This window comes from Colius striatus, chromosome 6, assembly GCF_028858725.1.
Source record: "Colius striatus isolate bColStr4 chromosome 6, bColStr4.1.hap1, whole genome shotgun sequence".
Lineage (NCBI taxonomy): Eukaryota > Metazoa > Chordata > Aves > Coliiformes > Coliidae > Colius > Colius striatus.
In genome coordinates this window covers 13,161,905-13,306,083 of record NC_084764.1, presented here as the reverse complement: position 1 = coordinate 13,306,083, position 144,179 = coordinate 13,161,905, and the positions used below count along the sequence as shown (strand labels likewise).

Genomic DNA, 144,179 nt, shown 5'->3' with positions numbered 1-144,179 from the left:
GATCATTCTTTTAACTGGATTAATTAAATGAATGAATGAAAGTGGAGTTTATCCCATCTAATTTTAGCAATCTAAATTTAGGCATTGAATCTACACTAGTCATCTGTACTTTTGTAGTAAATTAAGAGAGGTAGAGACTCCAAAAGGGTGATTCATCCCATCCGAAGATGGGAGTCCATGAATTGCCATCTCTCGCTTTCCCTGCCCCTACCATGAGCAGAGGCAGTTGGCTGACTACGTGCATCCCCCTTCACAGCTGAAAGTAGTTGAAATTACTTGCTTTTTTTAGTATACTTTTAAAAAATACTGTCATTAATCTTTCTCAGGTTAATTTGTAGTAGATACAAATCCAAAGAGATTCAACAGCTTAAGGTTTCATACAACACATGGTTAACATTCAAGTGCATTAGTGTTGAACAGAGAAGTGTATACTGCTTTGTTGAAAAAAAAAAGTGGATCTCTAGGTAATTCTGAGTGATCATGATGTATTTCTAGGAATAACTAAATTACATAAGTTTATATTCTAAATCTCTGTGCATTCTTGTGAATTCTGCATTACAAGATATATAGTAAATGTAAGTATTCTTATCCCATGAGGAACAGCACCTTTATAAAGATCCAGCATAAGCCAGATTGCTTGGGATCACAAAGGTTGACCCTACTGGAGGAAGCATTGCATGTATGGTTGGATACTGTAATTACAAACAACATCAGCATCACAAAAGACAATCATAGGTTTGTACATGGCCATTGCTTCAAGACAGGCATGTTTCCTTAAAAATAGGAGGAGAGAAGTTCACAGTTGTTTGGGTAGGATTTGAAGCAGGCAGTCTCCAAAGCAGGTTGACATATCTGTAATCAAGGCATCATACTGTTAAAATTAATGACTTTAACAACATCTTGAAAGCTGTGTTCTTGGATGTGTAGTGGCCTTAAGATATGTTCTCTACTACAACCTCTGTGCAATTGTAGATTTGGCTATTCAGGATATTTCTCATGATGAAGGAATGGAAGTGGAAAAGAAAATTTTTTACTATAGCCACTTTATATCAGCTTTGCCAAAAAATAGTCCTTCTAAAATCCTTTTCAGACTTCACACCTGCCTGCCAAAAAAATGCTAAAGAACAGAACAGATTAATATTTTTTTTCTGTATGAATAAGCACACTGGGAATTATTTTTTTAAAAAATGGTCATGATTTACTGGTTTAGAGGATGACTATTAAAAAAAAACATTTTATTTTCTTAGAAATGTCATAATTCCTTTGGAATATACCAGCTATGAAATGAAACTATTTTAGCTGAAGGACATGAGACATTCAGAACTGTAATAACTTACTTCCAAGGCTCAGTCCTACTGCTTAGAATACTTACTCTTCATCACTCTTCAAAGTATTTGAAAATTCTTGTCATTGTAAACAGTATGACAACTTTCCTTGGTTAAAGGTCACAGCAGCCAAACTCCTACTTAGTTAATTTTTCCCTTAAGTTATTAAGCTGTATCCTTAAACACACGCTGTGGCAAGAACTGTATTACATAATGTCTCTCTCAGTCTTACAACTGCATTTACAAAACAACACCTATTCAAAACATGAACAGCTTTTGTTCCCTCACTGTATAGAAGACAAGAGAGAAAAGTCTTAAAGTTAGTCTCATTAAGGGTGTGATCTGCATCCCTAGTTACTAATTTAGCATCAAGCAAGATGATGGTTTAATTAGAAACAGCACATTGCCTTTGATAAACAGATGTTCCCCTTATTTAACTGCTTCTTGCAATGTTAGCTCAAGTAGATTTTTTTTTCTTTGTCACAGCCTGTTAATTTCCGGCCTCTGGTCATTGCATCCAAATATAGTTCCTATAAGCAAAACACTCCCAATTAATATGTATTGCCATAAATAAGTGTTAGTTCATCTCTGCATGTCTCTATATTTTCCTTAAAGCACCACAGCTAAGAAGTTGAGCTCCTCTGTCAAAGCTGTATGAGTAACAGTTCAATAAAGCCACACCTAGTTGTCAGTGGACCAGGATTTGGGCAAACATAGACCCACCCAGCAGTCATGTGTCAGGTGACTTGGTAAACAGTGAAGCATTCAGAATTTTAGGGTCCTACCTACTGAGTGAATAAGACCCCACCTTGCTATTATTGCTGTAACAGCAAGGTAAACAAAAAATCAACACTCAACTCAAAAGACCTGCCATCGGATCTACTTAAAAATAATTCTGTGCAAGTGCTTGATAGGTTGCTGAGTAAATAAAGGTTTGGCTTTGTTCTACTTTTCTAGCCTCTGGGTAAATAACATGTATAGAAAAGCACCCCTGAGTTAATAAGCAAATAAAGCCTTTAACTTTTCAAAAATTATCTGTTAGATACTAGCAGATGTTATCATGAATATATTACTGATTGCACCAGTTTACAAAAAAATGCTTTGCTTTTTTCTTTCACGTTTCATTTTCTCTTTATGTATCTTGAAGAGCTACAAATGTTTGGCATTGAACTTATTCTTCAGTTGAAAGAACGACTAGATGTACTAGGTTGACCTGCTTCTGCAGGGGGGTTGGACTAGATGATCTCTAAAGGTCCCTTCCAACTCTACCATTCTATGTACTTTTAAAAACAGACACGTACCATTTGTTTGTTATTTCAATTTAGTTTCTGTCCATGTATAGCCACAATATTCTCATATCTTATGACATTACTACTTACCAGGGATGGCTATGAACATATATAAGTTGCAGTTTGTCGATAGCTACTTCAATAGATTTGGTTCAACATAAACTTGTGATTGTTGTTCTCCAGATTTTCAAGGCTTAACATCTCACATACAAATTACCATTGAAAAGCCCTCTTTTTTATTATAGTTTTAAAGCTTCACAGAAACTCCACTGGAAATTCTACTCTCCTGGGTTAAAGTTCTGCATTCACATTTACTGATAATGCCAATGTCTAGTGGGCAGAAAAATTTCCTTTCAAGCACTTCATTCACCTCTAACTAAGAGCATTCACTTTAATGGTATTTTCTGTAGGTATATAATAGTGTGGTTTCAGTTATTTTGTGCTCATGAACAGTTAAATATTTATAACGTGATCTTTTGGGCAGCTGAGCACCTCCTTGAAGGTGATGAATGCCTTTGCTCCAGTCAACATGTTGATGGCTACTTAAAGGCTGCAAAGTAGAACTGCTGCTGTAGTTGTGTTTGGTCTCATGAAATACTTAGGCTCTGCAGGGGAATATAAGAGTTTCTTACTTTGCCTTTATTTCTCTGAACAAATACACAGATGCGGCCTATGAGTGAACTATTACAAAGCAAGAGTTCTATCTATCCTACGTCCTGTATTTATTTACACCAGTGCAACTTCTTGTTTGAATAAGGGCTGGCAACATAAAGCATTTCCAAAATTAAACTGTAAGGTTTTCCACATAACTGTAAGATTTTTTTTCATGAGCACTCTTAAGTGAAAATTTAGAAAAGAGATTAGATATCATACAGGTGGTAGGAAACAGTGTGAGTTGGAAAAATTACTGTGAGCCTTACAACCAGAATACACAAATTAGAATTAAGTAAATCACAACTGTGTGCTGAGCAAACAAATAATCACAATGGCAAATAGTTCTGCTACTGAAAACAAACTGCCCTTTTATTACATAAAATAGGATAGAAAATCAAAATAAGCCACGAGGAGTAACATAGTTCTGTTACACATTTGCTATAGAGTGATACAGCTTTATACTTAGAAGACTATCCCCAAGTCTCACTTTTAAAGAAATGTCAATAAGTTATGTTGCTTTGGGTATGAGCAAGGTCTGTTTGGAAGAAGGCCATTGTGAAAAAGGGCTCTTAATGCTGCTTTTCTAAAATGTATTATGAGAACAGAGGAGAAAGTTCTATATTAATAGGCTGATTCCTACTAAATAGAAGCAGGATGAGACCCACTACCTCTGGTCAGAACACCATACAACATCCCATAGCTTGATGGCAGTTTACCCCAGTTTGGAAGAATACAACCTAAGGTCTTTTTATGAGAGACCTTATCTGTTATCAGATGGGGATTTTAGCTCAGAAAGAGATTGAAGAAGGTGTACAAATCAAGGGCTAAACTGTTTACCTTCGTATTTACTGTAACATCTTAACTTGTTTATCAAACAGATCAGTCCTGGATATATTGCATTTCTACTGTTATTTAGGAGTTAGGTGAATTGCCAGATTTGAAGGCAGTTTACAGCCACTGTATGACTTACCTTTAATTTAACAATAGGCCTTAGTTCTTTTTTGCAAGATAACCAAGCTATAAAGAAGTTCGCATATGCCCATCTACGCTGTACTTTAGCTTAACTTCATGCTTTTGGCTCCTTGGGCTTTTAGAGGCAGGAAAATATTGCTTGATAGGAAGGGTTATTTTTTGGTTGCCAGAATTCCTTTGCAGTTTTAATGGAAAGAAGAAGAACTTTTTTAGAGAGCCAGCATCTGATTTCCATTCCACTCTCATACAGCCACTGTTGTATCTACAGGGCCTGTAGAATGTAACTGCTGCAACAGGACGAACAAAGACTCTATTCAGCATGGAGAGCAGCTTCTTTTCCACACGGCTCTCTGAGTACAGCAAGGTTGGCTGGAGCACATTATCTGACCCACACGGGATTTGCTGCCTGAACAAAACTCCCCAAGGACTGCCATTTGGCATGCTGAATAAGTCCAGTGGGATGAAGACTTCCTTGTCAGTGCTGGTGTGAGAGTCAGCTGGCCTTGCTTTTGTTTCCCCATTCTTTACATACTGATATGCACTCTTTGGGATTGTACATAACAAAACTATTGCTCGTTAAAGCTCAGGTGGCTGGTTCCACTACCCCAACTGCATGCTGGGTGGTATGTTCCACAGTTACACAAGTTGTAAGAGGACACTGTTGCTAATCTGCCACCTCTATAATCCCATCACAGGGTCATTTCCTGATTTTTGTTTAATCATGGTCCAGTCCCTTGAAAGTTACCACTCCCTGTGACTTCATAAACTGTTCAACTGAGATGTTTTTCCACCATCTATTTCCTAGGTTTAAAACAAAAAAATAATTCACTTTACGGTTTTGCTTAAGAAAAGTAATATAGACAATTGCTGATTTAGATAATTCAAATAAGATTAAGTTTCAAACTAAGTGCTTAAACAGAAGACCTTATTCATAGTGTTTTCTTATTTTCAGACTTCAAGTTGATGAAAAATATACAAAAATTCAAGAGCTGGCTGAATGACAGAGCCCAGAGGGTGGTGATCAATTGCACAGAATCGAGTTGGAGGCCTGGGGCCAGTGGAGTTCCACAGGGATCGGTTCTGGGGCCAGTCTTGTTCAACATCTTCATCTATGACCTGGATGAGGGGACAGAGTGTACCCTCAGCAAGTTCGCTGATGACACCAAACTGGGAGGACTGGCTGATTCTCCAGAAGGCTGTGCTGCCATTCAGCGGGATCTCGACCGACTTGAGAGTTGGGCAGAGAGGAACCTCATGAGGTTCAACAAGGACAAGTGCAGAGTCCTGCATCTGGGAAAGAACAAACCTATGCACCAGCACACACTGGGGGTCGAACTGCTGAAGAACAGCTCTGCAGAGAGAAACCTGGGAGTCCTGATTGATAATAAGCTAAAATATGAGCGAGCAATGTGCCCTCATGGTCAAGAAGGCCAATGGCATTCTTGAATGCATCAAGAAGAATGTGGCCAGCAAGACAAGGGAGGTTCTTCTCCCCCTCTACTCTGCCCTAGTGAGGCCTCATCTGGAGTCCTGTGTCCAGTTCTGGGCTCCTCAGCTCAAGAGGGACAGAGAAGTGCTGGAGAGAGTCCAGCACAGGGCCACCAAGATGATCAGGGGAAGGGAACATCTTTCATATGAGGAAAGACTGTGGGAACTGGGGCTGTTTAGTCTGGAGAAGAAGAAACTGAGGGGTGATCTTATTAACATTTACAAATGTCTAAAGGATGGGTGTCAGGAGGTTGGGACATCCCTTTTTCCTATAGTAGCTAGCGACACAACAAGGGGTAATGGGATGAAGATGGAACACAAAAACTTCCACTTAACATAAGAAATAACTATTTCACTGTGAGGGTGACAGAGTGGAACAGGCTGCCCAGAGGGGTTGTGGAGTCTCCTTCCTTGGAGATCTTCAAGACCTACCTGGACATGTTCCTGTGTGACCTGATCTAGGTGACCCTGCTGCTGCAGGGGGGTTGGACTAGATGATCTCTAAAGGTCCCTTCCAAACCCTACCATTCTATGATTCTATGTTTCTATGAATTGTTAAAACTTCATAAAATGCTTAACACTTCCCATCACGAACTCATAGCAACCTTCAACACATATATTTCTTTAATGACCAAAACCAAGTCACAGCTTTCATTTTCATGCCCTTTACATAGTGAAAATGCTATGTTACATTACGTAGCACTCATACTAGATTCGCACTTCAGGCTTTGGTTTGAAGATAAACAACATCAGAAGCCAACAGTTAAGGAGAAAGATGAGTCAGGCTAGGATTACTAAATCTACTTTATTCCTAATGAATTATCATTGAAGTAATGAAAGTTTATATCATAAGGCCCAATATGTCTGCAGTTCAACTACATGTCATGAACAGATATGGCACAAATCTTCTCCCAGTTGAACCAATTTAGTTCTAGTGTCTTCAAAAACATACTCTTTATTTAAATCATTATCATCAGTACAGTTTGATGTATGACACAGCTGCAGTTTGAAAGATAACGCAAGCAATCGTCTAGTTTGTGTAATATGTTTTGTTTCTGCCTTTCTGTTACAAAGTAAAATTATTTAATTTATAATCATCTCCACAAAATGTGGGCATCAGTAAAGTATGGGTCACAAAGATTTAGTGGTTCAATTCAGATATACGTCCAGAAGTTTAGCAGTTTCCAGAGTTCACCTGATCTCATCCAAACTTCTCCAGTCTGGAAGTTAGATGTCAGTCTCCTAATAGCAATCTGTCTTGTGATTTTGCAATACTTTCGTGTTTCCTTCAGGTCAGTTGTAGTGCAAGAACAACCTTTCTCATAGTATTTTGGCATTTCCAATTCTATCTGAATCAGACAAATTATTTCAAGACTTAACATATCGTATTTTCTCTGTGTTGATTTGAATTTCACAATCATTTTATTCTAGGTAGACTAATCTAGCTATTCCCACACAATAATATTTCTATTTTATTTACTGACCAGTAACATTTTCCAAATAATAAAGCAATTTGAATGGAGTGCAAAAACTAACTGGCACATAATCACATAGAAAGATTACTGGTCTGCTGAAAAGTGGTTTTTTCTGCACTTTTAACCTAAGTTGCAGTATACTTATCCTTAGTCTAAGCAGCACAGCTAGGTTTATTAAGAATACTCTAATAACTGAATCATTTATACCACAGCATAGAAGAGACAGAATGCTGTTAATCCTCACCTGGCAACATTCTCCTGCATTAGGAAGACCTCTAGATGTGTCAATAAGGATTTTGGAGTAACCACATCAGCATTGTACATGATTACAAGGAACTTCCCATCCTTTAGTACCAACTAAATCAGTTCAATCTGTGTACTTTGGTCCGAATTTTCCTAAAAATCCCATAAGTTTCCATGAGGATTCCATAACCAGAAGAAGATAGCAGCTTATGTTTCTTGCACTAAGGCATGAGTCTGCTCCTACTGAAACAAGTGGTGGTTTTGTCACAGACTTCAATGAGAAAGGATCATCTTAAATGAAAATTTATGGGTATAAAAGGAAAGCCACAGGGCATGTGTTTATCTTCGAATAACCCACATCCTGTGTTTTTTTGCTTACACACATTGTAAATAGCCACTTCATAATGGAATTGAATTAGCCACAGTTATAACAAAAGAACCTTTTAAAGTGGAAGTACCTTTACTTTTCTTATGAATTTTATTGAGTTGCTTTCTAACATAGCTTGATATAGAGAAGATCAATAAAAACCTCACGTGTTTAAGGTCTAGTCTGTCTTCTGAACTGTTTCTGAGAATGCAGAGAAACAGAAACTGCAAGGCTGTTCTTTAATTGTCTTGGATTATTTATTTAAATGTAAACCAAAATACAGAATGTCCATCAATCACCAGAAGTACCTATATGAACTGATGATGTGTAGATTTTGTTTTTTATTCAGAACAGTTTCTGTGTAAGAAACATAGTTCTCAGGGTCTATTTAAGCATTTTGTCATTTGTGTGAACACTTGCAGGTTTTTTTTTGCCTGACCCAATAACATTTGCCTAAAAAAAACTGTGTGAGATCCCTTTGATTTTTTTTTTCTTTATTTGTGTGTTTGTTTCTTTCTGCTTTATCACTGACTGTGAACTACCAAGTATTTTATAACAGAACCAGAAATTCATCATAATGGGATCAGGACATTTATACAAAGTCCTTAAGCTTCCTAGGGATTAAATTAAACTGGATGGTAAAAAAGATATTCACTAGAGTAAATTAAATTATTTTTGCATTAAGAAAAATGTTCAGACATTTTATCTGTGCAAACCAGTCCTGTCATTTCATGGTCATACTTTGTTTTCAGTCAATCTCTGAATGATTATAGAATAAACATATCCTAGCTTTAGTTGAATGAGGTGATATAGGCTCTCTTCAAAATCATTTTTGTAACTCAAATATTTACTCATGTTCTTTGCTTACATAAATAATATGTCCATTGTTCTTTAAAGATACTACTTGACTCGGTCGTACCTCTTTTTCCATTAGTAACACAGAAAGGAGTAGACAGAATGAGCTTTTTGGATGTTCGGTTCTGTAGCATATAGTTATCCTTAGTTAAGTTACTTGGTGTCTAGGAAAATATTCTTTGCCTGTATGCTGAATGAATTGTATATAGCATTTTAGAAGTTCTGAATTTAGCTTCAAGTGACTTCTGGCAATAAACTATGACACTCATAAAAAACATACGACTGGCACTACCAAGAAGCACAGTGGTTCATTCCAAGTTATGAAGGTTATCATTACTTTAATTAAAAAATCATTAATAAAACAAAAAGAAGTGATATTAGAGAAATAATGCAGATATTTAAACATCTCTCCACTATCTACAAAAAAGAGAAATGCTGAATGCTTTTTAATCACTGATTGATAAAGAACATCCCAGTGCATTATGTATTGTGTATTATTGTATCAGGTATTATCAAATATCATGTTTTGATCAAAACCCCACCTTTTTGTTTCCGTGTTCTATCACACTTTTTTTGGTACATACTTCAGCTATTGAAAACTATCTTCCATAAATCTGTTTTTTCTAGGGGGAGAAGTATCATTTTTCATTTAGAATCATAGAATGGTAGGGGTTGGAAGGGAGCTTTAGAGATCATCTAGTCCAACCCCCCTGCAGAAGGGGTCCACCTAGACCAGGTAGCACAGGAACGCATTGAGGTGGGTCTTGAATCAAGGAACTCCATATCCTCCCTGGGCAGCCTGTTCCACTGCTCCGTCACCCTCACAGTGAAATAATTTAAATGGAACTTTTTGTGTTCCAGCTTCATCCCATTACCCCTTGTCCTGTCACTAGACACAATAGAAAAAAGTGATGTCCCAACCTCCTGACATCCATCACTTATATACTTATAAATATTAATGACATCCCCCCTCAGTCTTCTCTTCTCTAGACTAAACAGCGCCAGTTCCCACAGCCTTTCCTCATATGAAAGATATTCCCTTCACCTGATCATCTTGATGGCCCTGTGCTGGACTCTCTCCAGAAGTTCCCTGTCCCTCTTGAGCTGAGGAGCCCAGAACCGGACATGAGACTCCAGATGAGGCCTCACCAGGGCAAAGTAGAGGGGGAGAAGAACCTCCCCAACTTGATGGCCACTCTCTTCTTGATGTATCCCAGAATGCCATTGGCCTTCTTGGCCACAAGGGCACATTGCTGGCATATGGTTAGTTTATTATCAATCCGGACACCCAGGCCTCTCTCTGCAGAGCTACTCTCCATCAGGTCAACCCCCAGCGTGTGCTGGTGCACGGGGTTGTTCCTTTCCAGATGCAGGACTCTGCACTTGTCCTTGTTGAACCTCGTGAGGTTCCTCTCTGTCCAACTCTCAAGCCGGTCAAGATCCCACTGAATGGCAGCACAGCCTTCTGGGGAATCAGCCAGTCCTCCCAGTTTGGTGTCATCAGCAAACTTACTGAGGGTATACTCTGTCCCTTCATCCTTGATGAAGATGTTGAACAAGACTGGCCCCAGAACCGATCCCTGTGGAACTCCACTGGCCCCAGGCCTCCAACTCAATTCTGTTCTATTGATCAACACTCTCTGGGCTCTGTCATTCAGCCAGCTCTCGATCCACCTCACTGTCCACTCATCTAAGCCACACTGTCTGAGCTTTCTGATGAAGATGTTATGGGAGACAGTGTCAAAAGCCTTGCTGAAGTCAAGGTAGATGACATCTGCTGCTCTCCCCTCATGTAGCCAGCCAGTTATGCACTCATAGAAGGCTACCAGGATCTCCCCTTGGGGAATCCATGTTGACTCTCCCTGATAACCATTTTTTCCTTCCTATGTTTAGTTACTACATTGAGGATAGTTGTCCTATCACCTTTCCAGGGATGGAGGTGAGGAAAGGTGATTTACCTTTTTATTAGATATTAATGATAGTCTCAACTGTCACATATAGACAAATACTAGTCCCAACTGTCATGCATTTTCATCTGAGGCAGTTATTGATAGTCACAAGTATGAAACTTCACTATCAGCCCTTCACTTTTATGTATATCTCAGGCTTGCATATGTTGTTCTTTGGTTTTGACTGTTACAGAGTGTAGTGTAGGAAACATTTGCACGGATAATGTAATTTTGATTTCTATACACCAAAAGCAAAAAATGAAGTGGTAATAAACACTTTAGTTGTTAAAAAAATGGAGAGCATGTGCAAAGGCTACACAAAGAAAAGCAAATGGTAGAGCTGACAGTGGAAGCTGGGAGGTCTTACAGACTATTCTTTGCTCTAATCACCTTTATACTTCTTCATTCCCATATCACCCGCATCATCTACATTGCAGATTTTGAACACCCAGTCTTTCTTAATTCTATCTGACTGACCAAATTCTTGTTTGAACTAAAGCATATTGTTTAGGAAAAAAAATCCAGAAAATATCCAGGATAAAAGCAGAGATATAGGAAATATATTAATGACACAACTCTATAGGCTGTAGAAAGTGGTGTAAACAATTACATGATGTAAGTTATAGGTACGAGCCTGAGGTAGTGAGCTAAGAATACCTATCAATGTATGACTGCACAGAAAACCAAACTCGTGGTACTCGCAGAACAGTCTGTTTCTGTTTGATTTCTTTTTTTCCCCAGTATTTAGTTTAATACCCAGTGAATTTTAAGGCTGTTCTAGAAATCTTATTAAAATTTGTTAACCAAATTCTTCATTACTACCATATTCCTTTTTCTTCCTGAAGTTGGAATCTAATTTTCAGCACTATGAGGAATCAAGTTATTTGAGAAGGACAAATTAGGCCCTGATCTTGAGAGCCCTGAGCACCTCCAGCAAGAAACTGCTGCCCTATTGGTATATATATGGTATATTGAGTCCTATGGTATATTGGGGACAGTCCAGGTGCTCAGCACCCACCAAGAAGTGCTCACTATGTTTGTTCAAAATTATGGAAGATGAATGATGAAAGCTCAAGTAAGATGTCAGTCGTAAGGCATGTATCTGTGTCTTGCTCAATGTCTGCAATCTGCCTTTTTTTTTTTTTTACCATAGACTATTTTAAGATCATGGCAGAATGATGTGACTTAGAAATTAAGTAATTTAAACTTTGATACTCACAAAAAAAGAAATTCAACTTGAGAAAAAACCTTAATAGTCACTTAGTCTGGATTCTTTCAAGCTCTTCCCTGATACACTGGCAAGACTGCTGGAGTATCTCTGCATTCTGGAAAAGCTTCTCATTCCTCATCCAAGCCAAACTGAGTAAAGGACATTAATTGAAACTCCAGAAGCCTAAAAATCAGACTTTTAAAAACTCCACAAGAAAATCGTGAACTTGTATATAAAATGTATATGAGATGTCAGAAACTTTCATTATTTTTAGTTTGCATCTTATGTAACAGATCTATGTTTAAACATTTGGAACTTAGCACATCCCACATATAGTCCTTTCCTTTCCTTCCCTTTCCCTTCCCTTTCCTTCCCCTTTCCTTTCCCTTCCCTTCCCCTTTCCTTTTCCCCTGCTCTGATCAGAAAAGGTCTGCAATTACTCCCAGAAGAAAGTAACTGTCTCGAACTCTGTGAATATTGCATATGTAGTTAGTACCAATACTAAGATGTGAGTATTGAAAACTTCTGTGAGTGAACTTCTTGGTATTGGATTGAAATCCTTTCACCTGTTCCCCTACTTTCATGTATCAAGAAAGATTTATTTCAAAGCATTGCCAACTTCACTGAAAAACACTTCATGTTTTCCATTATTTGTTCTTGTCAAGTAATTTTCAAGTTCTCCTGAAGCAAATCTTATCCAAGAAGTGGGACTTGAGATTCCATTGTGCATATCATTATTACCATTCCACATCAGCAGAATGCCATCTTTTCATTCTTTTGCAGTACCAAAGAACTGGATTTCTGACCAACTGAATTCCCTAGATTAATATTGTGCCTGACAAGTAACACCAAGAACAGCAGCCTTAATTTTTTCGCATTGGGCAGGATGTTTTTTGGCAGTATACATAACATTTCTATTTTCTTAGTGGGACCTTGGAAGCAAAAAATGGAAAATTATAAGGCCACAACCAGGTAAAAGGACCATACTCACCCATATTAAAAATAAGATCAATACAATAGCATCTTATATTCATACTCTTGTATTTCTGTAATTATGTCAGACTAAAATATCTCTTACTGAAGTCAACTTAATAAACACCCACACACAGAGTCCTTTGAATTTTCCTTTCTAAGGAGAAAGATATTTAAGTCTTTTAGCCCAGGTTGAATTTAGGTAGACTTCATTATAAGAGTCGTTTATGTAATTTGGATAACTGGTAAGAAAAAACAAAAAAGCTACCCATCTAATTTTGGCAAGTGGAACTGTTTTACAATCCATTCTCCAGCATCCTGGTTTTCTTACTACCTTGGCTTTTTCTACTAACTACATTACACTGCTTTACTGCATTACCATGTAGTGTCAAATGGATCCTGGATAATACTTTTACCAATAAGGCAATTCCAAATCTGTTAAGTCACTGATTTCATATGGGGGTTTAGAGCCTTCATCATTTTCCACACACATTTCCATGAGTATTTGTAATGGCTGGAGACATTACATTTTCTTGGTTTCAAAGTTACATATTCCAGTTTACAACAAGCCTGCTGAATCCCATTTCAGGATAGAAACCATGGTTTTATAGTGTGTAGACTGAATCATTCCCATTGAAGCTGTACTTGTTTCCAGGAGAAGCCAGTCACTGCACCACTAGAATAAGACTTGAGGACACAAAAGGAAAAACATTCAGGTGGTCATCTCAATTCTTGTCCCTACTTTACAAAACATAAACCAAAACTGTACTTGTCTAGTGACAATTTCAGCTCAGAGATAAGTTATAGCAGTTATCTTGCCTTGTCAGCATCGATGGGAATATACCTTCCCTGATTTGTGTCAGCTGGTTGGTACTCAATCAATACATGCTTATGGGAACTTTATCTGGGAAGATATGTATCAGATTGCATGGTAAGCAAGGAGGCAACACAATGAGAAGAAACTAGCACAAAAGAATTCAACTGCTGCATTAAGAATGCACTACACATTGTTCCTTTAGCTGTAAATTTGCCATGCCACTTAGCTTGTCTACTCTTCTCTGTTATGGGCAATGGGTAGATTATACAGGAATTTGTGAGTATAGGTCTTATTTCTTGTGATATGCAGGAGTTAAGATAAACTATAAATTTCAGTGCTTATACTGTTCTCAGTGTTTTCCCATGATACTGGCTCTGGTGCTTCTGGACCTTTCAGAAACATTGTGCCTCTTCTGGATATACAGAAAGACTGTATCTTAAAATTCAATCTCTGTCCATTAACACTCCAGAAATATGAGTCTCCTTTAAAATGATCCTATACTCATTCTTACACAGAAAACAAAAGTTGGTTTGCTGTCAGTTATGTCTGTAATAATGGTAAGTGACATTATTTAGGACACAGAAGATGGAAGTCTAATGTCTTTCTCAGCCTGAGGGTTTTTAAATCTACCTCTCTCTCCTGTCTGTGGCAATTCTGTTACCATCCACTGACAGACCATGCTGGATTAAAAGTGTTGATATTGAATTACCACAGAACTACCAAACAGAAAAAAGTTACTTTACTCTCACAGTGTAAAACTCAAGTTATTTTACACCACTGAATTATCTGAATTAGCTTGATTTATAAGTACAGAGATGAAACTAACAGTGATTTTGTTGTGACTGTGATGTGATTGTGTGATGTGACTGTTGTGGTAATGCAATAAAATCAGATTAAAATAATCATATGTTCATATAATTCCCAGGGAAAAAAAAAAACAAAAACAAAAAACAAAAACATTTGAAGTATCTAGCAGCCTTGTATGTTAAAGATCTGAAACATTCATCAGCATATTACATGCTTAAACATAGGTAATTGTTTAAGTATTTTATTGCATTAAGAACCATCTAGCATCAGTTTCCCATCAGAAATGGTAGTTATATGGTCAAGATATTTTATCAAAACTTACCTATTATTGTCTCCCTATATATGTGGAATTAAAACAGTTTATCATCCTCAGTTTTAAATTGAAAAGCTGACAAATTACCTTTTCCAAGTTTATGCACCTGTAGTGGTAATTTTATAAGTCATGCATCATTGTATCTCTCTTCATACCACAGAATGGTCCTGCAGTTAGTTTCATCTGTATAAAATTAATGTGTTCAGAATATCACTCAATATTTTTCATTTTACAGTATTTTACAGTCTAGAATACCACTTCTGCCTGAAAGCCTCACCCTTTTTCAGTAACACTCTCTAGTTCTGCCTCTGCCATAGATACAGGAGTCTGAAAGGATGGCAATACTCCAAACTTTAGCTTAATGCCTAGAAGTACATTATAATACATGACATAAATTAAAGAATGGCTAGTCAGTCAACTGATCCTTGCAATTCTAGTAGCCTGAAAAATATGATGTAGTGTTGCAAAGTTGCCTTAACTCTTCTTGTACCCTCATGGAGTCCAGCAAATGCAGCACCCAAAAGATTTTTCTCTTTTAAAGAAGTTACACCATCCTTAATTTTAGGGGAATATCAGTGTTCATCTACACTGGTCTGAATCAGAAATCAGTGCAATTGTGTATGGAATACTATGAATTTTCTTATACAGTGAAATTACAAATTCAATAAAGGGGAAAAAAAATTAATGCATTTAGAGAATACCAGTCCCTTTCAACTCAGGTCTGCAAACAAATCTGTATTTATCACAGACACTATGAATTTACTGGGCTTTGAGCAGCTTCTATGTACAGGAATTTCATCCTTATATGAAATTCCATCTTCATCTTTGCAAGATCATGATGTTACAAGCCTAATGTCTTTAAAATTTACAAGCAGGTAAGTACAAGAATAAAAAAATAAAATCTCATAACTGTTCATATGCTTGGAGGCAGGTGCGTCAAAGAGCTCTGTGACCTTGCTTTTCTACACTTAAAAAAACTTTAAACAAACCAAGTGTGACTGCTGTTTATCAATATTATTTTAATCTCTGCAACACTTTCAGGCATCAGAGATCTATGCTCCACTGTCCTCAGCATTGCATCCACCTAAAATGAAGATTGTCCTTGGCCAAAGTTTGTTTCTGGTTTTCCAGCTGATGTTAATGATTTGAAGGGGATTTCTTTTTCCCTCTTTTTGTTTATATTAAAAATAACACATAGCAACATTTTTTGTGGTGCCTGGGATTCTGTATTCGGATTCATGTAAACAAGTCCTCACTTCTGTGAAATCAGTGAAGTTCTATATAGGAAAAAGAATCAAATTAAAAGTTCAAGGTTTATATGAGCATCATCAACAATCCATGTGCCAACTATGTGGCACACAGCACTATTGCTCTGTGCAGGGTAACATGGAAAAAATAGTCTAGTTGAGATAGAAAAATCCTAAGCACCCTTTTCTTTTTATTCTAGTTCTAGCTTCCCTCTTCTGATTGCACTTATCTGGGTTTTTTCTTGTTGTTGTTTTGCCTATTTTTTTTCCTTTGTGATAATTGTGTTAGCAAAACCCGCCCAAGGCAAGAATCAGTCAAAGTCCTGCCAGTTAAAGCCAGGTAATTACTTCAAGAACAGAACATCATATTCTGGGTTTTTTTTCCAGGTAACTGACAGGTTGGTTTAATTGGTACTTGATTGCATCTCTGTAGTTAAAAGCATTCTTGAAGGAAACTGGTATTTAAAATATGTTTGCTCTATGTAGTATGCTACATCCTGGCCAGGTCATTCTTGGGAAAATGGAAGAAGGTCTAGGAACTCTATTTAATTAAGGAAAAGAAAAATTAATGGAGCAAGAGATCTATAAGAAATCCATTATTATAATCTATTTGCAGGCTTAAAATCCAGAGAATTTTCCTAAGTCTGAGAATTTAGTGAAATCTGTTGTAGTTTTGAATAAGATAAGATACTTCTCAGCTCTTGAAAAAAAATTTTAAAAAATAATATAAAGAGATTTCAAGTACTGGAGTATGACTCATAATCCTGTTCTCCCCTTAAGAACCTGTGTGCTGCCTGAAAGATGCAAAAAGCAACAAGGGGGGACAGACTTTATAGGAGAAGTGAAAATGCTGTCAAAAGCTAATATAAACAAATTTTAAATATAGAGGAAAAGGTATGTGTTTTGCCATTCCCTATGACCCAGTGATATGTTACATTTAGTATTGTCAAGCATATATGTTTAAGGCAGATTAAATTTCAGATGATGCTCGCTCTTTGATTTCACAATACACTTGAATTCCACACAGCTCTGTTTTATTGATGATAGTGAATTAATTGAAACTACATCGTTCAATACATTTACTGTTAAAGACAGTGAGTTCACTAAAATCCCTTCAGCTTTTCCATTTCAGCTCTTTGGCCCTGTTTTATACACCACTTTTTTTTTTTAAACGGTTAACAGGTAGTTAACAGGCAGCACAGTACAGTACCAGTTTTACTATGTCTCTCTGAGTCACCATGTATCCTGAGATATGATGTTATCTGAACTTGTCATCTTGGTCTCCCTCCTTGCATCTGACAGAAACTGGCATATACACTGGCTTAATACAAAGGAAAGCAAGCAGAAGAACTAAAAATTGTATATGCTTCTTAAGAATGTGCACAGTTTAGGAAAATAGTCTTTTTCTCACATGTTCTCTGGTTCATCCATTTCTTAAGAAATCCCAGCTGCTCAGGTTCACAGTGATTCCTTTATAAGTTGAACATTCAGAGATTAGTGAAAAGCTGGCTTAAATTTGACAAAAAGATAGCATTTCATAGAATCATAGAATCATAGAATGGTAGGGTTTGGAAGGGACCTTTAGAGATCATCTAGTCCAACCCCCCTGCCTAAGCAGGGTCACCTAGATCAGGTTGCATAGGAACATGTCCACACAGGTCTTGAAGACCTCCAAGAAAGGAGACTCCACTACCCCTCTGGGCAGCCTGTTCTACTACTCCATGATCCTCACAGTGAAATAGTTTTTTCTTATGTTTAAGTGGAACTTTTTGTGTTCCAGCTTCATCCCATTACCCCTTGTCCTGTTACTAGCTACTATAGAAAAAAGGGATGTCCTAACCTCCTGTCCTAACCTCCACCCTTTAGATATTTATAAATGTTAATAAGATCACCTCTCAATCTCCTCTTCTCCAGACTCAACAGCCCCAGTTCCCGCAGCCTTTCCTCATATGAAATATGTTCCCTTCCCCTGATCATCTTGGTGGCCCTGTGCTGGACTCTCTCCAGCACTTCCTTGTCCCTCTTGAGCTAAGGAGCCTAGAACTGGACACAGGACTGCAGATGAGGCCTCACCAGGGCAAAGTAGAGAGGGAGAAGAACCTCCCTTGACCTGCTGGCCACTCTCTTCTTGATGCATCCCAGGATGCCATTGGCCTTCTTGGCCACAAGGGCACATTGCTGGCTCATGTTTAGCTTATTATCAATCAGAACTCCCAGATCTCTCTCTGCAGAGCTGTTCTTCCACAGGTTGACCCCCAGCCTGTACTGGTGCGTGGGGATGTTCCTTCCTAGATGCAGGACTCTGCACTTGTCCTTGTGGAACCTCATGAGGTTCCTCTCTGCCCAGCTCTCAAGCCTGTCAAGATCCTGCTGAATGGCAGCACAGCCTTCTGGGGAATCAGCCAGTCCTCCCAGTTTGGTGTCATCAGCGAACTTGCTGAGGGTACACTCGTAGATGAAGATGTTGAACAAGACTGGCCCCAGAACCAATCCCTGTGGAACTCCACTGGCCACAGGCCTCCAACTCAATTCCGTGCCATTGATCACCACCCTCTGGGCTCTGTCATTCAGCCAGCTCTTGATCCACCTCAGTGTCCACTCATCCAAGCCACACTGTCTGAGCTTTCTGATGAGGATGTTATGGGAGACAGTGTCAAATCCTTACTGAAGTCAAAGTAGATGACATCCGCTGCTCTCCCCTCATCTAGCCAACTGGTTATGCACTCATAGAAGGCTATCTGGTTGGTTAAACAGGTTTTCCCCTTGGGGAATCTATGTTGACTCCACCTGATAACCATTCAGGATGAGTTGTTCCATCACTTTTCCAGGGATGTAGGTGGGGCTGACCGGCCTATACTTTCCTGGGTCATCCTTCTTGCCCTTTTTGAAGACTGGAGTGACATTGGCCTTTATCACTCCTCAGGCACCTACCTGTCCTCCGTGATTGTTCAAAGATGATGGAGAGAGGCTTAGCAATCACATCAGCCAGCTCTCTCAGCACTCTAGGATGCATCCCATCATGTCCCATTGACTTATGAGCCTAAGATTGGCCAACAAGTTTTAACCACTTCCTATTCCACCCGGGGCTACTCCTCTGCTGTCCTGGCCATCCTGTTATCCTTGTTGGACTGGGCTTCCCAAGGGCCGGCCTTGGCCATAAAGACTGAAGCAAAGAAGGCATTCAGTACTTGGGCCTTCTCTGCATCCTCAGTCACCAGGACACCCTCAGCATTTAACAGCGGGCCCACATTATCCCTCACGATCCTTCTGCTGCTGATGTACTTGAAAAATGTCTTGTTACTGTCCTTAACATCGCTGGTTACATTTAATTCTAGAAGGGCTCTAGCCTTCCTAGTTGCACCCCTGCATGCCCTGGCAATGTTCCTATATATATTCTTTCCAAGAAGTCAGCCCCTGTTTCCACCTCTCATACATAGCTGCTTCCTGCCTGAGTTGTCCCAGCAGATTCTTGTTCATCCAGGAGGCCTCCTATCTCCTTTTTCTCCTTTCTTGCGTAATGGGACACACTGATCCTGGACTTGAAGAAAGTGGTGCTTGAAGATTGACCAACTCTCATGGGCACTTCTGCCTTCTAGAATCGTATCCCATGAGATCTGTCCAAGTAGATCTTTGAAGAGGCCAAAGTCAGCCCACCTGAAATCCAAGGTCATGGTCTTCCTTTGTGTCCTGCCTCATCCACATACAATCTTGAACTCTACCATCTCATGGTCACTGCAGCCAAGGTTGCCTCCAAACTTCACATTCCCAACCACACTCTCCTTATTTGTCAGCACCAGGTCCAGCAGCACACCCTCCTTGATTCCTCCATCGTCTGCGACAGGAAGTTGTCATCAGCAATCTGTAGGAACCTCCTGGACTGTGTGTGCTTGGCTGTGTGGCTATCCCAGCAAATATCAGGGTGGTTGAAGTCCCCCATGAGGACCAGGGATTGTGATCATGAGGCAGCTCTCAGCTGTTCGTAGAAGGCCTCATCCACTTCCTCCTCCTGATCAGGTGGCCTGTAGCAAACTCCAACAACAATATCACCTGCCTTACCCTGGCCATTAATATTTACACATAAGCACTCTACCTCCTCCTTATCCTCACAGTTCAGTACACATTAATTGCTCCCTCACATAGAGAGCAACTGCACCTACAAGCCTTGTCAGTCTGTCTTTCCTGAACAATACACAACCCTCCGTGGCTGTGCTCCAGTCACGGCAGCTGTCCCACCATGTCTCTGTGACTGCAATGAGGTCGTAGCCCCACATCCGCACCCACATCTCCAGTTCCTCCTGCTTATTCCCCAGGCTGCTTGCATTGGTGTAGAGGCAGCGCAGGGGCTTACTCAAACACAGGTTTCCCTGGATGGGTGCAGGAAGTTCCTCTCTGGTTTGGCTCTTCTTCAGGTTAGTCAGCCTTCCGCATCTCAGCCCAGTATGCAGATGAAGGGCACTTATCATTGCATTCCCTATCCTGCCCTGTTTCCCAGCTAGAGGGGACAGCTTGTTCTATTTTGCTTCTCCTCCCACCCCCAAGTCCCTTAGTTTAAAGACTTCTTTATTAAGTTTTCTAGCCTACTCCCAAATATTCCAGTGCCCTTACAGACAAGATGAATCCCATCCTGTCCTATCAAGCCGTAGTCCCCAAGGAAGGATCCATTGTCAAAGCATCCAAAGCCTTCCTGCCAGTACCAGCCTCTCAGTTCACTTGGCTGATTTTTCCATTGCAGACTCCTTTACCTCTAGTGAACAGGACAGAGGAGAAAATAATCTGAGCTCATCTACCTTTTACCAGCTCCCCCAAGGTTTTAAAATCCTTCTGGATCCTGGAGATGTCATGCCTCATTACATCATTCATACCTACATGGAACACAAGTAAGGGGTAGTAGTCTGCACCTCTGACAAGCTGTGGCACTCTCTCGGCCACGTCCCTGACCTTTGCTCCTTGCAGGGAGCACACCTCTCTTAACTCCCTATCTGCTCCACAGATGGGTCTCTCAGTGCCCCTTTGGCAGCAAGTCACCCACAACAAGCACCCGTCGCCTCTTTCTAGGTGTCCATTACCTATTGCGGGTGGAGCAGCTGATGGGTTGTTTGGTGGGTTGTTTAATGGGTTTTCCCCTTTTGGAACTTGCTTGTCAAAGTCCCTTGTTGCCAGTGCCTCATACTTGTTTGTAGTGGGCACTTCAGAAGGAGGGCTTTGAAGACGAACCTTTGTCCTTCTTTTTTTTGTAACCAGGGTCCAAGGCGTGTTAGAATCACTGGAGGCTTGCACTTGATTGCAGAAGCCTCCGTCTTTCTCCATCTCTGCCCCTCTAATACTACTGGGTCTACTCACAGTTTCCTGCAGCTCTTTCACCAGGCGCTGCAGCTCCTGAACTTGAGGGCGTCTATGACACATAGTTGCCTGAGAAGCATAGGTCCCTAAGCAGCCTAAACGCTCCCTTCACTCTACCTGAACTGAAGTGTCTCTACTAACCAGCTCTGTCTGGGTGGACACATTGACCTTTACCTGGGTTTTGTCCACCCAAGCCTTGGCTGTAGTCTTCAGGCGAGTACTCACCATTTTGCTAGGTTGAAGCTGGGGCACTTCTCTGACCTCTGTTTCTCTATGTGGGCCGTGGCATTGTTCCCTGCCCATCCTCCCTGCTCGCCCTGCCTGCATGAATGGCCACGCAAACTGCCACACCACACCTGGGTACCGCGTCACTCCCTGTTTACCGGCTCTACTCACCACGTTCCCTGGGGGACGATTAAATCCCCTGCCGGTTGCTGCGTCTCCACCTCCCATCAAGACTGTTCCCCTCCCAAGAGCTGCCTGGTCCTGGCAGCTCTCCTCGCTTCTCCTCCACTCCCGTGATCCAGGAACCCCTGGATTACCTCAGTCGGCCGCACAGCTGCAAATAAACGAGCCTTGCCTCCACTGTGTGTGCCGCTGATAAAATTTTAGCAAGACAAGGCCAGCTACTTTTACAGCTTTGGGTTTACTGAAAAATAGTGCTAATAGGTGTTTCTCAGTATACAATTATCTAAATAAGCAATACATTACTAATGTAGAAGCAATGAAAGAGGAGTTGTTACTTAATTTAATACTGAACATTTTTACTACCAGAGCAGCTTCTATATTTCACCTCAGAGATGTCTGCACTGAAGTGACAGATATACAAGTTTTGGTTATGAAGTATCTGAGTCCTTCCAAAAGTTGATATAAACATTACTACAACAAATAAAGTATTTTGAAAGAAAATGTTCCAGAACAAATGTCATTTAGAAAACTTGCTTTCAAAAATATTTCTTCAGAAAACAGAAAAATAAGTAGGCAGCAAATAAATAGTATATAGATTTATTGTTCTTCAAACATAGTATACTGTGCCCTAGAATGTTTCTTCCAAATATGCATTCCTGTTTTTTGTAGAACTGTCTTTGATAATTAGATAAGTAGGTATGTCACCAGTGAGCTCAGATGCCATTCCTTCATACTAATTACCAAGAAAAAAAAAAAGTATTTCCTGAGGCAATGTTTTTACAGAAAGCTGCTTATAACGTGCTTTATTTACTCATGTAATTTCTATAAAGAAGCAAATTATTCTCAGTCTTCTGTAAGGCTTAAGGAGGTTTTGTAATCAAGCCTGATAACATAGCCTAAAACCTAAAAGGAATGTACAATCAGAGTGTCAAGGGGTTAAAACTAGACAGGAAGGCTTTTAGCCTGAGCTTTGTAATTCAGTGTTTCTCATGCAAGCAGTTTACTATAACTGGACTGAGAACACTGTGTTCTTACATGACTGATATAAATTTGGGTTGAAAACATGGAATGTCCCTCATAATGAAGTATGGGTTTGGATGTGTCAGATATGTGTGTGGCTTCATTTGAAATTACCTCCACAGCTGCACATTACAGGAAGAGAACATGCTGAAGTTTCTTCTCATACCAGAGAATGTCACAAATGAGTGACTCACTGCCTGAGCTATATTTTCATTTTTTGTTGTGTTTGGTCATCTTTCTCCTGTGTGGGAAGATGTCACATCTGGTCTCCAAAGCCTCACTTTTTATGCTGTAGCTAAAACATGCCTGGCTGCAAAGGTGAAGCAATTGTGAATTGTATCTCATCTTCTTATCTTTCCACTGGACACATTTGGACCTATGTCAGAAAGCTAGAAATTTTGTTGAATGTGTGCTCTTCCACACATAGTCTATGGCATGCATAGAAGGTGCAAACCTGCGCTATACAATGTTTCCCATGCAGCACTCAATTTCTCTGTTGAGAACTGAAAACCTTCAGGATCTAATCACACCTGTGACCATCTTTTTTTACAGATCACATTCCCTCTGGTGTCTGCTTTTGCCAGGGTACAGAAGTCACTGAATTGTATGGAATGAAACCTGAGACAACTTCCGTCCAGTCCTTTCACTAAACTTTTTTTTAGCCAGCTTCAGTTCCTAAACAGAGGCCTCACTGTATGCAAGCTACACATGGATATTGTCTCTGCATGAGTCTGTATTGTCTGATGCTTATTTTTTATTTTAACAGTAGCTCAGTCAGGTCTGTTTCAAGCAATTGTGTCAAGGTAGAAACTGCAAAGGTCCTCAGGTCAAAACACCACCATGGGTCCTCATGTACTGTTCACTGCTCACAGTGCACTATGCCAGGGTGTGGAGAACAAACTCCTGTATGTAGATAGTACTTGCTGGAGATAAAATATCATTAATCCTCAGGTAATATAGCTTAAAAATAGATAAACACAGTGCAACAGAGAAATAAATTTGCAGGTGATTTCCATGTGAAACAGGAAAGAATGCTTCCATTTGCATAACAGCCTGTATATTTGCTGTGAACTAGCTTGCTCTTTATTACCTTTTTCTCTTCATGCCATTACACAAGTTGGCTGACTGATTTACCATGCTGTAATCTGATATTTATGCAAGTGGACTGAGTACTTGCTAAATTCTGTGCACTAAAAACTGAACTTCGACTCCCCTTTTGACTTGATGTGTTGTGTGTGTATATGAAAAAGGGGTAATTTAGGGTCTTCCTCATCATTTATATGGATTTTCTGTTCCTTTTTTCACTTTCATACATCTACTGATTGTTGTCACAACAATATTTATTCTATGTGATAAAAATATAGCATCACCAAGAGATATATTTCATATCTCCTTCAGCACCTCGTTTTACACCTTTACATGTGTTACATCTTTTGTGTTCTTAATGCAAAACACACACTTCACTCTTTGTCGTCAGATCCCGCCCACCCTGCTGAGATTTGGTTGATCTCATAAATGCACACATTTCCAATGGACTTCTTTTTCACTAGCATCATGATAGGTAGTGGGATAATTTGTAGTAGGATGATATTAGAATTATATGTTCTGACTTATTTAATTACTTTCTTTTCCTTGATGATCACTGTGAGAGATACATTTCTTCCCCTCTGCTCACAAAAATCATTATTTCTTCATACCTAGATGTTGCCTTTTGTGCTCAATCACTTCCTCTCTGTGGTAAATTTGTTAGACACAGATAGAGTCATTTATGATATTTCTTAAATTCTGTTGAACATGTATTTCTGACAAATGCTACATGTTCATTCCAAGGCGTGATGCAGTGTTAGTCATCTTTATGTATTCAAACTAAAAATAGTCAACCTCACAGCCAGCTACCTCTCTGTTAGTGGAGGCCAGCTCTGTGACTGTGGAAGAGTGACTAACTCCTACAGCAAACATTCTCCAGAATGCCTCCTCTTAGTCAGCACAGCTAGGACATTTCCTCCACTCTCTGGATGATTAATGTGCTAACCATTGTCTTAAACATTGGTTTTGAATTGACAATGGTAATAAGAAACATTTAATGTGAAACTTTGCTCCAATTTAATAGATGCTCTTTGGCAACTTAAAGGGGATATCTTTATTGTCGTACTGCCTCATGTTCCATTTTTATTTAAGCATGTGAGATCAAAGCATGCCCTAAGGCATCTTACACCCTTGCTACAGTTTAAAAACTGTACATTGACCAGTAACTAGCAACAATTGAATTGGTGAGTGTCCAAAGCCATGTCTGGATCACCTAATCACTATAAAACTAACTGATTTTTTAGCAGCCTCGAAGAATTACTTGGTGATTGTCACCACTTTGCATTTGTCCCACAGAAGATTGAAGAGACAATTTGAATCTAAATACATTGATTAATAAAAATTTTAAACCAGGTAGGGAAAGTCATAGTGTTGCTTCACAAATACTTCTGTGAGAAAACCAAGTAAAACAATATAACTAGAGAGGATTTCTGACTTGTAAAAACTAGTCCAACTTGTAAAACAGAGGAAGATCTGCCAGATTCACCAGGCACCACAGAAAGGCTTAAATTGATACAAAATTTTAATATCTGTCAAGAGAAAGTGAGAATCTTCCTGGCAGCAGAGAAGACAGTTGCTACAGATTTTTGTGGTCTGGACTAAGTCAGTTCTCTGCAATTCCAAGTACTGGATACAGTAGTAAGAAATGTAAATTGTCATGCCTATATATATGTGTATGCATGTTTGTATACATATACACACACACATATGCTTCCATGTTTAAAATATATATGGACAAAAACTCCACCAAATAGCCAAGATTCTTATGTTGGTGAAAAAATTTTTAATCATTTAATTGAGCTGGTATATGTGGTCTCCATCTCTTATCTATGACAAACTACATTCCAAATCCCAGCCCAGAATCTAGAGCTGTCGGTCACTATTTAGCTGAAACATCTTGTCAGGATCTAGGCTAACAGATGTCAAAGTAAACTGATGAAAAGAAAACACCAGTTTGAACTTTCATCCAGAACTTTACTACACCTGAAGCACTAGTTGTAGGATAAGAATGACCAATACATAAAAATCATTTCAGAGGATACAGATCAAAAGTTATCCCATATGCAGGAATGTTTTGATAAAGAGTGGTTAAAAAGATGTCAGCATGAAAAGAGGACTAAAATTAAAATCCTTGCTTATAGAGATAACTAGCTGAATTCATATTATATTACTATTCAAAATGAAGGATTGTCCTCTTCATAAATGTTGAATATTTTCCTTCCAAAGTCTAAAGAGAGACAATGAGAAACTGTTGTTAGGTCATTTTGTTTCAGTCCTAGCTGTTCTAAAGCCAGTTATCTCCACAAGGACCTCAGAAATTAACAATTACTGATCTTACTGCATCTTCAAAGTAATTATTTTTTGTTGTTTCTGAATGTACTCTTGACTAGTTTCCTGACTGTAGTTGACACAACAGAGATTTAGAACAGTGTTAATACGGCAAACAAAAATAACATCACAGGGCCTGATGTACAAAATAAATTACTTGCTTTTACCTCATTGACTGCCTGGAATGGCTTAATAAGAAATACTCTGTTTCTCATTCAACTCCCCACTTATAGCCCTAATAATGATGTCAGAGACTGTGTTTCAATGTATATACTGAAAAAGATAGATACACACTCAAGCAACAAAAAAAAGTTGTAGATCAGTATTTAGCCATCTAAATAAAAATAATTTAATTTCTAATATCACTTAGGAAAAAAAAAGTGCAAAAATATCCTTCATCTGATGTGTACAACATATTTTTGTTTAAGCATTTTTGAAGTCGTATACTCCAGAGGATGAAATTATTCAGGCAGTAGAAAGAGAGGCAAAACAAGCCGCCGAGGATTTTGGATAAATACTACAGATATGGGAAATGAGTTGCAGAAATAAAAGGAGGAGGGATCAGCTATGTGCATATGAAATCTAAAGGAAACAGAGTAAAATTGACTGATTTATACCCTGAATAACTTAATTGAATTCATTAGAGTTCCAGAGGGTACTGAATACATCATCTCAGAAATTGGTTAGTATATTATGGCTAAGAAGAGGGAATTCTGCGGAAATACCACTCCTTTAAGATTTTTATATTATACTTTTTTAGAAAACTTGGAAAGTGACCATCTCAGAGTATCAGCTAGTGCCAAAAGTGTTGCAAGCAGGTGTTGCACAACTCCCCAGCTCCCCCAACTCTATTCCTCTGCCTTCATCCACAATTCCTCTGCCTCTCTCGTTTTGGATTACCCATGAATAGCTGTTAATTCTGTGATGAACTGAGTAGTGCTTTTGTTATGCATACAAATGTGGAGCTCTGACTAGAATCTCAAGATTGTGTCCACTTTCAATATGTTGACCCTCTTTTGTCTAAGCCTTTCAGAATTTCCATGCCTTCCAGTCCTGCATGTTTGTAAGATGAAAAACAAAATGGTCCTAGCTACCTTAAGTAATTCTTACCTGTGAACTGTTTCTGCTTCTGCAATTCTGTTTTATGAACCCTTTCCTTCCAGTTGACTTAACTGCTTTGAATTTCCCAAACTAGTTTTCTTATTGCCAGGGAAACGATTTTGTTGCCCTTCAGAAGTCTTCCCCTCCACCATCCCCTTGTAAGTATGTGTGTGGGATGACTAGGATGTGAATATTGCTTCACACACACTCCTACCTCTTGTCTCACAAAAAGAACGTATTTCTCTCTTGGTAAGTGTGTTTTATTTAAGATATCGTATGTCTGAAAATATACACACAACAGCACTTGTGACTTCCTACAGCAGAAGTAAATGTCTCTGTGCCTAAGCCATCCACGTGAAGTGATCCTTTAAAGTTTTAATTATTTTAATTATTTCCTACAAGCTTCTACAAATTTTCCTAGCTTTAATGGCAAACTGGAGATAGAAATCTGACATAATCCCAAAGAAGGAGGCCTACCATTCAGGAAGATCAAGAAATGCATAGGCTTATTTTCAGGTATTCTCTTACCTGATTGTTAAACCAAAAAGGTGGAAGCTGTGCCAATTTCATCTTTGTTGTTCGAAGGATCTCTTGGTGCAGCATCATCACAATCCTAAATTCTAAGTTACATTATATTTGCTTTTTTTACACAACTCAAGCCAGGTACAACTCTCCAAGATTTAAAAACTAAAAATACTACAGGGTAAGACTACACAGAAATAAAGCTTGGCACATCTTTAGCCTGTTTCCTAAAGCCTAGGAAATGTTATACAGTTTATTTCAAAGACACAGTCTTCTAATATTGTAATCTTCAGCCAGCCTCAGAACAACACCTCTAGAAGGTTGTGTGTTTAGAAATATAAAGCTGTATCAGTCTTATGATATGTCTAGTTTCAGAGTTTCCAGTGAATTTACAGGAATGTCTTACCAAAACTGAGATTTTTTTAAGAAAGAAATCATTATTCATTTTTATTATTCAGGTACAGCTAATCACTGTACCTGACACGTATTCCAATCTTCCTGCAGATGGTAAGGCTCTGTTGGCATTTGTATTAAGAATAGGCTATAAAAATAAAATGTTGAGCTGGTAAGCATTTTTGGGGCAGAAATACAGTGGGAAACATTGTACTGTTGATGAAAGACAGGGGTAAAAAATCACAGTAGGGTAAGAAATTGAAAATTCATACTACTACTCGTCCCACTGCTATTCAGTGGTGAAACACTGATTTGCTAATTCCCTTGAATTTAAAAAAATGTTCAGTATCTGTAAAGCAGACATGGGAAGTACATACGTAGAGTACCTGGTTAATGATAGTTGTCCAGGTATTTTGGTCAAAATGTATCATTGATAAATCTGATAAAGGCTTAAAATCAGACATTTCTTACTGATTCATGCTGCTGTTGTATTTATAACTTGCTGAATACAATGTTCATGTGCAATGCTACTTGTAAAAATACTCTCTTCTGTTAGTCTGCCTTTATAACACATGTAGTAAACAGTCGGGGCAGTAGGAATGGGCTAGTGCATGGAGAGAGACTTCATTGCTAGCATCGGGCAGAACTAATAGATTAAGCTGTAATCACTATGAGTACAACTAGCCTGTGAAGGAGACTGACTCAGATTCAAGTGCTGAATGCACTGCAAATAGAACCTAAGTCATTTAATAATGTGTTGACTTTTGCTAGCAGTTTCCTCAGAATGGGAATTAACTCTATATGTGACAACTTCAGGCCCATGCATAAATACTGGGAGTCTGAAGTGTTCAGGAGTTAGTGGAGGCGTTAAGACTGCAGTGGGTTGACTCTGGCTGGATGTCAGGTGCCCACCAAAGCCCTCTCCTCCCCTCCTCAGCTGAACTGGGGAGAGAAAATACACCAAAGGGCTCGTGGGTTGAGATGAGGGCAGAGAGAGCTCACTCGCCAATTACTCTCATGGGCAAAACATACTTGACTTTGGGAAATTACCAATCAAGCCAGATTAGGGTAATGAGAAATCAAAACTAAATCTTAAAACATCCCTTATTCCCAAATTCCCTTACTCTTACCCTTACTCCCAAATTCTCTACCTCGCTCCCCTAAGCATCACAGATGCACAGTGAATGGAGGTTGTGGTCAGTTCATTACACATTGTCTCTGCTGCTCCTTCATCCTCAGGGGGAGGACCCCTCACACTCTTCTCCTGCTCGATTGTAGGACCTCTCCCAGAGGCAACTGTCCACCATCAATTTCTCCAACATGGGTCTTCCCCACAGGCTGCAGTTCTTCATGAACTGCACCAGCATGGATCCTTCCTATAGTGTGCAGTCCTCACTGACATTGGTGTTTGCAGAGTTGTTTCTCTCACATATTCTCACTCCTCTCTCCAACTGCAATTGCTGTCATGCAGCAACTTTTCTCCCTTCTTATATCTATTATCCCAGAGGTGCTTCCACTGTCACTGATGGGCTCAGCCTTGGCATCAATCTTGGAGCCAACTGGCATTGTCTCTTTTGGACACGGGAAACTTATAGCAGCTTCTTACTGAACCCACCCTTGTGGCTTCACCCTTGAAGCCATCCTGCTATCAAAACTTTGCTAAAAAAAACAAATACAAGCACAAAGAATGAATTAAACTACATGAAAGCAATAAATGTTTTCTGCTTATGACTCACATTTGTAGGTGGTGCTTATTCAATAAAAAGCAGTGAAAACATGATCTGGAAGGGACTTTTTTCCTCACCGGAGCTATTTATTTTCAGCTGTAAGTGCTAAAGTCTAGAATAAATGCTCTAGGATCTCAGAGACTAGGCAAAATAAACACTTTTAAAGTGAACTATTTAGTTGAGAAATTCTTTTGAAGAAGAACCAGCAATACCAGACATTTGTCATAAGGAGTGGAAATCAACATAAGAGAAGGAAAAATTGTATTTAGTTGAGTATCCTTGGAGTGATTTATACTCATGAAATCAGGATCCATAGGCACAATGAATATGCAGGGCTTTTAGGTCCTTTCTTAGATGCTTAAATGCAGAAATACATTTTGAAAACTTTACGATTTTTAACAATGATTCACTAAATATATTTGTGAATATACATGGAAAGCTGATGCACAGCTTCATGCCACTGGATTCTTCGTCATGTCATGTGATGTTTATCCTCTTTAATTACAGATCTCTTTATACAGAATTCCATCACGAATTTAGGAGAATGCCAAGATACCAATTTTACTTTCTCTTCCTTCCAGGGGCTTCTCTCACAAAACTGGATATGGTCAGCATTTTGGTAGAAGATGTCAGTTTCCGCCTGGCAGGAAGGAGCCTGTATCACCTGTATAAAAGGAAATTATGACCTTTATTTTTTTAAGACTAATACATGTAGGGTTTATTTTGATATTCTTTCTTATGTTGCCATTTCACATATTTTCTATAGAATTATTCCTAAAGTATATACACATAAATACATTGAAGAAGTTTACAGTCTACACACAACAGTTTGTTCTGTCCTCAGAAAAATGAGAAAATACTACTCTCACATCTGGCAGACATTTGTTCATCACAGAATTGTGCATCTGAAAGTATTGCATAATAGATACGCAGGGCCAAAATCATCCTCGGTGTAACAGTACTGACGTCAATTCCCTTACACCACAAATGAATTTTTTGTGCAGAATGTAAAGAGTTCTCATGAAAGACAGAGAAACAGTTTAATATGGATGCTGCTTCTCTTTGTTTCCTTTAAACAGCTGGCAGCTGGTAGACACTGGCATACTGGCCAAATGCAAGAAATGAGATGGACCATGAAAAGAACTATGAGGAAAAGTAAAGAAAGTAACTGAGATAGAAATGGAACTGTATTAAGTTTTTCTACTTGGAAGGAAAAGGAGGAAAGGGGGTGACAGTGTAGAAAAATGATAGCATCTCATCTTTTTTTAGGATCAATTATAAAATCATTTTTTTCACCACAGACAGAAGCAGATTGTTATAGTCCATTGCAGCCACTTCCAGACACATCTTCTTCCTAGTGTGGTCATACAAGTTAGTGCTAACGTCCCATATTGTTTAACGTCCTCATTGATGATCTGGATGTTGGGGCAGAAATTTGCAGATGATACAATAGATGGTCATGCTGCCATTAAGGGTAATCTCAGCAGACTGACAGGAATCTCATAAAGTTCAACAAAGTGCAAACTCCTACACCTGTGCAGAAATAACCCCATACACCAGTACAAGTTGGGGGCCAACTGTCTGGAAAGCATTTTAGCAGTAAAACACCTAGGCATACTGGTGGACTAAAAGAAGCCATCGATATGTCCTTGCAGCAAAGGTGAGCAGCAACCAGCATTCTGGGCTACATTAGGAACATAATTGCCAAAAGGTTGAGAGATGTGATCCTTTTCCCCTACTAAGCATTGATGAGGCCATGTTTATAGTACTAGGTCCAGATCTCAGATCCACAGAACAAGAGATATAGGCTTAATAGAGCAGTCCTGCAAAGGGCCATGACAACAATTAAGGAGTAACTTGAGCATCTGCCATACCAGGAGAGGTTGAGAACAGAGATTTTTCAGCTGGGGGAAGAGAAGGCTCAGGGAACATCTTAACAGTATGTATAAATATTTGGGGGCAAGGGATGGTAAAGAAAACAGAGAGAATTTCTGCTCAGTGAAGAACTGAAATACGGAAAATTCCATTTACACATAAGAAAGAAACATTTTTTACCATGGAGTGGGTTGCACACACAAGTCATGGAATATCCATCCTTGAAGATGTTCAAAGCTCACCTTGACAGACTCCTGAGCAACTGTAATTGTTGCTCTAATCGACCCTGTTTGAGCATGGCGTTGGACTGAATGATCTCCAGGGGCCTCTTCCCTCCTCAATCATTCTGTGATTCTAAAAGATTCTGCTAAGGCGTATATAAGCCACTGAATAGCACAAAGGTTCATTACAAGGTTGTATGAGTGTGGCCAACACATAAGATATCTTAGACTAAAACATGATACAGATAGATCTGGTTGACTGCAGTATTAGTCACGATTAATACTGAATTTTCTTCACCAGGTAAGGTGGGTTTTTTAGCTAAAACTATGTTCTTGTCTTACCTACTGTAATTTTTACCTTGAGAAGGCATGCTTTGTAAGAGGGTAGAATGATGCACAGAAGTCAAACATGTTTTTTGATACTGATATGCTTCATATCTTCAACTAATCATTAAATCTTTCTGTGCTTTTGTTTACCCGAGTTGTACTATGAGGATAATTTTAGCAACCTTACAAAGCCATTTAGGATGATTACTGCAGGTTTATCTGAAAATACAGAACACTCTTTTGTCTAGCATGTATAAAGGTCTATGAATATCCCAGAAGGCACGATTTTCTCATCTGTGCATAATATTGGGTCACATTTGACATTTTGACATTTGACAGCTGACAATTCCAGCCACTTTGTCATCCTCAGTCCTCATTCCTAGGGCCTTCTCTCTCCATTTGATGCAGATGAATAAGGAAGTGTAGCCCTATGTATCCCTAAAGTTAGCTTCCCTCCGTGTACTCTTTGCTAAACAGTTGACTGTTTTGATTAGGAGCAGAGATATATCTTCAAAGATCACAGGTTTCATAAGTAGCTGAAAGCAACTAGTGGCATATGGGTGAGGAAGAAAAGGTTATGGCATAAATTTGAAACAAATGCAATGGAGTAGCTGTCTAAATTGCATTTTGAAATACTCTTTTTGAAAGAAAGATGACAAAACAATTCTGCTTTGTTCAGAGCTAAAGTTGCTACCAGTAAGTGGGGAAGCCAAAAAAGAGCAGGCATAGGGAGAACAGAACAATTGGTACTGAAGATTTGAAATACTGTGTATTTCAAGGGATACTGTTTCAGGCTATGTCTAGACTGGTTGCTTGAATTAACACATACTATAAGCTGGAAAAAAAGGGTTGTGCTCTGGAAATGCCTAGATCTTCCCCTAATTAACATGCTTGAATCTCCTGGAAGCACGGATCATGTCATACTACCAAAGGGTAAAATAATCAGGAGTATCTATGTAACTGAAACAGTATACATGTACTCTTTGGAAAAGGGCCCTTAACTCATAGTATTAAAAACAGGCAGACTACTTTAGTTAACACTTGAATTTACCTCCTGATTTTGCCTGATGTAGATTAGGAAGAATCCCTGTGAACAATTCTACTGGTAGAAAAGTGGGAACAGGAATTTCTTGCAGAGAGGTCATGACAAAATTGGGAAAAATTATATATGGAAGCAGTGACTAATGGCTGCAAAATTATTATTTCACTAAGTTTTATGATATTGGATTCTGTTCTTGAAAGCTAGAATTTTTGTGTATGATTCTTTGTGTTCTAAGGAAGATACGTGTTGTATATATTACTGACATTATATAGGTGTAGGCTCCACATATACAGTGAAATTATATAAACACTTATTAATTGCACATCTCAGTAAACCTTGGCCACAAAATTTCAGAGTACCTTTGCGACTTCAGTGCAATAAGTGGAATCACTGATAAACACAGAGCTTTAGCGTTACACAAAAATCAATTTAAATTGTGTCACAACTTGCTTATGCTTTTGGCAAATAATGTCTATAATTTTCTAACTGTATTGTCCTGTGCAGAGGAAACAGCATGATTCAGCTTCCTTCCTTATCCCTCCATGTCTCTGATCTCATGATCCTGTAGAAAATAAATTCCTGAACTTCCCTGAACAGAGTCTGAAATTGCTGCTGGTACTTAGAGTAGCCACAGAACTATGGCAGTCAGAACCACAGTTTATATTTTATATGCCAAGTCAGGTCTTTGAAGCTAGTAAAACTGTTAATTTAATATTTTTTAAAGCTATCTAGGTCTTTTTTAAAGATATATCATTTTAAATGTACCTAGTGAATAATTTTTGTGTATGATTTTCTTAGACTTCTGTTCCTTTACAGTATTCTCTCTGATTCTCTTTAGTGGGAACAAGTTCAGGACACAAGATTGGAAAGTGGTCATTTATGTAAGGAATAAATTAATGACATATCCTTAATAAAGATTATATTGAAGTTGGATGTGAATTTATATTTTATATTGTTCAGTTAATTTGCTTCAAGACAAACTTAACTAAATTAAATTGAACTATGGCAAGGTAAACCAGTTGCCAGAAAGTAAAAGACTCTGCATGTTTGTGTGCATATACACTAGTTTGGATTAAAACTGTGATTATTATTTCTTCCACTGAGCAATTTCAGACTGCAAAAATTAATGTTTGCAACTTCAAACACAAAAAAAATAACATCCTCAGTCTAGTCACAGTTAACCACACAGTGACTAAATATAGCATCAGCTAGTCTTCAGGATATGTCCACAATAACAGATTACTCAAAATGCTCTGCTGCTATTCCCTACCTAATATTATGCCTATGACAAAATGGGGAAGTTTAAAATATCTCTGTAATTATGGTAAACAGACAACAATCAGTAAAATTGCAGAGTACCATCTACTGTTCCTAACTTACAGGCTGTATATAGAAAGCTAAATTAGACTACAAGTAGTCAAATACAGACTTGTCATGGTTTGACATGACAGCCTTTTCTGGTAAGAGGGAAAGGGCTTTAAAGATGGCTCCTGTAATAAGTTGCTCAAAACTCTCCCCAGCTGTGAGCCAGATCCTTTTCTGGGGCTGAGCCAGTTAGACGCCTCCACAATCACTTTTTAAGAAGCTGGAAGGGGAGACTATCTTCCCATTTCTTCCTTCTCTGTCTCTTCTTTTTCAGCTGGTGGTGGTACAAGAAGTTGGAAGAGTGAGAGAAACAACCATACAGACTCCAAGGTGAGTGAGGAAAGAGAGGAGGAGATATGCTGAAGCAGAGACTCCTCTGCATTCTATCTTGTGAAGCTGAGATTTGTTTGCATTTTGTTAAAGATGTCACATCGAGGGCAGAGACTCATTTTGCTAAAGGGGACCCAGTGCTAGGGGCAGTGACTATGGCCAGAGGAGGCTGTGTCCCATGGGAGGGACTCAGTCTGTTTGAGCCAGGGGCAGTGAGTCTCTTCATTAAAGACTCTGAGCCAGGGGCAGAAACTATGGCCAGAAGAGGCCATGTCTTGTGGGAGGGACCCTGTATCTGCAGAAACTGCAACTGTGGAGAAGAATCCAAGCCAGAGATGTTCATTAAGGACTGTGTCCTGGGGGAGGGACCCTGTATTAGACCACGGGAAGAATGCCAGGAGTCGTCTTCATCTGAGAAGAAAGAAGCAGCAGAGCCCATCTGTGAGAGACTGACCACATCTCCCACTCTCTGCCCCCCTGAGCCGTTGAGGGGGGAGGAGGTAGAGATATCGGGAGCAGTGAGCTGGGCCTGGGAAGAAAGGAGGGGTGGGGGGGAAAATCTTAAAGTGCTGGTTGTAATTTGCTCATCATCCTACTCCCTTTTTGCTTTTATTCCATTCTGTTTCTGGTAGGTAGTAGAATAAACTTTCCTACTTTCCTCTCTAAGTCGAGTACTGGAGTCTGTTTAGCCTGTAACCATAAATGAGCCCTCCCTGCCCTTGTCTCAATCCACAACAACCTTGGTTATCTTTTTACTCTAATTTCGCTGGGGCCTCTGCCATCCTAACAAGGGTGGGGGTTAATGGGGGGCACCAAGCAAGAGACTATTGTGGTGCTTCTTTGTTAGCTGGGCCAAACCATGACAAGACTAGATTCCAGGTGTTGTTGAAGCACAGGGAAATCGTACTTTGAGTGACATATAAATTCTAACCTAGATCTACCTAGATCAGATCAGGAATGCATCCAGATGGGTCTTGAAGACCTTCATGGAAGGTTTCCTTACTAACTGTGTCAGGAATTTTAACAATATTTTTAAATGTTGCATTTCTTAGATATAATGTCTCTATTTCCTCTTACTTTCTTACTTTGGAATTGGGATATTACTCAGTGTCCAAAAACCTTTATGCTGCACTCCAGATAAATTCCTCCTTGAACTGAACACAAAAAGAAACAGGTATCTTTAAGTGTCTCTCTGTCTTTTCAGGAAAGCAGTACTTATTTCCAGGCATGGCTTCCACCCCTCTTTGACTGTGACCCTGATGATGCCCATCTGCTTACGTACAACAGCCTTTAAGTGAGAACAGGAAGAGGCAAATCATGGAAGCAGCTGTTCTCTGAATCACAATCCTCTCTGGATTTCTCTATAAAAAAAAATAATAGGAAGATAATGCAGAGCAGAAGCATAATATTCTTTGAAGCTACCTCTGCAACTGCTACCAAGAAGACTCACCAGCATGCTGGCAAAGAGGGATGCAAGTGCACACAAAGTTTTATCTTCATAGATTGAGGGTCTCTTTCACTTTGGCTTGCCCAGTGTACAAGGTTGGATGACTATAAGACTGTCCAGCCTCCTCTCTATGAGTGATCTATTAGAAGCTGCCTTAGTTTGGTCTCAGAGATTTCCCTTCTATCCCTCCCTGAATAACGACTTCCCAATATGGATTCATGGGAAATTTAACTTAAAAATACACAGACCAAAAATTTTTCACAGATTTATGCATTCGGTGATCAAAATTAAAGTCTGGTTTGGTAGCAATTCATGTTTATCTTGTATGGGAATAAATGATCACATTTTACATAACAGAGAAATCTTGATTCTAGCATCTTAAGACTGAGCATGTAAATTATTGTTGGTAAAACTTTCATATTTACTGACATATTCTGTATTGCTCTGTCTAGCCTTTGGTAGACATTATCAAAAAACCTTAGGGTAGGCTTTTATGTGGAGAGACAAATTCCTGAATGTTACATGTGCAGATAGTATCCTGTTTGTATTTTCTTGTAGAATTTCCAGATAACTTCAATGAAGTGGTAACCATATGTGACTAAAAGTTAAGTCACAGAAATATTTGTCCTATGAAGGACATTTAGGAGACATCAAGGACTACAGAAGTCTGGTTCCTGGAAATCCTTGGGTGTGTTATATACACACTGTAATGAAGAATTTTCTCAATACTTCCTTAAAAGGCTCCACTTAATATTTTCAAAGTTTTTATTTAAGAATCACCTCTGTCTTAGCTGTTTAAATACAAATCTATTCATACATCTACTTACTTCCCTGTTTAAGTGAGCATGTAGAGGCTAAAATCTAACAACAGTAAGGAATAGTCTTCAGTCAAAATACCTGTGAAAAATGAATAGTCTTTCTTTTACAAATTTAGGAAAATATGGCCTTCTTCGTTTTAGAAGTGATCAGCTCGCACTATATTCTTCTGGAGGCTGATTACCTGTTTCAGCTGCTCATTTTATGAATGGAGCTGTAAGATATGCTGAATTTGAGAGTAAATTTTCTTTTGTCTTTCATCTTACAAATAAAGTAGACCATTTCTGTACCAGATATTCTCAGGGTGTTTGTAAAATAGCCAAAAATCTGAGCTTGTTCTGAAATGCTTAAAAACAGAACCGAAACAGTTATCTACAAAAATGTCCCAAGTTTTCCAGACTGAAATCTGACTTTCTATGCAAGTTTTACTTGGAATTTTATCAGCAATAAGAGGTAGCTAGCGAAAACCAAGACAGCAAAATAAATGTAAGCACTTCTAATTATCAGAATCATAAATGACAGTATTTTCACATCTTCCTCCAGTAAACTGTACCAAAAAATGATGTGTACCTTCACTTGCAACTGATCAGTTCCCATGCAAATTCCCTAGAGTGTCTTATACTTAATTTCTTCTCTCTGTCACCATTTCCCTTGTGCTATTTTGAGAAGAGAAAAAAAAAAAAAATCCAATGATGGCTTTCCTTCCTGGCTCACAATTCCTTGCTCTCTTCCTGCCCTTATTGAGAAATTATCTTCTGTATGATCACTCTCTTGAAAACTAGAAACATTATCTTTGTGTCATTTATGTATAAAATCAGATGCAGACTCAGATTAGGGGATGTTAATGTTCCCTAGCATTCCCTAGTAGCCTTTCGTTATGTGCTTCCTCAGTATAACCATGTAGTTCCAAAATTTTACCTACACTCTCCTCTTTCCCATTTAACTCAAGAGTTTTTTTCTTGATCTCATACATTTGCATTAAAGGAATCCAGGAACTACTTTCATTGGGTCAATATGAAGAGAATTTCTGGAGAGCATATGCTCAACATACAGGAGCCAGCTAGTGAACAGTGACATTTAGTATAATAAATCCCTGACAATTGAGGAGCCTCTTCAGTAAAACTACATTCCCTGTGCCTTCTTGCAAAAACTTTATATAACTCCAATGAAATAATAAATGCATATGACTAATTCAAACAGTTACATTGCAGAGTACTTGCTCTTTTGAGTGTACTTAACAGACTTTTACATGTTGAGGACAAAGTTTGACACTCAAGTTTTACGTTTACAATGTCTGACAGGAAACCAGAAAAATGTAACAACTTACTTGCAACATGTTCATGAACACCATGTGAAATACATAGACCTTATTGGATCAGGGGAGTGCCACGTTCCACTATGACTCAAAGGAAAAAGAAGGCAGTCATATGTAAAATATGCTGAATTCAGACATTTGCTACCTTGTTGCATAGACCTTTGTTACCATAGACCTTTGCAAACCTTTTCTCCCATTTACTGTGTTTTTAAGGGTGGGTGTTAATAAACATCTTAAAGTAGAAGATGGAAAAAAAAAAATTTTCTCCGTTCTGACATTATTAAAATCTGTTTGAAATTCCCATTCTGGTAATTTCTGTAGACCTTTTCCATGTATTTTGCATGCAGTATTAATACAGGTAGAAAAAAGCCCTTCCTACAAGTTTAGTTGGTGACCTTAGATGACACTTTACATTTCATTGCCAAAACAGTCATAGTTAATTACTTCAAAACTTGTTTCCTTGATTAAACATATAATTAATAGATTACTTTAGTTTTCCTTCAAACTTAGTCTTCTAAATGGAAAAATGGAAAAGTCACCTTTGAAAAAGAGTTTAGATGCCTGGCTTGGACCTTTTATGAAAATCATCTTTTGTTAGCTTTAGCATAAAAAAATAATAAAAAAAAAAAAACAGTACTATTTCATCAAGTTCTGACTAACAGAGAATCAGAAATGTTCTAAAATGTACAATTACAAACAGGCATAAACTTTGAGACATTTTTGTGGTTTCAGAGAAAACTGACTTGAGTACATACGTCTGGAAAGTCCCACCAAGAAGCCACTTCTGTATTTTCAGGAAATTAAGTAAAAGAGCCTGCTGCAATTTTTCTGTTGTCTTTTGTTTATTTATTTTAAGCCACATAATAAGCAGAAATTTGTGATAATAGGTGCAGTATTTAGACCAAAAAACATTGTTTGAAGATAAAAGCATTGTTTATATAAACAACTGTTCTTTTAAAATGTTGAGACCAATTGTAATCATCTTATATTCTGTGAGACTGTGAATAGTGAGGAGGTTTCAAAGCTTTGCAGCTGCGAAACCAAGCCAAGATCATAGTCATTCTCTTAAGTGCTCTGGTTTTTCCTTCCTTCTTCTGGAATTATCCACAGAGATTACTTGACAGATGAAAAGTAGTAGGATAATGCCATAAGATGCCTCGAAGTGGTCTTGATGTAAAAGGGGACTGGAAGAGTAGTATCCTGAATTAGGTTGCTGTTCTTAAGCATGAGCACACATATACCAGATTGTCATGGTTTAGGCTCATCAGGGGACAAAAGACTCAAGTACCAAAGACCTGAGAATTGCCAAAGGGCAGGGAGGGCTTATCTGCCACTTATGGTCCAGGACAAAACAGACCAGGCTATTTGGCTTGGGCAAGAAAACAGAAAATAATTTAATCCAACACCAACTAAAACATAACCATAAAACCCCAAAACATAACCAACACAAAACAGCAGAGTGGTACAACAATGAAGAGTATAATGATACAACCAACTCTTTGAGACCACCTTCTCCTCATCCCTCCTCTCTTCCCAGGCTCAGAACCTTGATCCTCGTGTCTTTATCTCCTCCCCCACTGAACAGCTCAAGGGGGAAGGGAATGAGGGTTTCAGTCAGTCTGTTCCTGATGGCTTCTGCCATTTGTCTCTCCTTGGGGCAGGCGGGCTCCACGCCAATCCTCCCTGCTCCTCGACAGGGTACCTCACACTCCCAGCAGCCCTGCATGGGCAGTTCCAATGTCTGTTCATTTCAAAGACTGCAGCTCCTCTCTGCCTCTCGTGTGGGTCTACTCTGTGGTGTGCAAGCTCTCCAGCATGGCCTGTGCCATGGCAGCCTCCTCACACAATCTCTCACCTGTCTGGGTGCACTCACACGGAGCTGCTGGTGGCTCTCAGTCCTGCCATTGCCCTCCATGGGTTGCAGGGGCACAGCCTGTGTTGTCACCATGGGTTGCAGAGGGGTCTCTGGTCTCCTCCTTCCTTCCTCCTTCTCTGACTGTGGTATCTGTGTAGTTGCCTCCATCTTGTACAGCTCCTCCCAAACACTTCAAATTCCCATCCTTAAATAGCGATGGCAGAGGCATCAGACTGGCCCATCCGGGCCAAAGGTGAGTCTGAACCCAAGAGCCGGAGAAAAGTCAAAGAACTCTTTACCAGATCTTCACTGCAACCTACTCCCCCTGTTACCAAGCAAAAGCTACTCCTTGCTAAACCATGACACAGATCCAAAGGTCCATGTAGCACCTCATCGTGTCTCAGTACTGGTCAAATCATGGACCTACAGAAGAATATAAGAACAGGGTGAATATAGTGTCAACATTCCCTGGTATTTGGAAGATGACGATAATCAGCTGTTTCTAATTCAGAAATTTCTTTACATAAGAATAGAATATCTTAGGCTTTGTCTAACCCCATATTCTGTCTCCAACAATATCCATAACTAGATGCATAAAACCCATTAAAAACAAATCAACCCACCTAGACATGTTCCTGTGCGACCTGATCAAGGTTGACCTGCTTCTGCAGGGAGGTTGGACTAGATGATCTGCAAAGGTCCCTTCCAACCCCTACCATTCTAGGATTCTATGATTCTATTACATGCTCTCTAGCACTCTCACAGCCTCTTGATTCTTTCAGATTGGAACACTTCCAAAGCCTGATAGCATTTGTTCAGTAATCCACAAACAGATATCTCTCCAAGTTAGCCAACATTTCCCTGCATCCACACAGGTAACAAGTTCCACACATGTATTGCCGATTCTGCCTTGACTTTGGCTGTTAATGCCTTCATTTGATGGCCACTACTTCTTGCATTTCATAGAGATTGAAAATGCTCCTTGTTAATAAATTTTGGAAGGCTTACAGTTACAGTCAGTTGGATTCTGATGTGGCTCAGTATCACATTTCCCCTTTTCAAACAGCTAATGGCTTAATCAGGTCTGCTTTCTGCATTGACAGAAAGGACAGTCTCTTTCATTTCTTTAAAAAGGTTTTCCAGATCAAAAGCTCTTCCCATTCCCTCAAAGTTTCTGGATTTCATTGACACTTTCTCCACAATGCCTCTGGCAATCCAGAAGTCACGCTGTCTGTTTGAAAGATTTCAAGCATGAGTAATGAATCTCCCTCCAATCCTGAGAAAACAGATCTGGAAGCTTGGAAACAAGACTTCTTGTAAACGATATTGATATCAGACAGAGACTCACTGCTGCCAAACTGAGGTCCAATTGTTGAGGATACTTTGACTCCGTCCCAACTGACCCCTCGGCAGTATTGCAAAGCTATGAGACTTTGAATGAGGCCTAAGCTGCACAATTAGTGATCACGATGGAGGGATCACAAGTTAAAGCATTAAATAGAAAGTATCCATTTCACATCTTTGCTGTGCAATCTTTGCTAGTTTGTGGTGAGGAAAATGGGAGTTCTGTAGGACTAACTGAAAACAGAAGGAAACAAGAATATTTTTCATACTGGCATAAAGAGTACCACTTTAGTTCTGCCATGTTTCTCCCATTGAAAGAATCATGTGTTTACGTACTTCATACAATGACATTGTAAGCATCCTGTAGAATGTCCCACAGTGGTTAATGACTTTGTTCCTCTGTTCAGCTCTTTCTTTGGTGGCCTGAAGGCAGCTATGTTCTGATAACATAGGGTGCTTTTTCATATTAATACTTTACACTTAGTTCTGGCTTTCTGCTTTTAGGAAAAAGAGCCCAATGTCTTACAAAAGGTTGTGTGGAGTAAGCATTTCTGCAAGGTTTTAATTCCAAAAAATGTAAGCAGTGATGAGGATTTACAGCAGAACCATCCTGTCATACTCTACTCTGCCACTCCCACATACAGTGCAGTGCTGTGTGCGATGTCATGTCCTCACCTCACACAAGCCTCAAATCTGATAATCTAAGAGTTTGCACACACTATTATGCTTTACTGAAATATTAGGGTTTGTTCTGTATAGTGACATGCTGATTGATAAACTCTTAATTAGCTGATGTTTATGAATGTCTGCTTTTACAGTAGATCCTAATTAATTGTCCTCTGCCTATATAATGTCACTATATGCCAAACATGGATTGTTTTGCAACTGCTATCCTCCTGTGTGTGTATATACAAAGGATGAATAGCTGTAAAGCCTTCTGTGCTACATTTTATATGGAAAACTAGTTACAAAATATATCAAGTTACACCAGACAGCTGCCTAAATTCTGGAATTACTATCTGCTAACCATTTATATGCTAAGATTGTCATTCACAGCCAAAACTTTATTTGGCAAGTAGCATTTTTCTAATCCACAGTTTACACTGATACTAAATATTATACCATCCTAAACAAGCATGTTATTATGCTTTTTCCTCATCTTACCAATCACAGAGCCCTCACTCAAAATTTCAGGTGTCCATTTCTAATTGAATGCTTCCTTTTGTGAAAACAAATTTAATTCATATAATGTCTTAAACATTATATATAGGGCTTTTTTCAGAATACACTGGACACTTTTGTTTTAGGGCCACTCGGTGATATTCCATAATTATATATGGTTTTCTCAAAAAAGGGTTGGTAAAGGCTGTACTTTCCTAAGAACTGCAAATAACATGATCTCTAAAGAGTTCTATGTGGAAAATACATAAATATAAATCTGTTCTCTTTGCAGAGGAATCGTTTAAAGCACTTCAGACGTAATTCCTTTTATGACAGTATGTAATATACAACAGTATCTTCCCTCTTTCAAAGAAATCTGACTTTCTTTAAGAATACATTATTCTATAAAGACACTGAATAAAATTAGGCTGTACTTTGGAGCTCTTGGTGGCAGAGATACCTGTTATACTCTGTCTTTGAGCAGCAACAAATACAGCAGAAATCCGTGCTTCTGCTGGATTCTCTTGTCACTTCCACAATGAAAACCACAGTGACAGTTCTGAGTAGATGTGACCTCTACTTTTATTTATCCTGCCTTGTTTCTATTTACACTTTAAAATTAAATTTCTCTCTGTTTTAAACTTCTCTGCTACAGGTCAGAATTTAAGTTTCCCCACTCTGTCTTTGAATTTGCATTGCAATCATAGTAAAGCTTGTAGGAGGGAACCCTGTAGAGAGAAATGACAGAAACAGTGTAGACTCTTTTGCTGGTACAAGGGAATTTTTCCCTCTTCAAATACCAAGAAGCTTAGTCTGTGAAACTAATGAGTGGCTTTATCTCTAAAAAATTCACAAACATGCTGAACTTGAGTTTTAGCAAAGTAGAAGGGGTCATGAAATGATCATTATGGTTTGTGAATTAGTTTATCCATCTAGTTTATCTATCTCAGCACTTGAAAGGACAGGTAATAATAATATTCAGCCCACCTTACCACCCATATAAATTGTCCTTTTTTAGCTCTGTGCAGCTTTTTCATGTCTAATGGACCTGGGAGTGTTTGCAGAACTTCCTTAGTTTGGCTACCAAACCCTTTTGTTGTGAGATTTGGGAGACCTGCTAGTAAAGGTACCTTCTGCATATTCAGATTTGAAGGTCATTATATGTCTTTGTGTTCAAGATATGCAGTAAGCTCAGTACTGGTAATACAGGATCCCTTCTTTGAAGCTTCAGCCCAAAAAAACCCACCATTTCCTTTTGGCAGCAGTATCTGATTCACACGTTCACTGAAGTCAGGCTTCCTCTTTTGGGAACTGGAGGAAACTAGATTTGTCATTTGAAATGTCAGCAGCCTTTTGTGTAGCAGAAAGGAAAAAAAAAAAAAAAGGAAAAAAAAAAAAGATCATGAGAAGTAAAGCCAGTAGTTTCTACTTCTATCATAACAGTGGCAAGACCTCTGAAAACAGGAACAAGAACAGGTCTTGGGATATTTCAAGTGTGGTGCCAACTTAGTTTTAACTTGTACCTATTAAAAGCTACAAGTAATCACCAATGAAAAATCTGTTGATTTAAGTTCCTTAGCCTTGTCCCAGTGTCTTAGTATTCTCATACAGTTGGCTTTGTGAGCTCCAGCAAAGGACAGACATCACAAAGGACTATGGAAAGCTTTGTATGCATACACAGAGACAAAGAATGTCTCCTCACTATTTTGCTCACTGTGAGACTGAAAATTGTAATGTACTCACCATTGCCAAAATATGCTTTAAAAAAAAAAATCAACCCAGAGCTCTTTCATAAACTATTTTACAACAACCTGAGGATATTATTATAATGTGGTCAGAATATAATTTATTACAAAATGTAAAGCAATATTTACATCTTTGCAACTGCTTAATAGCAATGCAAAGAACTTCTGCAGGGGACAATTTGTGATATATTGCCTGTAAAATAGGATGATTTGTCCTGTTCTCAGAAAATCTACCTTTAATCAAGTCAGCAGTGTGGTGACTTCACTAATTATAATCACATTTTAGTGTATCCACCCCAAGAGACTGAACACATGAGATGGATGGATGTGAAACTGAAGAATCAATATAACTGAAATTGTGGTAGTCTGAGAATAGCACTCAAAAAACCAAGGTGAATGAAATGTTTGTAGATCTAGGAATGCCACTTTTTGCCACTGGATGGCAGAAGGGTAAAGGTGTGACTCACAAGCATTTACTGAACAGGGAATTAATCTCACTATCACAAGTATACTTGTGCTGCAGAGAAAAGTCTGAGACACACCATATGGTTTTAAGTCATGAAAATAACAGGTTTTCTGCCTTTAAAAGAAAAAAAAAATCACTTAGTGAGGTATGTGGTTTTGATGGCAGATTTAGAAAGTCTTTGGCACCCTATTATAGATTGTAATTTGAAGAACCATTGAATTATCCTACATTGGTGGTACATGTCTTTTATTGTATGAGCTGAAGCTCTCAGCCTGACTTTAAATGTCTATGTCTACTCTAAATGCTCTTTTATATATTCATTACTTGTTATTTTGCACAAAAGATACTTTTGTCTGAAGAGATGTTTAAAATGTCCTTCAATTAATCCATAGAATTTAGCTTTATTTATTTGGGAGACAGTCTCTAAAAGCAATTTCTTTCCATTTGGAAATGTGAATATTTAACAAGGAATTTCTGTTAGTATGTAATTAATTTCTTTCTATGAATGCATAAGTCAACATTTGAAAAAAAAAAAAGTTGGACAAATTTTGTCTAGTTTTGGAGGTGAGATCACTTTCCTTCACAATATTTGAATAAAGAAGATGAGGAAAATCACTAATGTGTTTATTCTAACACCTATGTGTTCAGCATATACATAGGAAAAAATATCTAAATTGTATCCTGTTAAGGTTTCATGGAAACTGGTGGTGGCCGCTGTCAAACAGGAAACCTATGGCAAAGTGGTTTCCAGGTGTCATATCTCAGCTGTCCAGGTGAATTTACTCTGTGTTTTGACCAGAAAATCCTCAGACAAGAAGTCCACTTAGCCCTTTCCATGGTGAACACCCATGTTACTTCCTTCTCTAGCATTAGTACCCCAAAATTAATGGAGCCTCAGTTGTTAAGGTGGCCCTATATTGGCTGGCTAAGAATCACAGACAGCAGAGTTGTGTGGCAGAGGGGAGGCACAAGGGTAAACCATTCAGTACTCCCCTGCCAGAGGACATTGACAATCCCTGTGCGGCTATTTTCCTGCTCAGCTAGGACCTCGTCTTACCTAACCATCCCTACACTAGCTACAGATCAGAGCAAATTATATATGTGAAGTCCACCTTTAAGCAGAATCCCTGCAGCAACAGAGACTTAACTTGTGGCACATCTTCCCAGTAATTCACCCGAAAGCAGACCAACCAGCTGAGGAAGAGAAATACGCAACAGTAATTCCCCTAGAACATTTGCATCCTCTTCCCAGTACTTCCTCCTGTTCATCTTTGCCATCTTTTCTTTCCAAATATAGAACTTCAAATATATGCATATATAATTCAATTATATTCTTCTGTGATTATGCCTACGACTCTTTTTCTGCTTTAGCAGAAACATGGGACTAATCAGAGTTCTTTCTCTTTTTTTTTCCCAAGAGTAACAAGGAAAAATAAAATCAAGTTCTTCCTGCAAATTTTGGGCTTTCCAGAATGATGTTCAGTTTTCTGTGCAGCTACAAAGAACCTTTATCTGGTTTCTCAAAATCTGTTTTGACCACTGCTATAAATCTACTAAGAGTACCAACTTGAGCACATAACAGCAGTCCTAAATGCCCCTAAGTTACCTTCAGAAAATACCTGAGATGCCTCTCTTCCATTTACATGCCTGATTAAGTGCTTATTTGCTATGTAGAGTAAAGCTCTTGCTTTAAAAGTTGTTTACTTAACAATTATCTTTTTGCACTAGAGCAATGCTAGAGGTTTCTACTCTGGTATTTTCAAATCTCTCTGTGGCACAGTTAATCAATCCAAAAGCCTTGTTCTTCTTTAAGTAGAAGACTGGATTTACAAAGGCCACAAATCGTGTTTCTTTACTTGATGTTATAGTTTGATTAGTCCCTGAATTCCTCATCAGTAATATGAGGACACTGATCCTCAGGCCAGCTTAGCAGCTCTGCACAGTGAGACAAAACAGTTTTAAGTGCTGATACGCTTTATATAAAAAGAATTCTCAGGTGATCAGAGAGTAGCCTCAGTGGCTACATCTCCAGTTTTCCCTTTTCCTAAGACTTGGTACAAACAGATCTCTGGGAGAAAGTGGGTGTTTTCCTGTCAGGCTCATGTCTTCTTAAAATGTGGTGTTTAAGAAGAACTTTCTGAATGAAAAGCTTTTCCTTTGTCCATTCTTTTTTATTTTCCAGAATCACTTCATATGAAGGAGGATGTAACCTGTCATCTTCTGGTGAGACTGGGTTACATTCTGGCCCCAAAATTTAGTAAACACAAAGAATTCTTTTTAGCTATGTTCACCCCTCTCTTAAGCTCCCCTCTCTTCCTTGTGACTTCAAGCATGTTTCAGTATTAGTCAATATATGAGATACAATATGTGTATTTTCATTCTTCCAAAAATAGCCTAGTATTAAATAACAATAAATCACTTAGAGACTAATCTCAGCTGAGACTACAACTCAAAATTCAAAACCCCAGAGCAGAACCCAACATTTGAATCTCTTCTAAAAGAGAACAATCTCTTCTCTATCCAAAATTATATAAATCCCCTATGAATGTGGCTGCTTTCATGCCATCAGTCTTTCACTTCATCTTGCTCAAAATTTCTCCAGCTATAAAGTGGTTTTTAATATTATTATTATTGTTGTTGTTATTATTACTATTATTATTGATATTATTATTATTATTATTATATAAACCAGTGAAATCATAGAATCATAGAATCGTAGGGGTTGGAAGGGACCTTTAGAGATCACCTAGTCCAACCCCCATGCAAAAGTAGGGTCACCTTGATTGGGTCACAAAGGAACATGTCCGTGCAGGATTTCAAGAACTCCAGAGAAAGAGACTCCACAGCCTATCTGGGCAGCCTGTGCCAGGGCTCTCTCACCCTCACAGTAAAATAGTTTTCCCCTATGTTTAAATGGAAGTTTTTGTGTTCCAGTTTCTTTCCATTACCCTGTGTCCTGTCACAAGATGCAAAAGAAAAAAGTGATGCCCCAACCTCCTGACATCCACCATTTAGATATTTGTAAATATTAATGAGATCCCCCCTCAGTCTCCTCTTCTCCAGACTAAACAGCCCCAGTTCCCGCAGCCTTTCCTTGTATGAAAGATGTTCCAGTCCCCTGATCATCTTGGAGGCCCTGCGTGGGCTCTCTCCAGAAGTTCTCTGTCCCTCTTGAGCTGGGGAGCCCAGAACTGGACACAGTACTCCAGATGAGGCCTCACCAGGGCAGAGCAGAGAGGCAGGACAACCTCACTCAACTTGCTGGCCCCACACTTCTGGATGCATCCCAGGATGCCATTGGCCTTCTTGGCCACGAAGGTACATTGCTGGCTTATGATTAGTTTATTGTCAACCAGTATTCCCAGGTCTCTCTCTGCAGAGCTGCTCTCCAGCAGGTCAGTCCCCAGCCTGTACTGGTGCATGGGATTGTTCATTCCCAGCTGCAAGACTCTGCACTTGTCCTTGTTGAACCTCATGAGGTTCCTCTCTGCCCAGCTCTCAAGCTGGTGGAGATCCTGTTGAATGGCAGCCCAGCCTTCTGGTGGATCAGCCAGTCCTCCCAGTTTGGTGTCATCAGTGAACTTGCTGAGGGTACACTCTGTCCCCTCATCCAGGTCATTGATGTAGATGTTGAACAAGACTGGCCCCAGAACTGATCCCTGTGGAACTCCACTGGCCACAGGCCTCCAGCTCGATTCTGTGACACTGATCAACACTCTCTGGCCTCTGTCATTCAGCCACGTCTCGATCCACCTCACTGTCCACTCATCCAAGCCACACTGCTTGAGCTTTCTGATGAGGATGTTATGGGAGACAGTGTCAAAATCCTTGCTGAAGTCAAGGTAAACAACATTCGCTGCTCTCTCCTCATCTAGTCAGACAATTATGCCCTCATAGAAGGTTATCAGGTTTGTCAAAAAGGATCTGCCCTTGGTGAATTCATGTTGACTCCACCTGATAACCATCTTTCCCTTCATATTTGTAGTGACAATATTAAGGGTGAGTTGTTCCATCACCTTTTCAGGGATGGAGGTGAGGCTGACCGGTCTATACCTTCCTGGGTTGTCCTTCTTGCCCATTTTGAAGACTGGAGTGACATTGGCCTTTCTCCACTCCTCAGGCACCTCGCCTGTCCACCATGATTGTTCAAAAATGATGGAGAGAGGCTTAGCAATCACATCAGCCAGCCCCCTGAGCACTCTAGGATGCATCCCATCATGTCCCATTGACTTTTGAGCATGAAGCTTGCCCAACAAGGCTTCCCAAGGGCCAGCCTTGGCTGTAAAGACTAAAGCAAAGAAGGCATTCAGTAGTTCAGCCTTCTCTGCATCCTCTGTCACCAGGGCACCCTCTATGTTCAGCAGCAGGCCCACATTCTCCCTGATCTTCCTTTTGCTGCTGATGTACCTGAAAAACCCCTTCTTGTTTTCCTTTATTTTCCTGTCTAGGAAATGTTTCTATTACACCTGAGTTTTATTATAGTGAATGCGGTCAGTACTTAATTTTGAAAATATATTGCTCTAAAGTTTGTACTGAATATAAGCAAAGAATCTTGTTCAGAAATGTTGGTTTAAAAAAACAACCTCTCTGAACTCAGATAAATGACTATTCCAAAGTATTATTTATGTAGTAAGACAATAGATTTTTAGAGAGATATTTTGTAAGCTTGAGATGAGTACAATATTTACTCATTAAGGTAAGAAATAGGATGTCAACTGTACAAGAAAAGAAGAAACTTTTTTTGACATGCGATTCATCACACGCACAAAAGTAAAGCAATTTTGTGGGTGTCAAAACTGGCTGGACTGCATTTGTTGCCCTCCCAATAATTACCCATTCATGAGTGATAGACATACTTGCTAGCTGGTGTACAGCACGGAGGAGTAGCCTATCTGATGAGTCATAGCAAAATGGATACCCTCTTTCACCTTTAGTCTATGATCTGGCATAGAAATGAATCAAAACTTCTCCATTTGGTATGTATGTTTGTAGGATTAAGACTGGAATTTGTCAAGTAAAACTTTTTTATTTTTTTTAAAGTACCTCCATTTTAAAAGGGAACATGCATTTCTGGCAGATGCCTTTCAACACAAGACAGTGAATGAATCCTTTACCGCTTTGCACATGCAGGTCATTGCAGATTATATAAATAGGGTAGATAAGAGAAGGATCTTAGACCGGGCAGTGCTCTTTACTAGGATAGTAATTCAACAAGTAAAAAAATTATCAACTTTGTAGAATAAGAACATTTTTGTGGTGAACTCAGTTACCCAGTCCTTGCATCATTTTGCCTTACAAATTGGCCACACAGTCACACTGACCTAAATTACTGGTTTGTAATTGGACATAACCTTTGAAAAATTTCTCATTTAGGACTGAACTTTTTATGACCTGCATGGAAACCTTCTATTTGAGAATGAAAGTTACAATTTCAACTGATGAGTTTTGCTCATATGATGGTAACAACTGATCTGGGAATTCAATTGACATGGATATCATTCCAGAAAATATTTTACAAATAGAACAACTATAGAATGTTCTTCTGTAAGTAAAGAGTTAAATTTTTAAGTGTCAGCATTTAAACTTACCCTTAAAAAGCATTTGAAACATGTTTTAAAAGTTTTATTTTGGCTTTCCTGTCCTTTCATGCTGTATGAGATACATAAGAAGACCTTTTCCAGGATCTCTAGGCAAAGACAAAGGTCACCAGCCTAACTGCTCAAATTGGTTGGTAGGAATGGGCTTTGTCCAAGAGATAAATTAGTGATTTGCTAAATAAAACTATTCTGTGCTGCAGATTTGCTTACCAATGCTGGATTTATATATGAGGAAAACAAACCTGAAAACATGGATTTTGTTGTAGCAAGACAAATCTGGATTTGAACATATCCAGTTTATAACCTGCCAACTAGATTCAGGCAAGCTGACTATAAGTAATACATACTCTTTGCCTTGAATGTAGGAGTGCAATGGGTGGGAGTTCCTTTCCTTACAGCTTTTCTTTAGGATTCTTTCTCAAGATGGTGTAAAGAGTCAAAGATCAAAAATCTGCTCAGTAGAGTAAAGGTGACTCATATAAGCAACAGTTTGCCGAATCATCTGTTTTTACAGTTGAAGGGCTTCACTCGTGTTTCTTGCACAGTAGTTGCACAAATGCCAGTCTAAAATGTGTATAAAATGCTCCTAAATGTGGAGATGTTAGTATTTTACATTCTCTGCACTCAGTTGGTTCAAGTGCAAATCATTGCTAAAGGTAAAGAGCAATGGCGAGCAAGAGGATAACTCAGAGCAGGAATTATTCTGCTAATATCATGTGCTCTATGGGATAACATGTATGCAAATTCACAAACAAACAAAGAATTTTTTACTGTTACTTATTTTACAGCTTCAATATTTGCCATGTTGCTTTGGGTCAAAAATTCTATTAATTAGTGGTTTATTAATTTTTTTATTAGTTTTAAAAATAAATTTATGTTTTTGAAAAAAAGAAAAATATATTTGAAATCAGTTACTAGTGCTAACTTTGCATTAGAACAATCATGTTTTGAAAAATTTTGAACGTTTGCTTCATTAATTTTTTGTTAGTAGCATCATTTCTGAGTTGTAAATGCCTCTGGTAGCCAGTACACAAGTCAGAACTTATGTTCTTTTTAATTGACTTACAAAATAGGTAGAAGGAAATCATGTTTTACAGAATCAAAGGACCATCATAAAAGTTTCATTATTGAAAGTAACTTCCATCTCCACTATATATTTTGCATTAAAACTTCAAGGGAATTCTAAGGGACTGTATAAATAAATCTTCCAATCCTAGCATGGAATATGAATAATAGCGTAGGTTCAGAGGTACAAAAAGAGCACTGAGAGATACTAGGTTCACTGCTCATTGTTATCACCAAAACACCTGGGACTGAGAAGAAAATTATTTGAAGGGTACCTTGTTTCTGAAAATCAACAAAGAAAACATCAAGGAAGGTGGTGTCTCCAGCTTGGCTGCATTTAAGCTTCCAGCCTTTTCAGAGTTGTAGCTCCATGCACGTGAGGAACCATTTTCAGTGCTGAAAATCTTTTGGCATAGATCAATGACGCTTTTTTAAATTATCTTTCTAATTACTATCATTGCTAGCATTAGTAGCATGCATTATTTTTTCCTGTATATGCAAAATATCAAACAGTTTCTGACTACGAAGAATACCAAAGTATTTGTGGTCCCAGACCTGGGAAATGTTGACTTATTGGACAAAAGCTAATCCACACTGATTTCCATCAGTGTGGAAGCACACAAATTACTGTCATTACAGAATTACCAAACCCTAGTTTTGTTCTTTGACTTTTGCTGGAGGACAGTACTCTATGAGTTTCTGTTTAGAATTAAGCCTGTTAGCAGCAGTACCTTTTGTAGGATGTATTTCCTAAAATTTAAAAAATTATATTAAGTGCACACACATTATCAGCCAGATGCTGCACTTTTGGAAAGAAGAGTGACTTAGCTGGAAAATCTGACAGGTATCAGGGTGAGAAAAACTTTTCTTCCTGTCTTCCTTTTCTAGTGGAGCAACATGACTGTAAAGCACCATTTCAGAAACATAGAATTGCTCAGGCAATATTTGACAATATATTTCTGTTCAATTATAAAATATAACTGTTTATACTATGAAACTCTGAAATGGCGCTTTTTTTTTTTAATACATTGCTGGCCTGAAATTCTCTTCATTCATGAATAAAATCAGTTAAGCTGGTTTCTATCCTTTAGCCAAAATCAAGCACTTCCTCTAATCCTTGGCAACTGTGCTACTTTCCGTGCTTTTTTACCTGTGCCTAAGTGGAGAGAGTTGCTATTCCAAACTTGATACAATTACATTGATTCTCTCTTCCTCAGCACTAAAAATAGGCTAATTCAGGTCAATGGTGAGTACATACTCTCTACAGCACATGACCTCCTTCAATGAGTAGGTCTAAATCTATCTTAAGTGGTCTTATTTGAACATTCTTATCCTAAACTCTAAAAAATACACTGTCAACACAGCCTCCTCCATCATGGCAAAGCTATAGATAAAGCTTTTTTATTGTTCATAAGGTAACATTCTCTTTGTATGCAGATGTCCTATCAAGTTACTTATTTACAAGTGTTTTACAACATTTTTCTCCATCTCCTATTGTATGTATTATGTGTATATTTGTACAGAAACATACACATGTATTAAGATGAAAACTAGTAAATATATACGGATACTCAATCTGCAAATGATTCCCTAAATTTGGAACACAACAGTCTTAACAGTACAATCAATTTGACTGATCTTTTCTTTGAAATAGAGGTTGCAGGACAATAGTATGACACACAAGTTGAGTTGTTGCATGAAATGTGATTTAAAGTTTTGGAAATCTTTGCTGTATGTTTTAATATACTCAAATGTAGCTAAATTCTTTTAGAGAGCAAAATAATTGTTAATTAAATGATCAGGTTTCAGTTCACTTAACATATATAATAGTTGTATAAGGTGTTACGGATTTCATTGACATTCTTATACTTATCCAGAGAATATGTTGTGCAGAATTAATGGAGTTACATGATTTTCTTTGTAATGTTTATTTGCTGTATTATCACCATATGATATAATTTATTCTGGTCAGCATAAATCCAACTGTCATTACATTCATGCAGAGGAAGGGCAAACATTCTTAACTACAATGGCAGTACTTTAATCACTTTGCATGAAATTATAGACAATATTCAAATTTTGCTACAAACTCAGAATACTTTTGGCCTAGGAACACAGTTGTTACTTCATTCTTTCAAGGCTTGGAATTTGTTTATTTTCATAGCAAGCAGAGTTATTTGAATTTCTTTAGGAATTAGACTTTTGCATGCATATAGATTTCCTCCTGAATGACTAATAAATAGCTTTGATTTGGAAACTAGAAATTGGCAATTGATTAAACTGTTTTAAAGCACATTTTAGCTCTCTGCACTGTACCGAGCTATCATTGTTTTTACTGAACTAAGGAGCTGCAAATGGCAGCTTGTATACAAGCACCTTTCTTAGAGAGATAAATCACAGATACTTGTCCTTTCACAGCCTTGAACTTACATGCAACCAATAAAACAGAAATGATAAAAATCTGGTAGTCAAAGTACATTTGATTAGATTTCCCATAGTTTGTTTGGGAGCTAATCTTGATCTTGTTGAATTTGATGGTAAAATTCATGTAAACATCTGTTTCACCCTTTTGGGGATGAAAACATTCTTGCCTGTAGGTGGAGAGATCAGCTATTGGCCCATCTTAAAAAAAAAAAAAATCTGTATAACAATACATTAAGAACCTGAGTCTGAATTAGATGGCTCCTTCAATGTTCATACTTGTGGCTTAGTAGATAGGGAGGCTACCTGGCAGAACATACAGTAGCCAGTTACTGCTTTATCCTTACTGAATAATTCACTAAAAAATGGATAGTGGGAGAAATGTGCTTAATGCTTTACACAATTCTGAAAGTTTGATTACAATATGAATCAAGCAGAAGCTTAGTATTCAATCTTCTTATTAGTGCTGGCACTAGATATGCATTTTCTGACAGGAATAAGCTCAAAAGAACTGGAGTATTTTGATTTTAAAATTGGCAATGGTCATTGCTTTGGGGGGGTGGACGGGGCAGAAAGTGCTTTATTGAGCAAATGAGAATACTGAACACAGCTGGAAATATAGTCTACAAAGCTTTCAAAAATGCTAGCACTGATATTACACATGTCTGCCTCAATCCATTTGAGTAAGAAGAATACCGTGAGATACAATTTCTCATGTAGGGAAAAACACATCCCACACAGATGTGATAAAACACCAGAAGAACAGTGAGGCAACCTGGAGGACAAATACTGTGCTGTTCACAGCTCAGCTGGCCTGTGCTGTACTACCAGATGGTCGGGGCCCATGGCCCCTCCATTCTCTGTCCTGCACTCCTGTGCCAAATTGAATCCTGAGGAAAAGATTGTTAGCAATGTCTCCATACTGCACAACTCCCAAGCTGAAGTTATAGCTCACAAGAACTAATTGCAATGGTGTCAACTACCAACTCTATTTGAAAGATGAAAACACAAATTGTGTTGGTTTGTACGCCCTACTCACTTTTCCTTCATGCTCCAAGGGCAACTGCACCAAAGGGTCCGTCCTTTTTTTTTCATAATCCTTATTTCATAATGTAAAAGAATTTGTGACACAATAGGAAAATATCGATCCCCCTGTAACTGCAAGGTCCATTTTCTAGAGCTTGCCCAACCCAGTTCCCTGAACACAGGAACTCCTAACCACTTTCCTTGGGCAAACTCAGAATGTGTCCCATTGGCAGGAAGCTCACCATGACCAAAAGGCTCTTGCAAGGACAATGTGGTTTTACTACTGTATCTTTGCCAGGATGAAAAGGAAAATTATGCTGTGTCAAGCACCTCTCTAGGTGTCACAGGCAAGCAGACCATCCTGCACAGTGAGAATAACCCCATGCACTCTTACCCCATAGACTCTATGTTAAAACAGAATCTCTATAGACTCTATATCGAGTTACAATAGGAAGGGACTAGAGGCACTGCCTTTCCTTGAATAAAAAGGGAATCTTGTTATGCTGTAGTCCTTGGTGATTTATCACTCTTTAAACAGGAATACGGACAAAAAACAGCCATCAGAAAGTTCAGCCAGGGCAACATACTTATGGTTGCATCTCCTTGTGCTTGGGAGATGACAAAGACATTGAACATCAATAATTAGACCATATGGACTACATTTTTTACCAACTCAGTTCCCACCTCCATACTTTTTTTGTGTCAAAGTATGGCTTTGGCATTGGATCTGTTCCAGTCAACACTCCCACCCCCTTAATTAAATTGGTTGCATATGTACATTTGGTTTTGGTGTGTTTTCCAATCTCATAGAGCATCTAAAACTACAGTTCAAACAAGAGGAAGAAGAATGGGCCCACATTACTTTTTATTTGTGTGTTTCATTGCCAGCTTCTCATAGAATCTTCTTCTTCTCTGGTTTCCTAAGACTACTCCCTTTCTTTGCCTCTTTTTCATGTATCTTGAATATCATTTTGTGTATTTGTTTCTAGTAGCTCACCCTCTTCTATGGAAAATACAAGGATTGTAAATGGAAAAAAAGCTGAAAAAAAACCCCTCAAATGTCATTAGGAAAATAGCAACAGTCTAATGTGATCCCACACCGTTTCCTAACTTGTGGTGTATGAGGAGGCAGTGATGGACTTCATGCTGTGAGTGTTTATAAATATACTTTAAAAATAGTGTTTTGTTGTAGGATTGTTTCAGACCTCAAAAGCCTGACGATGGTCATGCCAAAACAGTAAAACATGGAAGTGGTAAAATAAACTCCAAGCAGATGCTTCATAGTAATATTCTGCACTGTACGATTGCATGGTTTTAACGAGGAAGGCTTTCTCACGTAAATATTCTGATGGAAATTGAAGGGACCATTAGTGTACTTGCCAGTCTTAGTAGAACATTTCATAGAATCATAGAATGGTAGGGGTTGGAAGGGACCTTTAGAGATCAACTAGTCCAAACCCCCTGCAGAAGCAGGGTCACCTAGATCAGGTCGCATAGCAACATGTCCAGGCGGGTCTTGAAGACCTCCAAGGAAGGAGACTCCACAATCCCTCTGGGCAGCCTATTCCACTGCTCCATCACTCTCACGGTGAAATAGTTTTTTCTTATGTTTAAGTGGAACTTTTCGTGTTCCAGTTTCATCCCATTGCCCCTTGTTGTGTTGCTAGCTACTATGGAAAAAAAGGATGTCCCAACCTCCTGACATTCACCCTTTAGATATTTATAAATGTTAATAAGATCACCCCTCAATCTCTTCTCCAGAATAAACAGCCCCAGTTTCTGCAGCCTTTCCTCATATCAAAGATCTTCTATACCCTTGATCATCTTGGTGGCCCTGCGCTGGACTCTCTCCAGCACTTCCCTGTCCCTCTTGAGCTGAGGAGCCCAGAACTGGACACAGGACTCCAGATGAGGCCTCACCAGAAGAGAGGAGAGGGGGGGAAGAACCTTCCTTGACCTGCTGGCCATACTCTTCTTGACGCATCCCAGAATGCCATTGGCCTTCTTGGCCACGAGGGCACATTGCTGGCTCCTATTTAGTTTATTATCAATCAGGACTCCCAGGTCTCTGCAGAGCTGCTCTTCATCAGTTCAACCCCCAGCGTGTGCTGGTGCATGGGGTTGTTCTTTCCCAAATGCAGGACTCTGCACTTGTCCTTGTTGAACCTCGTGAGGTTCCTCTCTGCCCAACTCTCAAGCCGGTCGAGATCCCACTGAATGGCAGCACAGCCTTCTGGGGAATCAGCCAGTCCTCCCAGTTTGGTGTCATCAGTGAACTTGCTGAGGGTACACTCTGTCCCCTCATCCGGGTCGTAGATAAATATGTTGAACAAGACTGGCCCCAGAACTGATCCCTGTGGAACTCCACTGGCCACAGGCCTCCAGCTCGATTCTGTGACACTGATCAACACTCTCTGGCCTCTGTCATTCAGCCACGTCTCGATCCACCTCACTGTCCACTCATCCAAGCCACACTGCTTGAGCTTTCTGATGAGGATGTTATGGGAGACAGTGTCAAATCCTTACTGAAGTCAAGGTAGATGACATCCACTGCTCTCCCCTCATCTTATCAGCCAGTTATGCTCTCATAGAAGGCTATTAGGTTGGTTAAACAGGTTTTCCCCTTGGGGAATCCATGTTGACTCCACCTGATAACCATCTTTTCCTTCATATGTTCAGTGGTAACATTCAGGATGAGTTGTTCCATCACTTTTCCAGGGATGTAGGTGAGGCTGACCGGTCTATACCTTCCTGGGTCGTCCTTCTTGCCCATTTTGAAGACTGGAGTGACATTGGCCTTTCTCCAGTCCTCAGGCACCTCGTCTGTCCTCCGTGATTGTTCAAAAATAATGGAGTGAGGCTTAGCAATCACATCAGCCAGCTCCCTCAGCACTCTAGGATGCATCCCATCAGGACCCATTGACTTATGAGCCTTAAGATTGGCCAACAAGTCTTTAATCGCTTCCTATTCCACCCGGGGCTACTCCTCTGCTGTCCTGGCCATCCTGTTATCCTTGCTGGACTGGGCTTCCCAAGGGCCGGCCTTGGTCGTAAAGACTGAAGCAAAGAAGGCATTCAGTACTTGGGCCTTCTCTGCATCCTCAGTCACCAGGGCACCCTCAGCATTTAGCAGCAGGCCCACATTCCCCCTCATCATCCTTCTGCTGTTGATGTACTTGAAAAATGCCTTGTTACTGTCCTTAACATCGCTGGTTACATTTAATTCTAGAAGGGCTCTAGCCTTCCTAGTTGCACCCCTGCATGCCCTGGCAATGTTCCTCTACTCTTCCCAAGAAGTCAGCCCCTGTTTCCACCTCTCACAGATGGCTGCTTTCTGCCTGAGTTGTCCCAGCAGATCCTTGCTCATCCATGGAGGCCTCCTATCTCCTTTTTCTCCTTTCTTGTGCATTGGGACGCACTGATCCTGGGTTTGGAGGAAGTGGTGCTTGAAGATTGATGAGTTCTCATTGGCACTTCTACCATCTAGAATCGTATCCCATGAGATCTGTCCAAGTAGATCTTTGAAGAGGCCAAAGTCGGCTCGCCTGAAATCCAGGGTCACGGTCCTGCTTTGTGTTCTGCCCCTTCCACACAGGATCTTGAACTCTACCATCTCATGGTAATCTCATCTCATTTCTCTTCCCTATGAAGCCATAATTCCTCTTTCTGATTGTCAGGAATTGTTTATTCATGTATTTTTGTATTACAAAACCTGACAGAGTTATATATCATACTCAATATACTAAATCACTAATATATTGCAGAAGTGTGTTTACAGTAGAAATGAAGATGTTCAGTGAAATCATTATGAAAATGTTAAAATTAGGTACCTTTTTCAAGAGCGTTACTCCAGTTTTCACCAATTCTGGTTTCCATGTTAGAGTTATCAGTCACATTCTTTTGAAAGGACGATTCACAGGAGAAAAAGGCAGAAAAAGAAGAGAGAGAAAAATCTAAAACTGGGAAATGGATGGGAAGAAGAGAATATGACATCAGAAAAGTGTGAAGCCATGTCAGGGACAATTTTGAAATCTAGAAAGAATTTTGCACTGGATACAAACAGGAATACAAGTACTCATATCCTGTATAGGGGCTCTCTCCTTAAAATACTTTTTGCAAACAAGTTGATCAGGGAAGTAATTTTTCTTTAAATATATGTCACACTTTGTAAGGTGCAGCCTGAGAACCATGATTTATGTTAACAAACTCCCCATGAATAACTAGACACTTATTGAATCTCGTGTTAAAAATGTAAACTTAAAAATAAAATTATTTGAAGCTACAGCTCAGTTCTTCATAACAGTGGCTGATGAATACTGATTCTGCTGCTTTTTGTATATTGCCCAATTCAAACTACTGCTTTTTCAAGTTGATGATTATTCAGTCAGCAGTATGAAGAAATAACATCATTTCTATTATCCAAGTGGTAGCTACGTGATAGTAACAATGCTGCTCAAAAAGATTCAGTGATAGGGTATCCTGAGGTGGCACGGAAAGTGCTTAGGCCTCTGTGAGTTTTGAGATGAAGTAGGATGTATTTGCAATCACACAGCAAAAGAAATGTTCTCGGAACTGTTTCTAAGAATAGCAGGATGACTTTAGCAATACTGTAATTTGAGCATGTATTGTGTGCTTCTGTATACCATGAGAGCATTTTAATAATAAATGTAAACTATTGCATATCAGCATTTGCCATGGTCTATGGTGTTTGAAGGATCTTTGTGGGATTTGGAAAGCAAAGTGCTGGAGAGTCCAGCGCAGGGCCATCAAGATGCTCAGGGGAATGGAACACCTTTCATACAAGGAAAGGCTGCGGGAACTGGGGCTGTTTAGTCTGGAGAAGAGGAGATTGAGGGGTGATCTTATTAACATTTAGAAATAGCTAAAGGATGGGTGTCAGGAGGTTGGGACATCCCTTTTTTCTATAGTAGATAGTAACAGGACAAGGGGTAACGGGATGAAGCTGGAACACAAAAAGTTCCACTTAAACATAAGAAAAAACGATTTTACTGTGAGGGTGAGGGAGCCCTGGCACAGGCTGCCCAGAGGGATTGTGGAGTCTCCTTCTTTGGAGGTCTTCAAGACTCACCTGGACATGATCCTATGCGACCTGATCTAGGTGACCCTGCTGCTGCAGGGGGGGTTAGACTAGATGATCTCTAAAGGTCTCTTTCAACCCCTACCATTCTATGATTCTATGATACTATGATTGTTAAAACCAGAGAGCTATTGTTGGGGGAAAAAAAAAAAAAAAAAAAGATCAGGGGACATAAAAAAGACAAACATGCTGAATTAATGTTTTGCTTCTCTCCTCATTCGGGAAGATAAACATACTCTCTTCTTCTGTTTTGAAAGTTGAACTGTGGTTATAGCAGTGCTGCTCAGAGAATATTTGCTATTTTAGTAGAGGTAACTACTGCATTCATTCAGGAGGGCACATCAGCAAAGAGGTGATATCTGGAGACTTTATTGACAGGAAACTAAAAAGCCCAAAGAACACCCTCAAAATGTATTTTCCACTGGATGACTGCAGTTGTCCATGCAATCTGTGTCCTGTGAACAGCAAGTTTTTTTCTGGTCAAGTGACTGAAAAAACTAAAGTTATTTGCTTCTACATTAAGAATTGCTTTTGCACACTAGGCGGATTTGAGTTCTGTATAAAGGATATGACAATCAGCTGCTCTCTCCATTGACTTCCAGGAAAGTTTTGTGCTACGACTCTCCCTTGGAACTTTAAAAATTTCTTAATTTCCAGAAATGCTTTACCAATCCACTTTTAGCATACCCACTCTTTCTGTTCTGAACTGACTCATAGCCACTCGAGCCAAATAATGATTCCCAGGAATCTCGGCATTTTCCATCACATATTTTCTAGTATCAGTAAGGGAATAGTGTGCAGTTAACAAATTAGGCTGAAATCAAGAGATCTAGAATAAATTCATGTTCTTACCACAGATTTAGAGCAACCTTGGGGAAAAAATATACAGCACATATTTTCAGGCATAGTTCTGGGTTCCTCACAGTCTAGTCTCCCTATCTATGTCCAGGCAATGGATGGATAATAGTTGTAGCTACCTCTCAGTTCTATCTGTAAACACTCTTGGAGTTCCACCCTTTATTGGATTATTCTTCTCTATGTTCACATGCAAAGGTTTGTGCAATGAAGCCCAGATTTTTGAGCCTCAGACACTCTGATACAACTGATACACTCTGATAGCATCAAAGCCTACCAAGTAGGTATAGCATCATGGAAGAAAAATAGTGGAAAAGGTTTATTAATTTACAAACACTTCATTTTTCAGGAACAACTGTGATACATGTTGATGCACATATATGCATATCTGTGCACACACATGTGTATATGTGCATGGCTATACATGCATGTGTCTGTGAATATATATGTATGAAAGACAGCTTAAAAACAAGGGCACTTCTCAGCTATTTAGAAGATTGATTTAGCAATGGAAGAATTTCACCAAAAACACAGAGCGCATTTCCAACCATGTGTTCTGCATTGTACTTTGCATCTCTCATCTAGAATGAATAACTAGAAACATTCTGTCAGTACCCCAGATCACAAGAGGTGCAGGATGTTTCTTGACTACCACACATTTTGTAACAGAGAAAAGGCTGTTTGCTGTAGTGTAAGTTAGATCAGGCTGAAGAGAAGCAATTCTGTCTCCTCCTCCCACACACAGACAATTTACACCTGCACGATTCAGCTGTGCTGAAGCATTTTAATTAATCTGGGAAAATCAAGAATAGAGTTTAAAATCCCCCTCTCTTTTCACACAGATCAGAGATGTAGGAATGTCATATGTGTTGCAGCTTGTGTATATGATGGAAAAACACCAAAAATAGTTTATAAAACCTGACTAAAGATTTTGTATATTTGTGAATTGGAATTAGTCATTACATTAACTGAACATTGTTCTTTGTACAGCAAATACCTGTACTTTTTTATTCACAATGGAACATATTTTTTAATCTTTGCAGAATGTGGAAGCTAAGAGGAAATATGTAAAGCATTACTATTATCCATGATTCATTAACAACAGGGCAGGTTTTGTCCATACTTTTTCAGAAATGGTGTTTCCTACAATAGTGCTAACTAAGAGTCCATTTTTCTAAACACTATGGAAACAGAATAATCTTAAAACTAGCCCTACCTCAAACAGTTTACAATCTAAGAAATAAGAGAAAGCAGATAGTAGGTGTTAGTTTAGTCTTTATGTCTTGCCTTATATACTGAAACTGTAAAGAATTATATAAATTGTTGCTAGTTCTGATGCAGCTTCATGATTCACAGATTAAAGTGGAACAGTAAATATGGTTTCTGCCTTACTGTTCCAAGATGTATTTGAATTTCAGGATCTGAATGAACCTGATGACCTTCTTTCTCAACAAGGCTTTTAGTTTTATTTTCGTAGTTTTTATTCAAACCTGACTGAAAGGGGAGACAGGCTGTAGCTTTTCTGATGTCTTCTAGTCTGAATTCTAAATCAAAATTAGATAGTTTTTTATACTGAATCTGAATAGTGTTTATTTGTCCTTAATTGTTATGAAGTTGTTAGGTTCTCACATAAACTGGTGAATTGCCTGCAAATGTTAGGAATCTGAGGGAGCAGGGGGAACTTCAGTGGATCAAAATAGCGTTAGGGCCTCGAATGAGTATTCTAAGCTCTTTGACAAAAAAAACCAAATCAAACCACCAAAAAAAGCCCCAAAACTGTTATCCTGGACTGGAGTAAGAGGAATAAAGTTAAATTCAAAGGTTGAAAGCCTTACTATAAAATCTGACCTTGCTGTAAAATCTGAGTTCCTCAGCTAGAGAAAACTCAGGAGGAGAATGACATGTATACATTAACCAGATACAAAACTATTTGAGCTACTAATCTGCTATAACCAAAGAAAAGGAGAAATACATTCATAGCCTATATTAGAGATGTGCAAGGAATAATACTGTTAGTGCAGAGCCTAATATGAACCTCGTATGAACTATTCTTCACAATTTGTGTGTTTCATGCTCAAGAAGGATGAATCCAAGCTAAAGCCATTGCAGAGACGGGCTCTTCAACTGGTCTTCAAAATGGACAGCTTGGCATTTGAGAAGAAGATGGAAGATTGTAGTCTGGTTGATCTGAGTATGGAAAATGATATAATGATGGAGTATAAATGTATCAAGGGGGAAAATAACTATTTAAGCTAGCAGACAGTGTTGTCATGAGAACACATAGGTATAATCTGATCATGAATATGCTGGAAATTAGGATGTTTTCTCCTAACGAGGGAATGAAAGCAGAGATCAGCTTCCCACTGTAAGTATGGAGGAGAAACAAGTTGGGTTATTCTAATGTGAAGTTGGGTCACTACAGAAGAAAAACTGTACAACATAAGTACTCATGTCAGTAGAGACATTTATGTCAAAATAATGTCTTTCTGCTTATACTAGAATACTTTTCACTTATCTAATACAAAACTTAATTTTCAATTTGAAGTGATATTTGCCCACAAAGACTGAAACCTTTAAAAGTTATCTATATACCAAATTCCCATTGAATTAGTGCAATTAAACTATATGGGTTAAAACGTTGGAAACTCAGGTATTTTTTCCCAAATGATGTGAGACATGATGTGCTGTGGAAGATGGGAGAAAACATTTTATTCAGTCATCCAAAAACGATGACGTTTTTAATAGCAGTGTTTTCCAGGGCCCCACAAAAGACCATAGCTTAGTTCTTTCCTACTTGGTATCATCCATGTAATGTTACTATATAAAGCAATATTCCTACACAGCTGGTTGGCAGTCCTTCTGCTGAGAAATAAATAAAACAGAAATACACAGAAAGAAATTATTTTGGTGCATTTGGCCCTAAACCTGTGTATCTGTGGTCTTTGCACTGACAGGTACTGCCCATCTTTTTCATCTGTGGCTGCTTATGATGTCTCAAAGCAATTGATTTCACTACTGATAACACATTTCCTTCTTGGGAGAGTAGTGAGAATAATTCAAAAATACTTTTTAAGTCCAGTCTTTTTCAGATGGATTTATCATGTCCTTTTTCTTTATAATTCAGCCCCTTTGAGATTTGAGACTACCTTTTTATCGTTCACAAGTTGTTGTAATCAACTTGGCTGCAGGCCCAAAACAAGCTGTGTGACTCAGTGACAGTTGCAATCAATGCAACTAGGAAAAAAAACAAAGAGCTGATACATTTGGAACCCACAGCAATGGATGAAAATGTTTGGAGAACTTTTCACAAAGTCTATGGGTTGGACAGTTTCAGATTAATCTGATTATGTTTAAAATATTAAATATTCTTACTAAGGAAGATGTGTGCAGCATCTAATACTGCCTTTTTTTTAATTTAAAGAGCATTACATTTAAATTAGATATGGTAATGTCCCACAATAAAGTGTTTCACTGTGTTGCTGTGCACTAGGAGACTTTTGTTTCAGAAATGCTCAGACGTGTTTTAATACAGGCAGCACGTTGCACTATCCACAGAGCAGTCAAGAATGCACTTGGCTTTATGCATGTACTTAATTATAGGGAACATAAGTGTGATTTAAATATGGGCTAGAAAGAAAACACTTCAAACTAAATATGACCATTTAGCATCCTGGAGTCTAGTATATTCTCCTGAAAAATAACAGGCTTCCTCTCTAGAATTCGAAGATTGCTTTGAAATCAAAAAAGTTACTTCAGTAGAAGGTATCTCAAGTTTTTGTTGCTATACATGATAAAATCCCGACATACATCTCTTGTATAAATGCTCTCACAAGCATTTTGGTAGCATTTGTGTCACTCGTTTGTGAAAGCAGTGCAGAATCTGCACTAAACGCTGTAGGGACGAGTTGAATTTAGGGTGAGTTACGGCCAATGTTAAATAGTTACACCTGTTCTGCTCTTCCTCTGAAGAAAGAAAAAATGCACAAAGCATATGAGAAGGAGTTAAAGATATCCTGGATAGCTCCAACTTATGTAATAGTACTCCCACTTTCCCTGCTAGCAATTCATTGCCTCTTCATGAACAGAAATGTACTTAAAAGTCACCCACAATCACATACATGAATACAGTCCCACTTGTTTGCATATTTGTATAGCGATTCCTACAATATTACCTTGTATGAAGCAGCTTAAAAATGAACTTTTAAGGAAGAGTATACAATGCACATTTTAAATAGGCTTGGGAGTTCAGCAGATACATCAGTGAGAACTATGACATGTCCTCCTGTCACAAAGAGCCTTTGGTTACATAAAAATTGCCAGATTGGCTCAGATTACTTGTCCATCGAGTCTTGAATCCTGTTTTTGAAGGTGACAAGTACCAGATGCTTCAGAGGCAGGTGCAAGAAACCCCCATACTGAACACTTATGTAATAGAGAGGGTTCTTCCTAAAATCAGGCAGTTGGTGGGTGGCTTATGCTTCACAGCAGGAGAGTTTATAATGCTGTGAAATGTTTATCTTCGTTATGTAACCATGGATGTGATTACCCATTATAGTCAGCTCGGGCAAAAAGTGCCACAGGGCTTTTAATAAACACTGCTAATCAGGACCTTGGTTTATTTCTCAGCTGAGAAACATCAGAGCAATTCAGGACCTGAGAGACCCTAGACTATTATACCCGTTTACTAGACTGATCATTTTTTAAAGTATAGAAAGCGCTCTTAAGTAGGGTCTGTTAGCCATCTTAAAGTTGGGTATCTGCTCTAAGCTAGTCACTAAACCAGAGATACATAACTGTCTGAGTGCTGATAACTAGGGTGGGGAGCTAAGCAAGAGGACTTTTTGCCTTCTTGAGCAAAAGAAAAATCTCTTTGGCAATTAGAATTAGAAATAGCCCACTAGAATTCTAAAATAAAATTAATAACCTCTGTTACAGAAGAAGAAAGATGGTGATTTTTCAACTAAAAAGATTAATTTGCTTCATAGTAAAGAAGGAGGAATGGAAACATGCAGTATAAATACTAAAAAACTTCTATACTGGATACTCGATTTTAAAATCAGTTTATTTTGTTTTAAATTTTTGCTCTCTGTCCCTGAGTTGAAGCTTTTCTACAAGAGGCAGCATTCCCCTATAACAATTTAATTGAATTTGTTTGATGGTAATAATCATACCGTTAGTTTAGCTCCACTCTGTGTGGCTCCTAGAAAATGGCACATAGAGCTTAGTTGTCACACGGTTTCAGCACAAGCCCATTTGTAGGAAAAGAAACAAGCACAAATCAGAAAGTCTCAGGTTCTAACATTCTTTTAAATTAAACAATTTCAATAAAATGGCAGTAATAAGTACAGTAGGAGAAGACACCGGAGTAACTGAGTGCCTGAAGTGGTGCAAGGCAAGTTCTCTCTTTGCAATCCTGCTACCACATAGTCTGCTTCCTAAAGCAAAGACCATGTGTAACCTTCACTTGTGCTTGAGCTCATGCTTCATTCAGACATTGTATATCCACTTCTGATTTCCTTCTGCTTCTACTGGAATGGAAAAGCTTGAAAGAGTTATGTGTCCATTTGAATCTCTGAGACACCTTTAAAAATACAGTAAATATTGCCATTCTCCTTTCCACAAGTGAGAGAAACCAGAGTGGAGTAAGCATTGGCCTCCCATGAAAACTGAGTGATGTAGGAACATACATCCTCATGGCTGAACACATTAAATTGTTGTGTAAATGCTCCTTGTTCATTTTACAGCAAAAGAAACACAGTTGCCTTAACTACTTGCAGTGGTAGGCTGAAACTAATCTTCCAACTGTGCCCTGCAATTAAATAAAAATCTGCATACAATTGACCACAGCGCTTCAGCTGAGATCTCTTCAAGTATACTGTAAGCTCTTCTTCAATTATGTCATACCCTGCAGATTTTTAAATGAATTGCCAAAGATCACACAGCACAGGGGTGGCAGGGCTGAGAGGAGAACCAGAACTGCTGACGGGTCATTTTGTGTTTGGCACATTAGACCACAGCTTCCCCTGAACAACACATTTCTGCATGCGGAACAAAAATGTGTCTCCGGTTCCTATTTTATATAGACTGAAGTGACTGCAATGAATCTGTCCCCAGTTGCTTAACAGCTGGCACCACTATAATTTCTGAATACATTTGGGACTTTCCCTCTGGAAGATCCTGAGGCCTGATTTTCTAGGTGACTATTGATAATAATGGGCCAAAATAAAAAAAAAGAAACACGTGAAAGGTTACATTAAATTTAGAATGAGATTCTAAATAAGATTTTTGTGTTTTCTTCACATAATATTTACTTTTCAACACAACCATGAGCAAACAAGATAGCAGTCATTTTCACTGTACTTAGATGGTCTGTTTCCTTCCTTTTATTTACCCAATTTTGTCAGTATTTTACCGAGCACTCCTTAGGTTGGCACTATCATCACTGCCTCCATCAAAAGCACTCCTGCTCTGCCACCTCTATGTTACCCATTCTTGTAACAGCATGGGTATTTATCTAGTTGCATCGTTAACTGGAAATCCTGAAAAAACAATAAGTTTTTATTTTTCATGCTAGTTCTAATCTGAGTGAGTTTCCCAGTGCAGTTCATTACTCAACACACAAATATTTGGGCCATCTAAGGTGCAATACAAGAGCAGAGTAGGAGGAAGGTGAGGCTGCTCCTTTTAGTGGCAATGCTGCCCTAGATGGCCACACCTTAAGGCACACAAGGCATCACAAAACGCAGCTTATCCTAAAACATCCTGTCAGCACACTCAAAAAGAATAGAATAAAGTTACTCAACAACTGATAGATCACTGCAATTACTGTGCACATCAACCATATTAAGGGTACAACTGCTGATACATCTGAAAACACACAAGATGCCTCTCCCTATTCTCGCACCTGGATGTCCATGTTCCCAACAGGTAGCAGCAGTTGTTAGCAATCTTCTATCTAGTATAAATAGTTCTAGGTTACTACAAATCAGTAACTGGAATAATTTATGAAATTCTGACATTCTGGTAAGTTAAATCTATCTCACATTCGACTCTAGCATGGTTCTGTATCTTGATGGAAAACATTTTGGAGGAGACAGTAGCATTAAGTAGGACAACCATTTTTTTTTCCTGGATGCAGTGACAGGATTCCTGGTTAGAAATTAACTAATTTTTTTTTTGCTGAAATACTAATATAATCACCTCAGTTTACCTAAATCCTTATTGTGTGTAATGACCACCTAGTGTTTAACTCACACTAGGATTCTGAATGAAATCTATTACAGAAGAGATTCTCAAATAATCTCTAATAATTTTCTTCAAAATGGCAGAACATCCATCCAACCTCCACTTTTTGTAACTTTAGCATTAGCACCTGCATACAAATATAACCACCACTGTGTTTCATGGCAGCAGAGTTCAAAACTTTCGTATTTAGGAGTTGAAACTTCAAGTAAGAATTGGCCAGCCACTTAAGTTCTGCAATGACAGACTAATCTGGACGGCATTACTTAACTTCCACTGATCCTATTATGGATTTTAAGATGTGAATGGCATGCTGACCAGAATTATGCAACCTAACTCACCTAATACATCTTATATATAAAATCTGTCGGCCATACTCAGAGTCCTGCTACTCCACAGCCACTCCTGACCACCTCTTTCATCAGAGACATTCACAGACACACATAGAACCATTCCAAGGAATGGTGAATAAGCATTTTGGATTAAATGTATGTTGGCTCTACATTTGGTAGTAGTATTTCAGAAATGCTTCAGTCCAATTTAGTCAAATGAATATGTTTTCTAACATAGAGCAGATTGCTGCCTCACCATAATTACTCCTGGTTAACTGAATATTTCTAAGACTAGTGTTAGTCACAGAACAACAACTGTTGGTGTGTTTGGGATGTGTACATGTGTGAAAAATACAAAAATACAGAAATTTAGAATACAGATTAATGCTTTGTGTGGCTTTCTCCTTGTATGTTGCATGGCTCTTAATTACTTACACTCCTTCATTTTTCTTTAGCAGTAACTTTTGCCTCCCCATTTCTCATTTACAAGGGTCTCTAGAAGCAAGGTCAGAAAATACTTGCACCTCAGAGGTCCACAGCTATCAAAATCTTACAGCAGAGCAATGGCAGTGAACTTTCATAAAGTGAAACTGAGGTAGACATTGGATGTAGGAAAGCATCAAAATCAATATAAAAAAAATCATCATTTTTTACCACATTTGTCCTGTTCCATGCTGGGGACATCTTGCCTCTAAGTAAGGAGTCATCCCTATGCCCACATCAAAGAGTCAGTACACGTCAGGGCTCTAGTGAGAAGTACCAGAACATTTCCTTTTTACGGCTGTGTTTTCCAGGCCATATACAGGAAGGGCACATTTCAACTCTATGTTTTTAAATTGTAAAGTCTGTAACATCAGAAAGCAAAAAGGCATGAAGAAAGACAAAGGCCCCCAAAGGTGGTGCTTGGGACGTGAAGTGGCAATTTTTCCGAGGTTCCTGACTGGCATCACCTGTGCCTAGCCTGCTTCTGCAACACAGTTCACACGGACCTCTGAAGGAAGCCATTCACACTGAACACATCTGAACACTTATTTCTGCTCCAAAAACTAACCTGGAAGGCCCTGAAACTAACTGTTCCACAGTGAAATGACCTCAATACTCCAGGATGGTGTTCTCCAACCTTTCCAGACCAAGCAGTTTCAAAATCAAGACACAGACCAATAGAGATTTTCTTTCCTCTTTATGATATCCAGGTGAAGAGAGAGAAACTGCTTGCAAGACCTCTGCTACACAGCCTGCAGCCTGCCTATAAAAGTTGAAGAGCCACCATGGGTGAAGAAGCAGTGGGTCCTTCTCCCTTTACCTCCTTCGTGCAACTAAAAGTCACAGGGTGAGTCTCACATTTTCAGCTAACTGAATATACGCTTTATTTTTCATACAGACACTCATGAGCACCTTAAGGAGACTAAAATTATTTTAATTTTTTTTGTGGTATATTACAAAACAATTTTATTGAATGGCCATGCTGAAAATAGTCTTTCCATTAAATAATTTAAGGAATTTAAAATAAACATCCAGATTAATGCTCTTTCTTGTCATCATCATGTCTCTTTCTTCAGGTGCATCCGAACAGAGCTATATCATCATCTGAAAAACCAAATTGATTCTTGAGCATTGTTGTACAGAATCATGGTCTCCCAAGTGTCAGGAAGTCACGTTGTCTTCCAGACACAAAATCCAAAGTTCTCTGAAAGGATTTTACTAATACTACTATGTCCTTCCAGATGTGTTTCAAAATACTTGAAGGGGGGTGGGGGGGGGTCTCATCCAATACTCAGTTTGATTCATGTGAATTGTAGAAAAATGTGAGAGTGCTCTTTTAGGAAAACATAATTAAAAAAAAAAGTTTTTACCGAACAATTGGAAATTTTTCTTCAAAAGCCCCAACAAGGAAGCAAAGCATTTTTATGGCACGTTTGAGAAGCATGTTGCTTGGAACATGTGTTAGAAGCCCCTTATCCAAGAGCAGGACAGCAGTTTAGAATAATTGTTTTGCGATGTCTATGGTAGAACTCTCTTATAGAATCATTTGGGATTTTGTTCTATGGGAATACTGCAACAAACTACCTAGAAATGAAACATTACCTTTTCTTGCCTGGTACAAGACAAAAATAAATATATGTTTTAAATGCTTTAACAAACCACCCCTCAAAATTAAAACCTGACTGAAGCTGTATGCTGTTTAAGTTTTTAATAATATAGAAAAAGTCTTAAAAACAAATATCTGGACATCAGTAAGACCCAGAGACAAATTGTACTTCAAACCTTGGATGAAAAGGAAGAATTTCCATAACAAATACACTTGATAAATGTAATACTGACCCGCTTCTGTGCATTCAGATGCTGCAAGTTTGTACTCTGGCCTACAATGTGAAGCGCTCCAGGTGTGCTTGAAATGGTGATTTCCCCTGTTCTAGTCTCTCCCTTTCTTGGGAAAAGGAGACAACTAAGGGTGGTGTGGGAATCAGACACGTCATTATCGCTAAGGGAGCTCGTCCCATCTTTTTCAAACATGAAGACAGAACAGCTCATCGCTGCTTCTATGACACCACCAGAGTCGGGAAGAAATCCTGCAGTTTCAGGAAAAACTGAAACAGGACTAGAGTTGACAGAGAAGGCTCTTGGAAAGTAGCTGTGAAAAAATGAGGAAGTATAGAAGTCAGAATAACAAATGTTCATCTGGGAAGTGATGTCTCTTACAGTAGCACCACACCATAAATTTTGGACAATGAAATATATCAGTTGGCAGGCATGCACACCAAGACTAAGCAGGAAGAAACCAAAATCCAGCCGACAGACAAAACCACAATATAATCTTTTATTATAATCTAATTTACTTGATGGTCTGACTCATGATTTTCAGAGTCCTCGAGGTCTGCAGCACCGCTCCATTTTTTCATCAGATCCAGCAGCACGCTTGCCATATAAGTTCCTGAAAAGGGGTTTGCGTTGGGCTGCTGCCATTTCTTGGTTTCACGGCTTACCTGGATCAACTACAAACGCTTCCATTTCAGTGGATATGCAGAAAGGGAGGCCAAGGCAGGGTTCCACACACCCTCCTGTGCCATCATCGCCCGCTTAGAAGCGCTCCCAGGAGCAGGTCCTAGCGGGGCTACCCTTTCCCGGGGAGAGGGTATGCTGTGCACCGCACCTCCAGCGGCAGTCTGCCAGTGACAGCCCCGCATGTCACCGCTCCGCAGCTCCAGGGTCACGCCGCCGCCTCTCTCGGGTCGCCAGTCCTTCCGCTTTACCGGTGTGTTCCGTTCAACAGAGAGGCTGACGGCGGGCTGTGAGAACGCGCCGGTGACGGGCCCCGGGAATGGGACACTGGGTGTTTCCCGCTTCGCCAGTCCCCCACACTCCACAGAGGCTGCCGCACACTTAGCGATTAAATTCACTTCAGCTTAAAAGAAAAGCACGAAAAGAGTGAAAGCCCAGCCCGGCCGGCCGGGACCCGCTCGCCACTCCAAGGCAGCCCCACACCAGGCGGCGGGGGTGGGGGGCAGCGGGACCCAAAGCGGGAGCGCGACGCCTTGCGTGCGCACCGTGCCCCGCGCCCTCAGCAGGAGCAGGAAGGAGAGCGCCGTCGGGGCACTTGTATCCCTCCGCGGCGCCGTGACTGCGTGTGCGACGGCGGCGGCTCCTCGGGAAGCGCGTGAGGCAGAGCCGCGGGGGGAGGGGAGGGAACTACTTTCAGTAAACTCAAGCACTGGGCGGGCGGTGGGCATCGCGGGTAGAGTGGCGGCGCGGACCCGTCTGGCGGACGGCGCAGGGTCCGCGGGATTACTTTCTTCACCTCGCTTTTTCCCCCTCCTCCCTTTCCCCCGAGGTTATTTTGGATCAAGCTGTGGCGGCGGAAGAAGCTTGAAGTCAACGCTTCCGCCCAGTTTTCCTGTGAGGAGGGGGCGGAGGCGGCTGCGAGGAGCAGAGGCTGCTGTGGCCGCTAATGGAGTTGCTGCCGGGAAGGGAGCGTTGCCGCTGAACTTCCTTGCGGGCTTTCGCCCTCCTCTCTGCCTCGTCCTGCGGCCGGAGGCTCCTCTCTCGCTCTGGCGGCTCCGCTTCCCTTCCCTCCCCGCTCTTCTGCTCACACAAACAGCCGTGACGCATCCTCTCTCTTCTCCGTCCCCCCTTCCCACCCCCGGGCTGGTTTAAAACGCCTCCCTCCCCCCGTCACCAGCCTTCTCTTTGGGGCCGGTTCGTCCTCCCTCCGCAGTGCTCGGCGTCGCTTTGGAGGGGGTGGGAGAGCCCAGCCGAGACGCTCAGCCCCCCTTCCCCCCGCCTCCCGCCCCGGCCTGTGGCGGCTCCGGTGTCTGGAGGAATTCGTGGCGTCGCCTGCCCCGGCTGGGCGCAGGAGGCGGCCGAGCAGCAGCAGGAGGAGGAGGGCAGCAGCGAAGGCGGCTGCAGCGGGAGATGAGCTGCAGCGGGAGGACGGTGCGGTGCAGTTTTTTGCGGCGGGGAGCCCTCCCTTGTCTCCACCACTCTGTTCCCTTGTAACTGGGAGCAGCTCGAGAGCAGAAGATCTGTGGTTATTCCAGCTGTTTCCACCACTACCTTCAACATCATCATCTCTAAAGACAGGGGAAATACGTTCCAGCTCCGGACGACGGGATTTCGTGTTTCCAGGATAAAGATCGCTCTCTTCCCCTTTCCCCTCCCTCGCTTCACAACATTGCCCGTGCCCTGGCCGGGGGCGGCGGAGCCGGGGGGGTAACAATGGTGAAGTTTCTGGTGAGTTCTGGCTGCGCCCTGGCTGCGTCGGTGCTGCTCCGTCTCCCTGTCGGATCGCGGTGAGGAGAAAATGAGCGAAGAGACGGCGACTTCTAACAACGAGTAAGCAGCAGGTCCCCCCTCGCCGCGGCGGCGGGTCTGTCCTCCCCCCTCCTCCCCGCCCCAGGATCAGGCTAGGGCTCGTCTCGTCTCCCCAGCTCCGCGCCCCGCGGGGGCCTCTGCCCGCGCGTGTACGTGTCCTGGCCTCCTCCTGCGTGTGCTGCGCATTTCTACTCGCGTACATGGAAGCCCAGAAGCTCTGTCTTTGTGAACGAGCTTACTCTAGAAGGGCTGCGAGCGACCGGCCAGAAAAGCGGGGTTTAATTAGAGTCTGGTAGAAAACGGTGCAGGTAACGAATCGAATTTTGGAAGAGGAGGACGGGTTTTGAATGCCCGAAGAGGTGTCGGCACGTACCACCTCTGATAATATCCTATTACTTGTAGATATTTCACATGGAAAGTAGTGTGTGGGAGCTTCATCCTGCAGGAAACTGCTCCTGAATTTTAATTGGATGAGTCAGACAGTGTAAATACAGCTTAAACCTACCCTAAAGCCTTTCTTTTTTCTTCTTCTTTTTTTTTTTTTTTTCCTTTTAATGAGCACTTGGGGCTTATATTTTTTTAAAATTATTTTTTATTTTAAAGGGGATGGGAGTAGTTAAGGATCTCTCAATAATTTTTAATGTGACTGCTTTGGAGGAAATGCAGTGGGGGAGAGAGTGTGTGTCTGAGCGCGCGGCAGTAAATGTATCTGGCTTTAAGATACATTTTGGGTCAGAGGACATAAATGTTTATCAGAAAACATCCGAGTTCTTTATGGTATTGAAAAAAAATCTGAAGTATGTTGAAACTTTTTTTTTTCCTTGTTGCCAGGAAGCTTAAGGTTGATCGCTGTGGTCTCCCAGTTTCGGCGTTACGGTTTGCGATGTCGGTATTCTCTCAGGCTGATTTTATGAATGATGCGGGTGCCGCCGCGGCCATGGCGTGGGAGGGAGGGAGGGAGCTTCGCGCCCGTTGTACGGGTGGATGGGTGAGGAGCTACCCGAGGGTCGAGCAGCGGACCGACCCCCCGGCAGGGAAGGCGGATTTCCCCTGTCGCTGCCCTCCCGGGAGCGAAGCCAGCGCACCCTTGCGCTACCGCAGACGCAGCGGCTGGCCCCGGGGAGGAAGCGGGCAGGGGTCGGCCCCGAGGAGAGTGGGTTGGGGGCTTGGCGCTGCCGGCCGAGGCGCGGGGCTGAGCGGGAGCTGCTGCGGCGCCCGCGGGGCCGGGAGCTGGGGCCGCCGCCATGTTTCCTTTTTTTGTGAATCGCTCTCATTTGCATACCACAATCTCCATTCATAAAAAAAAAAACCCCACACCCCCCAAAAAATGAATCGCTGTCATCAGCGCTGACCTGCGGGGGAGGCTGCCCTGCGGAGCGCCCGAAGCTGCGGCCCCGGCGCGGGGGGCAGCCTGCGGCCGGCGGGGGAAGGTCTGCGGGACCTGCTGCATTAATATGTGCTGTTCGCTGCTTGTTGACACAGTTATGTGGGAAATATCAGCTCGGGGAGGTGCTGGGAGCACGTGATCCGCTCCATTCATAAAATACCTGGTTGTCCATTCACAGTGCAGCACAGTGTCTGCATTCAGCAGCCGGGCAGATCCGACCTGCGCGGGCGGCGGCAGCCAGGCCAGCAGGTTCGCCCGGGAGGGCTCATGGCTGCGGGCATGGGAAGCCGCTGGAAAGATGGGCGGGGGGAGCTGTTTTGATGGTTTGTGTTTGTCCCTTTACTGTAAAGGAGCATTAGTTCGGATGTGCCTTCTGCCGAACCGTCTAACATTTAAGCAGGGACGAGTTTTATTCAGAAAATCCTCAAATATTTTTCGCCTTCGGAAATGCTGACTCAAAAATAAAACACCGAAAATCACATTCATTATTAGGAACGTGTTTTCAGGACAACATCTTAATCCATGTGGGGTAATTTACGTCTTTCTGAACAATACCGTCTTACATCTTCAAGATAGCAGCATAGTGTAGAAGGAAGTCGGTCATACCTAACGAGGCATATGAAAATGTTGCCCATTACAAAATAAAGGTAGCAGCGAAGATAGCTAAACGACTGGAAATCAGAAATGTAGTTCAGTTTTTATCCATTCACTTTGAGAATTTTTCAGCAGATGAGCTATCAGCATTTCTGCTTAACCTATGCTGTGGCTGAAGAGACCTCCGAAATGTCAGAATAACAGAGAAATGCTTCTAATACGGCACAAAGTGTTTAGAGGTCAGTGTATTCTGATTTTAAGTGTTTTGGAAAATCGAAATAAATGTAGTGGTGAAGGATCCCTGAGGCAGACAATGTATTTGTTTGATATAAGTATTTTGTGGTTGCCAGTGTTAAAATGGTGATGTTCACTGTTCAGAAGTACACCATTTCATTATCTTAACAAATTATACTAAGGTGATCTGTAATTATACATTCAGGGAGGAAGGAGGCTTGTTAGTGCAACCTAAGAGAATACCTGAAACATGACTATTCTTTACTTAAAAGGGAAAAGGAAGGCTCACATACAGTACTTGGATTGAATTATTCAGTGCTGTTATAGAGCTAAATATGTGCAATATTGCAAAGCATTATAAACAAGGTGCTTTTTTTAAAGATAGATTTTTTTGGTGTGTTTTTTTTAAATTTTTTTTACTTCTGGTTATTGGGATAAAAGAAAAATAAGAAAAATACTTATCTTCTCCATTTCCTTTGCTGTTTTTACTGCATTTTTAGCGAGGCCAGTTGCTCTTTGGCTGATTTTGTACATAGCACAAGCATATCACTTTAAACGATTGAGAAATATAATTAAAACTGCAAATAAACTATTTAAGAAAATAAAACAAATCTACAAATTGAAATTCATCACCTATTAAAAGTTCACAGTGTTTAATTTTATCAGTATTACTGATGACATTAGTGGCCTTGAATTCATTAACAAATCTCTTGGCATATAAGGGCAAATATGAGTACTTTGCAATGCAATTTGTGTCATTGTGACTACCGGGAATATTCTGGTGATTGAGCATTATTCCTTGTTTATAAAGAAATCCTTATTTTATGGAAAAGATATTAATATTTATGGTACTTAGACTTTAACCTCAGTTAATAATCTTAAATTCCTGGTGCTGCTGGGAAAGATTAATTCAAAAGCTGCATTAAGGACTACTAGGTTTCTTATCAGTCATGAAGATGTGGAAGGCAATCTTATAAAATGCAAACTGCCACAGATGAGTCTTTGTTGATTGTTTTAAATTGTTCTTGCAATTATGCTGTTGCATTAGTCAGTAAGGTATTAGTTAAATGAGAATATTTCTATACCTCCAGATAATGATTTTTCCCTCTCAGTGGTGGTTTGCATTCAGTGCGGTCAGTGGGAATGCAGTGTGGTGTTCACAAATACTATCAGGTTTTAAATGAAGGAATTGGTAGGATTTGTGGATTACTCGTGGATCAATTCTCCGTTCATGCAACTTAACATCATAATGTCAAAGCAGATAGATCAGCTGGCAGTATACCAGATGCCTGGTTTGGTGGCAGGTTTTATTGCTGTCTAGAAATGCTACTGAATTTCAGTGTTAGGACAGAATAATTATTACATTACGTCGTTCACAGTCAGTAGGGATGAATGATGACAAGCTTAAGATGGAGCCTGAGTTCCTGCTATTGAGAAGTAGGAGCACTGCTTCATTGGCTTGTTGCTTTTCCTCTGTATTGCAGGTGGCTTCTTTCAGGGAATGGTTGTGCTCTTGAATTGTTTTCAGAATTGTTTCTATATACTGTATTTTTGCAGATTCAGACTGTCTTATGCTAATTGTTTTCCTACATGAGTATAGGTAATTTTATATATGTATTCCTGGATAATATAATTCAAGATATAAATTAGAGAAACACGTAGTGTCTACTAATGCTTTGTGCTTAAAGGCCTCTAGATGATGATGTTACAAACATCCTCAAATGCTGATTTGAAAAAATAAAGCTGAACTATACCTTTAAAATAAAATACTTACTTGATGTGTTCATGTCTTCCTTCAATATTTACAGAAATACTCCTTATACTTCATTTGTGCTTCAGAGCTCCTTCTGTTACAAGCCAAATGCTGAAAGAGGAACATGAAATTATGTCACAGAAAGTAAAGCCAACTAGTTTATTACTTCTGGGAGGATTTTAACACTTTTCAGTAGACTAATTTTCTTCCTGTTATTTAGGGAAAATATAGACTAGAATTCTTCATCTCTTGATGTAAGGAATTTGTAAAGAGAAGAACATATTTTTTTCAGGAAAGGATATTCTAAAATAATTGATTATATGAAATCCTTCAAATTCTGATGTATTTTCTTTTGGGGGATAGTTCTTTATCGAGTCTGGGTGAGGCTTTTCTAGCCTTATGAACTGCTTCTTGCTGTATTTTTGGCTTTACGTTACATGACGATATTTTGAAGGTAAAACTGAGTTTGAGTGTTACATAATCTGGGAGTCAAGGTTCGTGGTTTTGGTTTTGATTTTTTTGTTTTTTGTTGGTTGGTTTTGCATGTGAGGTTTCTTTTAATAAAAAAAGATTCATCTTAGCAACACTCCTTGATTACTGGGGTGTTGCATAAAAATGCTTTCTGAATGTTTCAGTGTAAGTGGAGCCAGTGATAATATTTTACTTAAAAATGTTTTCCTTATTTGTTAATTTAAAATTTAATGTTCTTGAAGTGTTAAAGTGTCAGTGAGAATGTGAGTATATGTTTTACAAGTAAAGACTTTTGAAAGGAATATATCTTGACAGGATCAGAAGTCATAGATTAAAGCTGAAGTCATTCCTGGTGGTTTTTAGGCTAAACACTGGCATTTTTGTTTTATTTACCCATTCTTGTCTGTATCTGGAGAAATTGTATGTAATGGTGATGACTTGCAGAGATACAACAAACAGCAGAAACAAAAAATACGTTTCAGAATATTGACGTGAGTTTAAGAAGGGGACAAAGGAAACACTTTTGTCTTTTTGGGGTTTTGCTTTGCCAATTCAAAAAAGTAACAGTGATATGGCATACAACATACGTTGTCCTAAATGATGCTGTTCTGTCTAAATGTCTGTTTTCTCCCTCTGCTTTAGAACGTGTTGCAATTTCCTTGAACTAAGGTGAAAGGTGGCTGGGAGTTGCCATGTTGTTGAGGATCATAGTTTCTCTATGGATATATTAAAAAGGAACTATCTTTGCTTTCTTCTTTCTGTTCTAATGTACAACAACATTTAAGCAAGCAAATTACAACTAGAACAGCTTGCACCCTTACTGAATGACTGGAATTGGTTGTAAACAAAAGCTAAATGGTCCCTGAAAATACAGAATTTGTTCCATCTTTCTCTCCCTTAAAAATATTAATTCCTCTTCCTAAAAGCACTTCTAGTTGTGAAGTATTTATTTAATTATTGGTAACTAATGTGGTGCAAATATTCCAAATTAAAATTCAATACAGTGTAAGCATGCTTGCAACATTTTTTTTATAGTTCCTAAAATAGATGTGTCTCCTGAGGAGTCTTCAGAAGTGTTCAGCTGAAACAATATTCAGCAACGCTTGTGTTTTGAGGGAAGGAAGGAAACTGGGTGTTCTTTGGTGTGTTGTGTTGACATACATTACCAGACTTAAGACAAGAGCAATGCATCCTTTTTTTGCTTATTCTTTTCCTGCACTGTGCAAGAGGGACACTGCTCCCTGTGGTTCTCATACATGAGGTGATACCATGTTGTATATGGTATCAGGGTAGACAGGGTATCACTCTTACCTGAAAAATATCTGTGATAGGAATTGATCTTTCTATGGTTGTATTGAAGAGCATCTACTTGTAGGAAGTGAGCAGACATTTTGAATGTTTTCACATGTTTTCAGACTTATCTTTTACATAATGTTCATGCTGACACATGTGATAGCACTTTGTTAAAATAATATGTGTTCATTTACTAATGTTCGGTGCTTTATATTCTGTTTTTCTTATATGTATGACAAGAAAAGAATTTCTTTTAAAAGCCAACATCTTTAGATATACTAAGGTGTAAAAAATGTGTGAGTGCTTTGAGCACTAAAATGGTTTATAAAGGCAGCTCTGATTCAATAGTAACTGACTTGCTAGACATCGTTGCAGGCCCTAGTTCCCAGTGCTCCAAATAAGGTGGGGAAAAATAAATAATAATGCTATAATGTAATGATGATAAATGCACCTATATATGCAAGGAGATCACAAGCTTTTTTTTTTTTCCTAAGAACTCATGGTCATATGACAGTAAATATTTCAATTCAAACAGGGAAAATAGGGTGTAGAAACTGCTGTGCTTCATTCTGCATTGCTGATATCAAACTTCCATTCAGAAGAAAACTTTTTTTCATGTATGCTACACAGGAATTTTCCAAATATGTACTGTTAAAACATCTAAACCATCTAAAAAATGAAGTGGTAAAGTACTTATTTTTTGTTTGTTTTATTGGTTGGGTTTTTTTCCCAGATGTATTCATTCTTCTGTTTGAAAATTTTGTGTTTGTTGTTTCAGTTAGGTGAGGAGGTGTTGTAAACCATAGTTATGCTACACTGAGTCAAACCTGTTTAGAACCTCTAAAGGAAATTCCGGGAGCTGATGTTTGACGTGAATGGTTTGGGAGAGAAATGTCATTAAGCCTTTTAGAGAGTTGTCCTTTTTTGTTTGTTGGTTTGTTTTTTGAAATTAAAACAAAAAAAACCAGTACGAAGTAAGTAGGCCTTCTTTAAGATGATCTGACAGCTGTTGATAGTTACCCTTTTTCTGTGACTTGTACTGCTGAGTTGCGACACTAACAGAAGTTTGTCAAAGTAAAAATGAAACAGATTTGTTTTAGTGATGTCAAATGCTCTGAGTAAACAAGCGTATCAACAAAAAGCATCAAGAATTTCATAATAAAATCAGTAATTATTGAAAACTAGTATGATGTTTATTAAAAATTGTTACTGAGACTGACTGCCTTCTCTAAATAAACCCAGAACTGGTTAAGATAGAACTCTCAGTCAGGATTCCTGCCTGGGATTTTTTTTCTTTCAGAACCTTGAGGGCACAAGTGATTTCTCTCTCTTTAACCTTTTGAAAGGATTAAGTAAAGGTAGTGAAAGATCGGAATACAGAACCTGCTCTGATTTAGGAATTTTTATGTAGCTTCCTAGAAACTTTTCAGCCTCTCAGATTTGATGAAGTACACTCTGCCCTAGATATTTTTTTGCTGTGCATGGCATGCTTACTCTGAATCCTAGTAGAGCATGCCTTAATATGAAGTCTGTGATTGGGGCTGATACTAGGCCTTGAACAGGAACACATTTTTGGAAGGTGTGAAGAAGCTAAGTGAGGATTTAGAGTTGAGGCCTACATATTTAAAATGGGAAATCCTGTTCTTTATGTAAGTGGCTGACCATATGTATTAAACTTGTATGTTTTTAAGCACTCTTTACTGTTGCTAATCACTTGCCTTTGCTCTCTTTCTAACCAAGAATAGATTCTAAGTTTCCTATTAGGTTAGACTTAGGATAGGTATGTTTGTGCCTTCTTCAGAGGGTGCACATGCAAAGTGCCTCTTATAGTTCAAGTGCTAAAGGGGGAGTTGCTATCTCTTTAATTTTGTGAGATTTTAAGGAAAAAAAAAAGTAGAAGAAATTATGCTTACTGATACCAGTGGTACATAGTGAGTGTACTAAGGGAATGCCAAGTTGTAAAATGAAATGCTTGAGAATCTTCAGGCTTGAGGACTGAGATTGTTGGTGGAAATATAATCCATGTGACCAAGGGGTATGAATTTTGATGGTTTTGATAATGACACAGAGCCAGGAATGTAATCAGATTGCCTGTGTTCTGCTTTGAAATCTCCAATGCTAGGAAACACCCATTTTCTTTTTTTTCAATCCCATGCCTCATTTGCTGCTTATCCTGTGCCAGAGAGGAGGACTGCACCTTCTTATCACACATGGCTGGTGCTGTGTGATTGCCAGCTGCATCTTAATAAGCATTAAAATTCTGCAAATACTAATATTGAAAAGTAAACCCAACAAGTTTGTTAGAAGTTTGGGTGGTTGTTTCTGCAATTTAATCTGATTTTAGTCTTTAATCCATATTTCAATGATGGGAGTATTTTAGATGTTGATAATATTACTGTAATTGTATCCAGACTTGTAGTGTGCTGTTTCGTGCATTTTTTCTGCTAGCGTGATGTTTTGGTGTTGGGTTTTTTCCTCCCCAGTTTGGAAGCTCTCTCTGGTCTAGTGTGGTAAGAGAGAGAATAATGCATTTGTTGTGTTGAACTTGCTTTTGGTTTGGTTCTTTTAAGGCAATGGTGACAATTGTTAGGAGAAGTCATGCCACTGTGGGATAATGTGCATCTGGGACATGAGTTGCAGAGTGCCAGTTAGGCTGTTGACATGTATGGGCATATTCACTGTGGAGGTACCTAACGTATTGATTACCATTAAGCCTGGGTTTCTGTGGTGTCACTCGTGTATCCTACAAGAATGGTATCATACTTCAGGCTCTAGGTGCAAAGTATTTGCAGATCTCATTGAAATGAAAATGCCAGTTGCTTGTCATTTCTTAATCAGTAAGTATGTTTTTTCAATTACATCTTTTTTCCTACCTTTTTTTTTTTTGGCAGTTGGTAAGTAAAGAGTGTTGTTCTCAAAAGTTTCTGAGTTCTGCCCTGGAGTTCCAGAATAAGTTAGAGTCTCTAAAATTGGCCTGTTAATTAGACAGCTGTTTTTATGCATTAAGGCCCATAAATGTCCTGACTGAGTCTTGCTTCCTCATCTACTTCTTTCAGTCTCCAGAAGACTTTTTAGTGGATGTGTAACCACTGCTTAAACAGTCCTGTGATTATCTCTAGCACAGAACTTTCTTGCTTTCCGTATTTGTACTGAACTATTCTAGCTTAAAATATCTGCATTGTCTTAGCTGTATTCAACTTGACACATCCTCTAGAAGAGCCCCCATATGCACCTTAAAATGTATGTGCTCTGTTACTATGGTGATGGAAGAGAATCGTGCATGTTAACAACCCCGCATTAGGTAATGGAGGATTTGCAGAAATCAGTTAAGCATTTGCCTGGGTCACTGAAAATTGAGTCCCTGACCATACCTCCACCCCAGCCTCATGGCTACAGGCAGGCTGAGGGAATCTTGTTCTGGGATTAGATGCTTCTCTGTTTTCATGTTTGGTGGGTGAGGAGGACTTTTTGGAAATGGTTTCAGAAGAAACTGAAGTACTGTGTTGCCTCATCATGTGCCTTTAAGTATGTTATGTCTTACACTTAGGGTCCTCTGCATACTGTAAAGGAAATGTTTGTGCAAGCACATTGTACATTTATCTCTGATGCACAGCCAGGTTTGTTTTGCCTTGAACTCCTTAGGTTGACAGTGCAGGAATTCACAACCTTTTGTTTCTCTGTTCATTTTCCTGAAGCAAGGTAGATAACATGAGCTGCTCTTCATCTATTAGTTGATTTCTGGATGAAGAACAGATCTGTGCAAGGAAGCTATTCCAGAACAAGCCATGAATTTAGCACGTTTATAGTTTAGGATAGTGTCATTTCCTGTGGGAGCCTTTTATTATACTCCTTCTAGTTTTTATAACTAGGGGAAAACTGATAAGCTTAGTTGTCTAATTAGAGAAGCTTTTCAGGTTCTCTATTTTTCCTTCTCTGCAGTACCTTTTTAAAACTCTCATTTTCTTGTATCCATTATTGTGGGGGGTGGGTGTGTTTATTTTTGTGGGGGTTTTTTTTCTGTTAAAAATGGTATATCTTTCTGTGTTTTGAAGGATGTTGGCTTTTAGAGAGACTCATCCTTGTAAGTTTTGTTTTAGCATTTTAGGAAGTGTTTTTGGATTTTTTTTTTTTTCCCCCTGAGCATTTCTCTGTACTAGTTTTCCCATACAGCTTATCTTGAAAAACTTATCTGGAAAATAAGACACAGAATACTCTTCCAAGTCTTAAAAATTTTACTCCTGAACAGTGCTAGCAAGAAGCTTGGATTTTGCCATTCTGGGACATCAAAAATGGAACCCAAATAAAAATATTTGTTTCCTTTGCTGCAGAAAAGACAGAATGCTTCTCACAGTTCATCCTCCTTTCAGCAGTGAAACAAGGACATGTTACAGAAATGTTGAAAGTCAATTTTGACTGAATTTATTGCTGCAAAATATTAAACTTTTTGGATGTCTGTGAACAAATCTGCCTGAAGTAGAACTTAGATTTATAGCTTAATTTCTCAACAAAATAAAAATATATGGATTAGAATGTGGATTAACTAGAAATGTTTTACCAAATCTGCTATTTCAGCTGTTTTTTCTAGACCTGAGCAGCTACTGAGAGGTATAGGTTGGGCTTTTCTATCTTTTGGCAAATCTATGCTGCACAAGCTTGATCCACTCAAATGAAACTCAATTAATAAAGTAAAAAGCTTTAAGTAAGCTTTAAGGTCCTCCTGCTTGATCCAGCTGGAAGGTGCAAACAATGACCTTTTTTCACCGTGTCTTCCCAAATAAGGGATGATGATCCAAATCTCTGCCATGTGCTTAAAGAAAAGATAATTTCAGTAGAAAAGTTGCAAGAGATATATCATAATTAACTTTCACATGTTAAAGCAACAAGTGTCACTTCTCAAGGGCATGAGTAATTTTGCACAGTTTTTATCAGACTGCTTCACAGTTTGTTTCCAAGGCAATTACAATGAAATATTGCAGAAATCATAATATTCTACAATAGAAAGTATCTGCTTTAGACTTTTAGGTTTTTATTTCTTATCTGACTTATGCTTTCTTCAATGTAAAATAGTTTTATTTTCCAGTTACAGCATTTATGTGTATTATCTGGAATTTTATTTGGTGAGGGATTTTTTTTGCAGTCTTGGTATTCCTTGGCTACAAGAAAGAATCCCTTATTTTGTCTATATGATCACAGAACGGTAGGGATTGAAAGGGACCTCAGGAGGTCATCTAGTTCAACCCCCCTGCTAATATTATACTTAATTCCTGAGAACTTCAATCTTAGCAGTTAAATTGAAAGATGCTGCTCAAGCTTTTATCATTAACCAAGAAAATCGGTGTGGATGTATCATGTTTTCAGTAGGATGCAACTTCTTTTGCCTTTATTTACACTGGAAAATGGTGTTCTCCAAAGGACTATTTTTGCTTTCCTCCACAAGGAGTTCTTATTATATTTCACCAAATCATTTTGTCAGGAATTGCTTCTGTTTGACTTTGGGATATGTCCTTTGACAATAACAATGCTGGTCAAAAAGTAGAAAGTTCTCTTGGTCTAACCCTTTTGCTGTATATTATTTTGGTAGATCACAAGCAGATTGATACTTGAGGTATAACTAGCCAGGTAGCGTTGGTATGCCTTTAACTTCCACAGGGAGCATGGTCAGAAATTGTTCTAATGTCTTGACAGCAGAGGTAGAGAGGGTTATGTATTACTCATGTCTATCTGTTTTTAAGGTTTGTTTTTTCCTGATGATAAAACTAATGTTCATTCATCTTCAGTCTCTTGAGCCTCATTAAATACAATTTCTTTCACAAAGGAAAATGTTTCGCCTGTGGTTTGTTCATTCAATACACAGTCTTGCAGTAGCAGTTGCGCAATCTGGTGGTTGAGGCTGCTACCAAGTGAAGCTCCAAGATACACAGGAATTAAGTTCAACTGAGCATTAATGATACTATTTAGGATTACATGAAATTGTCTGTAGCAGCGAAATTCAGGAAGTTGATGCTGCTTTGTAAAATTTCTGCAGAAAATGGTACTCACAGCAAATCTTCATAGTCCTGTGTATATGAGACATAAATCTGAACTTCTTTTTAAATGCCTTCTCCACCAGTTGTTATGATGTTTTGTAGTGGTAAAACTGATATGTGTTATCGGGGGGCTTGTTTTAATCATTTTTAATAGACTTACTTACATAATTTGAAATACTTAACTCTTTGGAATGTGTTTTGTTTTGTTTTGAGATCCTTTTTGTCAGCATGTGAAGTATTTCAGAATAAGTTACAGTTACATAAGTACACAAGCCATTTAAAATAGAAATAAAAAGAATTCCGTTAATGCCATGTGTTTTACCAACAGTGACAAATTCAGTTGCAGTAAATAAATACCACCAGTTCTGTAATTTTGACATACAAAATAACTTTGTTGTTATATAGTTAATAGCCACTTCTTGAAGCATCGAAAGCAAATTTACAGTTGAGATCAGTTAATGAGGGAGAGTGGGATTAGATTTATTTAAAATCCTCTGAACTTAACTGCTCATTTACTTTTTTTTTAATGGCAAAGCAGATCTGTGGTTTGAAATGGTTTGAGGAAGCTTTTGTGACAAGGCAGATGATGGTTCAGAGTTATCTGAAAACTACAAAGGGGTCAGCTAGTTCCTCATTTTTGGAAGACTGGAAATCTCCATTTTAAAATATTCAAGAAACTTGATAGCTGAGATATTGAAGATCTTCAGAGATGCAATTAATGTCTGTACAAAGCGTTCCAAGGACATCACATACTGATAATGATTTAGTACTATATTTTATCATCCTAAGATATTAATGCTTTACATAAAAATGCAAGAATTGCCTAAAAGAATCTGGCAAAATCTGTTGTTGACATCCTTTTTCTGACTTTTTCCATTTGCTATATTTGCTTAAATTTCATATGCATCTATTTCCTCATCAGGAAATTTGTACTGAAATCTATTACTTGTGTCTTGATTCTTTGTTGGAACACACTGCTGATTGGTTGTTTGGTAGGACTTCATTTTTACCTTAGCAACAACTTAGTTTTGCATGGCTTATTGGGTCTTAATACAAATGTTGTATTCTCAGGCACTTAGAAGTTGAAGTGAACTGAAATTGCTAGGCCACATGATTCAGTTTTAATCTTTTGGTGTAGTTTACTGTTCATGTTTGCATATTAGAACTTTGAATTAGTATCTAAACTGAGTATTTCAGAGCATTATGTACTGCATGGGTATTTCTTTTCTTGAAATGACTTGTGTCACAAAAAACATGTAGATAAGATGATGAAATAAAATTATAAGCAGGATCTTAATATATTAATTCAATTTTGTTAGTAAACGCATTGAATTTATGGTCTTGTCAATATCAACAGCTTTCTGATGCTAAAATAGTGCTTTGGCCGGAGGAGAAAGGGAACTGGGAGATGCTGGGGCTCCTGGACTTTGGCCTTGAACAAGGACCTCATGAAGTGGGGAGGGGATACCTTGTTTTGCCTTCTTTCAGTCTCCATTCAGTCAGGACTGGCTCGTTAGTACTTGGCAACTGCTTTTTTTTTTTTTAAAAGAAATGCTACATTACACAGAATATATCTGAGGTGCAAACAAATGATTCTTGGTTAAAAATTAGGTAAATACTTCAGACTTTATCTGTGTTCTATTTACTTGTAGGTCCATCTGTCACTTTTGTACACAAAACAAAATATGCTTAATAGAAATCAATTGAATGCAAGGAATTTCTGATTATTTTGGACAAGGCAATACAAACTGTAAATGTGAAATCATATGAGTTTGAGAGAGCTGCTGAGTATTCACTGTTACTGTTGCTGGACATCTTGTAGACCGTTTCTTACAGGTATATTGCACCAAGGCTGTTGTTGCATGCAGCACTGTCTCAGCTGTAAAGTCTTGCTGATGTATCATCAGTGAAATTGTCTTTATTTTTTCAAGGTGGGATTAGGGAGATGAAGGTACCAAATGGAAATAAGGGCCAGGGGCTAAAGTAATAAAGGGCAAAAGTAAACCTGTTCTAAGAGCTACCTACGTTTACAAAATACATTAATTCCTTTCCCCTGATTAGAGCTGGGCCTTCTGCCAAGACAGATCTGCTGTTGCAGCTGGGTCTCACAGTGCAGTAGTGACTGCAAGAGGCAATATAGTCCATTCTTTTGATTATCATTGGCATTGATACTTAACCAAAGTTCCCTTTCTTTGCTCAAGCTTATCCCTGCTAGAAGTTAAAATGAAAGGCAGTAGAGACAGTAAGACAATGCTGAAAAGATAAAAGACGACTGACAAGGAAAGAAATCTAAGGCCTAGTTTTAGGTACGCATTTAAAAGTCAATTAGGCAAACTACTGGCATCAAGTTTCTAAAATTATTTCAAATGCCTGTCTTGCTATTTGAAAGCTCTTCTTATAGCAGATTTTTAAGATTTTTCATTGAAGTATACAGTGAACATTAGAGCCCTTCATTAGGACTGCTTGCCATATTGAGTTATTTCCTTGTCACTCAGTGGGTTGGGGTCTGGAAAAGTACCTATTAAACTCTACGACCTAATTGATGTACTGTTTGGAAGTGCTCGCAGCTATAGATAGTTTGTCTAAGAATTGCTTGCAGTCCTACTTATGATATCCATGGCACTAGTGAGAAAGAAGGCATTTCTAGGCAATTTTTATTGGCTTCCCTTGTTAGCTTTCTTGTTACTTATAAAGAATGCTCAAACACTCTTCTGAAACTTTAAAGAAAATGCAAAGAGAAGTTTAAATGTCTCTGTGGGCTATGCAGCTGCCACTCTTTATGTGAAGAATGACAGGCTTCACCAGAATGCCTGATTCTTAAGGCAGGAGACCATGATGCTGAGACACATTAGAGCAATGTTATTTATATTCTGCCAAAAGCAATTATCCTGCAAGACGTATATATATGTGTTAGCTTTTATATGTGTGATAAACTCTACAGACTTCCAGAGAGATCTGTAGGTCTACTCAGAGTGATATATTTAAATTTTTGCAGGACTGAAGCCCAAGTGCTTGCATAAAAAGATGTTTCTAGTTGCAGGCATATGCTGATTATTCAAGTAACGTGGCAGAAGCGTTTATTTGGGATTGGTCTGTTATGATTAGGATTGTTATCATGCCAAGATAAAGAGATTTTACATTTAATAGTATCTGATAAAAGCTGTTTTAAGAAATCCGTTTTAATCCACCAGTATTTCTTTCCAACAACAACTTCTAAGCTTCCAAGGGCTCTTACCTGTCCAAGAACCCTATTTAATTTCTGTGAATCCTTTACTTTTCCTCCCCATGAATATTTACAGTTTCTTAAAAGTGCCTTCTGCTAGCTACTTTAAGCCCTAAAAGTAGTCTTGTTCTGTGCTGTGTCTTTTTGTCACCCTGTGACAGAAAATGAGCTCCAGTGTTTGAGAGGAACAGCCTATACTTTGGGTCTTGGCTACCACATAGAGCAGCTTTTCTGTTCACCCCATAGCTTCTGTTAACATTTCATTCTGCAATTGCTAGAGGATGGGCAAGTAACTGTCCTCATACAAGACAAAAATATAACTCCATTAGTCAGCTGGCGTGGGTTGTCGAAGCAGAAATGCAGGCAGTATTTTCTCCTGCTGGAGAAAAATCCATCACATCCTATTAAAGTTGCCATTAGCTGACTATGGGGGAATGTACATTTCCTGAATCCACGATCGCCTGTTCTCCTTACTTTGATGGCTGTCTACTTTGAAACTTGTAATTTAGTCATAACTATTATACGATCATGTTACATCTCTGGGGTTAAATCTATTTGACATATAATCTGTCTGAGAAAAGCCCTTAAGAAATAATGGTGCTTGACACTAACTGAACCTTAAATTATTGTGGCATGAATTAGAGAATCTTGTTCCTAAAGAGATTCTGTGAGCTTTCTGAAATCTGTCTCACCTTATAGGACTCTTAAGATTTAGTATTTTAACTCATTTCTGTTAAACATGAATTTCAAAGCTTTTTTTCAAAGATGAGTTTGCTTGGGTTTTTGTGATTTTTATGTTTATTTGATTGTTCTTGTAAAGCTCTCTTCATAAGATTGAAAATATGGTAGGCTAGTGTCATCTTTGACATCCTAATGCCAATGTTCATTGTAAGGTTTAAGTGAGGGAGAGTTAGAACCCTTCAACTTTTTCATGCTAACATTTGAACCCTGAAGGCTTTTGAATGTTTAATCTTAGTAGCAGACAATTATAACATAAAACAGAACCAAGAAAGTACAAAGATGCCTTCTTTCCGTAACTGCTTATCAGTGAAAAGAAAACTGTGAGGTTTTGCTTTTTTGGAAGTGGCAAGTTTTAGTCTTGTGTAGAGCAGTGTTTCAGTTAAGGATGACTTTGTCGCTAGGGCGAGTAGAGATGTGGTGAGACTTCCTCTTAGTACTTAGTTTAGTGCTCAGAGATTTTGTTAAAAAATCTCTTTAATTGCTTACATCTTTTATCTCTGTCCACACTTAATTAAAAAATGTTCAAATCTCTTAAATTGAGAGGAATAAATATTTAACCTTAACTTGAGTGAATGAGTCTTTACCACAACACTTCTGGTATTAGGGCATCAAATAACATGGATCTATACATGTTCATGTAAGTTGCATTCCATAAAACTTACTATAAAAACATAGACTAAATTTTTTACTATTTTACACAGAACTTCCTTGCTGGGCTAATAGCTGTTGTAAAATGCAATGATGTAAAATGTAATGATGAGAGGACTGTATTCTTAGGAGGAAAGGCTGTGAGACCTGGGGCCGTGTAGCCTGGAGAAGAGGAGGCTGAAGGGGAAACTTAACAACACTTAAAAGTACCTATAGGATGTATGTCAGGAGCAACACTTTTTTTCTGTAGTGTCCAGTGACAGGACAAGGGGTAATGGACATAAGCAAGATTACAAAAAGTTCTGCTTAAACGCCATGAAAAACTATTTTATTGTAAGGGTGAGAGAGTCCTGGCACAGACTGCTCAAGGAAGTTGTGGAAACGCCTTCTGGAGGTTTCAAAACCCACCTGGACATGTTCCTGTGTGACCTGATCTAGGTGGACCTGCTTCAGCAGGGGGGTTAGACTAGATAATCACTAGAAGTCCTTTCCAACCCCTACCCGTTCTGTGATTATTTTCTAAGACTGAAAATAAAATCTCTGTAAAAAACCTGATTCAAGCTTACAGAAAAGGAAATTAACAAAATCTTATTCCGTTGTATTTCATGAGCTAAACACAACTTCATGAGTTCAGAGTATAGACCCTTGTGAGAAACTTACCCGCTCTTTGCTGAGGGCACATAATGGAATTTCTCCTGAGGTGCTGTGTCTGGGATTTGTTTTCCTGTTGGAATTTTGCACATTCCCTCACGAAAGGAAAATCTATCTCCACAATGTTCCTGGTGGGCCTGTCTCTGCCTGGCAGCTTCCAGGCAACTACAGAGATTTCTTTGCAGCTTTCAGCCTTTCTCCTCTTCAATTTCACTCTCCTGTGGGTAGGCTCATCCTCTGCATGCATTGCTCATTAAACAGGCACTGGTTTTCCTTCAATACAGTAATTTTCATTATGTCAAAGCTGCCTTACATGCTGAATAATGCATGGTTTTTTTCTCTGAACTCCTTGAAGTTGCACGCATGCAGCTGTTTAGTTCTCTGTATGGTGGAGAGGTAAACTGAGGCATGCTGCAAATACTTGTGAGTATGGACAGGGCTGCTCTTAGCCTTGGAGCGGTATTTTCTATAGTTACTACTTGTTACTTTAGTATCTTGGCAGGATTTAGTAAGTAGTCTCTGTAAATGCTGGTATCTGTTGGCTTCCTCTCTTACCTAGATCTCTTTGGATTTGGAGCTTGTTTTGCCTCTTAGGAATTGAAAGAGATTGCCATATTGCCAGTATAGTTCATGTACACAACTGTGATCCAGTAGAGGAAAGGCAAACTCCCAGCCCCTCCCTGTGGTGCTGTTTTAGAGAGGAACAGACAGGAGGAAGTAGGAGTGAGAACAGATTTTTGGATAGATTGGTAGGCAGTGGGGTGAATTCTTAGCACTTTCCCCCAGAAAGTTTATTGTAATAGGGATTGGATTTTAACTGTGTAGCTGCTGCCTTGAAATCTGGAACATGACGATCAAGAGTAAATGCATGAATGGACTTACAAGGCTAATTTGAAATTTAAATGATAAAAGTATATAATATCTGAAACAAGGCTACGATGCTCTCAGCATCTAATTCTAAGTCATGTATTGATTTGGTTGGGTTTTTTTTAATTTAAATTTCTATTTTTTTCAAATTTTTATGTACCAGCGGCTGTATCTGGAAAACACTACTGTAGCCCTATGCTGACTGAATAAGACTTAATGGTAAGATTCGCACCTGATGATTGAAGTTTGTGTATAATAGATCTACAATGATTGAAATATTTCAAATGCAACAGAAAATTTCTCTTGGTTTCTAGACGTCTTAAAGCAAAGGCATAAATTTGTCTGTTTATTCTGATGCTGTACAAGAGGAACAAATGGATTTTTATGTTTGACAAATGGCTGTGTTATTGGGCATCAGTTTCAGACTAGTTTAAACCAGAGTGTCCTGGTTTAGGCCCATCAGGGAACAAAAGACCACAATTAGCCTCAAGTACCAAAGACCTGAGAATTGCCAAAGGGCAGGGAGGGCCTAATTGCCACTTATGGTCCCTGACAAAACAGACCGGGCTACTCTGCTTAGGGAAGAAAACAGAAAATCATTTAATCCAACCCCAACTAAAGCATAACTATAAAACCCCAAAACATAACCAACACAAAACAACACAGAATGGTACAACGATGAAGAGTACAACCAGCCCTTTAAGACCACCTTCTCCCCACCCCTCCCCTCTTCCCAGGCTCAGAGCCCTGATCCTGGTGTCTTTATCTCCTCCCCCACTGAACAGCTCGGGAATGGGGAATGGGAGTTTCAGTCAGTCTCTTCTTGATGGTTTCTGCCATTTGTCTCTCTTGAGGGCAGGTGGGCTCCACACCAGTCCTCCCTGCTCCTCCGCAGGGTACCTCACACACCTGGTATCCGTGCATGGGCAGTTCCAATGTCCGTTCATCCCAAAGGCTGCAGCTCCTCTCTGCCTCTCGTGGGGGTCTGCTCTGTGGCCTGCAGGCTCTCCAGCATGGCCTGTGCCATGGCCACCTCCTCACACAGTCTCTCGCCTATCCCTCGTAGGTTGCAGAGGTACAGCCTGCGTTCTTGTCACGGGTTACAGAGGGGCCTCTGGTCTTGTGCTCCTCCTTCCTCCTTCTCTGGCTGTGGGATCCATGTGGTTGCCTCCATCTCATACCATTCTTAGACCTCCTCCCAAGCACTTCAAATTCCCGTCCTTAAGTAGTGATGGCAGAGGCGCCAGGTTGGCTCAGGTGGGCCAGAGGTGGATGTGAACCGAAGAGCTGGGGGAGAGGCCAAGAACTTTTTACCAGGTCTTCACTGCAACCTGCTCCCCCTGTTATGAAGCAAAAGCTGCTCCTTGCTAAACAGTGACACAGAGTTGAAACAGTAAGCAAAACAACCAAACACAATTTTTAATTCTAAATAGTGTGGACTACACTTCTATGACTTTCCTCTGGCTAAAATCTGAATTTGTATATAAAGATGTCCCACCCTGACCCCTGCTGCCTTCCCCCCCCCCCCCCCCCCAATAGTTTAGATAAGTCTTTAAATGACTGTATAATCACAGATCAGAGAATCACAGAATCTTATGGGATGGAACAGAACTTGAAACTTCGTCTAGTCTAATGGGCTACCGGTGAAACGACTCGTTTGCCTCCACCTACACAAGCTTGGCCTTAAATCTGGCTGGATTTAGGTGAGTAGGTTTAATTGCCTTCCTATTGTCCCACAAAATTTAATAATTTTTGCTGCAGACCTACAGATGGTGAATCACTGGTAGAACTCTACATGTATGGCTGTTTAAACATCTCCTATGAATAAAACTTTGCAATTAATAAGAAACTCACAAAATAAGAGATCTGTGTAGCATCTATGTGCTATGCATAGGACACTGTACTCCTATAACTGTTCAATGGAGCATTGCCCTTTAATTTGTTTCACGGAGATGCATTGTCTCTCTGTGTCAAAATGCTTGCATGAGTTAATCTGGTAGCAGTTTTTCTTCTGAGTGCCAGTATAACAAAACCCACTGTTTAAAGGTTTAAATTCATGAATTTTAAATTCATGGATCTTATTTCCTTGCATTCTCAACAAATACTGAATAACCTTCTGTAAGTAATGATCTTTATTAAAGGATGAATAACTGCAAAACTTGAAGGCTTTTCATGTGTTTTTTTTTTTTTCTTCCTCCTCTTTTGTAGAACAGAGTTTTGTATTTCCTCTCCCTTATGTGCTTGGCATAATAATGCAGGAACACAAAATAAAAGAAAAAAAAAAGTGGTGACAAACAACAGTGGTTCATGATGCCAGTAGTAATGCAGTTTGGAAAAAAATGTTTTGTACCAGTAAATTGACTAGTCTCAATTAAAATTTAAAGTCTCCATTACAAGTAGTTAGTTAACGACATAGTCACTTCATTGACTTTTTTTATTCCTTAGAATGAATAAATGTTTTCTATCATAAAAGGTTCAATTGTCAAGTGACTTTTTCTAGCTTGTTCTTAAAGGCTACTTTTCTATTTTAAAACTTTTTGAGTGATATTTTCTGGAATACTAGTGCCTGTGCATCAATGAAGATGAGCTGATGAATCACTTCAGTCAAATCACATTTTTTTTGGTATATATTAAACATCTTCCAAATAGAGGTTGCTGTAACTGTATTGCGATAAAAACACTCAAGGGTAGTCTTAACCCTTGCTGAGTCTTAATACAGTTTGCATTCTGACTTATGAAGTCACACAGTCAATCTTCAATCTTCAGTGTTACTTTATTGTAAATATACTGTTTTATTGAGTACAAAGATTTGGCCAGATATGCTGTATCAGTGTTCTAATCTGCATCAAGGTAGTGCTTGTTCCTTTTATTTTCATGTTGAAAATACTAGGTTTTGTGTGGATTAACAATATCAAAATTAAAACACTCATGTTACATATGCAATTATAAATTGATTCTCATATTGTGATGTATTTTCAGTTATATTTCTTGAAAGTTGTGGTTTCTCTGCGTAATAGTTTTCACTACATTGTGTGATAAACTTTTTGCAGTGTTCAGAATATCTGTTTTCTGTGCTACCGGGGTTAATCCCCTTGCCTCTTCTGAAATCAGAGCTTTCTCTTTGTGTATTCAGTCTTTACATGAAGGAAATTCGGTTAGCACGTAAACTGGGCTTTACTAAATACAAAGAGAGCTAACACCTTTTACAGTAAGGATTTGGAGAAAGAAAATGTACGTTTCTTGGGAGAAAGAAAATTATTCACAGGTTTGTTACATGTATGGTGCTCATCATTCCACATCTATGATTCTATGTATGAAGCAAAAAAAAAAAAAAAATCACTCTTACATATGTTCAGACACTGCTCCGAAATTTGTGTCATATCTACAGAACTGCTTTGAGCAGTTAGGAGAAAGCCTACTGTGATTGAGACTGGATAATTGTTCTGGATTTAAGTCAGCCTTTCTTGTGCATTACTCTTGATTCACATCAGCTTCCCAGTGTTGATCACTGCAAAGTTGCAGTAGTGGAGAAGGTTCACAGCAGGAATAAATGATCAGGGCAAGAGAAGGATGAAGGATGCTTCTGATGACAATGCCAAATCATATTACTTAAAAGTGCTTCTAACAATAACAGTAGTGCAGGTAAGAATGTTGCCTTGGACTTGTTAGTAGTATAGTGTAGAAACGTCAGTAGTTTTATATTTTCTCACTAGTCTCTTGTTAAAGAGGCTACCCTGAAATCAGGCTGAAGAAAGTGTTTAAAACCAAGGCTTGGGATACACGCATTGAAGAGGGGCACCCTGTTTTTCCTTTTGTGTCTGATTCTTCTTTAGGAAAAGGCGATACCATTTCCTCTCCCCTATTCCTCCCTTCACTTCCCTTTTAGTGTTATTTACTTTGTAGAGAAGAATTTATGCAAGCTGTTTTCTTCCTGGCTTACCCCGATCTCTTCATGTCACTGACTCTTGAAACGTCTATTACTTCGTTTTTGTTGCTTGAGTTCTGGCATTTTTTTCTTCCCCTTCAATAACTCTTGGGCAATCTTTTATTTTTTCAGCTTCCTAAAGAAACAACAGTGTCAGCTGGTTTTCTTTAAACATCAGCTTTTTATGTGGAATAGTCAATATCAGTTTTTTACTCAGTCACTCTTTTGTGAAGATGCCTCAAATAGATGGTGGTGTTGACTACTGGTCACAAAATGCTTCCTAGTCAATATACAGGTAAAGAAAACAAGGATAAGCAACTTCAGTCATCATAGAATGGTAGAGTTGGAAGGAACCTTTAGAGATCATCTGTAGTCCAACCTCCCTGCAGAAGCAGCTTAGATCAGGTCGCATAGGAACATGTCATCATGTTGTTAAAATTGCAGAATAAAAATTCTAGAAACCTTTGACTCAATCACTTCTCTCTTGATTTTTCTTCTATTCAGTAAGTTTTTAAAATAACAGACAAGTCTTTAATAACGTTAGGAGGAAGGGATAAAAATTAAAGGCAAATTACTAGGAAATATTAATCTTTCCCTTCAAACACAATAACCTTCAAAAATACCATTGTATATCACGTGTGAAAAGTTCAAGCATAATGAATTAATTCTCAGTTGGGTTGTAAATAGATCCACAGAACCCTGTAAGATGAACTTTTGTGATAAAGCCAGTACTTTAGGCCTAAACTCCTAAGTAGTTAAAGTTTTTACTCCAAAATTAGAGATTATTTGTTGGGATTACTAAAGAAGTTACTTGTAATACACTATTGGTCTTTTGTCCTTGCTTTTCTGGATGCATAATAAAATGCTGGTTGCTTTTATTTAGCTAGTAAAGCAGTTAATAACTTATCCTGGCTTATTAGAATTATTTGAGCAGTCTCATTGCAGAGAAAAGTACTCAAAACTATTTTTTATTTATAGTAATTTAAAGTATTATATATACTATATAATGTATATACATAATATATGTACACTATATATAGTATATAGTTAATATATACAGTACTAATTGTATTATAAATTATAAATACTATTAATTAGTAGTATTCTTACTGTTTAAATAGTAAACTCAATGTGTAGGATGTGAATAGAAAAGGTCTTCCTGTTGCTGGAATAAGAGCAGAAGTCCACAGTGAAACACATGGGTAGAAGTGAAATGACCAAATTTAGATTCCTGTTTCTCGGGTTTGATCTTCATCATCTATACCTGTTTGTCCCTTCCATCCGTTTGATTTCTCCTTATATTTATTGAATATATGTCTTCTTACATCTCTCCAAGACGTACTTAATTTTTTCTTTGTATTTCTTCAGTTATACGGTCAAGATTCCTCTTCAGTCTTGTTAAACACAAGATGACAAATATTTGTGGAATGGCTTAATATCTGTTTCATTGACTTAGTAAGATTTTTTAATTTTATACATGATACTGTATTTCATAAACTTTTATTATACCATATTTTGTGTGGCAAATAGCCACTTAAAATATTTTTAGGGTAGATAGCAATCTGTTTTGTGCAGTAAAACTGCTCAGCGTAGATGTCAGAGCTGCACCAAAAAAACTCTGCCTAATTGTCACTACAAGACATTTTTTTTGTCATAGATTGACTGGAGCAGAAAGATTTTTTTTCTACTCCTTGCTTGGATTCTACTATCTAAAAACTGTTCTGAGCTTCTGTTGTGTCATGTTGCACTTGCTTTCTTGATACTCTAATCATCTATTTTGGGACTTTGTTATCTCTAGCACTTTTTTCAGAACTTCCTCCTTATGGTGAAGTCTCAGTCCAGACCCATAACTTCTAATGATATTAATGGGTTTAAAAGTCCAAAGAGGAAGCGAGGAGATGTAATCGTAACACTAAATAATTTCATGATCTCAGTATTGTAAGCCTTTGTGTAAGACTTCACTGTTGCCAAAACAAGGAAAATGTCACTTGCTGACAAGGAGATTCAGTGACTATTGCAGGAGTGCTGTCATGACTAGCTATCATTTATGAAGTACGAATGTCTTTTTATGTTGTTTTGTTAACTTTTTTTGGAGGGAGGAAGGGGAATGCATGTATCTCTTTTCTGTGCAGTTGATAACAAGTTTATAAACTTTTCTTGTGGAATAGTAACAAATAATACAACTTAAAGAATCTTCCTCTCAAACTGAGAGACATTTCAGTATGATGTTCTGTTCTATGTTATGGTTATGCATGACCCATGTGTTCATTATGTATGTATTTTTGTAGAAAAACGTGAAAAGTATTAGTTAAGCAGTAGCTGGAGCAGTGTATGTAGTTACACAACTTAGACTTCTTTGCACTATTAACGTTCCTGTTGTCTGACCATAAGACTTGTGAATCACACATTTCTGTGCTTGAGACTGCTGATTAGGATGCTAATTATTACTGAGATTATCAAACGTAGAACATGATTATATATTGACTATGTAACTCATTTTTTTCATGCTGAAATATTGCAAATCTGAAGGGAATACCATTAAACCATTTTGTATAATCACATTAGTCTTTTGTTTCTTCTCCTTTGATGGTTTATTGTCATAGAAGTCTTTGCTTTTGTTACTTGTCTGTTTCAGTTTATTTCCTCAATCCCAAACATTTATTGTTTGTTAAAACTACATAAAGACTGATTCAAACCCCAAAGTGTGGTGCTACATAACAAGAGAATGGTAGGTTCCTTTCGGTCACTGAACATAGATCTTTATAATGGATCTACAAGTTCATAAACTATGTTTCTTAAGGATCATTCAGATTGTCTGTCTTATTCTGATTTTTTGTGCTATTTGTTAAGCATTTTGCTGCTTGGCTTGTAGTCTTCCTGCTTTGGTAGTGTGGATATTTATGATTTGTCCATTTGTGTATGTCTGAAACATCCTTTTGGATGTTTGGTTGGTTTTTTTCTTACATTAAAAAGAGAAAATTATCATTAAGGTTTTTCTTAGAATATTATTTAATTTGCAAGATCACTTTCATGTGGATCGGTTAAAGCCCTTGAAAAGTCATGTCACTGTAAATGTTGATATATGCTCTAGAAGTAACAACATCAGCGAATGATACTTCATTTTTAAGTTTTGAAACACTTTCTTATATGACGTTCATTAGCAAACTCACAGCTCAGCAAGACAGTTAAGAGGTTATTTTTATAAGCATTGAGATGCCTTATTTGGTTTCAGATTCTGTTCCTGTTCTGTGCAGGCTGAGTGGGAAACACATGCCAGGAACGATCTGGACCTTTTATAAATTTGTTTTAATGTGATAAGATTAAATTTACATTTTGTGGTTGCCTACCTAGTATCAAGTGTTGCTTGAGGTGAGGAAACTCAGTGGGACTGATGCTTTTTACTTCCATAAATGTACTGCCAAAATATTAAAGAGTATGTAACGGCTCAGCAGCTAAGCTCTGTATACTTACACCAACATGCACTCAGGTCATTGTTGAATTATACTTACTACATATGGTCCCTGTCTGAAAGATCATATAATCTGGGACATGCTGAAAGAAATTCAGATATAGTAACCATAAAGTCTGAGATACTGTTTTCTGGTGTGTTAGGGAAAGTATAGCAGGGTCTATTTGGTTTGTCCTTTGTTTTTGCTAAGTAAGTTCTTTGGTGTGTGAGGAGAAAATAACAGATTTGTGAAGGATTCCTCCTATTTGCAAGGAGCAGTGTAATAAAAAGTACACAGGTGCTTATTTGAACACATTCAGTACAGCCTGTTGTAGCTAAATTTTTTCATAAGGAATCTTACCTACAGTCTTCTCTCAGGTTACCTTCATCTTACTTTAGTGGTCAAGAACTTTACTACAAAATGACTTGTTAATTAATGCATTCACATCTCCAGTTAACAGGGTCTATAGAGTCCTACCATCCTTAATCTTGATGGCTAGATGACTAATAGCCTTGGCTGTGAGGGTGATCTAATTGTTCTTACATACTTGAGCGAAGCTCGGGGACTTTATGACTATGTAAGAATGGAGGAAAATGGCTCTGAGAGAAGAGAGTTCTGACTTGTTCAGATAAAACTATTATCTGAAAAACTTTCCTTAAATTATATATCATAAAGTGTAGTAAATGTTATTTCAAGGAAATGTTATTCCAAGGAAAATAAAAGGCAAAATTGAATCTGTAAACTTCCTTTAAAAACCCCAAAATCCTAGGCTGGATGGATGTTGTCTGAGGCATTTGCTGGCAGTGTCAAGTTGTCTTAGTTTCAGTGGAAATCTGCCTTAGGCTACTGACTTGTGCTTGTCCTAAGTTTACTGAAGTGCTGGAGAAAATTAAATGCTTGTCTTCTGTCAGTTCTTTAGATGTTTCCCTGTTTTTGCAAGGTTGGAAAGAGATATTAACTTTCCATAACTTTTTAGATAACTCTTTTATTTTTGTGGGCTTTTTTATCATTTCATGTTTTGCATGGTAAGCAAGTCACAGTTAATACCTATCCAATAGCTTGATTGCTACTTTATAAGAAACAAATAGTGATTTCACAAAATTAGAATAGGTACAGACAGTTCTGTGCCATGAGTGGCATGAAGAAAGTCCTCTGGATCTTCAGAAATTCTATTGTAAGGAGGAACTATAAGAATATATAAAGGGGAGAAGCCATACTGGCTTTGAAGAGCAGACATTTCTGGAATTGGCTGCCAGCTTGTAAAATTGAAGTAAATTTAGGATTTTCTAGAAGAAATACTTGAAACTGGAGAGGCATATGAGTAGCAGGATCTGGCCACTCAAAGTCTGTTATTTCATCTATGTAAAATTGGACAGAATTTAAATCGGGAGTTCCTGGTAGCAGCAGTCCTCTGTTGTTAGGCAGGCAACTGTGGAAGTAATTGAAAAGTGTCTTCGATGTTCGACTCCTCTCACCAAACCTTACAAACAGGAACTATATCCTGTTGTTTCAGTTCTGCTACATGCGTCCAAAACTTGTGGACTCACCTTTTAATGTTACTTTGGCTCTCAACTTATATGTAGTATGAATTTGGGGATTTTTTGTTTGCTTGTGTGATTGATGTCAAAAGCAATTTTCTAAGTAATATGCCATGACCAGATGGTGTTACAGAATCTATACAGTTGTGAAAACTTGGGCCTCCAGAAGGCAATATTTTTTAAGAGGTGGAACCCAAATATGTGTCTTTGATCTCCTTTAATCTGCTAAAATATTACTACCTTTAGCCAGTCCTTATGGATGACATACAGAAGTCATAGAAAGTAGATGCAACTGTTGAACAAGAGAGGGTCTGGGAGCAGGGTTAAAATTTATCCACAGGAATGTCACATGTCTACTTTGTGTGTATTTTTCATGGTTTTGAAGTCTTTTTAATAGCTTTTCCATTCTTCATGCACTCTTGTGCTTTGCAAAAGCTCTTATGGTAGTAGCCACTCTTCCTTGCACCATTGGTTACTTTACGTGGTCACAAATATTAACTTGTGTGTATTCAAATAGAAATGTGATTCTAGTGCAGCAATTTTTTTCCTGATGTTTTGTCCAAAACAACGCTTCATAACAGCAATATTCTGCTTTGACAGTTTCCCATTCTGGACACTTGTTCCTCATTTTCCCTTTAGAGTTGCAGGTGCACTGTCAAGCACTGTTTTACAAGCCTTTTATGCTAGGTAATAGTTGTGTTTTGAGCTCTTTCATGATACCAGTTATCCCCTTCTTATGTAATACTGTTTCCCATGCAGCTTTTTTCCTTCTGCCATTTTGGATTCGAGCGCTTTTGCTTGGTAGTTAGGTTTCTGTAATTAGATTTGTTTGTTTGTTTAATTGCTCAGACAGGAATGTCCCATTCAGTTCTTTCAACGAGATCCAAAACTCTACAGAAAATCAGTGTGGGTACCAGTATCCTAAATGTAACAGCATTTGTTTGTAATTCCTCCTTGAAATCCATGTCTTTTCTTGTGAAGCTCCTCACAAAAATAAATTTCCTAGGCATAATAGTCATGTATGGTACCTTCTGCCTCTACTGTGGAGAATACCATTTGCCTCTCTTTTCAAGGAGAAAATTTGTGAAGTTTTGCCTTCTACTTATAATAGTTGGCTCTGTGTTCTGGTTTTCTGATATAATTTTGAGAGGAGAAAGGTAATAGTCATGTCAAGCAGAGACTCATGTAGTAGTAGTTGTTATGGCAAAAAGCATATGCAGAAGTTTCCTTTTCATTGAAATTAACAGAATATGTTGTCATGTGTTTTCTTGATGTAAAATATGTCTTTAGTACTTCCATGACATTTGCATCTCCTGTTGTAGATAAGTCATTAATGGTTTGTGCCAGTGGCAATTGTTCTCTAAACCTATAGTAGCAATGGAGTTTGTCATCAACAGTGTATGTTCATGTGATATTGGTGAAATTAGTTATTTTTTTTTCTAAATTGGGTCAATGTTTGAAGAAATGTTATCTGCAAGTAAAATCGACTTTAGCTCAGTGGTCTGATACTACCTTTTGGTCCTCCGTGCATACACATACTCACACATACTCATGAACCCTTCTCTGGCTGGGAATCATAAAATCTTCTGTTAAGCTGTTTGGATAATAACAACCACCATAAAAAGCCAAGTGTGGTTCATGTATGTTCATGTGCACCAGAAGTTGGAAGGATTATAATATGTGTGTAAATTGCCAGGAAAAGGTAAAGAGCCTTCATCCATGATGAGTTCACATTGGGAGATCAGCCTGGAGCTGTTACTTCGTGCTAGCAAGGATTGTGTAATTTCATAGCAATGTGTGTCATGATTTTTCAGAATGTCTTTTTTTTTTTTACCTCCTTAGCTTTGTCAGAAGTGTATAATGACAGAAGTTGTGTATAATGATAACTCTCACTTCAAAGCATCATGAATTCTCGTAAATTAAACTATATTCTTGATAAAGCTGTATTTTATTGAAATTGCTGTGCTTTGGCATATGATACTAAATAAAAGGAAGAATCACAGCATAACTGAGGTTGAAAGGGACTTCTAGAGATCATCTTGTCCATCCTCCCTGCTCAGGGAGGGCCACCTAAAGCAGGTTGCCCAGGAGTTTTTGATTGTCTCCAAGAAGGGATAGTCCACAACTTCTCTGTGCAACCTGTGCCACTGTTCAGGCACCTTCACAGTGCAGAAGTGGTTCGTGACGTTCAGATAGAACTTCCTGTGTTTTAGTGTGTGCCCACTGTCTCCTGTTTGTCACTGGGCACCACTGAAAGGAGCCTGGGCTTCATCCTCTTTATACTCTCCCTTCAGGTTTTTATCTACATTGATAAGATCCATCTGAGCTTTGTCTTCTCCAGGCCTAACAATCCCAGCTCTCTCTGCTTTTCCTCATATTCTAGTCCCATAATTATCATAGTGGCCTTCTCTGGACTCCCTCCAGTAGTCCCCTATCTCTCTTGTACTGGGAAGCCCAACACTGGACCCAGCTCTCCAAGTATGTCCTTAGTAGTGCTGAGCAGAGAAGGATCACCTCCCTCAACCTGCTTCTCCTCACACAGGCCAGGACATCATGGCCTTCTTTGTCCCAAGGGTGCATGAATGGCTTACGTTCAACTTGCAACCTGAGTTCCTTTGCTGCTAGTCTATGTTCCAGCTTTGAAAGAAACCATAATGCTAAGAGGACCAATTTCTTGTATGGTTCAGTTCATAATTCTGCTTGAAGATCCAGGTTCCTTGTGTATGATGATAGTAGCTTTGTAGTACTAAAAATGATTTTGTAATTGCAGATCAATTGTCTTAAACATTTCTGAGATCACTGTTATTATTTTTCAATCCTATCTAACAAAATAGAAATGTACAAAATGTAATACAAATAATATGAATCCAGAAGAGAAAAGATGTGCATGCTGTTGAAACTGGGTTAAAAATAAATGCAATGCAACCAGATAACTGCTTTTTTTTTTCCCCCTCCTTCAGCATGTTCCCCTTTTTCTCTGGGAAAAATCTTTTGGCAGAAAATTCTTAACCTTCATTCTGTTCTGGATCGCTGATGAAAGAGAGGGCAAATGTTATAATAATGTTTGGTATCCTTAATTGGCTTAATACTACACATAAGGAATACCCCAAATTATTAATTATCTTTTTTTAATATATTAAAAAAAGTCATAGTGGTGAAATTACAATTGTGTTCCTCCCCCAGCCACCAAAAGCAGGATTTTTCATCAGTTGCTGAGCTGAAGGTCCCAGCACGTTGAGATCAATGAGTACTTCCTGGACTTGTACAACAGTTTGATCATCCAGGTCATAAGTCAGTTTGGGCCCAAGAGCATTACAATGATATGAACATACAGCCTTTCAAACCTGTGGTCAGATTTTAATACTCGGAGCTCTTAAAATAAAGTTGATGGCAGGCAAGGACTGCAAGTCTTATATCTTTCCTGTCCACTTGTGGTTTCTAGCCCTTTTCTTGCCTGCTAATAATTTCTCAGGCTTCTTAGTTCATCACACTCCAGCTTTTGATTTGAAGAACCATCTTCATTTGTTAATGTTTTTAGAGTTAAACTTTGCGCAATGTGCTAGGCTATCTTAACTGTTCAGATGCATGCTGTACTCTTCAGGAGCTCTTAACTACTAGGGGGGAAAAATACTGTAGGTAGTCTTTTTGTTTAGGGTTTTTTTTCCCCTGCTTCATCACAATTTGTAACTCACCGTAATTTGTATAAGGGTACCATATTCTCATCTCCTTACGTGAGACACTCATTTGTTAGGGCGGAGATCTGTTTCCGTGATTATTATGAATTGATTTTGGATTCTGATGTGTTTGTCCCCAGTCTTCACTGGTGCTCAGCCCTGACTCTTGGGAAGCAGCGCGTTCCTGTGGATGGAATCCTGGTTGATTTTTCCTGTGAACCTTGCTCTGCCTCAAGAGTTTTCAGACGCCACAACCAAAATCAGAGGTTTTAGGAAAGGTTTGGACCTGCTATTGCAGTGGAGCACTTCCTGTTACATTTCTCGTGCTTGTTGTAGCTCTAGTAAAAGCTCTCATAAGAGCAATGCTCAACTGATTTCCCTATTTGTTTGGTTTTCTTTTGTTCCAGTTATTCATGATAGAGCTGCTAAACATGCAAGAGCAGGTAAAAATGTTTTGCTGTAGGGGTGATGCGGGGAATTACTGAAGCCTGTCTGCCCTTTTTCCCACAGCTAAGCTACACCAACAGTTTAGCAATTTGTTCTGAAATTCCCAAAAGTAGATGGAGCCATAACACTTAGACATACAAGACATCTGGGTGGTTTCAGTAGCACCAGTAGTGTGACAGGCAGATACTGTTTTGTTTGCAGAGGATTCTGGAAATGGAAGGTCTTGCTGCTGTTTTGTAGCTAATTGCAAACTAGCTTATATTGTTACTGAAAATAACTGTCACTGCCTATTGTGAGTTCCTTTAAAACATTAAAAATAATATTAAAAACCAAGTACTACCACCAAGAAAACCGCAGAATCTTCATAGTCTTTGGCACTGTTCCAAGTACAGTAGTGAATTTGTCTAGTTAATTTACAGGGTAGTTGTCTGGAAGAAATGTTTTATTTCAGTTTAAGAGGTCATTCATTAAACGTTACCTGTTAGGAAATTTTATTTTGGCTTTTGCACTAATGCAGTGGATTTGATATTTGAAAGGATAGATGTTGTTTAAGCTTATTTAGAAAGTATGGAAGCAAAAAACAAGATTTATTAACTAAACCAAACTAGGCATCTTGGTATAGAGAAGGGGGAAAAATCCCCAACAACACTGAGAAACCTTCTGGAGAATAGAGGTAGCTAAGCCTTTGAGGCATCATATATATCCACCATCTTTGCTTCTCCCTGGCAATTCTTGAAGAGAAAATGGATGTGTAGTGTAAACTTTCATTAAAAAAAAAAAAAAACGAAAGAAATCTGTTGTAGTTCAGGCTTTCTCATGTAGCCTAAGTGAAGTTGTGTGATCTTGCTAAATGATGCTTAACTGAACTCTTGCTGCAATCTGTTGGTATATAAAATAAAGTTCTAATATTCAGATTTGAAAGCAAATTTATAGAATGAGTGACTTTTAAGCTAAACTTGTGGTTTGCTTGGGTGGAGAGTAGCAAAGGGTGTGTAGGTGTAACCAATTGGTGCATCTTGTTTCTTCCTGTTTCAGAGGAAAGTCTCAGCGTCCTCAGCTGCTGGCAGAAGTGGCTCTTCACCTGAGGAGAAAAGAGATAAAAAGACTCCATGTGTCTAAAGTGTGCAACTACAATCTGAATTTATCTTTGAGTGAAATATATTGATAGAGTCCAATGAATTATTCAACCTCCAGTAACATTATTAAGCATCAAGATAGAGACATTTTTATTTGCAGGTATTAGAATTGATACATGAATACAAAGAAGGATTGCATTTTTCTTGATTATATTTACCTGCTACATGGGAGGAGTTACTAAAAGATGTTGGTACAGAAACAATCAGAAACATTGATGGAACTGTCATTTTAACTTTGAGGTTTAGGGGGAGGAGGAGGCTGGGTTTTTGCTTGAAAGGGGCAAACAGTCTCTATAAACAAATTCACTTGCCTAAGAGCTAAAACTGGATAGTCTTATTTCTCATTTTGCAAACTGTTACATATTTAAGCTTTAGATACTTGCAGCAAAATTCATATATATATATATATATAAATGAATCATACGTGTGAATCATATGTGTGTGTGAGAACATAATATATTAATTACGCAAAAAAGCCTACCTTCAGTTATTTTGGGACATTTTGGGGGGGGGGGAATAAAGCAGTGATTATTTTAAAATACAACAGTTTGGTGAATGGTTCTATTCTAGATTTGTACAGAAGGAGCAACTTTGTTGCCTTCTAATATTTCCTGTTTAGTCCTTAAAATTGCCAAAACTAATGCTAACTGATGTAAGTAATTAAACTCACAATTGGAAATATATTGTAAAAGATATCATGAAGCTCATTTCTTTTAAAGTGTGGAATGTTCATGCATGGAATATTATATTTATGCAGCAAACTCTAGTTCAAATGCAGGATCTTTTAGCATCCTTGGTAAACCATGAGGTTTTCCAACTGATGTAGCACCAAATTCATAACCAAAACATGCCTTTTAATTAAAAATAAATAAATAAAAGCTGAGAAAGAGACAAGATCACCAAAACTACTTTTTCTACGACTCTAAAAAAGGAATTTGACTTTTAAGTAATGAAATTATAACCATTTATTTGTTTTATAAAAATGCTAAATGATGGAAAAAAAACCTGTTAAACTGTAAAATGCAAGTAATTTTCCACACACTGCCAATACAGGAGAGAACCAGCTAGTAGCCACTGCAAAGACTAGGTTTTAAGTAGTTGTAACCAGTTCTTGTTGTCGAACCCCACAGCGTGTGTGTCCTGACCTACCCTTGCAAAGGACGGGTTATATGCATGGGGAGGAGAGAGGGGAGGGATGAAGGGAAGCAGGATTTCTGGCTAGGAGCCTGTTTTTGTTTGGATTTCAGTGGCAGAAGGCCTGACCTCTTTCAGCTTTCTTGTTCTCTTTTCTGTGCAATTTCATGGTGGCTGGCTGGCTTCAAGATTTAGTCTAATATAAATTGGGAGTTGATTCTTACTTTCTTCCCACACCTGACTCTCTCTAGCTAGATCACTGTAAAGTTTTTAGAAGGATATAATATTTTTAGTGAGAAACTATATTGTCTGGTAAAGTTTCTTTATAAGGAATCACATCTAAGCTGCTAGAAGCCCTAATGAAGGCATAAAAGTACAGAAGAATGTTTTTTAGAGGTCATTCTTAGGTTAGTTTCCTCTAGGTGACTGTTACAGAAGACTGAACCTTCACAGTGTTACTTATTGTGATTTTTGTTGTGTTTTCTTTGTTTTTTAACTAGACTTACCTGGTCTGTGTTTATGGAAAACTAATTTATTCTTTTGCATCTCTTCCAGTAATAGTTATGCACGAGTGCGAGCTGTGGTAATGACCCGGGATGACTCAAGTGGTGGATGGTTACCACTTGGAGGGGGTGGACTAAGCTGTGTCACAGTCTTCAAAGTCATTCCCCAGGAAGAGAATAGCTGTGCTGATTTTCTTATCCATGGAGAACGACTCAGGGATAAAACGGTAACAATTTGCATCCGTTTAATATTCCTATTAAAACTACACAGGACTCAGGAATAGATGTTTGCTTATTGTTGCTTGTAGACTAGAAAGTAAATTTATAGTCTCAGTCTAATGCTTTTGCTGAGCTTTTAATCCATATCAATGATCATATATCTAAAGAACTAATTATTTGTTTTAGGTGTAGTATCATACATATCCAGAATTAAGCACGTTCATCTTTTGGAAGCTTCCAAATATACTTTCTTACTGCAGATTTCTGTCCATTTGGAGAAATATTTTGCTATTCATGTTTTTTTTTCAAGAGAGATTTAAAGTTAAGTCATGATATAAAAAGTATAAATTTTACGTAAAAATATCTTTTGTGTTGGAAGAAAGCATGAAGCTGACAAGTCCAACAGTTGATGTGGTTTGATGAACACATAGACAGTATCCGTTTATTTAAATAAAATACCAGTAATAACCTTGTCTTCAATAGCATCACAAAAGTCAGCCTCACAAAAGGAAAACTGGTATAGGATCTCCACAGTTTCTGCATACAGACTTGTGGAAGACAAAATTGGGTTACTAAGGCTTGCCTGGGTTACTTACATACCAAATAGATTTCTGAAATAGGGGGTATCTTACAGTGAAAACAGAGTGGAGAAAGCACAGAACCTCCCATCTAAATGACTTTTATCACGAGCTTACTTTGTTTTTGACAATAATTCATGACTCCTGTGTAAGCTTAAAAGGTAGAATTGCTTTTTGTACCATAGTGGTGATTCTTAAGCATACCAGTTTCTCTCTTGAGGCAAGACTGCTGAGTTTTCTGCCTTGACTGTGACTGTTGTAGGAAGAGAGCATATAAATAGAAATTCTGCTGACTCAGTTGTTTGAGTGAGGCATAGTGCTATTAGCAGAGTACCCTGTGTTCCTGCACAGCTATGTGCACCTGCAGTTCCTTCCTCACTTTGCAGTAGTTCCCTTTAGAGCATTTTTTTAGCTTGATTGAGGCTGTTTTTGAGGAGCTTAATTGCATTTAGAGATACTTGACAATTTTTCCTTAATTGTTAATACTTTGAACATTTGCAGCTTGCCTTCAGAATCTGAGGGTAATAAAATGCTCAGAACTGAAGGCTGGTTCAGTGTTTCTCCCACATGCATATGAAAATGTCATAGCCATCATCGTCCTGATCTGTTTGCTTACTCCCCTGCTTCCCCTGGGCAAGCCTTGTTTCGTTTTCACTTCTGGTAGAAGGCTTTAAATGTCTCTGCTTCCCTTCCTGTCCAAAATTGAGCTCATATTAGTATGAACCTGCTTTTCCAAGCCTTTATCATCCTGAAAGTGGTGGGATTGGGTTTTTTTGTGTCCCGTTCTATGTGTGTCTGTCCATCTACCCCTGCAGGGCAGATTTTGAACTTAGCTACAGTTTCAGGAAGTTGCTGTTGGAAGTCAGCCACTTAAAAGCATGGGATAAAAGATGGAAGAAATACAACTAGAAGAACATCTTTTCAATATATATTAAAGCTCAAGGAGCTAACAAATACAGGTATAGGCTGTGGGGAAGAATATTGTAGAGCCAGTGATAGCTTTGTTAACAGTGAAAAGCAACTACATTTGAAGGTATTTCCTTAGACGTCAAATAATGCACTTAAAAGCAACAGCTAATGTGTAATGAATTAACAACAGAGATGCACAGTATGCAACAAGATCCCTGTTCGCACAAAAGAAACAAGATCCTACATTAAGGTGTGTGAAGACATGGTTAGGTCATAACTTTTCTAGAACTTGTATCAGGGACTGGAAGATAAATTCTATTGAATGGAGATCCAGTCACTGATCCTAAAACACTTCTGACCCTTATGTTTTCAATATAGTTAGTGGGGCTTTTTAAAGAATTTGTTCTTAGGATATTCCTGTGGATTAACTGTTCAAGAATAATTTTTAACCTTTTCTTTAATGAAGCCAAACAGTTGGGAGTTTTATTAAGACAGTTCTCTGTCTTAAAAAAATCGACAGATAACTACTATATTTTATAAAACAAAGAAGATACCAAGAAAAACAGCAACCAAGAAGTTGACATGTAATTGTCTGTTCTAACTGAAAGAGTGGAGAAGGCTATGAGCTTAAAAAAGGGCAACCTGGAAAAGAACTGTTCCAAGATTACTTCAGTTGCGTAAAATGCTATTTTTTAATTTTATCTTAAAAAATAAAGTAGAAGTGGAAGTTGTTTTGGGTTCATCGTGTTTTCTGCTGAGTAGGGACCAAGGATTTTGGTTGTCTGCTCATTTTGAGTAAGAGTTATATTGAATCTGCTTTTTCTGTGGTCCAGCATCTCTGTAATCTCATTTTAGATTGGCCATGGTGTGTAAATTTGTATACCTGGAAAATTTCTGCAGTTACTCGTGTGCTGTTGTACTTGTTGCTCCAGAATTGAATTTGCAAAGATAACGCAACAATGTTCTTTTAAAAAACATTCCTAAACCATTTTGAACCTTTCAGTTATTCAGCCTCTGAGCACATATGTCTTCAGGAATGTTTAATTGTAGTATTATTTTATTATCTAGAAGTCATTATGTCTCAGTCAGCTGGACCACGATTCCTAGTTCACTCACTTCTTCTCAAGGTACACACAGCCACTCCTGAAAATTCCCCAGATTATAAAAGAAAGTAATCCTTACAAATGGAATCTTTCCCAGCTCACCCCAAGTCATACTACACACTGTTAAAATACCTTTATAACTGGGATTATGTTTTTATTTCCTCTGGCCAATAAGTCTGTCTTTTAGTGAGCTGTCTCAGTTTCCAGAAAAGATGTAAAAATTCCCTTGCGCTAGAAAACTTGTAGCATGGAGCACTTTTCTGGGACCCAGGGAAACATGAAGTTTTGAAATACCTCAGTTTAGAGAACAAATGGAATTCAGGTCCATGACATTTGCCTAAGATATATGAGAATCATAGTGCCAGTATTAGTGTTCAACCTATACATCATTAAAAAGGTGGAATTTATTCCAAAGCAACTTGAAATCCATAGATGAGTTATTTGATAGAGCTATCTTCCAGATGCCCTTTAAATGATTATACTCAAAAAGAATGGGAGCACTTAAATTTATCCTCCTCTTTTTTTCTTGTAAATGAGCTTTAGTTACTTGTTTCTCCAAGTATTTTACCATATGCATTTAATGCATATGGTGCAGCATTTAATATGCAAGCATTTAATTAGGGCTATAGATCTCAGTCTCTAAGTCAGCCATATCATTAAATACTTCAGTATTTTGATGTTCAGTCCCAGAGTTCCTTGTTGTGGGATTTCTTATTGTTTCTGTGTTTACCTGAGTTAGGTTGCTATCAGCCCTTTTACAAACTGACTTAATGTAGAACTTCTGTATTTTTGTGCAGTACTGAGCTATTTAAAACATTTCTTGGAGTTCACAAGAAGTATCATAATTATCTGAGAATAAAATCAAAGTGGTGGCACCACAGAATTAATGTAGGAGAGGGAATTCTCCCCAGTTGTGTAGATCTACGTTGGAATGTAAGAATATTTGGGAAAACTTCAACATAATTAGCGTTTCCTCCTTTATTGTACTCACCTTCCTAGATCTGGCTCCAGACAGTCTGCTTGAAACAATTGCACTCCCTTATAACCTGGTCAGGTCTGCTACTCTTTTTTACTTTGTTTACAATAGCTCTCTTCTATCGTAGTAGCACTAATGTTAAACATACGTTAGGCTCAAGCTTATGGGATTTTAGGCTTTGGTGAATTTTACATTCTTGAATAAAAAGTCTGTTTTATTCTTCAGTCCCTTGACATACAGCTTTTTACCAAAGGAGTATCTTTTGAATTGTGTGTCAGAAGTGACAAATCATAGTTTAAAATCTTTCTTTTGAAATTGGGTAATTGTGTAAATGGAGATACACAAAGCTGAAACTGAATACAAATACTTTTCTAAAAATCTTCTGCTCAAAAAATTTATCATACTTACTTTTTAAATTGGCTTTAAAGTTTGAGAAAAGATTAATACTGATGGATTGTAGTATGATCCTTACATCATTGTACTTTTTGAATTGAAAAAAAAAAAAAAAAAAGAACATGCACATAATAATGATCCTGTTACAGTCATGGTGGCACTGGGGCCACATGCTGTATAGCATGAATATACTTAGGTCATGCTGTGTGATCTCAAGACTAGAGAAAAGCCTTAGATTCTGTTTAGCAGAAAAGGCATGCAAAAGTTTCATCAAAACCTGTATGGATATGTATTCCTAGATTTGAGTTGGGAGTGAGAAATGGTGAAACTGTCTGTCTACGTGTAATGTTGTAAGTTTTTGAAAATACAGCTAGAAACCAGTAAAATAGTATCCAGTATCAAGAGATGTTAAATTGAGATCTGTTATCAAAATAGAATTTTATATCAAATGCAGTAAGGATGTTTTATATGTTTCTGAAACAAGCCCTTACTAATGCTGCTAAAATCTTAAATACTTACTTTTGTTTGATGATATTTGGATTTAAAGTGTTGAAATTTAAAATTTCTGACTTTAGAGTTTCATCTTGTCTAGACAAGAAAAATAGTTTCAAATATCTTTTAAAAATGTAGCTTGTAGAGATGAGGAAAGAAATGTGTAGCAAGCATTTTTTAGCAACTATTAACTCATTAGTGTTGCACTTAAAATATTTTCAATATCCAGATGTCATTTGCATTAAATAGTAGTCAGCAGACATAGAGTACATATTTATGTACTGAGAATGTAGATGGATGCTTGATGGATGCAGAGCTCTTCTGTCCTGAGTCTGGTAACTGCAACGTTTCCCAATAAGTGTTGAAGTGGTTGCTTCATACTAGCATGGAAGACTTATAATAAATCTCCAATTGAGGAAAACTTTTAGAACAGTAACTCATTTATTAAAAAAAAAAAAGCCTTACTGAATATACAGTTTTACACGTTTTTGTTGTGCTTATCACTGGAGATCTTAGGGAAGGTCTACCTAATGAGGCAGATTTTTGGTAACCTTATGGCAGAGTATGATATCATTTTCACATATGATGTGGAGCGTTCTGAACCATGGCAAAGGGCAGTAAAAATAATTGGGGTTTTGAATGTTTGAAGACTCCAAAGGAAATAAATCAGTATAGCTGAAAGCTTGGCTTCCATTCCCAGGCTTTGGAGACACGTGAATTAGGGTACTTCCTCCTTAGCACCAATGATGGTTTGCATGCCTCAGCATAAAGAAGACTCTGACAGCTTTGTGTTTAACAGGAAAAAAAGATATTGTTGCAGCAAAGCATAGAAATGTTTTGGGGAGGAAAAAAAAATGCTTTAGGAAATGGTTGGTATGGTTTTTGTTTGGTTTGAGGTTTTAGTATTTCTGGATGCAACAAAAACAATTGAAGGCTGAGTGTTTATAGATTTGTGTCGCACTGTTAATTCTCACCTACAAGTTTTCGAGCTTTTTCTCAGCTGAGACAGGAATGAAGTCATTCCCTGTATCATTCTTATGTCTGATAACACACGGAATTTTGATACAACTATTTTTTTCTCCTTTCAGTGCCCTTCACCACTTACATCTACTGGGTTAACTGATCTGTTTTCACGCAGCTTTAGACCTAAAAAAATCACTGTTGTCCTGTCAAATTTTTTATTTCCTTAAATCACGCTGAAAAGAGGTACAGTGTTGGATAGGATATTTGCTTGTTTTGTTCATGATTGCTTGTCTTAAAATATTATGAGGATTGGAGGCCAGAGGTGAGTGGTGGCAGTGTTAGTTTTTGGTTTGGGAGTTTTCTGGTTTCATTTGTTTTGTTTTGTTTTTTAATCAGTGCTTCTACTGACTAAAATTTTAATCCAGTAGTTTATCTCCAGTGGTATTATCTTTTAAAAATACTTGTAATCCAAGTGTGAATTTCCAGTGTAAAGTAATTAGCTCCTTTGGGAGCAGATATTCATTGAGATGCCATTGAATCAGTCTTGCAGTACTGTTTATTGATATTTTGTGTGAAACAGCACTCAAAATATAGTGTGAAAATAGTCTAATACAGTAGAGCTCCCCCAAAAGCATTCACAGACCTAGAAAATGCAGTAATGTGAGAAATCTTCATTTTAAACTTTCTTTTAGGAGGAATCGAGTTGAATAACATCAAGAGCAACAAAGAACAATGATTCAGTACACCCTAAAACTGCAGAATAATACTTTTTTGCAGCAGCGCATTTCCCTGTACTTCTGCAGCAGACAGCTTCATTCCTGTGCTTTCTTGTAGGCAGTTGTACCTATGTATCGTTGACCATTCAGTTAAAGTGACAGAAATTATTTTAATGATGTAAGTGTTTATATGTGCAGAAAGAATGTGATTATTCTAGAGATAAAAGGCAATAAAACTTGGCACAGTAGATGATTAATAGTGGGGTGTAGGGTAGAGGGAATAAATAATGAAGAGCAGGAGAAATAACCCTATTTTCCTGTGTAATAATTTGACAAGAGGAGAGGAATAATGCAAAGGATGTATAAGAATAACCTTAAATACAGACAGATTTTTTTAATATGCAGATTTTTTTTCCTTAGTTATGTTGACAGCCGCATTTTTTCCACATTGTTTAAGAAACTTTGTATTTTTCTCTCAAAAAGCTCAAGATATCATAAAATCTAAAATGAAACTTTGAAAATACATTGATGTTGAAATGATAGAATACTAAAACTTCTCTTTCACTTCTCAGTGTAGGTTTTTCAGGTTTTAGCCATTACACAGAAGCACAGATTGTCTTGTTGAGCATTTTATTAGACCTAGTGCTACAGGAGCAGATCAGTGCATGTCCTTCTGTGCTTTCCTGTTCACCTTGTATGTTTTTGAATCAAGAAACAGTCAACATAATAGTGTTGCATAAAATTATTTTTGCAGGTAAATTAAATATGCAAACGTATTTTAAAACCCAGCCAGTTTCACTTCAGGAAATGACATGAAGGCTACAACCTGGCTTCGTAACTGAATGTGCATGTGTACTTGTAATGGTTTTGTAGCCAAATAATTCTGTTAATTATTTCTAATTACTACTTTCATTATAGCTGAATATGAGCCATATATATACTTGTGTCTAGGTACAGTCAGGCATACATTCAAAAGTAGGGATTTTTTTCGTTTATTAAACCAGTTCTTCTGTATTTCTTTCTTTTGTATAGTAGCCTTTCTGGGAGAAAACCAATATGCCGAAAGCAGCATAAAACTAGTCCACTACTCAAAAATTTTCTAGAATAAGCACATCAATAAAATTCTTAGTGATGTAGTAATACCTGATGTTGGCATAGTCACCTTTTTTTCAGGGTGGGGCCTATTTCATTCACAGGACATCTTGCAACTCTGTACTGACACAAATGCTTGCTGTGGATGTGAGATACTCTTGAGACCAGGAAGTGTTCAGTTAGTGTACAGATAGTGTCCTTAACCCATACCACCTACCAGTGACCGTTAGTGAATAATTTGGTCATAACGAAAATTAAGTTAAAACTACTTCCTTATGACAGGAAGAAATTTAAAAAGATACTTTTATTTGCTCTTAGGATGCATGTTTTCAAGTAATTAATGAAGACTACATGTTTCTTTATCAAATTTTATGTATTGGTTAGTGATATCTTTTCCTCCTGTCTTCTTTCTGGAAGGTGGTCTTGGAATGCACATTAAAGAAGGACCTCGTTTACAACAAAGTTACTCCTACTTTTTACCACTGGAAAATTGATGACAAAAAGTTCGGCCTCACATTTCAGAGTCCTGCTGATGCAAGAGCATTTGACAGAGGTATTCGGAGAGCAGTAGAGGATATTTCTCAAGGTACATATTTCAGGTGAAGAGGTTGGCCAGGGGAGGGGATAGTGAGAGTTCAGTAATTGAGTTTAAAATTGAGAAGTAATTGCATTACATTAATGTTGACAGTATTTAAGGATGTGGATTGATCTATTGCATATTGAGATTTTAACGTAGTACTTCTGGTATTTCTAAAGTGCTGTTTGTCCAAGTGTTTCACGAACACTAGTAAGGCAATTCACAAGACTTCCATATGTAATACAGCCTTGCTGCTGCTCTTTTTTTGTTTAAAGAAAATAGAGGAAGCTAGAGTGTTACAGGGTCTTACTTGGATCTTCTTAGAAGCTTGTTGCAGCCTCCGTGTTGTTAGAGGATAAGCTAGGAAGCTAAATGACTTAAGACACATTGAGTTCTCTTTTTATCTGCACATATTTTCCGTTAATAGTTTTGTGTACTATCAGCTGACAGAGTAGTTCTGAGGATAGGTCTATATGGGACACAGAAAAATTTACTGTAATAGTAAATATGTAATAGTAAATATGGCTAACTGGTTCCAGAGCTTTGCTGACCTCATGGAGACTAGGGAGAAAAAGGAAGATGACCATCAAGCCTCAATTCTGAGCTGAAAATATGATAAATATGTTGCTGGATGGGGAGAAGGACAGAGGGAAGAGACCAGGTGTCTGTTGAATGGAAAGAAGGTCTTTTTTCAGTGTTGTAAAAAATAACTCAAAGGGAGAAATTTCAACAAAATAATCTGTGCTGTGCTGTAAATTTCAAGATTTAATGTATGTTATATTAGAAAGGGAGAAAGGTTTCTAAAGGGAAATGTTTTTTGACATACTAGAATGGTTTCTTTTGAATTGTGCTGATACCATCCATATTTCTGCAAGAGAAATAATTAGAAAACATATGAGTTGCTTTTCTCTCTGAGGGTCTCACAGTTCCAATTTCTGCTAATTTATAGCAGAATATAGCACAGCATGCATTCATGCCAACCAAATGTGTCTGCCTTTAATTTTCAAAGTACTATATTAACAAGAACATACTCCCTTGCTTCTGACTTCTGGTGACACTATGAAAATGCTTTTACAAGAAAGGTGTGAACAAGAGAGAATTGTGGCTAGGAATACTCAGTATATAAAATACAAAATGTGGAAATGAATGGTGCTTGTTAAAATCAACTTGAAATACAATAATCTACTAGTTAAACAAGAATATTTGTATAATAATAGTAGGATATAGAGGAATGGGATGGTCTGCTGGAAGCAGTAAAGTATAACTAAAAAGAAAATAACCTTGTCTGGTTTTTTGTTATTTTGTTTTGTTTTGTTTTTTCACTTTTTCTGTAGGTTATCCACCATCCCAAAATGATGTTGAAGTGGCAGAAGGTTGTGTTCAAGTGAGTATTTAATTTTTTAAATTACTTTTGCATTTATTTTTTTATGAAATTCACTGAACAATTTTTGTTTCATTAATGGGAATAAACAAAGTAAGAGCAATAGCAAAATTTAGTTTCATGAATTAAGCTCCAGAACAGTTATCTAACAGACTTACAATATTGTCTGTCCTAAAATAAGTAGTCAATATTTAATCAATAGAATGATTAACTATCCTGAGTTTAATTTTTAAATTTACAATGTCTGGTCTATGTTTGTCCTCTTTGAATTCATGGGAACAAGAATTATTCTTCAGGGGAAAACAAATAAATAGATTGGTCAGGAATCTTCTTTTACATGCACATCCTATTTTTTTCCTAGATTTCATGACTGACACTTCTAACTTTGTATGGTTGTAGTTGAAGAGATGTGGAAATAATGGTTAAAAGAATCTAGTCTCAACATGGGTGGAAGTTCAGATAATTTTTTAAAAGACACTGGAGACAGAGCAGTCACTTGTTGAGATGCACATTTTTCTTTATCCGTATTTGCACAATTAATTTTCTATAGGTCATAGTGGTATAAGAGATAAAAACTTCCCTCCAGCTGTGCTTCAGAACTATGTTGCTTTACACTAAAACCGTATCAAGTGCTATAAGACTGATGCATAGGCACTGGATGGTAATATCCCATAATCCATGGAATTAAACAGCCAATATAAACAAATGTTATGGATACGTATATACAGTAAATAGCTGTAATACAACGGAGGGAAAACCTACTTGTGCTTATGTGTGCTTATCAGTCCTCCTTTCCTATGTACAATTTCAGGGAAAGACTGGGCTTTATTCACACATGTATTCAGTTGTCAGTGCAGATATTTAATATGAAGCTGATACAGCAACAGGTTGACTCAAGGGACTTGGTGACTGTTGAGAAAATTGATAATATTGCCAAGTGGTTTCTTGAGGGACAGAGTTTTTCTGTTTATGCAGTATAGGTGGATGCAGAGTATAACCTCTACGCACAAAATCAAGAAAATTAGCAGCTTACTTTGAAGATATGGGTAAGATACAAATTATGATAGGAGAATTTAGAGTCAAGTTTTAAGAAAGAATACTGCAATGGAGTGCCAATGCAGAAGAGTCTCCTGGTTTCTTTCTGTTTTATGGTAGAAGAAATGTATCTTTTTACTTGAGTGTTGGCTTTGCAACCACTTGTTCTTTATTATCAGTGCTTTATTTTAAGGCACTTCAAAGTAAAATAGCTATAAATGTTAGATACTTTAGATTTTAAATGGGAAGTAGATTTTGACGGAGTGGGGGAAATGTGTGCCAAAGGTAATGCAAGCCTTAATCAGCTTTTAAAAGACTTGTTTAAATACACTTTGTTGCAAGGATTAATAATTGAGCAATTTCTACAAGCCTAATGAGATTAGAGGAAACTAATTACCTCTTGATTTTGCTGCCTAGTTATTATGTTTCTATAAGGATGACAAAATTTAAGGAAATATCTGTGATTCTTTATTTTTAAAAAAGTTTGTTATTGAAAATGGGGATAAGAGTGTATTTAGATTGTCCGTTCTATACAGATGTAAATATAGATCTATTTATAATGTAAATAGATGAGAGAATTATATATATATTTTAAATAATGAAAAATATGAATTTTTTATATATATTTAAAACCACATATTTTTAAAAGTACTCTCTCCATATATAAACTTACAGCTACAAACAATACTGTTCGGTGCAAACTGCCGATAGAATAATCTGTCACGTTCCAGACAGGAAAACATACTACATGGCTTAATTGAGGATTTGGGCTGTGGATTGATGACAAGAATAACCTGTTTTCTAGAGGCAAAAAAACTGGCCAATGTCTCTTACCTTACTTCTGAGTAGCAAAGTAAAAGAAATAATACTCAAATTTGCCTGTCAGTAGCAGTATGGGGACAAAGGAGAAATGCATGGAAGGCTGAACTCACCCTCATGCTTCCTCTGAATCAGATTTGTGTACCAATAATGAAGCTGTGATGGCAGAATTATGAATGGCAGTGTAAAAAGGCTCTACAGCATTTTAGTTACAGGCACCAGGTCTACTCATCAAGAATATCTTGGAAATACCAGATAGGGTACATTCTCCTCCAAATGATTAATTCCTTCTACCTTCCAAGACTGATACTGCTGTAAGATGAATGTGATACCCCAGGTGTGTTTTTTCTAACTTGAAAGACAATTAAGACTACTTTGTTTAAAGATGACATATTGTATATTTGAAGAGTCATGTTGACTTCTCCTCCCTTGTTACTCCACTATAGTTTGAAAGGCCTAACGATATTTTTTCCCTACCCTGTTTATTCTATAAACTGTTTCACCAAATCTCTTAATAGTATTTTTGTGTAGATTTTGAAGTATATCTATTGAAGGACATTTTATTTAGCATGTGGATAGAACATTAAAGACTGGGTTAACACTTGAATTTGAGGGCAACAGAATGTTTACTGTTTCATCAGAACAATCTTCCAAAATAGTAATTTGTAACCTCTAAGGAATGAAGTACAAAAGATCAAGCAGTGGAACTCGTCCATTCAATTAAAAATATTAAGTAGTCATAAGTAGCTTTTAAAATATCAAAAAGATAATATAAAAAAGAGAAAAAAGGTTATTTCACACTTTTCATAACACTTATTTTCACCTATATGTTCTCATAAATACTGTGTGTGTTGATATTCTTCAGTTTCATTTCTTTCTTCGGTAGTTAGAATGGTAGATAAAGTCCCCAGGATGTCATCAAGATACATTTGAAAATACTAATTTTAGTTTTTGCCAATTATGTCATCTGCTGTCACGGTGTTTTGCCTATGCAGTTCTAGTCATCTTGCACAGCAGGAATCCTATGTTTAGTGCATCTTTGAAGTATGAATATAGTATGTAACTTGCACATAGGTTTCATTAACAGTGTTCTTTAAAAAACAAAGATGATTAGTGATAAAGAAAAACGTGCTTCGTTAACTATTTTACTAGGTCATTATATCCGGTGATACAAAGAGCAAATAAAATGATCCAAATAAGATGAAAACACACAGCCTTCTGATCTAGTCAGCAGCACTGTTGTTAGACCTTCATGCCTACTTGTAAAAAGTATTATCACATTTTATACATATAGCGAGCAATATGTGCAACTCTTCAATGCAAATCCAAAAACTGAACTCTTGTGCTTTCTAGGCTGGCATTTTCTCACTGTACTGTATCTTGAGTCACTTAGATAACACTTTATGGCGTTTAAAATCTCACAGAGAAAGCATTCTTCTTACTGAAGATCAAATTTGTCATTATAAGACATAGCTTCGTTATAGGTTCTCTGTTAACAAATAATGTTAAAATCTTATTAGTAAAAAACCACCATCATTTAAGGGTGTTCATACTTGGTTGTAAAGGTTTCTTAAATGATTACAGTTACTATTAGTTGTTTAACAAACATACAAATTATTTGTCATTAAGTAAGTCTTAGTCTTAGTAGGTTAATTAGAAATTCGCAAATGAGTTAATGTAGAGCTATCTAACTTTCTGTAATGTTTATAAACAGATCCTGAGAATGTATATGTACTTATAAGGAAACGTACACTGGGAGTTTGGTTAGGAGGTTTGGATTTTTTAGTATAAAACCAGCTATTTTGAATGCAGTAGACAAGCAGCTTGCTTCAGTCAGTTTGCTTGTTTGTTCAAACATTGGCTGAGATTCTTTTCCTTTACCAAATACAAAATTCTTGCTCTAAAACTCATCAAGCTTAACTGAAAAAATGTAAAAATGAGATTTTTTTTTTTTTTTAGAAGAAAATCTGACTAAATGAAATCTATAGCTCATGCATTTAAAAGTATTTTATGTGGGTTTTGGATACCAAAATGCTGTCATCTTTTGGAGAACTGAAAAATTGAGCAGTTGAGTCTTAATTTCTTTCAGGTTTTGTTGATTCAGCCATGCTGGTGTTATTTATAGGCTACCAACACGTTTTAACAGCCTTGAAGTCATAAGAAATGGAGCACTTACGCTTTTGAGTTTTGTGCTACTGGCAAAAGACAACTATAGACTGATAGAATGTAAGCAGAAAAAAGAAGTTTGGCTTGTTCTTTTAGAAATAGGTACCTTGAGCTTTTTGTTAATTGGAAGAGGGAAAGGCCTGCAACTTCACTGGTTTTGGTTTGGGCAAGGAAAACATAAATTATTTGTGTGCCTTTTTGTAAATGCAGTATTTAGTGACCATTCAATTTATTGTCTCTGTAACAAAGCGTTTGCAGAAGTTTTATTTTACAAAAGTAACTTGACTTTATGACTTGTAAGGAAATGTAAAATTATTTATCCTTTAAACTATTTATTTTGTGGAGAAGAAAATACTACATGGTAAAATACTGATCAGCCATATTTACTGCATTTAATAAATTTGTCTAGATGTAATTTCTAGAACTAAATGTAATACTAATTGTATTATCTATTTAAAAGAATCTAATAATATATTGTGCTAAAATTATTTGGATCTATTAAGCATTTTGTGGACTATTATTCAAAAAGTGGAGGAAACTTTTTTCCTCACCGCTACCCCTAACAGCCTCTTTACATCTCCATCTCTCTCTTAGTCTCTCAAATGTATGCTTTGTGGTTTTAATCTATTAGTTCTTTACTTGGAATCACTAAAAACCTCCAATATGCTTTATATATCAAGGTAGAACAGCGTTATTATTTCAGTTCATGTCAGAAATATTGATCATAATAGAGTTTCTTTGGCAAATACGAGAATAGTTACTCCATTGGCCTTAGAAATAGCTAAAGTGGAAGAAAGTTATTCAAATGTTTTTGAAACCTGTATCATTTATTAAAGTACAATTAAAAAGATTAAGGAAAAGACATGTAAATGCTTTTTGTGTTGGTTAATATCAAACAGCAGATTTTCAGGCCTCAGGGGAAGTAAATACAAGAACTGGGATACAACGGAAATGTGGTCTCTCATCCATCCTTCTGTATAATCATTAAACTTACTTAGAGCAGAACATTTTTAACAATGTTTGCAGAACAATGTTGAATTCTCTCCCAGACTTAACTCTGGCAAACTGGGGGAAGTAAGGAAAGAAAATTTGAAGAAGAGGAGCTCAGTCTGGTTTTCATTTTCTTTACAGCTGTCATCTGGCTTTGAATTCTGCTGGAGAGCTACAGCTGGAGTCATTTTATTGCTTTACCCAGCATCCTTTTGCCTGCACGCACAGAAATGTTTTAGTAGTCTTGGAAAAAAATTCAGAGTATCTCTTAGCAACCATAGGACAGTAATTATTATACCAGCAGCTGGGAACAAACCAGATTTCCGTTGTGCATTAAAAACTGGCGCAGGTTACTTTACAGATGATACTGTATAACCTATGCCAGTACTGTACTTTGAGGGCTGTGTTTAAAGGGTATTGAATGTGGGCAGTGTAATTGCTTTGGACAGTAGAAAAGTGGAATGTGTGCATCTGTGTTTGTGTGTAATGTTCTGTGTATTAATATACCGAGCTTAGTTCTTGTGGAAAACTCTACGTGTTTACTTTTTACTTAAATGCCTTTTCAATACAATAGCAGTTTTGTTTCTGAGGCCTCTCCCTTCAGGTTGTCAGTGTTTCCATTATAAATGTGGGTTTTCAGGTGTTTATGACCTTGTCAAATTGGAGCAGGAAGTATCTTCCAAAGAAAGCTTGTTTGATATTCATAAATGTGTCTTAGCTGTATCTAAATTATCAGTTCAATTGAAAATACAGAGTTCAGGATATTCATTCTGGCACTTCTGTAGTTCTGCATAGTGAATATTTACAGCCTAAATAAGTTCATAACTGAGCTGACCACTTTTAGTTTTTCATCAGTATCAGAAGTTAAGCTGTGTCCTCTTACTTGTAATGTCTAGGTTGATAGGCTGAGTATTGTGCTTTCTGAACAGCTGTCTCATGAGTTCTTGCCTTAAAAAGGTCAGATGTCTTTCCTCATCTCCTGCCACCACCGAAACTGACATTGAGGTCAATTAGCTTGAATTGTGGTGTCTGTGTTGGAATTTTAGAAAAGCATTCCTTTATAATTGCTGCATATAGGGCAGAAAGGTTTTGCTTTAACATGAAGGTTTGTGTTTCATACATCAGCGTCTGGCACTGCTAGTCAGCACTGTAATAGATGATCAATGCCTGTATCCTTTAATAGATAGAGCCCTTTTTGGCTGCCAAGGGGAGCATGTCTATGTGAGCATGTGTCTATGTCCTCTCTACTCTATAGTATAGATAGTTTATTTCTGAAGAAAAAAAAGGTATGAGTCACTTGCAGGAGCTGGAAAAAAATGCAGGCTGTTGCAAATCTCACCCAAGGGCAAAGACTGGCCTGTGGGTAGTATGTAGTTTTTTCCTTGGAAGGAAGGAATAGTAGTTTTTGCAGTGCTCATCATTCTACCTAGACCACTCAAAATGATAATCGCTGGGGGAGAAAAAGGGGCTAGATGGTGCTTATCACCGTGGCTCTGTAAAATGACTTCTAGCTATTGAATGTGTTCCTAGCTTAAATAGTTTCTGCTTGTAAGTGCTTATATCATTGCTAAAACTAAAAATAGTTGTAGCCATTTCTTCCTCATTCTAAATGCAGCTCTTCTGTTGTTTGAACCAGTATTTTGGAAGCTTTTTATGTCATTGGGCAATGTACCTGCAGGAGTACCTCCTGCTAGGAAGATGTTTGATATTGCACGAATATTTCATGCTTTTTGCTCTTAAAATAAGTATACATCCATGAAATCTAACTCTTGGCAGTCATTTCAACATTTCTTTTGTACTCCCTTCACAGCAGTGTTTGAGAATATTTAATTTTGATGACAGCAGGGTCGATTGGTTAGTGGTGGTGTCGTCATGCTCAAGCATCTGCAAGAAGTACTTTTTTTCAGGAGCTGTCTGTCTTCAACATTTTTCAGTGGAACTTTAATCTGATGGAGTAGTTTTCTTTCATGGGGTGCATGCTCTGTAGGGTTAACTAAAGGTGATCATTAATTGATTACTAATATTAATGCTTTTCCACTCAGAGTGCTTCTGAACAATATGTGAATTCTTAGTGATGTGATGATTTTCTTTCTTCTAAAGATCAGCTACAGAACAGCTACTTCCACTTTGTCTGGATAACTTAGAACTTGATACATTAGGCTTTTATGTACATGAGGTGTTAATGTAATCCCAAAATAAGTTCCTTAAGTATTTTGATTAAACGAAAACTAATGATTCAGTGGTAGTACTTAACCTGCCAGAACTTTGGATTTGCCTCTGCTTCAATAATTTTCTGTAGTGTTTTTGTTGTTCCCCCCTTCCTGTTTTCTTGTTATATACAAGTACAGTATAGTAAAACTGAAACATTCTCATTGCTGGAAACTGGCTGATGCTGGAATTTTCTCAGTGCTATCAGATGATGACAGCCAGCTAACTTTACATTGTCTCTCAATACAAACAAAACATTGTACAGTACATTTTTTGGCAGCCCAATGGGATTTATATCAATATGCTCTACTGTGTCCTAAGTATATCCCAGTCAGTTAAGCTTAAAGAGTGAGAACTGTTTGTTTTTCTGTTCTCTTCAAAATCTGATCATTTCGCAAGCCAATATTCAACACAAACATACTTTCTCTTCCTTATTTTGAGTGGTGCATGTCCTGCAGATATCTCATTTTATATTCCCACATGGTCTCAGTTTTCTATCAAATTGCCTGATAAAACCTTAATTTCAAAAAGGCAGCCATTAACTGTTTAATGCACACTTACTGTAACTAGATATTTTAATTGATCCAGTATATGTTAAAACTGACTTTCAGTTTCTTTCCAGATGATCTTGCTTTCGATTTATTAAAAGCTCTGACTAGTCTTATTAGTTCTTTGTTTGTTTGGGTTTTTTTTTCCCTCCAACTGTATATTTGTAAATATTGGCAGCCTTGTGGGTAATTAGAGAAAGCATAATCTCAGCAGCTGGGCTAATCTTTCCTTCCTTAAAGAAGTTCTTTGGTCTGATTTGGAAACTGAACTACAAAAGTATGTCTATAATGCCAAAGTGGTGTTCTCTCTGCTGAGAAGGAACTCTTACTTTCCAAGGCTGACTCGTAGTAAAGAAAATACTTGCTTAGTTATAAGGACTTTAAGAATGTGTGTTTAAAAATACTGTTTTTTATAGATGCCTCTAAGACGTTATGGAGAATGCATTTATGTATAAACTTGGTGATTTTTATGTGATTTTTATATAAAAGCAAAATCATTTCAAGGGAGTTCTTATGTATTCCAGACTACTCAAGAAAATACATCAGGTTCATTAATGAAAGATCACCTTTTCCAACATGAAACTGTAGTAACCAGTGAACCTTACAACAGTGCAAATTTAAGGCCTTCAACATTTGAGGATTTCAGCACCAGGAGAGCCTGTTTTCCTAGCCAACCTAACCAGGTAAGACCACCAGCAAAAGCTACTATTCTTACTTTGCTGGCTGCATTAATGGCATAATATGTAGCTTCTGCAACAAAGCACCTTCATTCTAAGTCCTGGTATGTGGTATTATGCTCTCAGCTTCTTGAAATGATCAGTCTAAGCTTTGCAGCTGAAATATTACCACATTATTATGACAAAAGTAAAGCTTTGTGAAAGTATTTACCTGTTCTTGTTGTGCAGCAGACTAAATGAATAATCATTCACTTCCTTTGAAGTCAGGTTTCTGTATTACAGACTTCTATATCTGCAGCCTTGAAAAGCTGTTAAAATTTGTTCAGACAATCTTAACTGACCATGAGCTCAATCTCTGTTACATGTATACTAATATTGAGTTTTATTAGAAATATGGAAAAGTATCTTTAGAAGGAGTATCTTGGATGCATTACATTGTGGGGCATTTTTGCTAAATATTTCTAGTGAAACATTGTTTATGCTTTCTAACTGCCTATTAAAATTAAAATATTCTATTTTGGTACAGAAAGGTAAACAGTAGATCCATTATACATGAAAAGGATTCAGCTATTTATAGATTAAACTATGAAATAGATTCTTAAAACAGAAACTCTACTAACATGAGGAAGGCTGATGCACAGACATTTTTTTAAAGGAGGTCATATTTGTACAACATGAGATTGGACAGGCAATGTTACAGCTTCTCCTTTACCAATATAGGTTTTTTTTTTTTGGTCTGAGCCTCAAAGAACTGAACAGTTCCTCTTGTAGATTGTAGAATTAGACATAATAGTGAGTTGGATAATAATTTGTGGGTCTTAGGTCTAGAAGGAAACACATGGGAAGCTTTTTAGAATAATAACAGAAGTCAAAGGAGAATGCCAGTTCAAGTAGCTGTAAACATTTCATCAGGAAATATTTGTGCTCCTCGAAATAAAGCTTTTTAACACCCTCAGTCATTCCTTCAAAGAAAGACAGGATTGTATTGAAGTCTTGTATCAGCTGCTTTCTAGCTGCTTTACTGGGCAAAAGAAGCAGTGTTATCTGGAGAACTAACTTAAGAGCTTGAAACTCTGAACTTCTGATTCCAATTAAATCTTTGTATAAGTTGCCTTTCATTTTTGTTGCAGTTCGTCAGGGTACAAACGTTTTTTTTTCATCTTCCCATATACTTGCAAAGAGTTGAAAAGTTTCTCAGAACAGAATAGGTGGACAATTTGGTTACTGCAGCCAACACAATAATAGCTTCAGTAGCCAGGGATCTTATGTGCTTGTAAGGAAAAGTGCAGTTGCCTAAAGTACCTGTATGTTTTAAGAGCTCATGTAGATTTGACTACTGAGAAAATGTTGTAGTGTACTGCATAGTGCCTGCATGGTAGAAATTAAATAAGAATTTCTTTGAAATGACAACACTAGAATTGACTTCTTGTAAACTGAAGTTACAGGAGGTTCTGTGGAAATTGAAGTAGATATTCCTTAAAATAGTTTTCTTACATTGTAGCACCACCTGCATCCGACACTCCATTGCTTTTGCGTGGTCCTGTGGTGCACACTTTTAGGGCACATTTGAATGACGTATCCCATTCAGTATGTGAACACACTGCATTGTCTCTACTGAACTTCATACATGTGACCATGTGGCACGGCAGATCCTGAGGTTAATACCTATTTTGTTTCAATAAATATAATAACTGTTAATAAGTTGAACAGATCAAGAATTCCATGTTCAAACTAAAGCGGTAATTAATGACAGATCAGAGCTTTACTTTTAACGCTTTGTTACTAAAAAACACCACAGTTCCTTGGCTCTACAGCTTCTGACACACTAATGCGTGTTTAACTTTGTGATGACACATTCAGCCCCTCAGTAAGGGAGTTGCAAGCTGAGCCAAAATATATCTGTTTGAGGGGAGACAGAGAAGGCTACAGTACCAATCAAGTGTCCATGTCACGTTTAAATGTGCATCCTTTCAAGTAAAGTGTAATACTAGTGAGTTCAGTCCTGTCAACAAAAATTCTCTGCCTAATTTTAAATTGGCTAATTATGTTCATAATGAGCTTCTCTGGGGCATTTCAGGTTTCTATAATATCCTGCTTCCCTTCCTGCTTCAGCTGTTACACAAAGATGGCACTTGCACTGAGTTAAAATTCTGAATGGCTAGACTATGTGCATTATTGTAGTTGAATTTTGCTACTAGTTGTACCTAACTGAATCAGGGTTGTGTGCTGTTCTTAAGGTTTCATGTTCCTCCTACTTTCTTGAAAGTCCCATTAAACAACCGTTATGTAGTAAGCACTTTATTTATAAAGCTTTCCCAGCACTTCTCCTCTTTGCTTGTTTTTCAGGATTTCCCTCTTACTTTTGGAAAATATAATTTCTTAAATGATTTGCATAGAGAACGTAATGCTGGCTTGTTTTGTAACATGTCAGACCTTAAGCATTTTAGTAGGTGTTTGACTAGGGACTTGAATAAGAGAAATAACTTCTACATATGTGGTGTGCTCTGGTCAAACAAATAAAAAGCCTTCAAAGACTGAGTAGAGGCCAGACTTTACAGTTGTTGATATTTGTAGTGATCTTCAGTGGCTAGTAGCTGTCTGGGGAATGGGAGGTTGAAGATGGGGGTTTTTTTGTTTGAGGTTTTGAGTTGGTTTTATTCATTGAAACAGTGAGTTTTATTTAATGGCTTAAATGCATGTCTAGTATTCTGTGTGGACAGTAGTGTAAGGATTCTTCATGCTTGTAACATATGTAATTGTATTTTTGGTGGTTTTTCCCTTAAATTATTTTATGCTGCTAATTGTTTAAAAAAGCCAGTTACCCATAGCTAGTTATTCATAGGCTCTTTCGCTTGTTTTCAGACAGAATAGAGTTGAGAAGCACTCTGCTTTTATAAGCAAAGGGGAGGCTTAACTGTTTGCATGACAGTCTAGGGAAGTATGGAAGAGCAGTGATGTTAGCCTAGTAGGATATAACCTTTTTTCACGCTGTATCCAGACCTTGTGGAAGTCCCAACTGTACGTAGCTTGGAGCTAAGAAATTAATCTTGTTAGTATTCTCCAGTTGAAATTCCAAGGGCAAAGGAGCTCTAATTACAGTTCTGTACTTAAAATATAGCACACAAGGATTATCAAGCAGAGAAGTGATGGTTAGAGAAGGCTACAGATATTATTACATAATTGGGTGCTGGTTTCTTTTAAGAAGCTATTCCTTTTTCCCAGCCGCCTTCCCTGTTCTCTCCTCTGCCTCCTACCCCAAAACCAGGGCATGCAGCCTTCAGCATAGTAGGAGTATAGACACATGCAAAGTGGAACAGAAGTGTGTTAACTTACAATATCGTCTTCAGTAGTTTGTTGCTGGACACTACATCAGATTAGGAACATGCACTTTGACTCTAGTTGCAGACTATGGAATGGTAACATATGAATTCTGATTGATTTGACCGGTAACACTCTAAAGCAATGACACTGATGCCAAACCCACATAATTTGGGAAGAAACTTAATGGGTTACGGGGTTTTGTCGTTTAGGGTTTGGGTTTCGTTTTTTTTTTCATTTGTTTCTGTGAGATGATTTTCAGACTGTGCCCTTAATAGGAGCAAAAGGTAGAATTTGACTTGAAGCACACTTATATTCTGGCTCCAATTATAATAGCCCTATAATGTAAGGAAATAATTGCCTGTCTGTAAAGCAGGAACACTCGAACATCCTGAGATGTTTGCTTTCTTTGCTGCACTATCTGTGGTGTTTGTGGGCTCCTTCCATACATGTGTGCTCAATTTTTAGCTTGTTGTTACTTGCACCTCTTCTTGAAAGTCATGTTATGTGATTTCAGTAACATTTAGTGTCAGTCCACTGTCTTAAAACTTCTAAGGTCTGCACTATTTCTGTTCAGATTATTCAAATTTGCCACTTTCAACATTTTATGTGCCCATGGAGTTTTGTTGTAAGGCAGAGCAAAGAAAAATTCTGTCTTGTCTCTCTGCTCTTTGTTTTGTATGTGTTTAGCACATTCCTTCTCAGTTGCCTTTTGAGGTAAAAGATTTTGAATAATGGTCAGTTCATTGCGGGTTGAGAATTTTAAAAGCACTTTAGGTATTTGCCTGCTAGTGTCCTAAACTAAATCAAGTGCTATGTATTAGCCAAGGGAGATGCATGTCTACATCAGATCATGCTACTGAATATTATTCTTCATTTGGCAAGATTCTTGTCTTTGATAATAAAGTAACCAGTATTCAGTGCTCTTGTTGCAAAAATAGAGGAGTTTGAGAACTTAGAGAAGACATAAAGGAAAGCTTCTTCTAGATAACACAAGTGAATGTGATCAGGGAATTAATCCTAAAGCAGTGGATCATCACTGATGTGGAATCTGCAAATTCATGTAAGACATGTCTGATCTGTGGAATTAGTTGCTACTGTGAGATGTTAAAACCTGAATTTTGAGCAGAATTCCAAGAACAGTATCATGTTTTATACAGATATCAAAATACCCAAAGCTCTTCTGAGATACCAAAAATTCAGGAAAGAATACTAAAGCTAATGATCGTGATATCAAGCAAAAGACTCATTATTGTGGGGAAATCTGCAAGTTGTACTAGTAAGAAAATAAGCTGTAGTTTTCATCTTCAAGCAGCAAGGGAAAAAATCCCGTTTTAATTTTCTAACCTAAGTTTTACATTGTAGGTAGAGCATAGGTTTGGGACTTTGCTCTAGTAAACTTACCTTGCTTTGCCATTGCAGGTCCCACTGAAGCCAATCAGACACGTTAGTTTTCAGGATGAAGATGAAATTGTTAGAATAAACCCTCGTGACATTTTGATACGTCGTTATGCAGACTACAGGCATCCTGACATGTGGAAGAACGACCTGGAGAGAGATGATGCAGACTCAAATATACCATTTTCTAAATCAGACAGTAAAAAATCTGACTATTTATACCCATGTGGGGATGGAACTAAGTTGAATTCCCTGAAAGACTCGAAGAGTTCTGTGGTATTTAAAACTCAGCCTTCCTCATCAAAATTTAAAAACTCGAAAAGAAGAAAAGAGGATGGTGAGCGTTCCCGCTGTATATACTGCCAGGAAAGGTTTAATCATGAAGATAATGGCAGAGGGAAATGTCAAGATGCGCCAGATCCTATTAAAAGATGTATCTACCAAGTTAGTTGCATGCTTTGCGCAGAGAGCATGCTGTATCACTGCATGTCAGACTCTGAAGGAGATTTCTCTGATCCTTGCTCGTGTGACACTAGTGATGACAAGTTCTGCTTACGCTGGTTAGCACTGGTGGCCCTCTCATTCATTGCTCCGTGTATGTGCTGCTACCTCCCCTTGAGAGCATGCCATCACTGCGGTGAGGTGTGTGGGTGCTGTGGAGGCAAGCATAAAGCTGCGGGATGAATCAGATTGGTGCCAAACAGAGCTGAAAAATCTTTGTTTCCAGGAAGCATCTAACTTGGAATTGTGGAAGCTTTTTGGCAAGCTGAAGGGAGTCTTCTTTCATGTAGGAGATGCTTGATGTGGAGGAAGCAACAAGACTTGTCAGACCTTGGCATTTTACAAGTGCTAGCCATGCCTAACTATTTCCTTTCAGCGTGTGGCGTTTGTTGCGAGTTGTGAAGGAGATTTTGCAAAGGAAAGCCTATTCTTATTATTGGCTATAAAATGAATATATAAACTATGATTATACTAAAAGGGATTAACTTTTGCCACTTTGTACATTCATGGTTTAGGTGAGGGGACTCTTTTAAAAGGATTAAAACTTACCTGAGGGGAAATCTTAACTAAAAGTGCACTAGTGACAGTTAAGATTAAGAAAAGTTAATACTTGGCAAATGAGAAATGAAACTGATTTTAAGTGCAACTAAATCACTTGTTAATAGTTTTTTGGAAGCGACTTTATGTATAAATAACAAATGTTTATATTTAACTAAATGTGTAAGGTACGAATTACTACGTGTTAAACTTTCCTTCCCTTTGATACAGTAGGTATGGGTGATATCTACTGTCACATTCCATGGTAGTATTTTAAATATTTAATTAGTTAATTTAGTCACATTTTTATTCCAGATGAACAAATTGATATTTTCAATCCTGTTTCCCTTCAGCTACAGTTTGTGTTGAGTTGTATCCATACATTCTGATAATCTAAAAACCTTTAAAATATTAATTATTCTAGTCTTGAGTGACCAATATTTTTTTGTTAAGCACAGATGTAATTGTCTAAAATGTTCTTGTTAGAACATAACATTTATTTTTATATATAAATGACTTTGATTTCAACATAATAGCAAAAAGGAAGTTATTTCTGTTGCTCAACCAGCAAGTTGTTTTCTTTTGGGGTGTCCTCCAAAACCACTTTCTTGCATATTCAAATGTTCATTAGCAAAAGGTACATTAAGACAGTTGTAATAAATTGTCATCAGTGTTCTTGTTTATCCTTCTGTTAAACTAGGATCCTGTTCGGCTGTTTATCAAGTACTATGATTAAAACGAAAGATTAATAACAAAAGTGAAATTGTTTTCATTATTTTGAACTGCAACTTTTTCTTATTTGAATGGGCAAGAACAAAAGTACTGTGTGGTTTGTTCAAATACGCAACAAAAGGCTTAGCTCAAGAAGTAAACTGCAGCCCAGGCAAAATTGGAGTGAATGTCTTAATTGAGGAAATTTGGAGGGAGGATGGGAGAGTTAAGGTGGGGGAGAGAGTGAATTTGTGTCTGTGTATGCTCGGTGGTATATTGTGTATGATACTTGTTACGGCTTTTACTTACTAGACATTTACCTCTTGAATAAAAATTAACTGATTAACCCACAGAGAATTTTTAAAAACATTACATGCTTTGCTCTGATATGAAGTAAGAAACATTTACTTCTCATTAAAGATATGTAAAACACTAAGAACGGTCATACTGCATTAGTGATGGTGCCTATTTGATATCTTGACTGGAGTAGAACAGACTGTCCTCAGTGTACCCTTGTAATTAAACAAACAAAAAAACCTAATTGATTTTAAAACACACATGACTTGCTTTTCTCACTTCCTATGCATTTCTTTGATATATTTTGTGTAATTTTTCTTCCTATATGTATCATTGCCCTTAATTTTCCTTTGTAGCCCAGAAGTAAAATGAGCAAATGTATATAACACTTTCTGTCTGTAAAATACTTTTTAAAAGAAAACATTTATATTTATATTACAGCTTGAATTGACCACATTGTGTACATAGATCATCTCGAAGTATTATTTCACATTGAAAAGGAGACAAATATATTGATAACTGTAGAAGTTACAGAAGAGCTTCTAGTTTTGTATTAAGAGTTGATTGGATGTAAGAATACGACATCGTAGCAGCAGTTTTGGTTTTTACTGTTTATATATTTAAAAGCTGCTACTCTGGTTGATTTTCGTGCTTCACACATTCTCACCTAAAGTTGTTTGCCTAGAATAGACTGTTAACTTTAAAAACAACTTTGATTAAAAAATGATGATGTTTTTCTAGTGAATGAGAGGAATTTAATATCTCTAAGTGCTAGGTTCCTAATTCAAAATGGAGAGGTATGAACAACCTAAGAAAAGAACTTGCTGGCTGTGTAGGGAAATGCTACAGAACCATATTATGTATATACTTAAGAAAGAAATAAGTTTTAACAGTTTCTTCTGAGCACTATACAACATAGTGAAACTCCTGGTCCTGTACTGTATTTTATATGAAACATAAATGTTTTAATATTTTTATTGAATGTATGCATTAATATTTTCACTTTGCATTTAGTCACTTCGCTGCTAAATTGTTTTCAGCTTTTGCTTCCCCCTTTAAAGACTTGATCCACCTAAAAAGTGATGGAAGCATCAGCCTGCGTGTCCAGTTTGAGAGCGACTAAAGGACTGCAGAGATGCGTGGTTATGTAAGGGCTGGTCTGAGTAGGGTGTGCACGTGCTTTTTTTCTTCTGGTATTAGGGATCTTGCCCACTGTTGCAGTTAGGAGATAAGTAGTGGAAGGTGGGCATACAGCAAACCCATTCCTGAACAGACTGTTGCATCCATGCGTCTCTTGTTTTTGATACCTGTAACAGTTATTCTGTCTCCTCCAAAATACACCATCAAGCATTTCGGAAAAAGAGAAATTTCTTCTCCTTGCCTGTAACATCAGAGCTGTAGTTTGTTGGGCACATAGTAGTAAGAACTTTGAGTTGCTTGGAAAGGAAACCCGAGCTTGGAAACCATCAGTGAATATTAAGTTCCTCACTTGTTGAAAGCCCCAGTTGCTGTGAAAGTATTCCCTCTTGAAAGTGAGGGAAGAAGTTAAATGATAGCAGCGCTCGTGCACCATCTGCTGGGGGAAGAACCTTCAGCTGCCTTCAGGCACAATGTTTGATTAGGTGGTGATTCAGCTGGCTATCGCTGCATGACTTGAGCTACAAAAATGTTTCGCTTTAGTTATGAATTTACAAAGTAGTAATCTGGGGTCTTACTGTGATTCTTTATCTCATCATGCTTCTAAGTTTCATTGTGAATATTGATTGAAAGTAACCAAGTGGTTTTTTATGTTTAAAATAGTTGCAGTGGCTTATTACGCAAAAGCATAAAAATCAGAAATGAAGTGGAAGTCATTGATGCTGTCACTGGGTTCATAAGATAGAGGGTTTTATTTTGGATTTTTTTTCCCTTAAAGTTCTTTCCCAGAGCAAAGTGGTGGAGTTCTGATGTTTGTGCAGCGGGAATTTGGCCTTCTGGTGTGTGATACGAATAAGCTTTGAGTATGCACAGGTGAGTCTGTGCACTGGAACATACAATTCAGTGGTAAAGGGTAAACTTACAGCCACCTACAAGACTAAAGCAATATTCTGATCATAATCTAAAATTACTATGGTAACTGTTTAGTAAACAGCAGCAAATGATGGCAGAAAACTCATTTACCTTTGCAGAGCTTATGTAAGGGATGCTCCAAACAGTCTTAACCAATGTAGTTTCCTTCAGGGACACAAAGGTATTTTGAAGAATATCTTAATTTTGCATGTTGGAATGTAACATTCCCATCTCAGATCTATTCTGTTCAGAATGATCTGTTCATGTGTACCTGGAGAATAATGTTGAACTCCTGTGTAAATAAAGCATCTGTTCTAATTTGACTTCAAATCTTTTCAGAGTTTATGGCACAGTGTGCAGCCAGTACAGTAATACATTGATATTGTATTCTTCAAATATATTCATAACATTAAGATCAAGGGTGATGATTGGCATCAAAGTGGTAACTTTAAGAAGATACCTTATGGTACTGTTAATCCAGCAGCTGGGTGGATAAAAAATCTTTTTCCATTGATGCACTGATAAAATACAAGGAGAGATCGGGGAGTTGCTTGGGTTTAGGTTTGGGTTTTGGATTTTTTTTTTTTCTGAAAGCTTCTCTTTCTTAATTGCAAAAGTTGTGGTTCATTTAAGAAATCAAAGCACTTGGTGAAGAAGCAGCCTACATGTTCAAAGCTGCAGTATAAGCTGTACATAGTTTTCCTTCTTTCGCTTGGTGCCATTTGCTTTTTTAACCCCGATGACCTCAAAGTGCCTCATGTGTATATTGTTTCCATTAAACTTCACCTGCTGTTTCTTTCTACTAAATGATGTATAATTTAGTTAACTCATGCCATGCGTGTTTCCTTTATGAATATGGCTATAGCTTGTTATTTTGGGTATATAATGTAAATATGCCTTTAAGTTTGTAACTGATTTGTTACATCATATCCTTGTAAGTTGACATAGATAACACCATAAAAGTTGTTTAAATGTTTTTTTTTCCTTGTAATTACCTGATTAAAACTATCTTGAAATGAACCAGCTGACATGTTTTTCCATTCTGTGTTGGGATTACTGAGAACAGTGCATATGAAAGTAAATGTTACAGCTCAAGAATAGAATAAAAAGATGTAATACAGGTAAAATCATTTTACCATAGTGTTGTAGTTACTGGTTAAACAAAATGTTAATCATATCATTTTGTGATTTCAAGACTGGTCAAACATTGTATTACCTTAAAGTTGCAGCATCTTTCATCATAAGAACCGTTTTTAGGAATTGCTCTAATGTTTTAAACAAAAATGTGCCTGCACCGGTTTTCTTTGTTTCTGCAGCAGTACTTGTCCTTGACATCATGCTATGAAAGTCATTATAGGTATCATATTTATTGCAGTTTGCACTCAACCCCAGTACAAAAAATGTACTTTTCTGAATATAATCCTAAACTTAGTACAAGTTAAAGAACAAGTTATACACCAGAAAAGGAAGTACAACAACAAAAATCAACATGTAGAAAGCTGTGAGACTGTAATTTGAAAGCTCAGTGGTCAGGGTGTAAAATAGATTTTTTTTCCAAGTTGAATTGTATTTGCTTCTGCCTTTGACAAAGGTTTTCTTACTGGTAAAAACTGGTAAAGTAATTCTCGGTGTTCATCTGATCAGCTTCTAACTTGAAGAGTTCTATTACTGCCAGGTGTAGTCATTATCTGGACTATTAACTGTTGATACTTAAGCTTTTAGCTGATGATTTCAAAATGCATCTCTACCAGAGAAAGGAAACAGGCAAATTAATTCACTGACAAGGTGATGGGTTAATAAATATTACAGGAGTACGTTAAGGATGCATATTGGAAAATGACTTAGTGCTAAACACATTTTCATAAAAATTACAACCCTAGTGTTAGGCCTCAGACACGTTCACCTTAACGTCGTGGATAATTCACAATCTTCTGGTTTTGAACAAGGGGAAAAAAATAGGTAAGTTTGACAGGTAAGTCAAACTCAGTTGCTGGGGTTCATAAATTATATTGAAAACCGAAGTTAATCCACATACTGTAATCTATAGACTAAGACCTGGTGGCCAGTTTCTAAAAGAGAGTCCATAGAAATATCCCAATTAGTCCTTGCCATACAGAAAATAATACTCAGTATTTTGTATTGCTGTTTCTTGTACCTTTTGGCTTACTATCATGGATCACAATGCGTTCCTGTACCAGAACAGAAAGACTTTAGTCTGTAGGGTTATATGAGCACTTCCATCATTTAGGAATACCGAGCTAGGTAATGTAATTTAAAGTAAAATTATGAGAATAAAAAAATCCCACCTTTAATTTTTAAGTTGGAGAGTGTGTGTGTGTACACACAACAGGATCTGACTAAACTATGCTTTGAGTACTGCACAAGGTGAATGACTAGCAATACTTGATTTTACGAGGAAGAAAAAGAAAGAGATAAGTCAGTTCTTCAAAAAGCTTGTAGCTGTAGATATCAATACCCTGACTTGAGAAACTTGGGAATATTTGAGAAGCTAATGACTTCCACAGACAGAATAAGCCTCCCAGATGAATTGTGATTTCAGCTAAGTGGTGATTTGGCAGACTCCAGGCACCTCTCAGCAACCAGCAAATTGTATCTGATGTGTTTTTAGCAATGTACAGTTATTTATGTCATGTTTGAATTAACGCACAGGAACAATAATTTCATGTTTGCTGTTTACTGATTTGTGTGGTTTTTGTTGGGGTTTTGTTGTTTTTCACCACCACCAACAAAAAATTCTGCATTGTGATCTTTTGACTAGTATATATTGAAATAAGGTAAGCTGATCACAAAGCTCAATGGTTGGTGGGAGGATGGGTGGAGAGGGGGGGAAAAAAACATGACCAGGAAAGCTCTTTGGTTCCTAACTAGGCCTTCATGGTAGGTAATGAAGCAACTCCAGGAAAGCTGCTGCAGTGCAATCTGCTGTCTGCATATGGGAGATTTTATAGATAGATTTGTCTGCTTTCCATGATCACGAGCAACCTTGCTAAGAGACGGTTCTGATTTCACCATGAAAGACAATGTGCTTGCTAAAAATGGAAAATGCTGTGAGTGGGAGGGATAGTAGAAACATATTTAGTGAGATCAATGGGGGATTGGACTACATGATCTTTTGAGGTCCCTTCCAGCCCTTGAGATTCTGTGATTCTGTGAAACCTTTAAACATAGATCCAGTTGATAAGTCTCTTTTTCCAGTCAATGCTACAATTAGCTGTAAGAAAGCCTGTTAAGATGATTAAACTTCCTGTCACATGCAAAACTGGCCTTGAATTACAGGCTAATCTCCCCTACCCCAATTATGCAACCTGCCAAACCATTCCTGTATGAGTGAGCTCTCTCCTTCCACTACTGTGTGTGTAGAAAGCAAATCCATTTACATGTTTTAAAATTCTCTTAGCCCCCAATGTAGGTAACTTGCCATTTTCTCTCCCACATAAACAGCAAGTTGTGGACTATTTCTTTCAAACTTAGGATATGGGACTATTTTCATTATATCTGAATTCAAATGGAATTGTGAAGACATATTACTGCTGTCAGCAGCTATCATTGTCCCTTTGCCAAAGCTGACTGTCTCTTTGTAGCTGCCAATGTGCTTGGGTGCTTTTCTGTTGCTGCTTGATATTGCCTGTGTTGGTGACTTGATCTTTCCTGTATTTTTTCCATAACTTGGTCATTTTTCCTTTTATGTTGTTTGAGATCTTCCTCAGCTTTCTCTACCAGCAGATAGAGTTTTTAAAGGCTGTGTGTGCATCTGATGATCACAGCTGTTGATCACTGAACGCCCTCTATAAATGGTATTTAAAAGGTGTATTGCAAGGGCCAAACAAGTATGAAATACTGCATCTCTCTTGAATACAGTAATGCTGAGAAGTTTTGTCTGTTATGTGGCACAGGCTGACTCATCTAAAGAGTTGGTTTCTGAGTCTGATATGATTTTGCATAAATTTTCATTTGTCTCTTGCCTATTTGCAAATAACTGTCTATAAGATAGGTAATGGGATGAACTCTTCGGTACAGTATTGGGCAACTCTTTCCATGGGGAGGGGAGAAACCAAACCCTGAAGCTTTAAAAAACTCTTGGTTTGCTCTTTTGCCCTAACAATCACACCAATAACACAGTTAAATAATTTTAACTGGTATTGAAACAATGGTGAAACCAACATGGTAGAACAAATTAGTTTGGGAGGGTTGTGACTGTTAGCCTGAACAGTATTAGAAATCCCACCAGCCGTGCAGGATCCACTGTTCTTGTTTTCCGTGGCGTTACAGCTGTGTGTTCAAAATGCTGCATATGAAGGAGAGAGCTCTTTTTCTTTCAGGGCTACTTCTGTCATATGAGTGATAAAATGACTATTCCTTTTCCTTGGGCCTACTAGTCTTCAGTGAGTTCATACCAGCTGGGAAATTGGTAGAGGCATGAGATGTGAGAATGCTCATTCCTGAGCTGGAAGAAGTGTACAGTGTGGGTCAGAGGTTAAATTCTCTGTGTGTGCACTAATGAAAATGGAGAGGAGCATCATCTGGGCCATGTTCACAAAATTAATGTCTTCTGACTTCCCCAGGGCCTTTGGGCCTCATTGTGTACTTGAATAAAAATGTAATGTCTGTTACAGTCCAGGTCCTAGCTCTTCCATAATATGCACTGTCTCTGAAATCCACCAAGTCATAGTGTAGAAGTTTTTGTAAATAGTGCTTATCTGGGATTTGCAGAGATGAATAACTAATTGATTGATATTGAAGGTTGACTGTTCTCCAGACATTTTTATTAACAGTAGTTTCTAAAGCAGTGGTGGTGGTATTCAGACTTCTGAATAATTTTAGTTTGTGGCAGACTTGCATAGATCTCTGTGTCAGCGATGTTAGGAAAGTAAACTTGGATTTCTAAAGTTGTGGTTGTGAAGGAATATCCAGAAGGCTTTAGTGCATTTAGAGCTGGTTGCCTGGAGTAGTGAACAAGTTAACATTCTTGGAGACATTCAGAACTCACCTAGGCAATTCCCTGAGTAACCTGCTCAAACTGACCCTGCTTTGAGCAGGTAGAGTTGGTCTAGGCCATCTCCAGGAGTTACTTAGGGCATGAGCAATTCTGTGTCTTGTTTTTCAAGCAAATGAAGATTTTGGAGAAGCAAGGGAGAAATCTCAGAAAAGTGATGTAATTTTGTGCCTTCTAAATCTGGCTTCTGATTTGGAGGAAAATCCTACTGTTAATGCTTGAGTATTTCTAAGTACTGTAGAAGGATTGTCATTTTAGTTGATATCATTATATTTCAACATTTTTCACTGACAGAATTATTAAAATATGAACAAATTTTGTGAACAAAGGCTTCAGTATAAGTAATAGGTATTAGCATAGCATTGAAGTGAGGGAGAAAGCTATTCCAACTGTTACTAGGCTTAAAAATATTCACAGGTGCTTGCATAAGTACTAAACAGCAGCTTCACATCCTTTTTTGGCTCTGAAAATGTTTTCCCAGAGTTGCTAACTAAGATAGCTTAGTACAAAAAAAAAAAAAATAAATCAAGCCCTGCAAACCTTTTCCAGATTATCAATGTCATTTAAAAGCATCGCTAAAACCTGTCTGGAATCTGAGACAGGTTTCCTGAGCAAAGCCAAGCAAAAATGCCCCATCAGAGTGTATTTGGAAGGCAGAGGCATATGCTTGGACTGAAGCATCAGCGGGACGGTGAGACTGCACACAGGTGTCCTGTCACACACACACACAGAGGTCTAGCAGCTAGTAATGGCCTGGGACCTACAACCTGTGACCTACTGCAAAATTGATACTGTGTTCAGCAGTTGGCACAAAAAGGTGGGTGGGGAGCTGAGAAGATTGACTCATTCCCTTCCATGCCTGTCCTAAAAAATCAAAGTAACATTAGTGCATACAAACATCCATCCCATTTTTAGATGGACACTTGTCTCAAGAGGTTACTAGAATAGTTTTTAACTGTATAATTGCCAGTTCACATTTCTTAGTCTTATTTCTCTCTTACAAAGTTTGACTAATGTAATATTCTAAAAACTTTGGCACTTTTTCTGGAAAATTCCAAAGTGCCTGAACTGTGTTGTTTGCCAATCAGGTGTCTTGATGTGTATGGATGCCTGTTAGCTTACCTCCAGCCAGTTCTGCAGTGGTAACTCTGGCTCATCAGCTTACTCAGTAACATGCTGATCATGACTCAGGATCCTTGATGCACTATCCTTGATGACTTCATGCTCTTTGTAGCTTTTCTCTCCATTGATCCACTAGCCTTTCCAAAAAATGCTTAATTATTTCCTGAAATATCTCTTCCCTTTAGAGCTGTCATCTCTTTGCTTTCCCCTTTTTCCTTGTTTGTTCAGTGTGATACGTTGGAACTGACTCAAACATTCATGAATGTGGCAGCAGTTCTGACCACTGACAGTATTGTCTTCCTATATTTATTAATTGTATATCTCATTTCTTGGTAAACATTGCTTGGAGGCCTTACAGCAGTGTAAAAAAAAGTAGATGGGGGTTGCCCCAAGATAAAAAAAAAAACCCACCCAAACCAAAAAGCCAACAAACCACCAAATGTAAAACAACTTGATCTCTCCTTCCAGTAAGGTAGGAAGTAAGCTGAGGGAAGGTGGGAATGGGTATGTTGATTGTACTTTTCCATGCTATTGCACCGCAATCTTGCCAGCAGTATGTTGGGTAAAGCAGGTCACACAGAACAGTTACTATTATGTAGGAGAACTTAGGAGACAGGCTCAAACAGTTAAGTTTTCTGTTTCTAGATGACTTACTTTCAGATTTAACATTTACAATGTGCTTTGTCCAGTGCAGGTATTTCTAATTTGCTATATATCTGCTGAAGCGTGGGCTAAAAGTTACCTTTAATTTACTTCTAGGGTTTGTTAGGCTTCAGTTACGTCTCAAGTGCAAAGCTACCTGCATTTGATAACGGCTTTTTTCAAGTCCTTGGTCCCTTGATTTGTATTTTTTCGCTCTCTTCCTAAGCACATGCACTTGAAAATCTATTTTTAATCTTTGGAGGATGATACAGAAGCCTTTTGCTTCATGGAGCAGGCAGTCTTAAGGTAATAGAGTGGAGTTTTTTGTAGATGTGGCCAAATGACACATTGGTCTTACTCTTCACAAGCAGCATATACTAAGTTAATACTGGTTTGTGTTACTGTCATTTATCCACAAATGAATCTTTAACAATAGTAGGCTTCCATATCAAGCTGGTTAAAGAATGTCTTTTGCAACATACTGAAGTGATACAGCTTTGTAAATGGTCAAGCTAGGTCTCATGATGTGTGTGAACCTCTTCTGGGAATGCATGCCTTTTGAAAATTTTACATAGGTAAAAAATCTCACTTTATGTCATTAATGATTATATTGTAGAAAAAACTGTGTGTGGTAACTGGATGTAAGACCATTTAAATGAAACTGCTCCCATGTGTTGCAAAGGCCATTTAGGAAAGGTTGACATAGTGAATGATTCATGTCTGCAAAAACACTGCAACTGACAGACTATCACAACATCATTGGAGATGAAAGTCTTATCTGTCAGAACATTTGGTGAACACACTGCCAAGACTTGGTGGAACTTTGACATCTGTGATGCAGCCCAAGGGGAATTTCAGTTTGCATATTAACATGGATGATCAGATGGAACCTCATCAGCTGCAGTCCATCTTACAGTCTCTTCTTTTTTTCTGTTTCCATTGCATAGCTTGACTCTATCTTTGACTTAGAAGATCAACTCTGCTTGCAGTAATCTCACCAGCTGCTGACATGTTTGGATAGTCACTTACTAAACTTTGAACAACTTCTGAAATGTGGCCGGTAACATACAATTTTTCAGTGAGTTCTTTGCTTCCTGTTTTTGACAGTAAATAGCTTGTTGACAACACATTTACAGCAGCAGCATAAGGAACATTATGAAAGCTTGTCAGTTTACTCATGTTGATTAGTTACTGAAGCGGGGAAACACAGGAGGAGGTTGGCATCAACAGGTGCTTCTTAGTGGACATAGCTAGAATGCAGAAGTATTCAAAAGCTTGACATGCCATCATTACAGTACCTGAAAAATCCCTTTCTCTGTTCATGATACTGATTGTTAGATGACAGTTGACAGTAATTTGTGATGTCAAATCAGGACTGAAGCAAAGGTTCTTCTCAAATTATTGGCATGTTTTTATTTTTGTAGCCCACTCCAAGGGAACGATATGTTGGAAATGGCAACTTACAGTGGTCACAAGTCATACATTCGGGGTGTAAAAATGCTTTGAAAATTAACTGGACTTATACAACGTGGTGAATGCAAAGAATTGCTGAGGGCATAATCTTGCTTTCCTCCAAAAACTTTAGCTTACTGAAAACCTTTATGACCAGTAGCTATGTCAGTGAGCAAGCACCAGTTTATCAATCAGCTAGGTAACATTGTAGACAGTGTCTTAAAATGGCTTATTGACAGTCCTCTTCAGGTGAAATAGCTCCTGATGAGCTATTAAGGACTGATGTTAAACATCAACTGTATAAGGTTGCTTCCATTTTTTTTTTCACACCATTAATAGACTAGAAGCTGAAAGCTGAGATGGAGTTTACCTTGGCAGCTTGGTATTACAACTTGCTCAACCCCTGCATTAGTTCTGCTCTTGAGTTAAGCTCAAGCACCACCATTCAGACTCCTGTACCAACACAAACATCTCATGCAGCACTCTGCAGAGTGCTGGACAAGTTTCTTTTCAGTGGGGCAAAGCTTAGTGAAACTCAGCACGTCCCCAGGAATGGCAAAAATATCAACTCCCGCGTTGAAGCACAATGTGACATCTCAAGAAAAATTTCCACAACCAGATCATTCTGCTTTTCTCTCATCAACAACTACATCCCAAAAAAGTGACTTCTTGGTTTATTTTCTCTTTTTGTTCTGTCACTTGTCTGCTTACATACAGTGTTTCCTGAGCAGCTAATGTATGTGGTTAGGCTCTTACGCTATTTAACACTCGTAACATTAGAAGAACATAAATTTTGGGAATCTATGTCAAAGTATCTCCTGTATCTGCATGCTGCTTTAAAGTCCTTTTGACAGGGTCATGGCCAACTCTTTAGATCTGTTAAGAGCTTGAATCTTTGACAACAAACATCATATTGTGCTCAGATAAACAGCTCATGACAGAGTTTTCTACTAGTCATTCCCTAGGAACAAAGAGAAAAAACTGGGAAGGGGGGGGAGGTGGTGGAAAGCAAAGCAACTCCTAAACTATGTTTCAGGAAAGAGCATATATCAAGGTTTCCAACAATAATATCACAAAATTTCTTAGTGATCAGCTTACAGGACAGTGTACCTTCAGCTGGAGATCCCAGCAGAGGAAGTTGGTCCCTTTCTTTTTGAAATTATGGGATCTGATTAGATGGAATCCTGGATTTCATATTATTATTTTTTTTTATACTAGCTTTTATCCTGCCTCAGAACTTCCACTGTGACCCCACTCTATTGCCATTTAGTATTTTCATTATTAAGTGCTACCTGCACAGCTTCAGATGCTGCAAGCCTAATCCAGCCTTACACCACTCCTCCTTCATGTCCTGATAGGCCAGGTAGGAAAGCCCCACCTGCTTCCTATGCCACCAAAACCTCCCAAATATCTAGTTCAACCTTTATAAATTCTGTCACTGCATAACAACCTGTCAGTGTGTGACCCTCCTGTGTGTCATGTTCCAATACCATTGTTGTGCTCTAATTTTAGTTCACTTTCAGACTATGATTGTCTCAATTCCACTTTCTCTCTTTGTTTTGCCCTGTAGATCCATTCCAGCTGGTAAGAAGCCTCCGAGTGTGTCATTGCTCAATGAATGAACCACATTGATAATGTTTTGTATGTTGCATGGAGAAATGCTGTTGTGCTTTTCCTCTTATACTCCCTCTGCTGTAAGAAGCTTGCATAAATTTTTGTGTTGCTTAGTCACATATGAATAAGACTCTTTCAGTGCTATGAAAAAAATTGTCATTGAAAGCCCAGTTATGAAAACAACTTTCATTTCCCTCAAATCCAGTAGAAGCTGTATATAGAAGCTAGTAGGACTTATTTTCTTATTTAGGTGCTGGTACTGTGCTGTGCATTTTCAGTAAATGCTTTTTCTTCTAGCACAACGGCATGGATTTCAAAGTATGGAT

At 38.2% G+C, this 144,179-nt stretch overlaps 1 protein-coding gene and 1 long non-coding RNA gene across 4 annotated transcripts; one reads left to right on the top strand and one right to left on the bottom strand.

The window, feature by feature from the left end:
• Positions 1–71,653: 71,653 nt before the first annotated feature.
• On the bottom strand, positions 71,654–72,961 carry LOC133625638 (uncharacterized). Its single transcript, XR_009818938.1, has 2 exons — positions 72,005–72,961; positions 71,654–71,846 (listed from the first exon to the last, which is right to left on the bottom strand). It is a non-coding gene; the product is annotated as an uncharacterized LOC133625638 (long non-coding RNA).
• On the top strand, positions 72,455–131,709 carry SPRED1 (sprouty related EVH1 domain containing 1). 3 transcript variants are annotated; one of them, XM_061998344.1, is made up of 7 exons: positions 72,455–73,683; positions 105,619–105,819; positions 107,409–107,583; positions 115,215–115,383; positions 116,709–116,758; positions 125,046–125,204; positions 129,939–131,709. In XM_061998344.1, exons 2-7 carry the CDS (start codon positions 105,758–105,760, stop codon positions 130,596–130,598), a joined length of 1,275 nt encoding a protein of 424 aa, XP_061854328.1. In that variant the 5' UTR covers positions 72,455–73,683; positions 105,619–105,757; the 3' UTR covers positions 130,599–131,709. The 3 variants fall into 3 exon arrangements, with proteins under 3 accessions (XP_061854328.1, XP_061854330.1, XP_061854329.1); XM_061998345.1 differs by lacking the exon at positions 72,455–73,683 and adding an exon at positions 104,562–104,579; XM_061998346.1 differs by lacking the exon at positions 105,619–105,819 and having other exon boundaries at positions 72,513–73,683.
• The last annotated feature ends 12,470 nt before the right edge of the window (positions 131,710–144,179 follow it).

Coding starts and splice junctions, on each gene's coding strand:
- SPRED1 (XM_061998344.1), top strand. CDS start 105,758: ATGAATTATTCAACCTCCAGTAACATTATTAAGCATCAAGATAGAGAC. Junction 115,384..116,708: donor AGTAGAGGATATTTCTCAAG/GTACATATTTCA, acceptor CTTTTTCTGTAG/GTTATCCACCATCCCAAAAT. Junction 125,205..129,938: donor TTCCTAGCCAACCTAACCAG/GTAAGACCACCA, acceptor TTGCCATTGCAG/GTCCCACTGAAGCCAATCAG.